Here is a 141,384-nt window from a genome sequence, read left to right as displayed (position 1 = left end):
ATTCTTGCGGGAAGTACACCTAAAGCAAGGAAGATCGGGAATGGCTCCCAAGCAAAGAATGTCAAGTGCAGGTGGCAATCCCACAAACTGCGATGAAGCCTCAGGCGAGGGCACCACTGCCAACCCAACCGCAATTCCGGTCATAAGTAATGTATTTCCAAATTAATGGATGCTTGCTCGATTATCGCATGAGACACGTTAGGGCCATATTGTGCGGCTCAAGAATAGGACATTGAAAAGGATAAACTACATCGTAAAACTCCCCAAATGCTTGTATTAAGATAAGTTAATTGCATTTAGATACCATACGATAAACTCATAAACAACGTATAGGGTTTCAAGCATTGTCGTCTTCTCGTCCTCACAATAACAGGTGTGTTTCCACCACACCGTTGGTATGACGACATAGCTTGCACATTTGATGGAAGGCATGATAAGTGATTTAGTATTTCACTTTCGAAGCTCTAGGCTTTGCCCAAGTTCTTACTAACAACACGAACTAATAGCTCATGTTTAGTAGATTGGAACCTTGATGTTATGCATAGTTAGCACAAATAACAATCATAAGGGCTAAAACTAAGATGCCTTGGGAATCGTGTGGCAACTACTACCTTCATCAACCCAACTCGAGGGATTGGGCTAGATACGACTTACAATCCCAATCTTCAAAGGCAAGAGGAGAGCTCTAGGGATTAGGAAACCCTAAGTCGAAGGAAAGACAAATGCTTTTGTACTCAAGAGGGTTCGATTATCAATCAAAGTAAGGGATTATTAGAACCCATGTCTTGAGCAATGTTGAAACTTCGACATATGTCCTAGCCGAATGGAGGAAATGTTAAGTAAATTTTGCATGGAATCGCTTAGATCCCAAGGGGGAGAGCAAACACATGATGGAAAGGTTAACGTGACTATTCTTGCAATGTTTGAAAAAGGATACCATTGTTTTTGTTGATTGGTCAAACAACGTCCTTAATGCATTTGCATTAAACAGGTTGTGGGATGTGATTTGGATGATTATGCCAAGTGTTTGTGTTTGATGGTGAATATGTGGCAGGGGTCAGTAATGACAAGTTGCCATGGGGGAATAAATGAATGTTTTCCTGGAAGATGATATTAGGTTGATTTCCTTGATTGTGCTTGATTCTTAATTGGATTAATCAGGGAAGGATATTTTGCATGGGTGGATCATCTCCAAGGTCACACCGCATTTCAACCTGAGAGGGAACTGCTCGATTCACAGGCCGAAGGTCAAGTGGTGAAAAGGCCAACCACGGAAAGTGTGTCTCACTCCTAGGGAACTTGGGGTCAGTGGAGCTTTGGACACCCCTTGTTGAGTCCAGAAGAACGGAGGTGAAGACTGCTGTGAGCCTAATGTCTGGAGGCATTGGAAGATCATATTCTAGATAATTGATAGAAATTATGGTGCCATTTGGTTTGGACCAGGTACTTCTGTTGGACACCAAGGATACATAATCTTTCCTATATGGGTAGGAGACAAAGATTAACTGGAAAATAAGTTAAGGAACTTGTTTGTTAAAAGGATTGTTTGTTTAGTTTGCATGTCGGTGTTGTAAATTACGTGAACGAACCATGTACCCTAAAAGGCCTAATTAAGGAAGTTGATTTTGAATGTCACACATAAATGTGATAGGACCTAATTAGAAAACTAAAGCTATCAAGGGAAGCAGGTGGGCGGAACTCCCGACGGTCCGTCCTACGACAGGGTGGTCCCAGAGAACTGGGAGGCTTCTCACAAGGATTATCATCATCCGACCTTTAGATATGGTTAGGTTAGAACCCGGTTCATGCCGTTTTAGGGGATCGGAATGGGACTATACCCTACAGGTAGAGAGGTTGAGCGACACATCCCTCTCGTTTCTCATTCTTCTTGAACCAAATGCGGCATGGGTCTGCTTCAGATTGGGTATCTCTACGTAAAGTAGGATGTCCAGAATCGGATGCTAGAATATTGTCATGAGACCTTGACCCCTGGAAGCCCAAATTTCAAGTCAATCCTAGTGGGTTAAGCCGTGAACTTTCCACTGCGAGGTGGACTCGAGAAACCCTAGGTGACAAACCTCAGAACGCTCCATGGGAGTGCTGGGCGGTGACGCTTAGATTCGTTTCTTGATGGACCACTAAAAATGTGCTTGGGTAGCTGATAGGTGAGCACGCTATAGTAATCCTACAACAACATGTACTCAAGGCTATGAAGGAATTCCCTGACACTTTGCACTCCATCACCTAGCTTCAACAGTTTCTTAGATATCTAAATTGGATAAGTGGCTCCATCCCCTACATGGTTCAATATACCTCCCATCTTTGTCCATTCCTTTATAAGAATGAATTTCAGTGGACCCACAGTCATATTATTGCCACGCAAGGGCTGAGATGACTCAGATAAGCACTACCATCATTACAACTCCCTACCAACAAACCTCTAATTATCTACACCAATACCCATGATCTCAGATGGGCCAGAGTTCTTTGTGAAAAACAAGAAGATGGGATAGAAAGTCTCTCTTTGCTAATAGTGTTTTCTCCAACACTAAGAAAAACTACCCTTCATCACATAAAAGGGCATGAGAATATCTTAATGGATTATCTTTCAAGAAATCCCACCATAAGGTAGGGTCACATCTCTCCTTAAAAATCTAACCATATGTTTGGATGTAAAAAGGTAATGTCTCCCTTATGTAAAAGCATCCTCTCCTCCCCACAAATAAAAGAGACATTGGCCCATCTATCCTCCATGTATGAAGGCTCCTTCAATCTATAAAAGGAAGCCCCTTCTCTCATTTGTGTTATTGAATTTCGAGAGAGAGTGAGTGTTATCCCTTCTAGTCCTCCTCACCCCAAGTCCTCAATCTTGAAGTAAGTCCCTTTGAATTCTTGAATAGCCAATCTCTATAAAACTTCATGCCCTTTATGCCTCACTTTGAGCTACACCTTGAGGAAGTCGTATATACTTATTTGTTCATAGCCTTCAACCTATTCTTTATAACCCATATAATCATGATAGAACATATGGGATTTCTACATTTTGAATTCTTCTATCAAGTCTTACATTAAGCTTGGTTTGTATAGTTATCTTTCCTCCTAAATGGTATGAACATCATCACATTTTATCTCAATGATTACATCACCACTTATGTGGCAATCTATGAGATCGATTCATTGAATATTGGGATCTCCTTCATAAATTCTGCATGATGATGATCTCTATTATAGTTTATTTATGCTTTCGTGTTAGAAATGTTTTAGTGCTACACTCTATCATTCTCTCAATCTATACATGTACACACACACACATATAGCTCCCTTAAGGGGTTATTAAGATACAAGATAATTAACAATAAATTAAATATTGGATTTTGTATTTTATTCTTGGTTCTTACTATCCCTCAACTCAAATATAGGTCAAATATGATAAGGTACAATATTATTTTGTACCATAGAATATTCATTTAGTATGAAAGATATATTGTTCTAATCCAATATGGTGATCCATGTATTTAATGGCATGTCCCCATCTCTACCTTGTAATTTTTTTAGCCATAGTGGCATACTTTGCATATTATAGAAATCCCATTCACATACTAATGCAACCTAGTATACATGCACTTGAGCAATGGATCAAGTAGTAAAAGGTTGGACAAGGTACTAGAGTTTAAATTAAAGGCACCATACATCAAGTTACAATACCTATCAATGGCCAAAATAATGGGCCCACTATAAGAAAGAAAGTCTTATTTACAAACTAATAGATGCATTTTATGAGTTTCAAATACTTCCAATTGCATTCATTTGCATGCTAATAAGTGCATCTATAGACTCATATATGTAGACACATCATACAGGTAATGTAGATGCGCCTATAGATGTTCTATAGAAGGCTAAGATATGCACATTGTTTTTTGGGATTAAAAATAACCATAGAGCTGCTAGTTGCAAATTTGCAACTATAATGGACTTGAATCATGCAACTAATCCTATTTCCTTTTATTCTTATAGGTAGACATGCCAACCCTTGTTTGTTATAAGAAGTTAATTATGATTAATCAAATTAACATATGAAATAACATAACACGTGATGACATATGTTATAAGGCTTTAAGTGGTTGTACAAAAAATACCACTTCAATATATATAATTCCAATATGAAACAACAACAAGCTTAGTGAGATGATGTACTTTGTCAAGTTATAAGTCTTCATGGATATACATAACCATTTGAAATCTAGAGTTTTACTTGTTTACAAAACCTAGTGAACTAAAACCTAAGCTATATTGCCTTATGCACTAGTAAAGACCTCCTAAAATAGAGTATTGTAAAATCCAATATCCTTTTAGATTTAGCCTCCTCTTCTCTCTCTTCGTGGACTTGTCCCTATATATCTAAGGCATCGTACATATTATTATAAAGAAAACAATTTCAATTATCCCCGTTTATCATTGTTCTTGTGATGTGACAATATTATTGATTATATCATTTTTTGAATATAGAAGCCTGGGTATGTCACCCATTCTATTGACAAATATACACATTCTTCAAGGAAATTAAAAGTATAACCACAATATGAATTTGCGAAATACCAACAAGATATATGCGTATTAGAAGAACAACAACATATGAAATACATAAACTTAATAATGAGGTCAAATGCTTACAAACTCAGCCTACCAAAATGCAACACCACCAAATTACAAAGTGTGACTGTCCATGCTCTTCTGTCTAGATTTGTCACACCTCAATGTGTTGCTAATTAGAAAACCCTTCTATAAATATTGTGAGTTGCTATAGGCTAAACTACATGTTAATATAATGGAATTATGTAGGCTATTCAAGTGGAGCAAATTGCCAAATAATGTGGAATAGAATTCAAAATAGTTATTCTAGGTTAAAAACACAAAAGTTACAACATTTTTGCTAGGAGATAATACCTAACTCAACGAACATGGTGAGATAATGGCTAGGTTAAACACTAGACTTGGGATGAGTTAACAATTTGTCTCATTAAGGATTTGTCTTTATTTGCAACTTGAATTCCCTTGTGGTGGCATAAGATCAACTCGATGATGGGAAAGCCCCTTTATGGTAGCATAAGATCCCAATCGTAAGATCAGCTTGACAAGGGGAAAAAAACTACATGGTAAGATGGTGCGAAAGGAGACAACTAAAAGTAATATCTTGTTTGTTGATGCATTTTCAAACAAGCCTCATGTGATAATGAAGTAGATGCCTGAATTGGAAATCATTTTAAATGGAAGCTAGCATATCCTCCATGATTCATCATGCATGTGCTTTATATAAGACATGAGGTCCTTGGATAACACTATGGCAAAAATAACTCCATCTTATGAGTTTTTATTGAGATCTAGATCATGCAAATGCAAAGCCCACAAAAAAATAGGAAGTATAAACTTGTGCACAAGCTACACCTTTGCCCATGCAAACAATGGTAATTATGGCCTTTAATAATAATAGGGCACTAGCTTGAGAAACTTAGATAGTCATGCGGTTGCAAGTCTTGCAAATCTAGAAGCAAAAAGGGGAAGAACCAAATGCTCATGTGTTGATGTACAAGTAGCTACTGCACATAGGCATGTGCAAATGCAAAAGTTTATGTTGTACTTGGGCATGACATGGATGAATATGCATAAAGAATGCATAAGCAAGGGAATGAGACTAGTAATATTGGTGCAACATGTGGATATAAGTTGCAGATGTTGAAACCAAAGATGCATGTAAAAGATGAAGTATTATATGGGACCCACTGGTGCAACATGTGGATGGGAAGTTATAGAGGTTGAATCAAAGACCCATGTAAAAGATGTAGTAGTAAATGGGACCCTGTTTAGGAGGATGCAATTCACATCCTTTATTTCAAAACAAAACAACCCTCACTCAAAGATATTCTAAATATGGGCGATTGCCTATAGATTGATGCACATGAGAAGTGCTTAGTAATCTTGTTTGTTGAAATAACCTAATTTTATTTTAAAAAATCAAAGTAGAAATTAGGAGAAAATTTTAGCTTTATTGTTATTTTTTAAAAGCTTTTTTAAGAATCACGCTAATATTTTTTATTTGAAAACTCAAAAGATAACCCTTATATACCAAAGATTAGATATTTACAAAAAACATGCCCCAAAACACTCAAAATCAACATTTTTAAGAAACAATAGTCCTAGTCTATGAGCTCCTAGCTTTTTATCAGAAAAACATTCACCAACCTCTTTACAATCAAGAAATTGTGGTTGTTCCTTATTGTCTAGCCCAACTCATTATATAGCTTCATGATTGAATTGAAATAGAGAGCATGTGCTTTCCTATTGTTGATATTTTAATAAAGTAATTTAACAAGTTTGTATCAATGTTTGGTAGGTCCCAACACATCCTATATTTGAAAGAAGCTAGCCCCATGTAAAAGGCAACATTATATGTGGGGTGACTTTAGGAGGATTTAATACATTCTCTATTTTTAAAAAAACCAACACTCATCAAATATAAGACTATATATATGGGATTTTGTTTGGAAGGATCCAACACATCCTTTATTTGGAAACAAAAAACATCATTTTGGATCTCGATACAATACCCACACTATTATGAATAGTTGGTGTAAATAGACCATTTCTTCCTAGTCCAATGATGTGAATGATGTCTAAGAGGATGTAGGTGTCTAAAAGTCCATTTCCTTTAAATAGGCATCTTCTAAAAAAGTGATGGCTAATCCAAGTTGTGATTTCAGTTCCTTAACAATATCTATTGTTAACCCCAGTTTGAGATGGAAGAAAAAGAAGTCAAGAATGCAGATGCAACAGAAGAGCCAAGATGGAGAACGGCTAAAAGTGCAAGGGCAGCCTCAAAAATCAAGTCAAAGGAAAAGCGTATTTGTAACTGCAAGGCGCACCTAAAACTATTGTAAAAGAGCTCCAAGCTTCCTCTTATGCAAATTGTAAAAATTAGATGGGCATAGGTAAAAAGAAAAGGCAAAGATAAGGAAATTGAGAAGAGGACCTTGCCACAATAGCCGATCATGTAAAAAAGGGATGATCACCCAAAAGGGATTTAAGGTTATGTATAAAAATCAAAAAGTAAATAGATAAGCTCATTCTTTGGTGCGTGGCAAAAGTGGACTCATCTTCTTCTTTTCCTCTCTTCTCTTCGCTCTCTTGTGTGGGCTTGAGAGAGGGAGTGTGAGGGAGTGAGTGTGTGAGGGTGAGGGATCTTAGAGGTGAAGCTCTCCATCATCTCCTCTCTTCTTTTTCTCTTCCCTTCTCTTCTCTTCTCTCGTCTCGCATGTGGCTATGGAGGATGGAGCTTGGAGGTGAAGTCTTGAGGAAGGCTGAGCTTACATCACGAATCGTGGAGCTACCAGTGTGCTTGAGGGAAGAGGCAACTCATTCGGGCATCGAGGTAAGGTCACTATACCCTAGTAGGATCAAAGGCATGTCGGCTAGGTGAGAGAGCCATAGGTGCTTGCTTGAAACGCTTGAAGGAATAAGCGGTCCATGGATCTTGGCGGTTGAGCATGAGCTCCCTCTACATTTTGGTTCGGTTGTTGTAATGGATTCAAGCTTGAGCACTTGTGCACTTCAAATCGAGCGTCCAAGTAGGGTTCATCCCCGAACCGGTACTCTTTGTAGGTAGGAGAGCTGGGAGTTTAATCTTCAAAAAAAGTAAGTATTTTGTATTTCTGATGATTAGGCAAATAGCAGAAATCATTTCAGTGCTTTACTTTTGATTTTTGTTGCATTTAGAGTAGGTAGGATCCAGAAATCAAAGCAGAAAGTTTTAGGGGTGTTGTTGTAAAACAAGCCCAAAAAGGGCACATATCAAGAAAAAAGGGAAAAAAAGAGTTCTCAAAAGGATTTATGCCGTTAAGAGAGTGATTGGAGAGGTTGACGGGGAAGGGTTTATCCCAAGAGGCCAAGGAAGAGCTCATTTGCAACTGTTGCATTCTCACATAGAGAGAGAGAGAGAGAGAGAGAGAGAGCATTGGATTGATTACTTCACCCATGTGTTTTTAGCACATTGCAGGTACACACAACTCTTCCCGTCTGTCTACAGCTTTGATCTAGAGGTGTGTGCTATAGGGCGTGACGTAGATTGATTCATTGTTGCATCATCCAAAATCGCACCATTTTTGGCCCGTTTAAGTGACGAAGATCGGCCTTCGGCCCTCATGTGTTTGTCCATTCGGCCCACTGTCATTTAGATGCCCACTTGACCCAACCCCACTCAAACAAGTTGGCATTAAGCCCAGCTAAATCAACCATTCAAACCAACTTGGCATTCGGCCTGCTTGACTCAGCCCTCGACCATTCGGTGATTCATCCCTCAGACAACCACACTCGGACGGTTCAAATTGGATGTTTGGCCAAGCTGCATTCGACCCATTGTCATTCGGCCCTCGTCCATTCAAACGGGCCGAATAGGCCATTCCGCCCCTGTAATTCGAACTTACTGGGCCGAATTTGGATTTTTCCAAATTTTTAACCTAAATACCCTGGCTAACCTAGACCATTGCCATGCGAACCCCTGAAGGCCATACAGGTGCTTAGAACACCTTTCTGGCATCAGAAATAGGTAAATCAATGAAATGTGACCTTAGAAGTGACTCTAGCCAACCAACTAGTGGTCCAAGCCACTAAGGAACACCAGACTGAGTCATAGATCCCCGACGAAACTTGATTGAACACAACGACATAGCACAGACCCTAGGACTAGTGAGGACAGTTGGAGACCGAACTTACAGCCTATCAGGCCAAATCCATAAACAAGAGTATGAGAGCCACATAGTCACTTTACCTTTGCATTTGTACTATTTTCCAGCACTTGAAGTACCTAAGAAAAGCCAAAAGCTTGATTGAGCAACTACACAGAAGAAAGTACACACACACACACACACAATGAGTGACTGTAAATTAAGGATTGTTTGTGATTAACAAGGAACTCACTCAAACATAACCATAAAATGAACCCACCAATAGGAGAAGACTTGGAGATATAGCCGGGAGATCGAAACCCAAGCATACTAGGTGGAAGACGCAACAGAGAAGCCTACAAAAAGAGGGCAATGACGAGGTGGCTACTCCTAGACTAGGGGGTGGTCAAGTCCTCTGAAGACTCTACCACCACACAGACCCTTCACATGAAAGGTCATTGAATCAAACTAGTATATTGAAAGTGGGAACACATATCAGTGTAGTACACTATTCACAAGAATGGCCATTAAGCCAAGCACCCAAAGGCCATCCAAACAAGTGAGCAAGGAAGATAACATCATTGTCGAAGTGAAGCAAGTGCAAGCCTTAGGTCTTTGCTTGGGAAGAAGGTCAAGAACTAGATTTATTAACCTCCAAGTCCTCACTAGCCACTCTCAAGTATCTGCTCAATACCAAAACTAGACTACTAGATTGAATGGCAATAGGGGGATTTCGAGGGGAAATTCTCCAAGACATGAAAGATACTACTAAGTTTGATATTGGTCACATAACAAAGGAAGCTATGCTAGATAGGTTGACAATCCTACAGAAGCAAGCTAATGACATCCTCAAGCAATGGTTAGAATTAAGCATTACAATGCAAAGGAAAGATAGAAGCACCTTGGACCTAAGACAACTTTAATCATGAGGTCCCACGCTCCCCATGATAAACTAGGACTTCAAAAAATATTTACAAAATGATACCTATGCTTTAAGAACAAACATGAACCAATAAATATTTTAGGATCTAGAAACATTTTAAGATGTACTTTTTTAAATCCTTTGATTAAGAAAAGGACCAATGATAGTTTGTAACATGTACAAGAATATAGCATTCTTGTCTACTCTACTTTGGAGATAGTAGAGTTCATTTCATAGTTATGTCCTCTTTTTTAGGCAAAATCTCCAGAGTTTGATATGCCTTGGTGGTCTCAATAGTCCTATTCATTGATAAAAGCTTTCAAAACATATGACAAAAATGGAACTCAAAGTTAATATTGGATGTTTAAGATTTGAGTGATTTGACAATATAGCTTTTTCTTGGCACCCATTCATCTAAGCTCTTTCGATTCTCATTGTTGATCTTTGCTTTGAGTTCCTTGACTTCTCTTTGAGTTTCTTTCTCAATATAGTACCCTCACTTCCATCCATGAACACTTGCATCATTCTATGATAAAGGTGTAAAAGAAACTTTGGACCCTAAATCTTTACTGTAAATAATTAGGTTGTCATACTACCATTCTACAAGGGTTCCTACAATAAGAAAAATGTAAAATAAGAGGATGTAAAATATCATTCAAAGGGATGTATTGAGACTTTTAAAGCTATATTTCAAGAATGAGTTGCTCGGCATTAGCACGTTTATATGGCTAGGGATATATACTTGCCTCTAACAGCATGTACTTCTCTACAAACAAATTGCTATAAGTTTTTATGCAAGTAATAAATGCATTTTTTTCCCTTAATGAAAGAAAAAAAAGGATTATTATCTGCAAAAAAAAATTCATCAGTAAATTTTGAGTGGTAGCTTGTGGAGAGCCTAAGCAATACTTTCGAAACCATTTGTAGATGCTAGGGATACCCTAGAGTTTTTTATAAGACAAGTTATGTTCTAAGTATAAGTTCAAGGTCAATAGTGTAGACCATTGATAAAAGAGGTAATATAATTTTCCCTATAAAATTTGTATATAACTCATTGTTGTAATATTTAGACAAAAAATAAATGCTAGTTGAACTTTTGTTCTTACTCATTGGAATTATTGTAGAGAAATATTCGGCTAGAAATTCCCACCTTTTAATACGATTTCAGAGACAAAAATTATTTGAATTTCATTTTCAAAAGGATTCTATTCCATCATATGAGTTACAAAAATATCAGTATATATGTGTTAAAGTACTAAACAATGCTTGTGGTGGACTATTGAAATAAATATACAAAATGAGTCAATAAATGCTCTAGTGTAAATACACTATAAGTTTTTGATAAAAACAATACAAGTTTTGAATATATGTTCAAGGCCAATGTACACCACTGAAAAAAGAGTTGAATGCTATTTGTCTTGTATAAGTTGGATATCTTTACTACTATGTTTTTTGAACAGGGAATATAAAAACCATTGATAATTTTGTCTTGCTCATTGGCACTTTTTGTGAAGAAATGTTTGGTTAAAAAATATTATGCACTTCAATATGATTATATAAATAAAAATGTATTTGATTTACATATCCAAAGTATTTCATTACATCATGAGTTACAATAGGGATGTTTATAAAGATACAAAATAATAATCTACCCTTGGATTGTGCACTATTAGCTATGGAACCTCAATTTACAAGAATGATTTTACAAATTTATCATGTAGTATGAGTACAATACATACTCTATAGTCGTAAATAAATAAAGTAAAGTTACTCTTTTTCTTGTTTTTACTCTTCATTTTCTCCTCTTAGAGCCTTATCTTGTTCTTTAGCTTCTCCCTCCATTCCATCAAAGATAATGGGTTTCTTTATAATAGGTGGGTTCTTTGATTTCTAAAAGCAAGTAAACCTCAAAGGGGCCCTCTTCTCTTTGGATTTCAAAGGAAATGGATGGAAGTTCAAACTTTATAACAAGTCTATTAGCTTTTGCACGTTAAAACTTGTTTATTAGGAAATGTAGTAAAGAAAAACATATTTACAAGATAAAAAGAGCAAGAAACGTATTTAAAGATACAAATTGTGCTCATAAGCTACACTTGCCTTTCAATATAAGATAAAAATATGGGATAGCTTATTAGGATATCATATGAGAAACAAAAATTACAATATTTGGACTTATTTTGTAAAACCATCCTTAAAGAAGTCATCAAAATATAAGAGACCAATAAGAAGGGTTGGACATATTCATAAGCATCTAGCCATGCACATTGCTTATCCTCTTATAGCTAATTAGTATAAGTGTCTCAATCTTTTTATTATAGATCTCTTTCTCTATTTCAACATCTTCTTTAACCTCCTTATCATGTATATGTAGAATTTACATGGCATAGCGAATAGAATCTGAGCAAGAAGTAGAGAACACATAGCAAATATGAGAAGAACAAAAATTGCTTTAATTTCAAGTCAACCAAGGAATATTCCCTTTACCATCACAACTTGATGCATTGTGCCTTGAGTTGCTAGCATCATAACTACTCTATCTAACCCAAAGGCTAGATCCACAAAGGTCACCTTTTTGCCATCTGGTCACATAAACCTCATCTGATATACAAGTCAGGACAAGCCAACCAATGTCCATGTTTGCACATGGCTTCTCCTCGTAATGGGGGTCTTACAACTTAGAGCACTATCGATCATCGATGGCACCTTACAAGGGTGGGCCATTGAGCATATCTAACAATATGTGTTTCTCCTCAACTACAACCTTGTAATGTATTCATAGGTAACATTATGACATTTATATATTATAAGATCCTAATTTGTCCCAAAATTTTCAAACTTTCCAAAAATACTTCATGATTTAAAAAAAACATTTGGTTTTTAAATAATCTTTTCAACCCATTTGTTATTTTAAAATAAATTTAAGCTAAAAATTTTTAAAAACCATGAAAATGAGATATATGAACACAACACAAAAATGGGAGATCTAAGCAAATCATTTAAATGAGGTAACATTGATATGACATAAAAATATGAGGTCCAAGCACATTTTAATGTTGTATCGATGTACCTCATTTTTAATGAATTTTTATTTTTTTAAAATTAAAAATATTCAAAATAAAAATATTTTTTCTAACTTAAATTATTAAATTTGTTTTAAATCATGTGATATTTATCAAAAAATTTCAAGTTTTTAAATCAGTGTAAGAGTTCATAAAAGTTAAATCTTCTAATATTACCATACTATTAAATGAAATTGTAACCATGCCCCTAAAGCTTTTAAAAATCTAGAAAAATCAAAGATTTTAAGCATAGTTGAAAAGAATATTTAAAAATCATGAAGAATAAGAAATGTCTAGCATGACGAAAATAAGCATAAAAATGACTTATATAACATCAATAGCCCCCTTATTCATATCGTATTTGACATTTCTTTTCTTCATGATTTTTTTAAAATCCAACTATTCAAAAATAGTTAATGAGATAAACAATTTCTAAAAACCTTACAAAAAATCTCCCAATTACGTAGCATCTTTGATTTTTTTAAACAAATAATTACTTATTATTTACATTGTCAAAATGAAAATCGTGCTTCATTTTTAATCTTGACATTTTAGCAAATCCTTTCTAGTCTATTAGATTGTCGATGAGGTTAATGACATCATGCAAGAAAATGGAGGCTCTACTTTGATCCCTTAAGGTAGACATGTCTTATCTTGAGTATGGTCATGACACAATGGTTTTATGGCACTTTCGATGTCTATTAGATCTTGAATGAGGTTAATGATATCGAGCAAGGAAATGGAGGCTCCGCTCCGATCCCTTAAGGTAGACATGTCTTATCTTGAGTATAGTCATGACACAATGGTTTTATAGCACTTTCCATGGCTAATATCTAGTTTGCACTCATAGGTTTGGAGAGGCACTTTAAGCTCTATGGTCTTTGTTTCTTTGTATGTATTGTGTGTGGGGGTTTCCTACTATAATCAAAGTGCTCTCGGCACGTTTATGCAATTTAACTTATCTTTAAACTCTAGATTCATGTTCCCACAAACAATAGCCCATTTCACCTAGCTCTCCATAGCCACGGAATGCATTTCTTGGACTTAGGATCAAGCTTAGTCTGCTTATTCATATGTATATTAATAAATGCCTCATAGCCAAAAACACACAAATAATCATCATAGCCAAGTCTCTTGTAGGACAATAACTCTTTTGGTATCTTGCAATCTATTGGCTCGCTAGGAAACATATTGATCAAATTTATTACTACCAAAATCCATTATTGAGACCAACTAGAGAGCATATTGCAAACCCTTTCTTGAATGGTCTTGTTTATCTTCTTAGCCATACCATTTTGAGCAAGATTCTCAAGAGCATTCAACTCTCTCTTAATACTGTGCCTTTCATAAAAGTTTGTAAAGGTATGGTGTCAAGAATTGCATGGTGGGGGGACTTCCTTGAGCTATTGCGCCAAACACACATCATACACACAAGAGGAAGCTCATCAAAAACACAAGAAGAGAAATAGAAGCCAAAACGTTTTCTTGCTAATTTCTTCTTCTTCTTTCACACACAATACAATGTATACAAAGTATAGGTAAGATAGAATATAAAGAAAAGTGGCTTACTAAGTCAACCAGTGCATAACTGACTATATTATTCAATTGGCACTATAATTATTCCAACTATAGGTAGATGCAACAAACTAAATATAATAAGTGATAAATTACTCACCATGTGAGGATCATAATGACCACCGACATGCTAAGTATAAACATGTGGGTCCATCTAGCCAGGTATCCCATCACATCAATATCTGCACCACATGTTGAGCTTGCCATTTCAACACTCGCCATCAAGCTCAATTGTATCTATGCAACTCCACGTAAGCTTCGAAATGTTTGAAGCTTCTATGCATCCAATGCCTTTGTGAAAATGTCAACTATCTAATTCTATGTGATGACATATACCAAGTCAATCTCTTCTGCGACAAGTACCTTCTCTCTCACAAAGTGGAAGTGCACCTCAATGTGTTTTGTCCTAGTATGGAACACCAGGTTCCTAGCTAGATGTATGTTGCTCATGTTGATATAGTGAATGACAACTAGACTATCTACTTGCATATCCAAATCACCCAATAACTTTTGCAACCATACCACCTCACATGTTGCCATAGCAACACCTCTATACTCATTCTATCCATGCTTGCTTCCCATCCCATCTCTCTTGAAGAGCAACTCTCAGGCAAGGAATGAAGAATTCTACAGGTAGAATTGCTTCAATCCCATAGGTCAACTTAAAGGGAGTCTATCCTACAATTGTTTTATAGGCTGTGCAATAGGCCCACAAGGTTGCCATTAATTTTTTATCTCAGTCACTACATGAAGCAGAGACTACTTTGGCCAGGACATTCACTAATATTTTATTAGTAGACTTAGCCTGGCCATTCGCCTGAGGATAGTAAGGTGAAAACTTTCGATGGATGATTAGAAAGGTTGATAGGAGGTGAGCGATCACTTCATTAATGAAGTGTGTGGCTTGGTCACTAACCAACTCGATGGAGCAATTGAATCATGAGATCACCTACTCCCATAAGAACTTGGCAATGGTCCCAGTGTCATTCTTTCGAGTTGCTCATGCTTTAGTCCACTTTGTGAGATAATATGTGGCAATGATGATGTATTTGACTTGTGAATACTATATGCCATAGGACTAATCAGCCCAATGAAGTCAATTCCCCATTTTTCAAAGTGTTGTCTTGCAATGATAGGGTTAGCTCAATATGATCCTTGTGAATCGAGACTTTGGTTTGCTGGTACTCATCGCAGTGTTTTACAAATCGTGCTGCATCACGAAAAAGGGCTGGCCACCACAATTGAGATTGTAGCACCTTGTGGGTTGTTGTATCTTTACTAAAGTGTTCTCCTGCAATCCCACCATGTGCCTTTGCTAGTTTGTCATGCATTTCATGCTTACACACACATCTACATAGTAACCCGTCTTGCCCTAGTCTATAAAGTTGGCTTGCTATCAACTAATAAGGTTGGATTTTAAAGATTAGTCGCCTAAGTCAGATCTTTTCGATGGGTCGATCAGGAAGTCCATGCTCAAGCACTTAGACTATGTCGTTTCCCCAATGTGGCATCAAACGAGCCCTAAATAAATCTCCCCCACTGGATAGGTAGAATAGATGTGCATTTGGCAATTCTTCTGGGATGCCATGTCCAGCGGCTTCTCTTGTGGGTATGCGAGACAAATGGTTAGCCATGTAGTGCTACTTTCCCTTGCATACTACAATGGAGAAGTCAAATTCCAAAAGCAGAAGTAACCATCGAGCAATGCATCACGTAGCGCAAGGCTTATTAACAAAGTAATGCCTGATGGTCAACGAAGAAGGTAAAAGGCATAGACAAAAGATAATTTCAAAATTTCTTTATAGAAAATACCATGGCTAATCCCTCTCTTTCCATTTTTCACTAATTCATTTCTGTATCCGTGAGTTGTCTGCTAGCAAAGCTCACACTAGATAGTCTAGGTTGTGTTCACCAGGTTGGCACAACACGGCTCCCACAACAAATTTCGAAGCATCAATGGGAACATGGAAGGTGATTGTCCAGTCTAGGACTTGTAGAATTGGTGCAGTGGTTGGAGCCTTTTCCTATTCCTCATATGCACATTGGCATTCCTCGGTCTACTCACATATAATCAACAACTTGTATAGAGATCTAGCAATCAATGCATAGTTCAACACAAAGTGCCGATAATACCTTGTGTGGCCTAGGAAGCATTGAACTCACTTGTAATTGGATGATAATGTTGACAATAACCCTAACTTTTGAGAAGTCAGTGGCAATGATGTTCTTCGACACCACGTGCCCTAGGATGCATTCATGCTTTACCCAAAACTAGCACTTCAAGGGGTTTAGTGAGAGACGATATAACTGACATTGTTCAAAGACCGCTTGGATCTTATCTAAGTGTTCATTCCATGTAGAGTGAACGTACAAATCATCTATGAAAACCTTTAACTGCTTTCTAAGCATGCCTTTGAAGATGGCACACATGAGCCTCTGGAAGGTAGCTAGTGTATTAGTCAATCCAAAGGGCATGACTATGTAGGCAAAGACATCTCACTTAGTGGCGAATGCAGTCTTATGCCTATTGTTAGGATATATTTGCACCTGATTGTATCTTGAGAAGCCGTCTAGGAAGTTGTAGGCTTCTTTACCAACCACTCTTTTGAGTATGTGCTTAGTGTATGGCAATGGATAATTGTCTCTCTTCATAGTAACATTTATCTTCTTGTAGTTGATGCACACTTTGATCTTTCCATTCTTTTTCAATACGATCACTATATGCGAGACCCAATTGGTGTGCTCAATTCATAAACGAATTCTGCTCTCAATAACTTATCAATCTCTTCTTTCATTGCATGAACATGCTTGGGATTCATTGGATACGGTCCTTGCTTGACCGGTGTTGCATCAAGCATCATGGGTATGTTGTGAGTCACTATACTCATATCTACCCCTTTTAGCTCATGGAGGGACCAAGTGAGCATGTCTATATACTCTAGCAAGAGAGTAATGAGACTTGCTTCCTCTTCCCCAGTCAATTCATCGGCTATAAAGATAGGTTGGGGTGTCTTCCCTTCCTTGGCTAAATTGGTCTCCTTGACCTTGGTGAGTCCCTCTATTGGTTCATTGGCTTGCCCCTAGTGTTTAGCTCATAGTAAGATTACTATCCTATTGCCTTTATTGAACTTTGTGAATCACTTTGGTAGGTTTTTGGCTTCCTTTGCTCATTAGCTAGTGGTTCCTTGGGTTGTTTCCTCCTTTAGCCTTCAGTGCCTTAGGTGAACAGGTAGGTCCCCTTTGGTGCATCTAGTCTTAGGAGTTCAAGGCATTTCGAGATCACTATTTGAGCTTACCTCCGATTCAGAATCAAACTCTCCATCTTTGCTAAAAGAGGGAGTCTCTCTTGGAGGCCGCAACTCAGAGTGTGAATCAATCTTGAATAATAGTACGGCACTTGGACTAAGCCTGCATGCTTGTAATCTATTGCTCCTATGTGCTCCAACCATGTGTAGTCACAATCCATGCACATGAATCCCTTCTCAATCCTAAAAACATTCTTCTTGCTTGGTTTAGAGTCTACTTGTATCTATTCTATCAATTGTCCCTTGTCGTATTCAATGGTATCCATCTCTCCTTTGCTTTGGTCACTAAAAGAACAACAGTCCTCATACTCATCATTAGCGCTATCTTCATTTGATTGCTCATCATCTCCTAAGTCTTGATATAGCTCCTCTTTTTTGTTGGTGATTAAGGCCTAATTGTACATCAAGTTTAAGCCGTGCACTTTGGTCTATCACCACTTAGGTTTGTCCAAGGATCTTGGAGAGGTTTAAGGTTAGCGGCGGCTGGGTTGCCTGCTAGCTTGTTCAACAGATGCCCTAGGATCTCAAGGAGTTCTTGTTGCTTGTTGGGGATATGGAATTTGATAGGGTTTGGTCATTCGTTTGAGCTTTCAACTATCATGTAGATTGGCACTAAAGGTTCATCTCTCAGCTTACCAATTGCCTTATTAGCAGCCTACTCATACTCTTCCTTGTCTGAAAATGGCAGATCGATAGTGGCTAGCATGTGCATCCAATCTTGCTCATCTTCTGAAAAAGGGATATACTGCCATAATATTTTCTAATCTTAGTGTCGCCCTTCAACATGGCTAAGATGGCATCTAGATCGACTGGTGTTGTCTTCCAAGTGTCCATCTCTACCCTCATTGCCTCTGTTCTATTGCCTAAGAACATTAGACCATTATCCCAATCCCCTATGACCCGTGCATTGCACATCCAGGGCTGGCCTAGCAAGATGTCATACTCCACTCCCTTCATGACTATAAAGTCAATGGAGAATTGGACTCCTGTGATATTTAAGGGACACTTCTTTAGCACTCCGAATGGCCTTACCTTCATTCCGTTAGCTAGCATGAGAATAAACTTAGCATCCTCAATAATTGGGTTACCCTAAGCCTAGAGGATTGCATGGCTAAGCACACTAACTCTTGCCCCTGTGTCTACAATTACCTTCCAGGTGGTATCTTTGAGAGCTAAGACTGGTAAGACAACATGTATTTCTGTGCCTTCCCAGAAAGCATTGATGTGCAAGGATTTGGGCATTGAGTGCAACGTTAGACTCGGTATTTGTGTCTTTGCATCATATCCATGCAAGTCAACGGTAGCTTGCTCCATTGAATCTTCAACCCATTGTTTTAGCTCTTGCCACAATGTTAAATGCTGCTTAAGCAGGTCTCCTAGGCTTAGTGTCATAGGGGTGGTCACTAATGTGGTGAGGAGGTTGCTAGCTGCTTGCTTTTCTCCAATTCCTGCATTTCCAGGCCAATAGCCTTGATGACTGATTCACCGGCTCATAGCATTCAAGCTCTATCTAAGCAGCATTGCTTGTGGTGTAGCCGCGTCTCTTGATTTCGATTGTGGTGGTGAGATTGACGTGCTTATGCTTGAGAGATCATCAATCTCGTCTTCCAATATGGACTCAATGTCTTTTAGGTGTTCTTGGGCCTCTTTGACCCACTCCTTCACTTTCTCGATGGCTCTGAGTTGGCACCTTGGGTTGGGGTATTCCCCTAGCTTCGCACTTTCCTTCTCAGCTGTTTTAGAAGTCGATGTTTCTGCCTCTAAGTTTGACACCTGTTTTCTAGCAAAGGCAGCATTATGCCACTCTATGTTTTTAGCATGATCTTTATGTTAGGTTTTCTTTTCCTTCACCTATGACCCTTTTTCCCAATTGAGTATGTGTCTAAGTTACTAGACCCTGGCAATGATATGCCGGCCTGCTTCATTTGTGCACAAGTCATGACATGCAAGGGGATAGGCGTGGCCTCCTTGTCGAGTGTCTCGACACCAAACAATCCCAATGGGACTAATGGCACAATTGTTGAACTAGAGGATGGTTTCCGTTTAGGGCAATCGGCAAAGAGATGGGTGATTCCACACTCCACACATCTAAGATCTGCCTTGTCACGGTTGGCCTGCTTCCTCTTGGGGCAATGCCAGAGATATGTTTTGGGTGACTACAAGTCCAACATGAGATTATCTATTGGGTCGGCCCTCCTACACTTCTATCTCTATCTCTACTTAACACCATCATCGATATTGGTCTGTAATCCATAAGGATTGGATTACCCTCTTTGTCATATAAGACGTAAGGGTTCACGTAAAGTTCCTCGTCATTCGGCTTCTCCACATAATGGACTGGAGCGTCACTTGGTGGATGGGTTATGTAGGGTCCAGGTGGTCTGGGTATTCCTATGGGGTTTATCTCCATCCTAGGAATGGCTGGTTTAACATCGTTGGGTGTTGGGAGACCCAATGGGACTCCTCTCCCAAAGAAGTTTGGCAAACTATTCACTAGGTAAGACTGATTGTAAGGTTGTGAATATGGAAGTCTCCTTGCTAGTCGACAATACATGGCATCATGGTGGCTGAACCTACCACAATTTGCGCAAGGTCGGGACCTAAGGTCTTGACACTTGGCTGGCAGGTGGTTTTCGCCACATTACAGACATTGAACGTGAGGGCACATTGGTCTTCTCATCATCTCTTGTAGTTTGGCTAGCTCCATCTTCATCTCTGCTAGTTCTTGACTTGGGTCAGTGCCCTTTCCCTTGTCTTGAGTACTTTGTTCTGATCTTTTGCTTGATGTTGAAGTTATCTCGGAGTTTCTAGGTTTAGTCTCTTCTTGACTTGAGCTCCTAGAGCTTCTCCTTGAGTTGGTCATTCAGTCTAATGGCCTCTTCAAAGATCTTGGTTAGCATGTCTCACTGCAAGCTTAAGTTGCCTACTAATGCCTTATAGAGTTCTTCACCCCGTATCCCGTTGATGAAGACTATAGACAATGCTCTCTCCATGGGTTGTTTGGTCATTGGGATTCTCTTAAAGAGACTCCTCACATGGGTCACATAATCCTTGATGTCTTCCTTATCTCTCTGTTTTACATTTCATGAGTCGTACGATTAGGTTGTCTGAGTACCCAACCTTCGAGAATCTCTTAATGAAGAGATTCTTGAGGTTACTGAAGTCATTGCACTCTACGGCATCTAGGATGGTGTACCAAGTCCTTCCCTTATTACCTAAGCATAGGCCGAAATCTTGTGATAACTGAGCAAGATCAGTGAGGCCATTGGCTTCACAGACCTGCTCGAACTGCTATACGAAGCTATAAGGGTCATTGTTTGGCTGGTATTTATCTAGCTACTTCGTGACTACAAGGATTTTAGATTGGGTCTTGGAGCCTTGGGTAACCCATAATCCTGCAAGCAACAAGGCTACCATTGCAGTGGCGCTTTGCTTAACGGAAGTGTTGTCTAGTAGTTAACACCATATTAGGGAATATCGAAATTTTCCATAAGTTTGGGACACGTGGTCAAATCTTTGGATTTGTCATGACTTGAACACTATAACTCCAAATTGAGTGCTCTATAGCTCAATAGATTCCATTTTTCAAGCACTTTCTAATGATAGGTCACATCATATGGTTTTGAGAAACTTATGGGTATATTATATGGGTGCCACCTTTTTAGTATTAAAAAAATGGCAGTTGGAAAATTCCCAAACTCACTAATATTGTGTTAGTTGCTTCATGAGAAGCTCACTGAGCGTAAGATCTCCTTCTAGCGATCTTTCCCTTTTGGCATTAGGGCCTGCCCTATTCGTGTTTGCTAGTACTAGCACTCACTGAATCTCACGTACTTCCATGCTCTGCTACAAGCTCCTAGCTTGCTATTCCTGATTGTATAGGTCACTAGGCTCCACAAATCTTCCTGCGCTAGTCTCCTCTCCTCTTCTAGGTTTGCTATGACCTCCTCGAGTGTCCTTCCATGGTGGTCTATCCAGGTCTGTAGATCGTAATTGGCGACTAGCCGTTGGATCTCTGTCAAGAGACCGCCTAGGTCAAGCTCTTCGTCCATTCGTGGCTAGTGCTTGTCTTTGCCATGTTACCCATTGAATTGACATGGCATGTAGAATATTCATGTGACTCCCTACTTATTCACAAGTGTGTGTTCTTGTGGTGTGAATGGATCATGTGAATGTGCAACATCTAAAAAATATGTAGTCAAAAAATGATTGAGGATGACTTGCCAAAGTTTAGAGTTGACGGGATGCATAAGGTGTATGTAACATGCTAATTTGGAAAGAAAGAAAGGCATCCCTTTCCACATGACAAGTATGTATGTGAGAAGCCACTTGAGTTAATATAGGGGTCTTATGAAGGTTGCAACTATGAGTGGTTTCAAGCATTATGTCTCCTTCATTGATGATCATACTTGAAAACTATGGATTCATTTTATGCATGTGAAAAGTGAGGTGTTCACTCACTTTAAAATATTTAAATCTTCTTTTGAAAGTAAAGAGATAGGCTTACATATCAAATGCCCAAGGTCAAAATGGGAGATGGGGAAATAATAATTTTTTGTAGAAAAATGGTATGCAAAGGCAATTTACAGGTAGATGTACTCCACCGAAAAATGGAGTTGATAAGCAAAAAAAAATAGGCATACTACAAAGATGACTGGTGCATTGATGTTTAAAAGAAACTTGTCTCGTTACTATTAGGCTAAAGCAAGTACTATTGTTGTATGCATTATGAATAAGACACCCATGGCTATTGTACATGGTATGACACTTAAGAAGAAGTATACATGTAAAAAACCAAATCTCTCCCATTTTAAACTATTTAGATGTAGTGCTTATACATATATTCCTATTACATAATAAATTGGACCCAAAAGTAGAAAAAATTTTATTTTTGGGGTATTCTCTTGATTAGGAGAGATAGAAATGCTATAACCCTATTTACCTATAATGAAAGGAGCAACTAGTATCCTAATGTGTAGGATATAATTGAGTTTGATGTGCATGAGAGTGTGGTTTCACAAAAAGTGGATCATCACTCATAAACATTAAGCCTCTCGATAAACCTTGGAGTGGTAGATTGTGGCCATAGATCACTCCACAAAGTACATCACAAATATCACAAAAATGTAAGAAGAAGATTGGGGACTCACATGCTATGATTTATATGTCATTGGGATTCGCTCATGTTGATGTGGATTCTGGTGGCTCTAACAAAAGTTTGGATGAGGAGTTTAGTATTCTAGCTATTAAGACACCTAGTGTGAGAAAGGCACAAGATGATGTTTATAAATCTAGTAGTAATCCAAGTCCATGCAGGTCAACTAGAGTGAAAAAGTCAATGCAACAATTGATATATGATAGCTACATAGCTCATAATTGTGCATACATGGCTAAGATTATATAGGAGGTAGAGCTCCTTAATTTTGAGGATGTAGTGGGTAATGAGCCTTGAGATCATGCTATGGATGAAGAAATGCTTGTAGTATAGGCAAATATCACATGGGATTTGGTGCCTTTACATGAAAGCAAGCAAGCTATTGGTTATAAATGGGTCTACAAGGTGAAGCATAAGTCATAGGGATTTATTAAACACTATAAGGCACGATAAGTTTGCCAAAAGGTATGCATAGACTCATGGCATTGATTATGAAGAGACTTTTGCTCTAGTAGCTAAAATGACTACTATGAGGATTGTGAAAATAGTGGCTATATCAAAAGAGTTGAAACATGCATAAGATAAATCCTAAAAATATGCTTTTGTATAGGGAGTTGAGGAAGAAGTTTATGTGGAGCAATCACTTAGTTATCTGAATGAGAGTTATCTTGATTATGTATGTAAGCATTGTAAGGGCTTATATAGACTAAAGCAAGTACTAAGGTCATATCATTACATGAATGTGGAATACCTTGTTACCATTGGGATTCAGAAGATGATGCATGCTAATCACTCACTATAAGGAGGTATTGCGGTCATCATTGTATGTGCATATGACTAGATTATTCTAGGTGACAGTGAGATATTGATTGATCATGTGAAAGGCCTTCTCAAGGCCAAGTTTGAAATGAAGGATTTAGGAGAGTTGTGTCATTTTCTTAACATAGAGATAATTAGGACTTTAGAGGGGATATGGTTGTCTTCACAAAGGTAATATGCCTTGGGTATGTTGAAAAAGTATAGTATGGCGGCTGATTGCAAGCCAATTTCTATACCTTTAGATATTCATGCTAAGCTTAGTGAGGGTGACCTGATTGTGGACAACCTTATTTATTTTACAATCACTAGGCCAATCCTAAACAACACAGTTGGTGACAACCTTATCTATTTGACAATCACTAAGCCAATCTTAAACAACATAGTTGGTTTGGAGAGTCAATACATGTAGCTTTTACATAAATCACATTTGGATGCTATATTGTGCACATTGTGCCTTCATCAAGCTCGCACTAAATTATGCATTGTTTGATTTTACCATTGGACTTACGTGTTACATAGATGCACATTAGGCTAGTAGTACTCTAGACAAGAGGTCTACTAGTAGTTTTATATTTTCCTTTGGTAGTGATGCTATTACTTGGAGTAGCAAGAAACAACCTAAACTTGCATTATCTACTACTTAGGTAGAGTACATGAGTGATGCAATTGTAGCATGTGACTTAGCTTGGCTATGTAAGCTACTTCATGATTTGGGCCTATATGTGAATTAGAAGGTTATCATCTACTATGACAATCTTAGTAGCATTTAGTTGGTGAGAAACCTAGTGTATCATGTATAGACCAGACACATAGAGATCCATTACCATTTCATTCAAGAGTGAGTTCTACCATGTGATATTGACTTTGTTTGCATTAGTACAAAGGCTATATATAGTTTACAAGGTCTTGGGAAGCTAAGAAGCATTGCTGCTTTAGCACTGTGCTTGGAATTGATGAGCTCATGATATGGCCTTGGGAGGCATTGAGATGTTGAGCTCCACATGAGTTGGCATTCACTACATGCCTTGGTAATGTGGTAGGACTTTACTTACTAGCACATTTAGTGATAGATATGGAGGATAGACTAGTGATTCTACACCTTGAATATAGGTAAGTATTCCACTTTTGGTTACGGTACATTCATTGTGCCACCTCATCTATCCTTAGTGAGTTCACACTTAGTGACCATGTGTATATGTGTTTTAGTGCTTTCCCATGAGTTCTTTTATCATGGTGTAGACTAAGGGTTGTGTGCTCAAGTCTCCATCATATATCTATGTGCTGATGGTTGCTTCATCTCTCTCCCCTCTTATTTGTTTACATTTGTAAGGAAGAGTGTAGCTATTCATAAACTGCACAAACAATAGAAAGCCAAATCAAAGTGTTTTCTCTACAATGGATTACTAAAAACTATAATTACAACAATGCTAAAATAAAGATAGCAATATATGTCAATCAAACTATGGGCAAATAGCCAAGAAAGAAAGCTCCCATCATCAGGGATATCCTAGTAGCAACTGGAATACAAAGAATGCAACTAACAATGATTGAGCATAGACTATCAATACCAAAGGATGTCACGAAGTCAAAGTATTAGTGAACCATACATCCCAAAAGCATATACATCATACATATAGAAGATCTCAAGAGCAACTGTAGAGATTATTCAAATGCACAACTAATTAAACAAAGAGCAATGGCACTCAGTACATAACCAATATGCATGTATACATCACTCACAAATTGCTAACAAAGGTAAGTACCAGTGTCCAAAGCATAAGAAATCAAATCAGCCCACAAACAAATAATATTGTGTCCAATAGTACACAAGAGAACACATACATGAACCAAGAGTTCCACTGTTCAAAGAACTAAGCTCTACCAAGTAAGTACAAGCATCTTCCACTAGAAGCAAACCTGGAATGCAAAGAGATCAAGCAAAGCTCAAGACATATATATCAAAACATCCAGGAAGCCCCTGTGGATCACAAATACATTTGGGAGTATAAATCTCCACAATGAAGCTTCGATAATTATAAGTAAGTAAGAACAAAAGCTCAAAGCAACTAACCAAATCCCAAGTACATCAAATGTAGCTCAAATCCAAGTACCAAAGCATGTCATAACCATATCCAAGCTCATACATCAATACTGGACATCACCATAGACATGTAGCATACCCAAAACACCATATAGACATAATACGCATTCAAAGTATGAAGCTCATTGTTGTATACTTCCTAGCCAAACTGTTATTACAGCAATAAACACTTCAATGATTGAGCTAATCAAGCTTAGTCAATTTAAAAGATTTTTTGGAGTATCAATGTATCCCCATAAGCATTAATAGATCATAAACCAATCAAATGCTTACTATCCAAACCATAACTGATCTATTTTATGTAAAATAAAGAATTGTAAACTACATAGGATCAATATTTGAGCACTCACATATATAGATCTCATTGTGCTCTTCATTTCTAGCTATAGAACACTCGACTTTGATATCATGTGCAAAAGTTATGGCCAAAATACGAAAGTGCTATAAAGCTGGCATAGTTATCCATGACTTTTGCAACATGCTATGTATCCACTCAAAATGGATATAATGGCTTCTTCTTAGCTCAATAAGCACTCAAAAAGGTTCAATTAAGCCCTAGAAAGGTCCTTATAAGTCGGGGGAAAAGGTGAGGGCAAGCTGGAACAAGCTAGGAGAAGGGAAGACTCAATGCATGCCTTCGAAAAGAAAGAAATAGTGGTTGCCATGAAACCTTGACGTGAAGCTTCTTCATGGGATGAAGTAAATGATCAATGAAGCTCCTCAAGTCAAAGCTCTAATACCAATTAAAAGGGAAGCTGGGACAAGCTGGGAGAAGGGAAGACTCAATGCATGCCTTCGAAAAGGAAGAAATAGTGGTTGCCATGAGACCTTGACGTGAAGCTTCTTCATGGGCTGAAGTAAATGATCAATGAAGCTCCTCAAGTCGAAGCTCTAATACCAATTGAAAGGTAGAGCTTGAGTGAAATCATATAAGTGAAGGTAAGCTCTATGGTGGATGGAGCAAGAGAGTATGAGAGCGAGACACCATATATGGAAACTCCAACAATCACAATGTGTGACCAGTCTTCCCTTATTCAATAGTCACTAACAGAACAAATAATGAAGTAACAGTGATGGCGTCTGCCATCTTGCAATGTACAGGTGTGCATGTACAATGTACAATGAGTTAATGCGGGCAGCTAGGCACATGCGCCTTTACCCCCAGCATGAGAAAGTACTAATAAATTATTGAAGTTTTAGAATGGCACCACATGAGTATCATAGGTGGATATACTATATCTACTAATATAACACCCCATAAAGTATTTTTGGTGGTGGTAAGCTCATTTTTTAAATACATGTAAATATGCATAGAGATATCACATTCATCAATAGTTCAAGTCGAGGAATGTCAATGGGGATATCATTTGTATTAGTATTCTCTACCTGACTATTTGAGAACAAGGGCTTTAAAAGCATAGCTTTATTAATTTAACATCTCAAAAGTCCTTTTTAGATGAAGTAATAGTCATAAACACACAAAAGATCATTTTTTTATCATACTTGAAGTTTATTCTACCAAATGGTTTAGAATAAAACAATGAGGAAATCATGTGCAAAGTCACAATAAATTCTTTTATGAGATGATTATCTTTAGATTTGGTTACTACTTAAACTAGTATTGCAACAATCCACTACTCAGCATTTTAACTCTTCCTTTAGCTCTTGGTTGGTCATGCAAATCAACATATTAATGATGAGGCAAAAAGTAGTAAGAAAGTTTGGATCGATTGTGGGGCCATTTCGCTAAATTTACATTAGCTTGTACTCATGTCATTTGTAGACATTTACAATCATTATGGTAGGTTTATTAGCCAATAGCGTCATTTTCAATTTTAAAAACCTTGATGGCAATAACTTCCAATATCGAAAGAAGCAAATATGGTGCAGAAGAGGCATGTTAGACCATTGAAGTTAGAGGGCCTAAAGCCTAAGCTTTATGATGTAGAGGATTGCATAGAGCTTGATGAGCTATGCAACCCCACTATTATCTTGTCACTATCAAAACAAGTGTATTTTAATGTCATTGACACTTAGGGCAATGCTTATGCATGATTAAAAATACTTTGTGATCTTTGTGATAAGCAAAGTCCTGCATCTCAATTGTACTTGTTGAAAAAGCTTATGGACCTTCACATGCATGAAGGATGGTACAGCTATGTCTATTATTTGAATGAGATTCATTCCATTTTTAGCTAGCTTGTATCACATGACATTCAATTTAAAGATAATATCGAGTCTTTGTTTTTACTTGTTACACTACCTGAGTCATGCTGCACCTTTCGTGCTGCTATGAGTGCTCATCCCCCTACGGGTAGCTTTAAATGTAATGATGTAAAGAGTCCTTTACTGATGGAAGAGGTGAATAGAAAGAACATTGATGCAACTCCACTTCTCATGCATTGATTGCCAAAGGTAAAAATGGTGATAATGGCAATTATAACTATGGTAGAGACTCATAACCCAATAAGGGAAAGTCTCAATCTTATGGGCAATCTCGAAGTAAGTCTCACAAACTTAATTTCTCTTTCACATGTCATTATTATGGAAAATAGGATCATATTAGGCCATAGTACCATAAAATGCGCAATGATAGGTGCAATGAGAAAGGCAAGTGAAAATCATAAGATAATGCAAAGCCTGATGATCATAGCATTGTTCCTAGTAAATCTAGAATGAAGATTGAAGAGATAAATATAGTGCAGACTGAATTTAATGATGACTATATATTGGCTACTTCGTCTCTTGATGGTACTTAATTGATTGATGCTTCATCTACTTCCTTTCAATGTTGGGTGCTTGATTCGGGGCTTTTTTCCATATTACCCTGCATTGGGATTAGTTTTATACCTATCGTAGTATTACAAGTTTTGTGAGCCTGGGAAACGACACTACATTGGATATCATTGGCATTAGGGATGTTAGACCATAGTTTACTTTAGAAAACTCTTTTGTTTTGCATAATCTATGTCATATATTAGCTCTGGCCAGAAGCCTACTCTCTGTTGGATAGTTGGTGATGTAGGATATCATGTCTCTTTGGGTGATTCTACATGGAAGATTGCCCACAATGTCCAATAATGAAATATTTAAATTGAGCGCCTATGCGCATACAAAATAATAAATATTTGTCAAGTGCTTTAATGAATAAGAGTGTCTAAGTAAATGTTGACGCCACGCCTTTAGTGATAAGACGTGTGCCCATCAAAAAATAATAATTCTTTTATGTAATTTTTATACACGCCATCGCCCGGTGCTTCCCGACGCTACGGTCGCTTGCTCTACACGTCAACTAAAGCATTCACAATTGTTAGAAATTAATAAAATTAAACCCACAAAAGTGAATGCCTAGCAATTTTCAGCTACAAAATAAATAAATAGGTTGGAACTCTACCCTAACCTTAATTTAATGTGAGTGTACTCTAAACTCATAAATGTCCATTAATTTAATATGTATTTTGCGAAATCACCCACGTACACATTAAATTAATCTGACACCCGAAAAGGACAGGCGTCCCCGTCAACTTGTGTATGAGCCCCAACAAATAAATATAGTTTTACGGAATCCACCAAAAATCCCCATTGAATCCACCGTGGAATAAAAACCTCATGGAATCCAGCCTGGTCTCACAGAATTCACTAGGGAATATGCCTCCTAGCATCATCATGAACTTGTGTATCATTGTATCTAGTGCCTAAGAATGCAGCATTTATGCGATAATGAGTTGGAACAATAGATAAGTTTAATTCTTTTACCAACTTTACGGAAATAAAATCATGTGTGATTCCATCATCATGCAAAGCAATCTTTTCTTGACCATGCACAAAATATTTCATTGTTAATAACGAATGAGGATTTGGCGTACCTGGTAAAGTATGTGAAGTATCACCAATATCATCATCATCTTCAATGAAGTCTGGCATATCTTCATGGTCTTCATCTTCAGTCGCTCCCAAGTAATTGATTTGAATAGCTAGCTTCTTGGATTGACAATTCATTGCTAAGTGTCCAAGTTGATAGCACTTGTAGTAAACTATAGACTTTGCTTTGGAAACATTATTGGTAATGGCCGAAAATTTGGATATGTTGAGATTTGGCTAGAGAGAAGGCTTAGAGTTTGAATTTGTGTTTGATGGTAAAGCAGGAGGTCGAGTCCAGGGTTTACAAAAAGAAGAAGGAACAAAGCAATTTTGATTGAATCTTTGAAAGTTAAAATTGAATTACTTTGTACCAAAGTTACCATTAGTTGGAAATTGTTGCTGTCGCTTTTCTCATCCACAAATTTTATCCTCAGCATCATGTGCTAAAGAAATCACATCCTCCAAAGTCTTTGGCTTGAACATATTCACTTCTGCATAGAAGTGACCAAGCAAACTGGACATATATTTGCACTTGTGGATCGCCTCAGGAACATCTTCAAGCATTCAAAGTTATAGTAAGACACTCTAGAAACGCTCAGTGTATTGCGGGATGAATTCACGATCTCTTTGTTGCAGAAGATCCCACCGTTTAATTGCTTTTTCATGGAATTGAGGTGGAAGGAAATTCTGCAAAAATTTCTTTTGAAAGGCCTCCTAAGTAGAGGGACAATCAACACTCTCGCAGACAACATTCCACCATAACGATGCTTTGTCTACTAGATGGTTAGTGACGTATTTAAGTTTATCTTTTTCAGCATATTGCTCTTCGTGAAAATAGCCATCAAACTAACTGATGAAAGTGAGAACAATTTTGCCGTCACATTTCCCATTAAAAGTATGGAATTTGAAATTTATTTTACGTATCTTGGCTTCTTTCTTGAGAGAATATGCATGGAGTGTCACATCAATCATACGTCGAACAACATCTTCAAGTTGCGCTATATCTTGATCGACAGTTGAAGTGTAGCTAGTTGTGCTTGCAAATTTTGACGTGCTCTTCACTCTTCTTGAATTTGCATCATGATTAAGTCCAATTTTTGCTCCATAGTCCGCTTTGGCAAATCACCTTCACTCATAAAATCTTCCATGTTTTGATCAGACATCCTGCAAAATCTCAACCAACCTCACACTCTCGAAATCTCGTTCGAGGGATGAGCGTAGCTCAAATTTGGGTTTACAAGGCAACTTACTCTTTTTTTAAATGGCTTTTGTGATCTTGCTTCTTTTGCAAGTACGGCAATTGATGACGGTCTAGCAAGAAATTTTTCCGTGTGGACTACGTGTGACAGTTTGCTTGCTGGAAATCAACTCTGCCAAAGTGCAAGTGTGAACAGAAGCTTGTTGGAGTTGTGAAACCAATTCGGGGCAAACTCGGTGTGAACACCCACTAGATAAGGGATTAAAGATTGAATTGAAGCTTTAGCTTAAGCTTAAAGTTTTAAGCTTAAGCTTTTAAATAAAAAGCTTTAAACAAATTGCATTGTCTGCCATAGGACAACGATAGCTTTTTGATGAATTTGTCACCGTTGAGTACATACATTGAGTACATACTGCCACCACTAATTGTTGAGTTTTGGAGCTTTTAAGCTTTAAGCTTTGATCATCTTTGACAATTGATATAAAACTTAACAGTTTCTAATCTGAGAGAGAGGGAAAAAAATATATTTATAAAGGAGCTTCCCGAGTGATCCTCCGCCTATTAGGTGAGGTCCTTCACTATCTGAGAGCACAGCAAGGGGTTCTTCACCACCAGGAACACGCTGGTATTGACGGTTCGTCACAAGACAACCTGTAGAGCCCATTCATTCTAGGAGCTTCGCCTTCGTGTGAGATGGTAAGCGATTGGAAGCCCTTGATCTCAACTTCGCTCTAATACCACTAGTGCGCAAATCGGATGTTGTATGTGCGCGTAGTGAACGCCGGAAGGTCCCCAGGAACAAAAAACTCTACAAGCTCATAAAGAAAGAAGAAAGGTTTGCACGACATGAGACAAAAAGACAAATTGGGTACAATCTCCCCCCATGCCTTGTGTGAGCGCTTCACAAGGCATGTATTTATAGATTTATTAATCTCCAAGCTCAAAAATAGTCCAATTTATAATTAGCATGCTTTTGGCTTTTGTGTTTGCTTTTGCCCAAATAAAGAATAAAGCAGTTGAGCATCCCAAAAATTGAGCTATATCCAAATACAATGTCTAATAATGAAATATTTAAAAGAGAGTCTATGCACGTACAAAATAATAAAAATTTGTCAAGCGCTTTAATAAATAAGCGTGCCTAAATAAATATTGATGCCGCGCCTTTAGTGATAAGGTGCACGCCCATCAAATAATAATAATTCTTCTAGGTAATTTGAATATATGTCATCGCCCTGTGCTTCCCAACGCCACCACTGCCTACTCTACACATCAACTGAAGCATTCACGATTGTTAGAAAATAATAAAAGTAAACCCACAAAAGTGAATACCTAGTAGCCTTCAACTACAAAATAAATAAATCGGTTGGAACTCTGTCCTACCTTATTTTAATACGAGTGCACTCTAAACTCATAAATGTCCATTAATTTAATATGTATTTTGTGGAATCACTTGTTGTGGAATCACCCACGTGCACATTAAATTAATCTGATGCCCAAAAAGGACAGGCATCCCTGTCAAATTCTCGCACAAGGAATCCACCTTATGTACAAATCTCAAAAAATAAATATAGTTTTACGGAATCCATCGAAAAAACCCACGGAATCCACCATGGAATATGCCTCCTGGCATCAAAGTATCCCAACTCTCAAGCAAGGTAACTAACAAGGACATGGTCTTTACTAATTTGTAAAAGATAATCTTTTAATATGTAAGTTGGTTGAAAATAGTATTGAACTCATTGAGGTGATTAAACATTGATGCCCCCTCCTCCATGCAAAGATCAATGAGACCTTTTAGCCAATAAACCAATGAGGGTGCACTTTCTTTTTCATGCAGGTTATGAAGCTTTCCATACATCATATGCACATACCATGTCTTTCACATTAAAATACACAAAATTTGAGTGTTTCAACATAATAATCAAGCTTGCCAACTCATCTAATTCCTCTCATATATATGCATCCATGTCTTTAGGCTCAATCCCACTACATTTGATTGCCTTCACTTACTTCTTCTAGATCAATACATTATATATTTGCTATTTCCAACATGAAAAGTTTGAAATGAATATTTGCATTTTCTAAACTCAATGAAGAAGTCAAATTGACAAAATTATATTTTCATACCAAAAAAAAAAGTAAGATATACCCAACTGCAAGCTCAAAATAGACCAATAGACTACAAATAAAGTGTCCTACAAAGCCAAGAAATGGCTATCAAAATATCAAAGTAGTATAAAATTGATGTAAAAATGATCTTTCAACACTCCTACAAGCATGTGAACTTTCTACAATAAATCCCAAGTATTTCAATCATCTTTTAAGCATAAAGCAATCACCACTAAAGATCAAGTATATGAAAACTACTTTCTCAAAATAGTTTCATCCTACACAATCCCTACAAAGTGAGCATAAACCAGTATGGAAAATGAAGGGAGATGAGCCCTAAAGTGGAAGAAAAAGTGGGAGCAAGAGCTACGGTGGAAGGAGCATGAGCAAGAGAGAGAGACTCCAAATGTGGGAACTCCAACAGTCATAGTGTGTGATTGGCCTTCCCTTTATTCAAATGTCACTAAAATAATAAAGAATGAAGTGACAATGATGGGTGTCCACCACCTATAGTGTGCAGGCGCTAGTATTATCAGTGTAGTAATATATGGGCGGCTAGGCAAAGGCCTCTGATGGATAAAGCATGTGAACTATAAGAAGCATCATTGTTTTTCCTTTCTTCAGTCAAAAGGGCAATCTCTATATCTTTCAATTTCAACCCATCAAGTTTGTTGGTACATATCTCAATGTAAAATACATCCCTAAGACTCAAGTAAAGTGCCAAGCAGAAACAAGGGATGCAAATTATTCTGAAACTCAATACCATGTTGAAGCACATTCTTCATGATAGAATGAAATTGGTTAAAGTAAGCAAGCAATGGGTCCCCTCCTTCATGCGGAGATCCATCAATTGTTTAAGCCAATACATCTGCGAAGCAAGGCTCTGCTTTGCATAAAGTTCCTGAATCTTTTTCCATAGATTCCATGCACTCTAATCTTCATCTTCAATAACATTATTGTGGATCTCTTTAGAGAGTGATAAAATGATAATGGACTTGCATAGTGCATCTAAATCATCCCAGTCATCATCATCCATATTCTCAGGTTTAATACCCTTGTTTCTTAGTGGCTTAATCTATAATTTTTGCACCAAAATCTGCCATATTTGAGACTTCTAGTAGCCATAGTTGGTGCCATCCAACTTGGTAATGTTAAACAAAGCCATATCTTTGAGATGACTAGCCATAATGAGTCAAACATAGATAGACGATGCAGAAAATAGGCTGTTGTAATTAGTAGGAAACAAGCCAAAATCACTACCAAAACAAGCTAAAAATAAGAGAATTTGCTAAATTGACCAGTTGTCCACCAAATATGACCAAAAGGGTGTCAAACAATAATGATTGCCCTTGGTAAATGCTCACAGTTTGCAATTTACAACTTGATATAATAAATCGCAGCAATAGATAAAAGAAGTCAAAAGAGGAGCTATCACTGACACATGACCAACTGCAACTGCCAAGAAGTAGATACATCTAACAGTGAGTGAAAAAGAGCAATGGGCACCAAGAACTATCAACCAAGCAGGGTATCAAACAAGATATATCTCATAGACATAAAAGTCATGCATGTAACAAGTCTCGAGGTAACAAAAGAGACCAAGCACATGCACAACTGATAGAGCAATGTAAGTAAAGATCAATACAGAGATATTCAAGATGCATACATAAGTGACAACACCATGACAAAGATAGGTGCCTGCCCAAGAGTAGGGTCAGATCAGCCCACTAAGTATGAACTACATACATGAAGCACAAAGAGAGCATATACGTATCAATGTCCCACGATATCAAGCTTAACTACAAATTCAAAGCTCTATGTATATCCAAATAGGCCAGAATATCCCACTAGAAGGAAATTCAGATGCAGACGGAGCAAGCACTGCTCAAATACATCATGTACATATCATCAGACATCCGATATCCAAGTAGGATACATCCGGAGCATAAATCCCAAAGTAGCTCAAGCTCGTAAAGAATAAAGCACTGAAGCTTCCAAAGTCGAGTAGTTGGCAACCAAATAGAGTGTCCAAGATCTCCAAAATGCTCAAATGCAATCATAAATGAACCCCAAATGTTGATTAGACATAGACATTCCAAGTAGTATCCATTTTTTACATAAGCATCAAAGCATGAAGCCTAGATGTCAAGCATAGACAATAGGCATAAACTATCACAAAGCATACCAACTGCAGTCCAATTCCTGTTAGTGTAGACCAAACCATAGCTTGATCATTGCTCAAAAGCATTCTAGAACCAAAACAAAGCATTTTCCATCCAACATATACATCCATATGGTCAAATGAATCACCTGGGAATCACCCGTAAGTAATAGGTAGAGCATACACTAACCAAATAGACTTCAACCTTGGTTATTACAATAGTAAATTCACTATCAAAATTGATCAAATCAAACCTCAAATCAAGCTCGAAGCCAACTCAAATCATGGATATGATATACTAGTGTACTAGCATCAATGGTACACATCAATAGTGCATATAGAACACCTAAATCATAGCTAGGAGCAATAGGCATATAAAATCTCTGTCAAAAGAGGTACATCCTTATTGTATACAGGAATGAATACACTGTCAAACCAATCTATTTCAATACCAAAATCATCTCCAAATCCAACCCATAACACGGGCATAGCATTCCTATACATGTAGACATCACCCCAACATAACTGAGTATCATAAGACCAACAAAGCTGACCATAGACACATTAAATAGGGTGCTGCCTTATTTTATGACAGTCTGTGGACTATTATAACAATCCAAAACTAAATCTTAATGCTCAAATTGAATGCCAAGAGTGCAAGGACCAATGCCAAGCATCAAAACCAAGTGTATAAGTGATTGTATAGCTTCCCAATGAAGAAGATATGTTGTAGGAGATGAAAAACGTGAGCTACTACAAAAAAAGGGCATGTTCCACACAACGTAATACTACATTAGCAAGGTGAGGGCTATGGGGGATTGCTCCAAGACTTGCTCAAGAAGGCTCAAAGAGTGCCCAATAAGAATGCAACCAATAGGAAGCTCGAACAAAGTGGCTGTGGCTACCAACAAAGAGATGACTGCTATAGGTATTCGAATGGAAGCTAAGAGTGTGCCGGATCAAGGTCGAGCTCATGAAGAAGAAGGCTTTGATACCAATTGAAGGGAGGTGAGCCCTAAAGTGGAAGCATGAGCAAGAGCAAGAGCTATGGTGGAAGGAGCAGGAGAGAGAGAGAGAGAGAGAGAGAGAGAGAGACTCCAAATGTGGAAACTCCAACAGTCACAATGTGTAACTAGCCTTCCCTTTATTCAAATGTCACTGAAAGAATAAAGAATAAAATGATAATGATGGGTACCCACCGCCTGCAGTGTACAAGCACGGGTATTGTCAGTGTAGTAATACACGGGCAGCTAGGTAGAGGTGCCTTTACCCCTTACAAAAAATCCTTCAAGTTGAGGAATTTATCAAAATATATGTGTAATTTGAAGCCAAGAGTAATCTAGCAGGATTCTCCGAGTATGAACTACCAACTAATATTTAAACCTTACCAAAAGGCTTCTATAATAAAATAGATGCACTAAAGCTTTTAGAATATTAGGAAATGAGGGAAAATGGTATGAGCTGCTCAATCAATGAATTTGCATCAACGTAGCTCATTTTGTGGCAGTGATTAGTAAGTATATGGAAAACCCTTGCAAGAAGCATTGGGAGGCAGCAAAGAGTAACATGAGATACTTGAATGGCACTAGGTCTATATGCATATGCTTTGGAAGAAGTTATGCATTTTTTCTTGGATATATAGGGGTGTAGACTCTAGGAGATCTACTACAAGTTTTGTCTTCACTTTCACAAGTGGTATAGTCTCTTAGATCTCTCAATTACATCATGTACGACTTTAGCTACCATTGAGGCAAACTATATTGCAGCCACATTGAGGCCTACAAGGAAGCTATATTGCTTACTTGTCTAGTGGGAGACTTGAGCATTGTGAGAGAGATACCTACATTGCACTATGATAGTCAAGTCATTCAATTGGCAAGGAAGCCTATATTTCATGCAAAAACAAAGCACATTAAGGTAAAGTATCATTTCATCAAGGAGGTGCTTGAGGACAAGCACATTGAGCTTATCAAGATCCATATGGATGATAAGCCTACATATCTTCTCACAAAGAGTTTACCTTCAGCGCACTTGCACACTATAGAGTGTCGATGGTCATTGGATAGCATCTTCACTTTCTCTTATACTACCATAAAGCCACATGGGCTTTAAGTGGGAAAGCACCCCTTGTATATGTACACATTATACAATCATATATAAGTGAAGATAATGAAGAATGAGTGTACCATTCATTTTGTGGCTACATGACTCTCATGTTCTTCTCTCTCTAGGATGAATCAAAAACTCGTGAGAGAATGGGTGGATCTACTATTGATCCAAAATTATTTGATATATTAAACTTGATGATTATTGACATACTTACAAAATAGTTAGGATCAAAAAATTTGATATGGTTAGGATCGTGTATATAACTCAGGTTTGATATAGTACTTAGGATGGATCAATAATCGTTTGATATAACAATCATCAAGTTTTGCATTAATAAGCATCTGCATATGTTGGTCAGGTTGGGTGCCAAGGGGAGATGTTGGTCTACTCATGCTCCAAGTGAGCTTGTTGTGTCCATCCAAATATATAAAGGGAAAAAGTGGAAAAAAAAAACCAAATAAGGAATCCAACTGCTTCTCTTTGAACTACACATTTACTGAGCATGGAGAACAAGTATGATTGAGAGTTCAAAATTCTTAACTATAAAGGAGCTAAAGGTAGAAAGAGAGATTAAAAAAGAGACACAGAGAGAGAGAGAGAGAGGAAGAGAGAGTGTGCTTATGAACTTAGCATTTTTGCAAGTGTATTGGCACCATCTTCTCCTCTCCTTTGGTCTCCTTTTTCTGCTAGTTTCTGCAGAATGTCTTCCCTTATCCTCATCTATGCCTCATGCCAAGAAATGCCCTTTTCTTTATTGATTGTTGGCCATTTCTAGCAGGGCGGCTTGTTTTTTCTCCTTCCTCCACTCCAACATGGCGGGTTGCCTTCAATTGCTGCTCTATGTGCCCTCCAACATGGTGGGTTCTCCCTCATGTGTCCTTTTGGATACAACAATATAAATAAGTTAATTTTTTAACATAGTTTACAATAATTCTATGTTTGAAGATAGATTAAATAAAGTTTATCTTAATCACTTTATGTCATGGAAACATACTTCTTATGCTTATGGAAAAACACACAATAAGTTTATATTCGAATGTGCTTTAGAACTATATTATATTTATCATTTTACATATGTGGAATTGAACGTGTTGTATGTTGAATTCACATGTACAGAGAGCTTTATTTATATGTTTTTTTTTTGTATGTTTTGGAGATCATTATCTTTTCATTGGGAATAATTTTCACATTCTTCTCCATTTGGTATCTATAATTTTCCAATTGTGTATAGGATTTAGAAGAATCCTTCCAACAAATACCTTGAACCTCTATTACTTGATTGCAAGTAATTTAGCAAAATTGGAGTGATGCTTTTGCTTGTTTAAAGGTTAGCCTTACTACTCATTCCTTACCCACATAACTTTCATGTTTAGGGATATAAAAACATACTCTTCAACCTCTCTCTCTCTCTCTCTCTCTCTCTCTCTCTCTCTCTCTCTCTCTCTCTCTCTCTCTCTCTCTCTCTCTCTCTCTCTCTCTCTCTCTCTCTGTGTGTGTGTGTGTGTGTGTGTGTGTGCGCGCGCGCGCGCACGCGCGTGCAAGGCTTACAATCAAACTAGATACCCCACTCTTTTCAAAGGACCTCCCTCAATCTACTCATGTAGTCCCCAAACCAATGCCTCTTAGGCCAATTTCTACTTGAGATCAAGAGGATCCATATGTCTTTATTTTAGGCAAGCACTTTACAAAGACTAGAGCAACACTCAACTCACAAACTTGTTCCAAACAATGACTACACACACTACACCTACACAAAGAGGGATGACAATCTAGAGAATTTGAAAAGATCAAAATAGCATCCAAACTATGGCTACAGGGGTACTAGACATAGAGGTTGCATGAGAGAGATGAAGGACTCTTGTCACAGCAACATGATCGAGTTGAGGGATCAATCAAAATGCTACCCCCATACTATCTCATCACAATATTTGGCATACTCTACCCATCATCAATCCTAGCAAAGGGTGGAGCAAGTCATCAAAGCACCAATGTTCAATCACACTATTCAGTCACACGACAAGCCATGTGTTGCTCCATTTATCCACTCCATCCTCTTTCAGTTGCACCCCTATATCGGCATTGTATTGTACATCACTTTAGCTTCTTTCCATAGTAGGTCATTCATCATCATTTAGCACGTTACACTTTAATATCTAGTGATGATTATCACTATACATGGTTTTGTCTCATTGGTTGTTTTTGGCTTCATCTCACTCCAAACTACACAAAGGGTCTCCACTAGGGTGATACCTCAAAATAGTTGGTATGATTATGAGTATCGCAAGACTAGAGCTTGCATACAAAGAGAGGTAGCATTGGGATCCACTACCCACTTGCAGGCACAATTAATCATCAAATGCCTCATATGGCAGAAGAAGAGAGCATTCCTAGCCTAGTTGTTGGAGAGAGGTCTAGTTGTTCTTGAGTCAAATTCTAGAGAGGCATAATAGCTTTTAAGAAAGCATAGCCCATGCACACCCATCACATCCCCCAATACACAGAATCAATATGTAGCTAGTATGTGTACACAACAGCAAGTCAACCTCTTCTCCCCAATCCACCAGAGCCCTACCTAGAGACCACCACCTTCTTTTTACAAAGAGCAAGGTCCATGAGACTATTATGACAACCTCAACAAAGGTAAAGCACAAGATGCATGATGGATTAGTAGCCAAGCACCTAATTCATATTGGAGATTCGCTGGAAGAGTTCCTAGGTTACATGTTTTAACAAAGCCATGTGCAAAGGTCTCCTAGAGAGTTGAAGCAAAAATACCATTGTACCTATCCTCAATTCATGAGATCTCACTCTACCTAGTAACTATTAGACTATTTTTGTTGGACACACATTTGCTAAGCTATATGCCTTCCCATTAATTGATTAGATAGGCAAAGAGGTGGGGGCTTAAAGCACAGGGATAGGCTGGCTTTAGGAGAGGCTTCTCTACATTGGATCACATCGTCGCACTCAAAGCAATCATTGAGGAGGGGAGGACTCATGCTCGATGGATCTTTTGCTACTTTATGGATTTTTGCAAAGCCTTTTATACAATGCCAAGAGATAGATTGATACACAAACTAAATGTTATGGGAATACCTCAAGAGCTTAGTTGGGGGATTCTAGCAATGAGAGAGTTGTGGGCAAAGCATGAACACTCAAGGACCTTTCAACTCATGTTCACTCCAACATTGGGGTGAAGCAAGGATACCCCCTCTCCAACACTACTTGGCCTATACATTGATCGGATTGCTGACTACATATCCCAAGAAGGAGATGAAGAAGCTCCACTAGCTAGCACTTGGATGCATCTCGTCTTACATGCCGATGACATTGCATTGATAATTAATTCTCCACATGGGCTACAAAGACATTTGGATCCACTACACTCTTATGTAGTAGATAGTGGGCCCTTGGTGAACCTTGGTTAAACCAAAGGTGATGGCATTTAACACTACACCACAATGGGTCAGGAGGTCAGCACACAAACTCACATATAGGCAAGAGGAGTTGGATTATGTGGATTTGTATACATATTTAGGGGTGCTATTTATCGGTCCCACTTTCTCTATGAGCAAGACAACAGATACTAGACTAGTGTTCACAAGTGCAATTTCAAGAACCATGCACCAAGATGTTGCTCTTTGATACATTAGTCATGTTCACATTACTCTATTGAGTACAAGTAAACAATCCTTGATCACTACAGTCGATCAAGTCACGCATATCATGGATGGAGGTTGATGGAGAGGCTACTTGTATCCATAATTTCTAGAATGATTAAATATAAGGCCTCAATATCACATGAGATCATCATATATAAGCTAACTACCACATGAATTATAGTAGAGACCCTCACTCAATCAGTCACATACATACACAACCCATGGGATCTACCTAGACATAGATATGCATGGTTTGTTCTTGAGTCCTCTTGGAAATTTACCAGGGACGGTGACAATTCATGTTGATATGCACAAATGTCAGCTTGGTTTGACTTACATGTCTTTGGCATGTACAAGCTGCCCTCCTTTTAGTAGTTCCTTCATGCACCATCGCTTCCATTAAGCCACTCATAGAGATTGGCAGGGTTATTAAGATGTATCTCACCCAACTAGACGTCAAGAGGACATGGTTGGCACCAATACATGAGATTGAGACTAGCATATATAAATCTATACCACTAGAAGAGCACATATGCTAGTATGTCAGCTAGAGCCCGAGATAAAGAAGCACTATATTTAATGATACCGAACATACTACGAGATCCAAGGCCATGTCTTCTATATGTCCAGATGTGGGTTTGGGCCACTATCTAGAGTCATGGATTTCATTAACCAACAATGCCTTGATCTCTTCCTCCCAGAGATATGATGGCTTTGAGACTCACTCTTCACGAGTGTAATAGCTCCAACACACCAAGGCCCCACTCAAAGGCAGCTTATAGATCTCTTCGTGAGATAGACTTGAGCAATTTCAACATAGCCACATCCTTAGTCATCTATGCATACGAGTATTGGTCGATCCAAATGTTGGCCAGTCCAAATGTCCCAGACCCCGACAAGTGTTGATGATACTTCCATAAGCAGATACAATAGATTATTATCCAAGCTAGATCCATGTCCTCTACATCACCATGAGATTGTATCAACTAGAGCTCTTTATTTGTCAATTAGAGTTCTCCTTACTTCTAGTGCTTAGTCTTCTTGTACTTGTTATTAAATTTTCATTTTCTTTACCTTTCAAATAATTGTATCATCATATAGATAATTGTAACTCATGGTCTCAAATGTCGTATTGGCCTTTCTTTAGACGTTAATATTTCATTTCATTTCATCTCTCTCTCTCAAGCAAAAGCTTAGCCATTCCATCTCTCAAGTTGAAGCTCCTTTTAGTCTACATGTCACTTTGCATCAACTCATTAACACATCCTTTCAATCTACAAGTATTTTGTGTCTACAGTGATAGTTTCCTTTTCACACTTTATCCCCCGACCCTCGACATAAAGGTTTGTTCACATGGATGAGCTAAGTAATTTCAAATCTCCCCCACATGCTCATAAAATGCAAGGGCGACACCATAGGGTGAAGGTTAGATCTGAGTTGTTGCATTGACAAAGATGTACCCAAACACTTTCTCCGTAGACTTGGCATCACCACCCAAGCCAAATCAAGAGCCAAAGCCTATGGGTGGAATACTTGCATCATCAAGTTCACAACTTGGAAGTAGAGAATGTCGTTTTGGCAAACCCACTTTCTAACATGCATATGCACTTGATAAAACTAAAGGGAAAGCTAGCAATGGAGGTGGCCATTGCCAATAAGAAGAGTTGGGCTGAAATTGAGGAAATGAGAATTACAATGCAAGGGGAGGTTTAAAACAAGGAGGCAAATTGGCAATGTATGACACATATCTCTTCAATAGTTGATGAAGCTATATTGCACAAGAATATTACATTCCATACATAATTGGGAGGCCTTCCTAATTGATAGCATGAAAACATACAAGTGAAAGACAATAACGACATCCAAGGATGTCGAGATTCACATAGGTTAGTGACAAAACTAAGACTAACTCTAAAAGAAAAGGTTTCGATTGGATGATACCATGGAAAAGCACCAAGAATAAAATCAACGAACTTTAGAGTTTGAAAACATGCAACGTAAAGCTATGCACTAAATCAATCAAAATGTCTAGAGGGAGCCAAAATGTGAATCATATATGAACTTACTTCAACTTCACTCAAAGCAAACGAAGTCAAACTGGCAAGATGAAAATGGCAAATGGGCAAATTTATTGTGGCAACACCATCATAAAAGAGTTCAAAAAGGTTAAGCAACGAGTTGTTTAAAATATGGTCAATATTTATTAACTTTTGTAGCTTAAGCAATTGGTTTCATTTTTGCGCTAATGGCGCCCCCCCATAGTGGATTTTCCTCTTTGATAAGAAAGGCAACAAGGAGCTATACAAGCTCCAACTCAATGAATTAAGCTCACAATTGAGGGAGCACTTTGTGAAAGAATATTTCAACTTTGTAAAATGCTGCTAGATGCTATGCCCCAAGATGGCAGTGCTGTGTGTTCATGTTTGCTTTTGCTTGCCATGAACGCAAATCCTCAAGCAATGAGGGTCAGGTTGTGGACTGAGATCTGAGCTACAATCTCTTCATGGTGATAAACCACATTAGTAAACTAGAGAACAAGGCCAAGTACACGCTTAATTTTACTTCTTCAGAGGATTTTATTTGACGCACGTGTTGGTGAATTTTTGACATTTTGAAAACAATAAACAATAAACGGTAGGTGCAGAGAATGCTTGACTTTCTTCCTTGCCGTTATGGCAATGCGCAATACGATAATATTTACAATATGACAGACCTTCACCTTAAAATGCTTTCTTGCAGGTGAACGTTACTAGTATGGGCTGCCGATAAGCAAGTGATTGCATTTCTGAAGTGGATGAAATGTAATTTTCCCCACTTGACTTACGAGAAGGATCCTCATGGGAAGAGATTGTCAGGAAACGCCCTGTCAGCCTACTCAGGGCAACAGGTATCTACCTCATCCTTCCAGTTTTTCGTTAAAACAACTAGCTTCTACCACTGGCCACAAAATTTGTACTCTTCCATCACATAACATCAAAGAAGTAACCAGTTCCTCAATAACCCAACAACTGTTTCCGAAGAAGAGGGTGAAGTTCACATCTATGTACACCAATCTTTGTGTCTTTTCAGGACTGCTTACAAGTACTCTGTATATATCTTTACAACACTGCTACAGAGAGGATGGCTGGCTTGTCATTTAGCCTTGAGATACTTGCGGCAAGCTAGGGAAACACGCTGGCTCTAAGCATTTATGATCTGCTTGATTCTGAACGTGTCAAACAAGCAGCTCTCTCGGGATTGTAATACAGAGGCCAGACATGCATGCATTGATTGACAACAGAGTGTTTCCAAAATCATAGAACCTGGTTACACGGTTTTGAACCCCTTTTGTTCATTCTTCAAGCTGCTCAAGTCACCTGCAAGCCTCTTTTCAGGGGATGACGAGTAGGTGTTTCCCCTTACTGCCCCCCCAGAGGCACGTCTTTGTGTATGTGGCACGCGGTTACTCCTGGTAAGAAGTTGAAGTTGCAAGCTATGAGCTTCTTCCCGAAGCAGAGCGAGCTGCAATAATGTAGCAAATTGTTTTCATGAGATATAACAAGAAACATAATCTCTATTTTAAATATCTTTTCATATTGACAGACGTCTGACTCATACTACTCACTCGTGATTTGTTTTGCTGCAGTCGATCCCATAAAGAGCTCAGAACTGGACTCAAGCTGCAGCAAATAAATCGGCCCAGTCCATTATAAATCAATCACTATCTGGCAATTTTATTCATCTTGGAACAGACATCTTGTAACAAGAGCAACGAGATAGACAACTTGCCAATACTCCATGAGCTTGCAGAGGGATGCTTGATACGTTGCTGAATGGTGTATCAGTGTGAGGGGATGAATTTTGCCCTTCCTGTTTTGATAGCCAACACCAACATGAGTTTCAGGCTCTTTGATCCATTAAGAGTATGGAATGAAAATGCACCTGATAAGAACTCACGAGTGTCGTGTCTCAGACAAGACTAGCCATTCAAGTTAAGCAAGATTATTTGTTTACAGCTCAATTGGCATAGCTTTTTATTCATATGTGCATCCAAGTAGGCTTGTGCTCGAGTGTGACTGCTCAGACTACTACGCTCTACCAGACTACAATCCAAGCCAAAAAGGTCTGCTAGCACTGAAGCTTTTCTACACTGTGGATAAAGACTTGCTCAATCTGAGTTGTGAATTTTCAGTTTGCTATGTAATCACAATGTGCAGATCAGTCATACGAGTCACCTAGTGCATCAAGTAAACGCAATGTGACTCTGCAATTCATGCTACTCTCTCAAAAACTGTGAGTCACAAAAGTGCATCCCACCATCTATGATGATATGCTACAGGCCATACAGAATTTCTAGTCAATGCAGCCAAAAACATGGCAAAACAGGTGTCATCTATATGAGGGAACCAATATGCCCCTCACCGCCAATCCTCATCATAATGTTAACAATGGCCATGAAGACACAAGCAGAACAAATTGCAGCTCTGGGTAGCCTTGAAGGAATCTGACATGTAGATAAAGATGTATCAATGACAATAGTTCACTTGCTACTACCACAACTGCATCCTGTCCCAGCTGCCACACACTGGGCACACCTTACACCATAGCATTAAATGAACTTCAGAAGGTTCCCTTCCAGGAAATACTCATCCACTGCCACCTAAACATGCAAGACAGGGCCAGGGAGACCTTTTAAATGGGAAAAGCAATTACGAACCTTGAAAGCTGAAGGGGAATGGAAGGCATGACTCTTTTGCACAAGAGAGTCATCAAACAGATTCCATTCAGCTGAGATGGTGTGCATGTACAAGAGGATAATTACCTATATTTCCCAGTGTCTTCTACAGCAATACCTTAGCCTACCAGCAAGGGCTGATAACACAAATTTTATACCAAGTGACTAAGGTTATAATGTGGAAGACCCTCTATCAAACTCTGTTAATACAGCATCTCTAAGGTTGGTTTTACGATTTAGCAAGAAACCCTACATAGTCACTATTGAGCTAAAAATGCATTGTGTACTGATTAGCTCTTTAGATAACCTCAAAACATGTAAATTACCAGAAGTTTCATTAAATAGGGAGCATTTTTAGAGAGTTTTCGTGTCCCACATGCAAAAACCTATTTTGGGAGGATCCTTCTGCATCTATGTATCCTTTGGTATTGTGGAGGCTTGGTTTTGCGAGATACATGGACGACGCATAACCATTTCACAATATCTCAAACTCTTGGGATTCCAAAATGTCTTTTCAAGCTTCTCCATCACTTAAGGCCCTAAGGAGGTATTATGGACTTGACGAGGAAGACAATGCTTCAGCTTTACCTTCACTTTCTCTCCGATCAAGGACATATGGCATTTGGGACGACTGGCGAACCATCTTCTTCAACTCAACCAAGCCTAATGTCAATTCGTATAACCCCTTTTGAGTCACAAGAATCAAAACCCTCCTCTCTTTCTTTGTTTGGTGGGTAGAATCCAGATAATTTTCAATGTGTCAATATTAATCGACAAGACTCTAGATTCAAATATAGATCTATAGGTATACCTCGAACTATATCTTCTATTTCTTCCACGCATGAAGTTGGTACTTTCTTTCACACTTCCCTCTCATCCCACCCTTATCTCCCAAATTCTCTTTCTTTTGCATTCAATAATTTAGGATTGACTCCACTTTTGCATCCAGCACACAAGTTGGGACCTCCATCTCTGCTCCTAGTCCCTTCTCTTTCTCTACACCTCATGTCACCTAACCTCGTGTGAATGCCACTCTGCACCTTGGTACATCATTAGGGGGAATGTTACCTTGTAACATTGTGCCTTACCAACACTCGCAAGTGAGCACATCATTTTATCTTGGGATGGCGGTGATGGATATCCCCCTCACTTCCCTCGAACACTCATTCCTCATCTATCGCACTCTCAAACGCAAGGATTGCCACTCTCTACATATGGTGCAACATCACACACTCCATGGGTCACTCCCACACACGGATTTCCATCATATGCCCTACATGTCCCTATTCCTCCTCCATGGTCTACTCATGCATGCTGGCAGACCTAATAGGGAACCTGTGCCAGTGCCCATACAGCCAATGGCTCACATTGTTTCTGTACTATCTCATGTCTTGGCATATGAATTCCATTTCCCGAGCATCTTTTTATTTCTGAGTTCTTGTGCGGCGTTCTTCTTTCCTTTGCAGTGTTTCTTCTTTTCTCTTCACTCGTGTTACGCGATCTATTACAAGGGTTTTTTACGCTCCCATTGTTGCATCCACTTTTAACATGGTATTAGATTTCAGGATGGGCTTTGCTCCTACCTAGTGATTAGTCATCTAAGGTGCACTAGTACTGATTTCTTCCACTACAGATCTGCGTTTTGAGATTTCTTATGCTGATTGGACTTTTTGGACTGCTGAGACTGTGTTTACAGCCTGGGCAAACCATCTGCTGAGCCAAAACAGCCAGTTTCTGCCCTTCTCAACCTGCATTTTGCAGCCTGCCATCTATGCTTACTACTCCTGCCTTGTTTCAAGGCTGAGGTGACCTATTTAACCTGCTGTACCACTGCATTCATTGCAAGCCTGCTGCCATTCACTATTCAGCACTCCTACACTCCGACTGGTGGTCACAGACTTGGGATCCGTCTTCGGTGGACGTCACACTCCGACATTGCTCTACCCTTGAGCACATTGTACACTCTTACATTCATTTACAGCATTCATTCACTTCAGAGTTGTGTTCTCTCTCTCCCTTCTTCTGTTTGTGTTTGAGTTTTGAGTTTGGCGTTTAGGATTTGAGTTTTGCCCTCTACATCTGTGTCTGTGTCTTTGTGTTTCTGTCGTGGTCGTACACTCTGTGTGTCCTCAGTGCAAACCCTATCAGTCTTCTTAACATCGTGTAGAGGACTAGTGGCACCAGCGAGCAATCAAGTGGAGGACCAACGGGCGACTTTACGAGCGACTGCTCGGTGACCAGCGGGGCGCTGACAATGGGACCATGGCGTACGACGAACGGTCAGTGGGTCGTCACGTCACGAACCTGACGGGTCAACGGACCCACGTCAAGTCACGCATAAATTTTGTTTTCTTTCAAAAAAATCAGCTTCTACCCTTTTTTCTTGATGGGGGTTTGCACGCATAATCACACAGTGTAGATTTGAGCAATCTAGAAATTTGGGGATTTTCCCAGATTTGGGGATTGTGATGTAGAGCAAGACATTTGTCTCAAAAATTGCAGGAATTTGTGACATTTTGCCTCCAATATTTGGGGCTTTTCATGTACATGTAAAAATTGGGCTGAATTTTACCCAAATTCTCAACCTTGATGCACATTGGACCCCGTGCAATTTGGGACTTTTGCTGTTTGGGCAAAATTTGTGCGCAATTTGGTCATTTTATGTACATGCGGGTTTAATTCCATGCAATTTGAACACCTAGCACTTGGAAAATTTTGGGGGTTTTGCTGAAATTGCTCTATTTTGGCAAAATTGGCCTATTCTATGCATGTCAGAGACAATGCAGATATATGGTTGATGCTTTGAGCACGAAAATTTTGGGGCTTTTGACCGTGCGTGTCAAATTTTGTGCCCATGGGTGCATATACAACAAAAATTGCAGCTAAAATTTGGGACTTCTCAAGCAATGTGATGTATTTCTCCCTGAAACAACTGTAATCAGTTGTGGAGTATTGCAGCACAAGGTTTAGTGCTTCTGAAAATTTACTAGCAGATCTGAGATTTCTGCTTCTATGTGGTCATTTATTGTTGGTTGGTACTTGTTTGACCTTGATCACTTGTGTGACAGTTTGAGCCTCCATTTGTTGAATTGTTTGGTCACATTTGGGCTGAAAATCAGGGCTAGCAGCAATGACAGCAGTAATCTCATGCACATTAAGAAGCTTGAAGGAGCAAATAACTTTGCAGTCTGGTAAAAAAAGTGCTACAATATCCTGATGCAAAAGAAGCAAGCAAAGCCGATTAAGACCAAAGGGGCAAACCCCGCAGATATGGAACAGAAGGACTGGGATGAGTTAAATGAGCTTGCACACTCAACCATAGAGCTATCGATTTCTGATGCCTTGCTGTTTAACATTGAAGGTTTGGATTCTGCATATGCTATTTGGACTCAACTGAAAGAACTGTATGCACAGAAGAGTGCCGCAAGCAAAGTGTATTGGCTGAAAAAGCTTATGGATTTGCGTATGAAAGAGGGTACAGCAATGTCTACTCACTTGAGTGAGATTAACTCCATTTTTAGCCAGCTGGTAGCCTTGAAGTTCTTGATTGATGAAGAATTTAAGGCTACGTTCTTGCTTTGCACTTTGCCAAAGAGTTGGGATACATTCAAGACTACTATGAGCAATTCTAATGCGATTCTTTTATATGTTGATATAGAGAGTGCTCTACTCATGGAAAAAATGAAACGGCAGAACAATGCATCCAGTAAGTCTTCCAGTACTTTGCATACTAGGGGCAGATCACAGCAAAAAGGCAAACATGATAGCAAGGGACGTAGTAAATCACATGGCAAGGATGTTGAATGCCATCATTGTGGCAAGAAGGGTCACTTTAAACGGATCACAGCAAAAAGGCAAACATGATAGCAAGGGACGTAGTAAATCACATGGCAAGGATGTTGAATGCCATCATTGTGGCAAGAAGGGTCACTTTAAACGTGACTGCTACAAATGGAAGAAAAAGAAAGGAAAAGGCAAGAAAACAAATGATAGCAAGGAAGAGAACAAGTACAGTCAGCCTAAGAAGAGCAATGTAAAAATTGAAGAGATGAATTGGTCACTCATTATAGTGATAGTGGGAGTGATGTACTCTTTGTCTCTTCGCACTTTGGTACACATGCTTTACTTGCATATGCAAATGATGACATGTATACCTAGATTCTCGATTCAGGTGCTTCCTTTCATGTCACCCCTTATCGTGAGTGGTTCTCTGACTATATAGGGGGCCGACATGGCGTTGTCCATCTTAGGAACAACTATCCATGTGACATTGCAAGTATTGGCAGTGTGCAGTTGCAATTTCAGCACGGTTCTGTCTTCACACTTCAGCATGTACGGCATGCACCTCAGCTCAAGAAGAGCTTGATTAGCACAGGGCAGCTAGATGACAATGGATTTCATACCACCTTTGGTGATGGGAAATGGAAAATCTGTAAGGGATCTAGAGTGATTGCCAGAGGTTGTAAAAGTGATACCTTGTATCCTCTCCATATATCTAGTGTGAGTGATCATGTTGTTGCAGTGACCGAGCAACCAAGTGTTTCTTTGTAGCATTGCCGGTTGGGACACATGAATCAAACCGGAATAAAAGTGTTTTCTCGTTTGGGTTACTTACCTTGTCTTCGTTATGCTGATTTTGAGCATTGTGATCATTGTGTTTATGGTAAACATGCACAGACGTCTTATAAGAAGTCTCTTTCACTAAAATCTTCTCCTCTAGAGTTAGTACATTTGCGATATATGTCAGATGCCAGGATTATCTTTAGGGGAAAAGAAATATTTTGTCACCTTTGTCGATGATGCTACACGGAAGGTATAGGTTTACCCTATTCGTAGCAAGGATGAAGTACTTGACAAGTTTAAAAAATTATTGGCATTGGTTGAAAATCAAACTCATGAGATACATAAGTGTCTTTGCTCTCTGACAATGGTGGGGAATATGTGTCCAAGACTTTTCAGGCATTTTGTGACAAAGGGATAATTAAGGAACTCACTGCCCCTCATGATCCACCCCAAAATGAAGTTGCAGAGCATATGAATCGGACTATACAGGATAAGGTCCGTACCATGTTGTCTCATGCTGCATTAATTATCCCATGGTTTTTGGGCAGAGGGTGTTCTAACAGCCATACACTTGATTAATCACTCACCCAACAAGTCTTTTGGAGGGGGAGAGGGGAGTTTCCCAAGAAGTGTGGTCGGGCAAGCCATCTTCGTATGCACGCTTGAAAATATTTGGCTGCAAAGCATTTGTGCACATTCGTAAAGAAAAACGCAGCAAACATGAGCCAAAGTCCTATAAATGCACTTTTCTAGGATATGGTGACGAGGGTGAAATGGAGTATAGATTATGGGATCCCAAGAAAAGGAAAGTAGTATGCAACAATGATGTTATCTTTCGAGAAGATCGCATGCATAAACAGCCGGAAAAGACTGAGGAGGTCCGTAGGGTTGTATTCCGGAAAGAAATACCTTTTGGACAACAAAATGTGCCCGCTACACAGCAGCAAATACCTGCTGTAAATGAACCTAAATGAACTTGCAAATGCAAAAAATAATGCTGGAAGCTATTAATACTGATTTGCAAGCTGAAATGCCAGGACAGCAAGCTGAAAATGCTCAACAGCCAGCAAATAATGATCATTGGGTTAGGAGATCATCTTGGGCTACTAAACAACGTGATAGATTTGTTTCCCGTGCAAAGAATGTGGTTGATTACATCATGCTAGCAGACTGTGGTGAACCGTCTTGCTTCAAAGAAGCAATGGACAGACATGACAACAAGAAATGGCATAAAGCCATGTTGTCAGAAATGGAATCTCTTGAGAAAAATGGCACTTGGAACTTGGTGCAGTTGCCTAAAGGGCAAAAAAACCTTCCATGCAAATGGGTTTACAAGATGAACGTCGCTTCTAGTTCCTCACCAAAGTACAAAGCAAGATTGGTTGGAAGGGGTACAAGCAGGAACATGGAGTTGACTTTGATGAGATCTTCTCTCATGTTCTGCATGAAGACATATATGCAATAGCTTGAAGGGTTTGTGGAAAAAGGGAAAGAGAAGATGGTATGTAAACTCAAAAAGAGTTTGTATGGGCTGAAACAAGCACCAAGAGAATGGTATCATAAGTTTGATACATTTATGCAATCTCAAGGTTTTCATAGAAGTTAAGTGGATCACTGCTTGTACACCAAGAAAGCAACAGATGGCAGCCTAATTATCTTGGTTCTGTATGTTGATGACATGCTAATCGCTGGCAGGGATACTCATGCCTTGGACTCACTGAAGCAAAGTCTTCATGGCAGCTTTGGCATGAAGGATCTTGGTGATACAAATCACATTCTTGGCATGCGAATACTCACAAATCGATCAAAAAGATTGCTCTATCTACCTCAACAGGAGTATATCTCCAAGGTTTTGCAACGTTTCAATATGGAGGGGAGGGAAACAATTGGGGTTCCATTGCCTCTATAAGTGAAACTCAGTGTAGAGAACAGCCCTACATCTGATGATGAGAAGGCTGAAATGGCCAAGAAACCATATGCTTCAACAGTTGGCAGTTTGATATATGCTATGGTTGCTACACGTCCTGACATTGCCTTTGCAGTGGGAGTGGTTAGTAGATACATGGCAAACCTTGGTAAAAAGCATTGGGAAGCAGTGAAAGGTATTATGAGATATCTCAAAGGCACAAAGGATTTGTGCATCTGCTTTGGAAAGCGGAAGGCATCTGTCGTTTGCTTTACGAATGCAAACTATGCTGGTCATGCAGATTGCAAAAGGTCCACTTCTGGGTATGTGTTTACCTTCACAAGAGGAGCAATCTCTTGAATCTCCAGGCTACAAAAGTATATTGCATTATTTACTACAGAGGCAGAGTATGTGGCTGCCACTGAGGCATGCAAAAAGGCTTTATGGCTTTCATGTCTAGTGGGAGAGCTTGGCATTACAAAGTTACATGTTCTCCATTGTGATAGTCAAAGTGCTATCATGCTAGCATGGAATCTCGTCTTTCATGCAAAGACGAAGCACATACAGGTGAAGTACCACTTTATTAGAAATATACTTGATAGCAAGAGCATTGAGCTTATTGTTGGGAATAAAGGCCTCATGCCTTTTAAATATGCTCGGGTGTGAACACACCCTTAGCACTTGTACTTACACATATATATCTATCTAAAAGCCTAAAGGTACACACTCGTCATTGTATCTACAAACGTGCTCGCTCTCTACTCTACTCTATCTCACTCTCTCTCTCTCTCTCTCTCTCACTGCGCGTAACGAGATCTGTCTCGATCTCGCTGCCTAACCGGTCCCTACAAGCTGGTATCAGAGCACGCAAGAGACAACTCAGCAGTTGCAGGATTCTCAGGTGGACTCCACGAGCAGGAGTTGTCACACTCGAGCAATCGACTACGGTAGGCAAGCTCGTGAGCAAAAGAGACAGTCGATTGGTTCAGAATACGAAGGGCAACAGCAGTCGACTGGAGCAGGCGACTGCAGTTGACGAGGACCAGCAAGCAGTGGGCAGCGGCAGACGGCAGTCAGTTGCAGCGAGACGGTCTGTGGCGTTATTCTTGGTCAGACGCAGTTCACACGATCAGGTGACAGGCTGTGACATCTTTTCTTTTTGTCAGACGTGGGTCACACGATCAGGCGACGGGCTGGCGGCTGTAAACGGGAAAGATTTATCATTTTTTCCCTTTGTAAAAATTTTAAATTTTTTCAAAGGTTCCCTGCAAACAAGCCCTTTGCTCACTGATGGGTGTTCGTGTGTGTAAGCACAGTCAGGATTTTGAGCAGATTTAGACCCATAATCTTGGGGCTTGTCCCAAATTTGAAGAATGTGATGTAGGACAAGCAAATTTGTCTCAGAAATTGCACGAACTTGTGAAATTTTATCCCCGACATTTGGGGCTTTTCATGTGCATGCACAAATTGGGCTGAAATTTACCCAATTTCTCGACATTGATGCACTTGGACCCTGCGCAATTTGGGGCATTTGCAGTTTGGGCAAAATTTGTGCAGCATTGGTCATTTTATGTACATGCAGGTTGAATTCCACGCAATTTGGACATCAACACTTGAAAATTTTCGGGGTTTTGCTGAAATTGCTCTATTGTGGCAAAATTGGCCTGTTCTACGCATGACAGAGTAAATGCAGATGTGTGTTTGATGCTTTGAGCACAAAATTTTGGGGCTTTTGGCCGTTCGTGTCAAATTTTATGCCCGTGGATATATACACAACAGAAATTGCAGCTAAAATCTAGTATTTCTCATGTAATGTGATGCATATGCCCTTGGAACTGTAGAATGTTGTAGCACATGGTTTGGTGCTTCTGAAAATTCAATTACAGATCTGAAATCTGTGCTTCTGCATGGTCATTTATTGCTGAGTGGTACTTGTTTGTACCTTGGTCACTTGGGTGACAGTTTGGGCAGGGGCGTGCATTTGCTGTTTTTTTTTTTGTCACATTTGGGCTGAAAATCATGGCTGGTAGCACTGACAGCAGTAATCTGATGCACATAAAGAAGCTTGAAGGTGCACATAACTTTGCAGTTTGGCAAAAGCAGTGCTACAATATCCCGTTGCAAAAGAAGCAGGCAAAGCCGATCAAAACCAAAGGGGCAAAGCCCGTAAGCATGGAACAGGATGATTGGGATGAGTTAAATGAGATTGCACGCTCGACCATAGAGCTATTGATTTCTGATGCCTTGTTGTTCAACATTGAAGGTTTGGATTTTGCATATGCTATATGGACTAGATTGGAAAAACTGTATGCACAGAAGAGTGCTGCAAGCAAAGTGTATTGGCTGAAAGCTTATGGATATGCTGAAAGTGTATTGGCTGAAAAGCAATGTCTACTCACTTGAGTGAGTTTAACTCCATTTTCCGTCAGCTAGTTGCCTTGAAGTTCATGATTGATGAGGAATTCAAGGCTACTTTCTTGCTTTGCACTCTACCAGAGAGTTGGGATACATTCAGGACTGCTATGAGCAATTCTAATGTGATCCTTTTGTATGCTGATGTAGAGAGTGCTCTACTTATGGAAAAAATGAATCGGCAAAACAATGCATCCAGTAAGTCTTCCAGTGCTTTGCATACTAGGGGCAGATCACAGCAAAAGGGCAAATATAATAGCAAGGGACGTAGTAAATCACATGGCAAAGATGTTGAATGTCATCATTGTGGCAAGAAGGGTCACTTTAAACGTGATTGCTACAAATGTAGTCACTCATGATGGTGATAGTGGGAGTGATGTACTCTTTGTCTCTTCACACTTTGGTGCACATGCTTAACTTGCAGATACAGATGATGACATACATACCTGGATTCTCGATTCAAGTGCTTCCTTTCATGTCATCCCTCATCATGATTGGTTCTCCGCCTATATAGGGGGTCGACATGGTGTTATCCATCTTAGGAACAACTATGCATGTGAAATTGCAGATATTGGCAGTGTGCAATTACAATTTCAACATGGCTCTGTCTTTACACTTCAACATGTACGGCATGTAGCTCAGCTCAAGAAGAGCCTGATTAGCATAGGGCAGCTAGATGATGATGGTTTTCATACCATTTTTGGTGATGGAAAATGGAAGATCTGTAAGGGATCAAGAGTGATTGCCAGAGGTTGCAAGAGTGATACTTTGTATCCACTTCATGTATCTAGTGTGCATAACCATATTGTTGTCGTGACCGAGCAGCCAAGCGTTTCTTTGTGGCATGGCCAGTTGGGACACATGAGTCAAACAGGAATGAAAGTGCTTTCTCGTTTGGGTTACTTACCTTGTTTTCGTTATGCTGATTTTGAGCATTGTGATCATTGCATTCATGGAAAACATGCACAAACGTCTCACAAAAAGTCTCTTTCTTTGAAATCTTCTCCTCTAGAGTTAGTACATTCGGATGTATGTCAAATGCCAGGATTATCTTTAGGGGGAAAGAAATATTTTGTCACATTTGTCGATGATGCTACACGGAAAGTATGGGTTTACCCTATTCGTAGCAAGGATGAAGTGCTTGACAAGCTTAAAAAATTCTTGGCATTGGCTAAAAATCAAACAGATAAGACACTTAAGTGTCTTCGCTCTGACAATGGTGGGGAATATGTGTCCAAAGCCTTTCAAGCATTTTGTGACAACAAAGGGATAAAGAGGGAGCTCACTGCCCCTCATAATCCACCCCAAAATGGAGTTGCAGAGCGTATGAATCGGGCCATAAAGAATAAGGTCCGTACGATGTTGTCTCATGCTGCATTACCCCATGATTTTTGGGTAGAGGCTGTTATAATAGCCGTTCACTTAATTAATCGGTCACCAAACAGGTCTTTAAGGGAAAGGGAAGGGGGGGGGGGGGGGGGCGCTTCCCCAAGAAGCGTGGTCGGGAGCCACGTTCGTATGCTCACTTGAAAGTATTTGGCTGTGAGGCTTTTGTGCACATTCGTAAAGAAAACGCAGTAAACTTAAGCCAAAGTCCTGTAAATGCATTTTCCTGAGATATGGTGACGAGGGTGAAATGGAGTATAGATTATGGGATCCTGAGAAAAAGAAAGTGGTACGCAACAATGATGTTATCTTCTGGGAAGATCGCATGCATAAACAGCCCGAAAAGACTAAGGAGGTCCGTAGGGTTGTATTTCGGGAAGAAATACCTTTTAGACAGCAAAATGTGCCCATTGTACACCAGCAAATACCTGCTGTAAATGAACCTGTAAATGCTGAAAATGATCAGCCAGCTATTGCCTATGAAAATAAGCCACTACATGTGCACGAAACAACCAAGACAGCAAGCTGTTAATGTTAATTTGCAGGCTGAAATGCCAGGACAGTGCTGAAAATGGAAATTTGCAGGAACAGCTAGCAAACAATGACCATTGGGTTAGGAGATCGTCTTGGGCTACTAGACAACCTGATAGATTTTTTCCTCGTGCAAATAATGTGGCTGGTTTGTCAGAAGTGGAGCAGCGGTGGAAGCATAAACATGTGCTGAAATAAACTGCTGAAACACAAGACAAAAAGAGAAAAGAAAAGAACACGATACAGATGAGAACTCAGATGTATGCATGGGAAATGGAATCCATATATCTGAACACGAGACAGTCGCATACAACAGTGAGTCACTGGCTGCGTGGGCACTGGCACTGGCTCCTCTCTCCATAGAGTCTGCAGATGGTGAAGTGATGAAGTGACTGACTGAGGAGGAGCCACTGAGTATAAATAGGCTGAAAAAGTGGGGAGAATGCTGGTCGGACAGCATTAAAGCTGGCCGACTGGTGCATAAAATGCTCCACTGGCATAAAATGTCACGCCAGAAAAATACCTAATAAAAAATGCCCAGCCCAGATCAAGCTCAGACTCACACATGAGCTAACAAATACTCTGCTAACACCCTCTCTCAGATCATGAGTGATCTGATACAATACAATAGTACAATGAAAAGGGATCAGAAACTATACAACATAGAACCACCAAGTAGAACCATGGATACCCAAGCAGTGGGTGATCAAGCCACCACCAAGGTGCCTCGGAGAGAACGTGATGTCGATGTCGATCGTACCAAACACTTGAAAATAGAGAAGATCATAGCATGTCTCTGTGTCCATCACCAATGTCTCGCAGTAGCATACAAGACCAGCCTGTCAAAAATGCCTTTGAACATAGGTGACCATGGATTCCCCGCCTTTGGCCAGACCGCCAAAGTGTCCCCTCATGTGAGCTCTAGACGAAAGCCTCCCGCTCTCTGTCAAATAACCAGCTCAGCATGAACCTGGATGTCAATCCCAGCTCCAGGATTTGATTCCGCCAGACTGAAGTCGATACGTCAGGGACGTCCCTCTCTAGAACCTGTACACCTGTATAAAAATATAGATGAGGCGCGGCTGCCCCATCTGAACACCCGCTCACACTCCCTCTCTGGCACAAGAGAGTCGTGAGGGATGACCTCATCACAACCACTAGAAAGCAGCTGAGGAAGGGGCCACCAAGCCCTTCCCGCGATCCAAAGAAGAGGATCCCTTCCGCGCCTTGGACTTCACCTTGGTCGGAGGATCGGAGTCGGAGTCTGATGAAGGAGAGGACTCATCGGTAGAGTTAGCATTCCGCTTCGTCTTCTGCTCCTTCCTGGAAGCCGCTAACTTCTTGCAGTCCTTCCGCAAATGTCCCTTCTTGCCACAGTGGTAACACTGGGCCTTCGACTTCTTCTTCCCGTCACCCCTCTCTGAAGCTACATAAGCCTCACCTCCATAATGTGCCGGAAGCCGCCCCTGTAATCTCAAGGATGCCTCATGCTCAAGAAGCATCGAGGTCATATGTGTAAAACTGACAGGAGTCGATGATGTCTGTGCCCGCAAAGCATTGGCCACTGCATCAAACTCCGGGGGGAGCTTGTAGAGAACCGTCCCGACAAGATGCACCTCGGGAAGAGCAGATTGCATGTGCCGAAGCTGGTCCTGTACCTACGTCACACGAAGAAGAAAAGACTGAATAGTATCTTTCGGCTCAAACTTCATCTGCTGAAGCTGGCCATAAAGTGTGACTGCCCGCATGGTGGAAGGGGCCTCGTACATCTGCTGCAACTTCTGCCATACTTCAAGAGATGTCCTACAGGAGGTAACCGCCGGTAAGACCGCTTTAGAAATACACCGAAGCAACGCCGAGTAAGCACGGGCATCGTCCGAGTCCCATGTGAGCACCGCTTCCTCATGGTTGTCCTCATCAAAGTCTTCAGGAAGAGAAAAAGAATGGAGAGGACGAGGAGTAGCTCCACAGACGATGTACCATAGCCGCTTCTGCACAAACCAAGCTTTCATGACAGCACTCCATGTGAGATAATCAGGTCCATGTAACTTATCATCAGTGGAAGTGCACGGAGGAGCCATATGGAGAGGATAAGAAGAGAAGTAGAGAAGAGATGGAATTTAGAGAGGAAACACAGCCAAAACACAAGCACAGACTGCAGAAAATGAGAGTTCACATGCAATATAACCCAAAATCTGATCAATAGAAGACAAAATCTGTTGCAGAAAGTCAAAAAATCAGTCAAAAACTGCCAAAAACAGCAAAAACGGCCTGAAGTAACAGTCAACCAGCCACGAGAGATGCTGAATCAGCAAAACGCAGGCTGTAAACTGGAGAAAAACAGGTAGAAAACTGTCGCCAGCAGCTGCAGATGAAAAACGCAGGCAGCAGAGGGTGCGTAGGCAGCAGAGGGTGCGGAGGCAGCAGGCGATGGCAAAACTGCAAAAAACGCAGGCTGAAAACAGCCCCAAAACAGGTCCCCTGGCTGCGACAGCAGTCGTCTGATCAGCAGGGATACAAAACAGTCCTGAAATCAGCAAGAAAACACAGCAGAAACACAAATCCTGAAAACTGATACCATGTCAGAAGTGGAGCAGCGGTGGAAGCATAAACATGTGCTGAAATAAACTGCTGAAACACAAGACAAAAAGAGAAAAGAAAAGAACACGATACAGATGAGAACTCAGATGTATGCATGGGAAATGGAATCCATATATCTGAACACGAGACAGTCGCATACAACAGTGAGTCACTGGCTGCGTGGGCACTGGCACTGGCTCCTCTCTCCACAGAGTCTGCAGATGGTGAAGTGATGAAGTGACTGACTGAGGAGGAGCCACTAAGTATAAATAGGCTGAAAAAGTGGGGAGAATGCTGGTCGGACAGCATTAAAGCTGGCCGACTGGTGCATAAAATGCTCCACTGGCATAAAATGCCACACCAGAAAAATACCTAAAATACCTAATAAAAAATGCCCAGCCCAGATCAAGCTCAGACTCACACATGAGGTGACAAATACTCTGCTAACATGGTTATGTTATGTTGACAGACTGTGGTGAACCGTCTTGCTTCAAGGAAGCAATGGACAGACATGACAGCAAGAAATGGTATAAAGCCATGTTGTCAGAAATGGAATCTCTTGAGAAAAATGGCACTTGGGACTTGGTGCGGTTGCCTAAAGGGCAGAAAATCCTTCCATGCAAATGGGTTTACAAGATGAAGGTCGCTTCTGGTTCCTCACCAAAGTACAAAGCAAGATTGGTTGCAAAGGGATACAAGCAGGAGCATGGTATTGACTTTGATGAGATTTTCTCTCCTGTAGTCAAGATGACTACATTGAGAACCATTTTGGGCTTGGTTGCAGTTGAGAATATGGAGCTCATACAGATGGATGTAAAGACTGCATTTTTACATGGTGATCTGCATGAAGACATATATATGCAACAGCCTCAAGGGTTTGTTGAACAAGGGAAAGAAAAAATGGTATGTAAACTCAAAAGGAGTTTGTATGGGCTGAAACAAGCACCATGAGAATGGTATCATAAGTTTGATACATTCATGCACTCCCAAGGCTTTCATAGAAGTCAAGTCGATCATTGCTTGTACACCAAGAAGGCAGCAGATGGCAGCTTGAGTATCTTGGTTTTGTATGTTGATGGCATGCTAATTGCTGGCAGGGATACTCATGCCTTGGATTCATTGAAGCAAAGTCTTCATGGCAGCTTTGACATAAAGAATCTTGGTGATGCAAATCACATCCTTGGCATGAGAATACTCAGAGATAGATCGAAATGCTTACTCTATCTATCTCAGCAAGAATATATCTCCAAAATTTTATAGAGTTTCAATATGGAGGGGGGAAAACAATTGGGGTTCCATTGCTTCCACATGTGAAACTCAGTGTAGAGGACAGCCCTGCATCTGATGATGAGAAGGCTGAAATGGCCAAGTTACCATATGCTTTAGATGTTGGCAGTTTGATGTATGCTATGGTTGCTACACGTCCTGACATTGCCTTTGCAGTGGGAGTGGTTAGCAGATACATGGCAACCCCTGGCAAGAAGCATTGGGATGCAGTGAAAGGTATTATGAGATACCTCAAAGGCACAAAGGAGTTGTGCATCTGCTTTGGGAAGCAGAAGGCATCTGTTGTTGGCTTTACGGATGCAGACTATGCTGGTCATGCGGATTGCAAGAAGTCCACTTCTGGGTATGTGTTTACTTTCGCAAGAGCAGCAGTCTCTTGGATCTCCAGGCTACAGAAGTGTGTTGCATTGTCTACTACACAGACAGAGTATGTGGCTGCCACTAAGGCATGCAGGGAGGCTTTATGGTTTTCACGTCTGGTGGGAGAGCTTGGCATCAAGTTACCTGTTCTCCATTGTAATAGTCAGAGTGCTATCATATTAGCACAAAATCCTATCTTTCATGCAAAGACATGCTGGTTCTTTTCTCCTCTTAAGTCACATTGCCTTTAGGTGGGAGGTTGTTGGGAATAAAGAGCCCTCGTGCCTTTTAGATGTGCTCAGGTGTGAACACACCCTTAGCACACTTGTACTTTCATATATATATCTATCTAAAAACCTAAAGAGGTACACTTGTCATTGTACCCACAAGTCGTGCTCACTCTCCTTACAACTCTACACTCTCCCTCTGTCTCTCTACTGCTAGCAAGCACTGCTTGTCTCGATCCTCACGCCCCAGAGCTCAACAATTTTGAAACCTCCTGCTGCTGCCAACTCTTTGTTCGATCTTTGCTGCGTTTGGTCTAAGTCTCCTGATTTCTTTCTAATCAGCCTCTTTGATTCACTATTCACTTTTCGAGAGGCCGCTTGCATATCCAGTTTCATGTTTCCCTACACCACACTCTATGTACTGAAGATCCATTTCCTCTGCTTTCTTTATAGCTTACAAACTTGAAACTCTTGTGAGTCTGTAATTTTTTTCGCACACATCTATCCCTCAATCTCTCTTGCCTCTACTCATCTTCTCTATATCTCTCTTATCATGGCTCTTCCGACTTCTCATACTAATACTCTGCATGCAGCCATTGTTTCCTTATCTATGAGCATTATGTTGGATACTTATTGTATTGAGATCCAAGTTTCAATGAGGATATTGTCTCTTGGTGCTCCAAATGTTCCAACTTCAAAGAAGGGTGACATACGACAAAAGAGGAAGTCTCTGTGCTATTATTCTGGCAAGAAGGGACATCTCTGAAAGGACTACAAGACATTAGCAACTTTATGGAAGGTGCAGGTGCGGACGATGACAATAGGTGACGACTCTCTCAGTGAGTCTTTCTCATCTACAAGTCCAGGTTTAGGCTTCTGCCAAATGGCCCTAGCAATGGCTGCAGGGGCCTCCCTTCCAACTTGCTAGTACACGTAATGTAGGACATCCCTCACAACTCTCTAGTAGAGAGAGAGTGCGAGAGGGTGGTGAGATGGGAAGTTGTGGCATTGTTGACACGCATAGAGACCTGCTATGATTCTTCTCTATTTTCAAGTGCTGGTATGATTAACATCGATATCGAGTTCTCTCCAAGGCACCTTGGTAGTGGCTTGCACACCCATTGCTTGGGTATCCATGGTTCTATCTGATAGGCATTATTAGATGTAATATAATGGCCTATTACCATTGTATACTGTATTGTACCAAATCACCCATAATCTGAGAGCGTGTATTAGCGGATATGTCAATTCATGTGTGAGTTTGTTCCACTGGGCTAGGCACAATTAGATATTTTAGGCATTTTATATTTGTCATTATCATGGTGTCCCATCCTACAACACTACTACTCTTGTTGCTACCGCCAAGAATGCCTTCACGGATAAGACTCATTTTAATAGATCGAAATTCACCATTTGGTCGAACTTCATGCAACAAGTGTTTCAATCTCATGGTCTTTGGGACCTAGTCACTAGAGCCCATGTCAAACCCTCAACTAGCTCGCCATGATCACACCCATCAATGGAGAGCCCACATCATCATAGCCAATACTAAGTTAATGCAGGGGTTTCTTCCTTAGTTCCATTCTCAGCAATAGCATTTTCCCCTCAAATCTAAGTGTTGGAGTCATCTCATTGACCACTATGCAGCAAAGATCGCATTCGACATATTAATCTCGACTTTGAGCTTCAAGAGTTTTCTATTAAGAAAGGGAAATCAGGATGATTTGAAAGTCAAGTCGGCCAAATATAGACGATCTAAGTTTGCCACTACTTGTTCATCGAAGTCAAATAACAATCAAGTTATATTCTTTTTTAACAAGCTTCCAAAAAAATATTTCCATTTCATCCAGCATACCATCTCGTTGCCCCAATTACCAATCTTCTATGGGTTTGAATGTCAATTCTTGCATTATGCCAAGCTACATTATCTAAGTCCACAAGAAGTCCTCCCCACGTTCTTATTTAGAGAGGGGTTTGGTTGGCTCTTCTTTGCAAAGGAAAACCAAAGGTGGCAAGAACTCACAAGGTGTGAAGGCAACTTAAAACAAGGGTGACACCCTTTTCTCAGACAGAAACAAAGAAACTAAATCCATCTGGCAACAACTCCCTAAAAAGAATAGGACTTGCACACATTACCATAGATCAGGACATATGGTCGAAGAGTGTCATAACAAGGTCTAGGGTCTCCCACCTAAGAAACCACAACAAACCAATGTGACTGCCTCCACTCCTTTTGGACAATCCAATGGGGCTACACCTCCTGTTGCAGCCCCATCTACTCCTTCTACAACTGCCACTAGACATGTGGCACACAAATTGCCTTAGCAACCCATATCCTTCACTACCCCTCAATGATTAGCTCATCAATCCACTAGCTCCTCTCCTATAGGACTCTTTGCATCCCTTCCAAGGGCCGCCCCCCCCCCCCCAACACATCCCTCTTCAATCACTTCACCACCTCATCACGTGTTTCATTGGTAAAGACCTGCCAATGGAAGAACATGATGGTAGCCATATCCTTAGATTTTCCTTCTTTAGCCTTCCCATGCATTCACTAAATACACATATACTCATTGCACATCTTTCATTAAGCTTTATCTTTCTGTTTTAGTTTGCTTTGAAGCATCTCACTACTAAACTCTGTTTTGCAGATCTCTCAGGCAAGATTGTGTATTTTAATGTAGGACTAACATGCAAATTTGTATCGGTCCTTCTTGGGCCAGAGACATGGAATGTGTACCGTTCCTTTCATGGTTTCATCTTCCTAGAAGATTTGCTCTTCTACCAGCATGGAGACTTCCTACTTCACCACCTTATGACCACTACACCTTACTTCTTCACCCTTCCCTCTGTCATTGACACCCATGAGTGGGATAGCTTATTTGTTTTGTGATGTGCCAACCATCCTTTCTCATTCTCTCCACGGGGCACAATTACTTGAAAGGCCACAAGCCATACCTCATTCCCACAAAAAAAAACCCGAAAAAGAAAGTTCAATGTGATTATATCCACCTTTGCAGCACTTGGTAGGCCACTAGGCAGGCAACGAGCACCCTTTGTCCAATGCCTTGGTTGCTTTGGGGTGGGATGCCTTAGGGTACAAATGGGCTTGGGCCCTTTCTAGTTCCAATTTTGGGCTTGAGAGGGGTTGTTGAGCTAAAAATGCATTGTATACTAATTAGCTCTTTTAAACAACCTCAAAACATGTAAATTACCAAAAGTTTCATTAAGTAGAGAATGGTTCTAAAGAGTTTCTACTTCCCAAGTGGAAAACCCTAATTTAGGAGGATCCTTTTGCACCTATAAATAGACACGCTGCCCACCATTCAGTCCCATCCTTTTGAGCAGGTTTCTAACTATCATGTGTAAATTTTGGCCATAGTTCCCGTCTACCTACTATCCAGCCCTTACCGACTGCAGCTCTTCCACCTCTAGCACCTGGCAACCTGTCTGCAGCTGCCACCCTGTTGTCTAGAGTCTTAGCCTGCTGCATTTGTTGTCTATCTACAACTGCCAGGAGCCACATCACCATCAACATGTGCCTTGCCACCTCTAGGAACCACGTGACTGCTGCACATTTGCGATTTTCTATCCAGCAAGCCACCTTCATCATTTCACACTTTCTTTGATATCATCTTGCTATCTACAACCTGTGATGACTAGTTTTCAGTCTTCCTCCGCATTCCCACATCTCCAATTGGTGGTTACAACACTTAGTATTTGTCTCCAAGGGATGTCACCCTCCGACATCACTCACTACTCTGCCCTAAAGCATTCTGTACACTCTTACATTCATTTACTGCATTGACTCCTTCACTTCAGAGTTCTCTTCTCTCTTTGTTTGTGTGTGTTTTTTTGCGTTTTCAGTTTTGCGTTTAGGGTTTGTCTTTATTGTGTTATTGTCTGAGTTATTGTGTTTTAGTTGTGTACATACATTCTGTGTTTTCAATGCAATCCCCAGCATATCTTCACACTCACAACTTCCCTTCTAACTCTAGGGTGATCAACCTGTCAGAAGAGGTGCAGCAATGGAAGCATAAACAACATGCTGAAATAAACTGCTAAGACACAAGACAAGAAAAATAAACACAAATACAGATGAGAACTCAGATGTATGCCCGAGAAACGGAATCCATATCGAACACAAGACAGCAACATACAACAGTGAGTTACTAGCTGTGTGGGCACCCTAGCACCAGCTCCTCTCTCCTCAGAAGAATCCACAAATGATGGCTGAAGTATTGAAAGAGAAGGAGGAGCCCCAACAATATATAGGCATAAAATGGGGGGAGCATTAAATGCAGTCGACCAGCATTTAATGCTGGTCGGCCAGCATTAAATGCTCCCTAGCCCTAAAAAGGGCAGCAGAAAATGCCAGAAAAAATACTCCCACAACCCCTGCAGCACAGATTCACCCTGAGCTGACTAATCTACTAACACCCTCTCTCAGATCAAGGGTGAGCTGATACAATACAATAGTACAATGATGGGGAATCATAAACTATACAACATAGAACCACCAGAAGAACCATGGATATCCAAGCAGTGAGTGGCCAGCCCACCACCAAGGTGCCTTGAAGAGTATCTGATGTCGATATCGATCATAACAGTAACACTTGAAAATAAAGAAGAATCATAGCAGCTCTCTGTGTTATGTCACCTATGTCACGCAAGACATATAAGACCAATCTGCCAAACATGCCTCTGAACATGTGACCATGGAATCCCCGCCTTCGGCAAAAACCGCCAAAGTGTCCCCTCATATGAGCTCCAGACGAAAGCCTCCCGCTCTCTGTCAAGTAACCAACCCATCATGAACCTAGATGTCAATCCTAACTCCAAGATTTGTACCTGTCAGACTTCGGTCAATGCGTCAGGGATCTCCCTCTCTAGATCATGTGCATCTGTATAGACATATAGATGAGGCACGGCTGCCCCATCTCACCACCCTCTCACACTCCCTCTCTGGCACAGGAGAGTCGTGAGGGATGTCCGCATTACCACCACTAGAAAGCAACTGAGGAAGGGGCCACTAAGCCCTTCCCTCGATCCGAAGAAGAGGATCCCTTCCGTGCCTTGGACTTCACCTTGGCTGGAGTTCGGGATCGGGATCTAAGGCAAAGGATGACTCGTCAGAGGAGTCCGCATCCCGCTTCATCTTCTGCTCCTTTTTCTTCCGAGAAGCCGCTAACTCTTTACAGTCTTTCCTTAAATGACCTTTTTTACCACAATGGTAACACTGGGCCTTCGACTTCTTCATCTTTAAACCCCTCTCTGAAGCTGCAAGAGCCTCACCTAGACCTCCATAATGTGACAGAAGCCTCCCCTGTAGTGATAAAGTAGCCTCATGCTCAAGTAGCATGGAGGACATGTGAAGAAAACTGACAAGAGTCGTAGATGTCTGCGCCCGTAAAGCATTTGCCACTCCATCAAACTCCCAAGGAAGTTTGTAGAGTATCGTACCAACAAGATGTGCCTCTGATAAGGCAGACTGCATGATGGGAAGCTGGTCCTGGAGGTGGGTAACACGAAGTAGGAAGGATTGAATCGTATCTGTGGATTCAAACTTCAGTTGCTGGAGCTGTCCATAGAGAGTAACGGCCCTCATAGTGGAAGGAGCCTCGTATATCAACTGTAACTTCGACCATATGTCTGAAGTTGTCGTACAGGAGGTGACTGTCGGTAGGACTTCTTTGGAAATACACCGAAGTAACGCCGAATAAACACAGGCATCATCCGAATCCCATGTAAGCACAGCCTCCTCATGGTTGTCTTCATCAAAATCATATGGAACTGGAGAAGGTTGTCAAGGACGTGCCAGAGCTCCGTTAACCATGTACCATAACCGCTTCTGAATAAACCAAGCCTTCATCACCGCACTCCACGTTTAATAATCAGGTCCATGGAGCTTGTCAGCAGTGGATGTGCATGGAGGAGCCATCTGGAGAGGATTCAGAAAAAAGTAGAGAAAGAAGGGATTGGGAGAGGAAACACAGCCAAACCACGAGCACAGACTGCAAAAAGCAAGAGTTCACATGCAATATAACCCAAAATCTGATCAAAATAAGCCAAAATCTGCTGCACAAGTCAAAAAATCAGTCAAAAACTGTCAAAAACAGCAAAAACGGCGTGATGATGTAAGCGCCCAGCCAAGAGGAGACGCAGAAATACCAAAACGCAGACTGAAACGAAGGCGCAAGCTGTACGGATGCTGACTGCAGCAAAAAACGCAGGCAAAACTGGTCGCCTGATTGGAGTAGCAGCTGCCTGATCAGCAAGAGGGAAAACAGTCCTGAAATCAGCAATAAGACACAGCAGAAACACAAAACCTGAAAATTGATACCATGTCAGAAGTGGTGCAGCAATGGAAGCATAAACAACATGCTGAAATAAACTGCTAAAACACAAGACAAGAAAAATAAACACAAATACAAATGAGAACTCAAATGTATGCCTGGGAAACGGAATCCATATCGAACATGAGACAACAGCATACAACAGTGAGTCACTGGATGTGTGGGCACCCTGGCACCGGCTCCTCTCTCCTTAGAAGAATCCACAAATGATGGCTGAAGTACTGAAAGAGGAGGAGGAGCCCCAACAATATATAGGTATAAAATGGAGGGAGCATTAAATGCAGTCGGCCAGCATTAAATGCTCCCTAGCCCTAAAAAGGGCACCAGAAAATGCCAGAAAAAATACTGCCACAGCCCTTGCAGCACAGACTCACCCTGAGCTGACTAATCTGCTAACACAACCATTGCAAAGGCTAATTACTTTTGGTGCATGGTACAAGAACCTGGATCTCCTCGGCTTCACACAGCACTTCAACTTGCTAAGAAAAATTCATCAAAAGATGTGAACTTCAACCCCTCTTCCAACCATTACGAAAGCTACCTGCAACCAACTATCAATGTAGAGTATATCTACTCATCTCCAATGCATTCCAACCTATTACTAAAAACTTATCAAAAAATATTAAGGATAAAGCCTATCTTTTTGGACTAAGGGCCATTTCAAACTCATCTCGACGAATGAGTCCAACCTGTTAAGAGTCATCTCCTCCATGTCAGCACTTCCACGTGGCAGTATTGCCACATGGCTGCAGTCAGATAGTTCGACTACAATCAACTGCATTAAATGCAGCCGACCTGCCTATTTTTGGCATTTTCTCCGACATTCTTCTCAGCCTTTTTAAGGTTGAGTTTCCAACAGACTTTCACACTTATATTTGACAAAGTTTAGCTTGCCGGTGACAGAGACAACACTCCGAGCTGACAGAGATCAAGGTCCTCAAGGGGAAGACATACGTAGATATTCTCTCTGCACCTATGTATAATTTTGCATCCTTATACAGCATTCTTCACTGCAGATTTTCTGCGTTTCACTCTCTCTCTCTCTTTTTTTTCGTAAAAGGTAATTGTATTAATTACGAAAAAAGGTACAAGTTTACATGATTACAAGATACACAATGGCTCTAAGCCATCGTGTGTAAATCTCTCTCTCTCTCTAAAGCACTAAACTACAAAAGAGTTACAAAAAGTCATGGCAACGACGCAGAGGAAATTGCCATATGCCAGGGAAGTAAGTCCTCCCGAGGGAGTAAGTCAGAGTTCTGAATGAGATCTATCTGCCAATGCAAGAGGCCTTTAAGCCTAGCAATATGTCCCTGAACATTATGGGCTGAATAAAAAAGAAAAGCATTCCGAATGGTCCAATTGTGCCAACAGCCCCAGTATCTAAGAAAGACGGACCGATTCCACACTGGTGGTGCAAAAGAAACAATTATCGTTGGAGATTCGACGCTTGGAAAGGGCTGAAGCAAGAGGAAGACCAGCGATCATCACCCTCCAAAGAAAGACCTTGCATTTGAAAGGTGTCTGGTTCATCCAGCCCTCCATCATAGTTGCCTTCCACCATGACCGAGATTTACGCAATCCCCATACAGTATTGGCTTTAGTAACCAGCCATTGATGATCTTTAATCAGAAGATGATACACCCTGGTTAGCTGAGGCCTTTTCCAAATTCAGGCGGCCTGCAAGGTCCCAGTCTTGCCAAGGACGATCCGAAGCAAGGACAGGAAAGGGTTGTCTGCTCTGGAGCACCATCAAAAGCTGTCCCCATAAATCACGGGAACCACGAGCGATCCTGAAAAGACTTTTGGCTGTACGAAACGATATCAACACATTGCGACTAGCAAGGGTGGCATTTGCAACTGAAGTCAAGCCCAAACGTGCCATACGATTAAATTTTGGTCTGAGCTCATGTTTGCCTTCCCAAGAAAGTAATTGCGAGGCTGCCAACAGTTCCTGTTGAAAAGAGTTAGTAGCTAAGCGATCCTCGGCTGGATGCCATTGAGCCTTCTTGAGAACCAATTTCCAGGAACATACCAAGTGAGCAAGCAGGGATGATGAAGGACTAGAAAACCAAGAGTCTGCATTAAGAACATGCCACCAGGAGCTCTGAATTTGAGTATTACCATGCACAAGCCCGTGATTCTCAAGAAAATAACGGGCTATCAAGACCCATGGGTATTGATCCAAGCACATAGCACGAAAAAGAGACCAACGGAGTGCCAGCATATGAGTTTCAGCATCCAAAATAGCCCCACCACCCATGCGTTTGGGGGTACATGCATGCGACCAAGAGATCCATGAAATACCTGCATGTAAGAAGTCCTTCCATAACATGAAACGAATGCACTGAGTAAGAGCATTCAATGTAGTAGTAGTCCAAGGCAACAATGGCAAGAAATATGTGAGCATTGGCAACATAATTGTCTGAGCCACTTTGAGGCGAACATGGAAAGGCCAAGCCTGTGACTTCCAATACAGAAACTTAGCTGTCAGTTTCTGTGAAATCCACTCTAGTAGTTGCTTCAACCGAACATCAACTCTCTCTCTCTCTCTCTCTCTCTCTTTTTGTCATGGTCATTCGCTTCTGCATTGCTTCACTCTGACATGGTATCAGAGCAATGAAGGATGACCTAGGGTGGATCTAACTGAAGAGGAGTTTTCAATGCGACACAAGGCTGCGTTTTCAGCATTCAACTACGAGCAAGTGGGCTGCGCATCAAAACAAGGCTGAGGCGAGCATGGGCGTGCGAAAAAAGAGAAGATTTGTTGAAGCTCCTACTGTTTTTTTGCTGTTAGAGAAGGAAGAAGGCTGTGTTTTTGGTCTTCATGTGCAGATTTTACCTTTTCATCGCCTCCGACGGTTGAAGAAGGTTCGAGACACGGAGACAAGAGCCCTAGCAAGTTGAGTTTTCACACTCAGAGGGGGTTTCTTTTGCGTTTGTGCAAGCATTGCACGTGAAGATGTCTACCGAGACTGACGTGGAGTTCCACGCGATCATGGACTGGAAGGTGCATGTTTTACTGGCTCTTCCATCAAATCAAAAGCTTGATGGTGACAATTACTACATATGGCATGTGATGATGCTGGCCATATTGAAGTCTTATGATTTGGCGGAGCTTGTGATGGAAGAGATCAATCGGCCCTTGGTGAGAGATGAGTCCAAACTCTCTTCCAGTGCTCGTGCAGAGTTAACCAAAGCCTAGTCTCATTAGGACAAACTGAATGCCAAGATTCATTCTTTTCTTTTTCTATCTTGTACAACAACCATGATAGCCCATATAGAGCACTTGACGGTGGCTTGGGAGATATGGCTAGAACTTGACAGGATGTACAACCGGATGACCCTTATAAAGAGGGTTTCTTTGGAGGTGTAGATCCACACCTTGTCCGTGAATAAGTCTTCTTCGCTTCAGGAACACATCAACAAACTTCGGCAACTTCAGATGCAGGTTCAAAATGCGAGGAAGCCCATTTCCTCCGAAGACATGGCGATCACTTTATTGTCCCAGTTGCAACCACGATTCGGTACTCTTTATTCTGCTCTTATTGCTTCAAGGCAAGAGTTGACTCTTCATTGGGAAGAGTTAGTTCCTATGGTCTTGGACCAAGAGGAACAATTGAAGGGACAGAATGCTTCCAAATCAGAGGCATTGATTGGTCAAGTCTCTCAGAAGAAGGGAAAGAACCAAAAAAAGAAGGACAACAAATCCAAGAAGGACAAAGAGAAAGAATCGACATGCCATATTTGTGGTAAGACCGGCCATTGGAAGAAGGATTGCCTCGACAAGGACAAGAAGAACACCAAGAAGAAGTACACGAAGGATTCTGGAGTGGTGGCTGCACCCTCATCAGCTACTTTTCTACACTTAGCGGTCATTGAGGACTCTACATCGAAGACTTCTGAAGCTGCAATGACAGCTCCCCAGGTTCGAGAGTGGATCATGGACAATGGTGCCTCACGGCACATGACTCCTTCAATAGTAGGTGTTGCCCATTTGTGACCATCACATGGACAGATTCTCATAGGAGACAGCTCTTCTGTGTCTATTGATGCACGGGGTGAGATGCAGCTGATTCCAAATGGACATGGTGGTACCCACACTTCCAAGGTGTTGCATGTGTCATGTTTAGGGTATCATTTGCTTTCGGTCCATAAGATTTGCTCTCTTGGTCGCTTGGTGGAGTTTGATAGTGATACTGTTTGAGTTCTTGATCGTGGATCGAGGAAGGTTCTCTCTTCAAGGTATGAGGAGAATGGCATCTACAAATTGAAGTCTTCTTCCGCTCTTACCTCTCTTCTTCTTACCTCTCAGACACAGTCTGCACTATGGCATGCTCAGTTTGGCCACCTGAATTATAAGTATCTTCGGAAGGCGTCCTGAGGATCGCTTGTTCAAGGTTTGCCGGACATAGTGGTGAGCCAGCAACCATGTGTCTCCTGGATTCGCGGGAAGCAGCATAGGGATGCAATTCCCAACAAAGCTTCGAGGTGGTCTACTTCACCTATGGAGCTTGTATCTAGGGATCTTTGTGGCCCGATGAGGAATGAGTCCTTGAAGGGGAGCTTGTACTTCATGTTGATTGTAGATGACTACAGTAGGATGACATAAACCTACTTTTTGACGCTGAAGTCGGAGGCTTCCTCCCACTTCAAGGATCGGCTTTTCCTTGAGGAGAACCAATCTTGCCGAAGATTGAAGACCTTGCGATCAGACAAGGGTGGTGAATTTGTTTCTAATGAGTTTGCTCGTTTTTGTGCAGATAAAGGCATTCACCAAGAGTTTGCTAATACCAATACTCCTCAAGAGAATGACATTTTGGAGCGGAAGAACCGAAGTGTGATCGAGATGGCACGCACCATGATGGAGCACTGACAGACACCTCAATCTCTGTGGACCAAGGCAGTGGTTACAGCAGTCCACATCCTAAATCGATCCCCCACTTCAGCTGTTGACAAGATGACACCTTTTGAGACTTGCTTTGGGACTAAGCCTGATGTCTCTTATTTCAGGATCTTTGGGTGTGACGCCTATGTGCACATCCCGAAGATGCGGCGTGATAAATTTGAGGCGGCTTCCCAACAAAAGGTCTTTGTTGGCTACAGCTCCCAGTCCCAAGGTTATCGCTTGTATGATCCCGTAAAGCGAGATGTCTACACGAGCCGAGATGTGCAGTTCATGGAAGTTCTGGCCACAAAGGGGGGTGAGGAGCACCTTATACTTGGAGATCCAAGGGAAAGTTGGACTCCCGAGACAGTTCCTTTGGAGCGAGAGCCTCTTGATGGAGATTCTTCTTCAAATTCTCAGTCTTCTCTTCCATTGGCCACCCCCGTGGAGATCTCGCCGATGGATGTACCCGAGTCTTCAATAGATGGAGAGTGCCGAGGAGAGATTCGGCTCCTTATCGTTGGGCCCGTAACACCCTCCGAGATTCAGAGATTGAGGGGGTCCCTAAGGAGTGGGAACTGTAGGATGAACCGCAAAGGTCATGGCAGCACCAGGCAAATACTACGGAGCTTGTTTGCTCTAACTACTATTTGATGTCACGTGTTATGCAAGATAGAGAGCCTACATCAGTGAAGGAGGCTTTATAATCATTAGCGAAAGGCAATGGAAGCCGAGTTGGAGGCTATTGAGCGGAATGGCACTTGGTTCCTTGTGCCTCATCCCTCTCATAAGAAGGTGATTGGTGTCAAATGGGTCTTCAAAACCAAGTACCTTAGTGATGGCTCTTTGGACAAGCATAAGGCTCGCCTTGTTGCTAAAGGTTTTGCACAGCACCTAGGTGTTAACTTCCATGATACTTTTGCCCTTACAACTCGCATGGCAACTATTCATATTGTTCTTGCCTTGGTTGATTATAGGAGATGGCATGTTTTTCAACCGGATGTGAAGTCGGCCTACTTGAATGGTGATTTGAAGGAGAAGATCTATGTAGAGCATCCTCCTGGTTTTGATTCTTCAAATGGGCAGGTTTAAAGGTTAAAGAAGGCCTTGTATGGCCTAAAGCAGGCTCCATGTACTTGGAATGAGAAGATTAACTCGTTTCTCTAGGCCAAGTTGGGATATTGATGTTCTAGGGCCGATCCGCAACTTTATGTGCACACTTCTGAGGAAGGTCGTGTGTTGTTTGTTTTGTTTGTTGATGACTTGATTAATGCAAGTGCTCATACCCAAAAGGTCGAAGAGACAAAGGCAGCCCTACACTAGAAGTTCGAGATGACGGATTTAGGACTTCTTCATTTCTTTTTGGGCCATGAGATTTATCAATCTTAGAGGGGGGATTTTCATCTCTCGGCAGAGATATGTACAGGAGCTCTTGGTGACTTTTGAGATAGAGGATAGTCGGTCTATTTCTACTCCTATGGATCTGAACTGAAAGGCTACTTCACACGCAGATTCTCCTTTGGCGAATGCTACTCGCTACCGTCAGCTGATTGGCTCATTGATTTGGCTCCTCAACACACGGGTTTATCTATGTTTTGTTGTAGGTCTCTTGGATGGGTTCATGAGTGCGCCTCAACACGTGCATTAGCGGGCTGCTCAAAGGATACTACGGTATATGTGAGGGACCTCTGACTTAGGGATTCATTATCCAGCAGGTACAGGTGCTTCTAATCTTGTTCTTGCAAGTTGGAGTGATTCAGATTGTGTTGGCTATGTGGATCAAAGGTGGTCTACTACAAGCTATTGTTTTACATTGGGTGTTGGTGCTATCTCTTGGAGTAGCAAGAAGCAGCCTATGGTAGCCCTATCTTCGATTGAGGCGAGTATCGAGCTGCATCTTCTACCACATGTGAGGCTGTGTGGCTTTGCGGCAATTGTTGGAGAAGCTTGGCTACCCCCAAACTCGTCCTACTATCTTACGGTGCGACAATGAGAGTTGCATTGCCTTGGCATGGAATCCCGTATTCCATGCCCGGATGAAGCACATAGAGATCCAATATCACTTCATCAAGGAGAAGCTTCTGGATGCGACCATTGATGTGGAGTACTATAAGACTGAAGACAATCTTGCAAATTTGTTTACTAAGGCACTTCCCCAGGCTTTACTTCATCAACATTCCAGATCCCTACATCTGCTGCCTTGTCCAAGATCTAAGAGGGGGTGTTAAGAGTCATCTCCTGCCACATCAGCACTACCACGTGGCAGTATTGCCACGTGGCTGCAGTCGGCTGCATTAAATGCAGCTGACCTGCCTATTTTTGGCATTTTCTCTGGCGTTCTTTTCAGCCTTTTTAAGGCTGAGTTTCCAGCAGACTTTCACACTTGTATCTAGCAGATTTCAGCCTGCTGATGACGGAGACAGCACTCGGGGCTGACAAAGATCGAGGTCCTCAAAACAGAGACATACGCAGATATTCTCTCTGCATCCGTGTATAATTCTGCATCCTTATATAGCATTCTTCACTGCAGATTTTCTGCGTTTCACTCTCTTTCTCTCTCTCTTCTCTCTCCATTCACTCTTTGTCACAGTCATTCGCTTCCACATTGTTTCACTTTGACACAACCCTCTGATACGTAGGCAAAGACCTTTCACAACTCGGTGGACAGCTATAATATAAGTTTATATTCTTTAACATGAGCTTCCTAATCGACTTACAGGAATTTATTGTTGGTGAGGGCTTAAGCCTTGAAAAGAGAGCTTGAAGCTCGCCCTTTTTGAATTGGGCGCAAGATTGTTGGCTGACAAAATTCTTCAAGGACAGACAACTTTTGTAGCTCTCTACGCACAACACGTCAAGGAACGACCCTGCAATTGGAGCACATCCAAATGTGTGTGTATCCCCCCTAAGAGGCACTATCTCAAATGAGAGTTGATTACTAGCACCATTGTTTCACTCATTTGGACTGAGAGGCGTAGTCATGCTATTGAACTTCAATATGTCTCCACTATAAAGATTGCTTTCTAGAATATGGACAAACTATTTATACTCTGTGGGAGATGACAAATAGAATGGTGGCCTTGAGTGGATGAGGAGAACATATGCTTTTATTCAAACATGCTCAAATGCATCTTCCTAAGCATGGTCCTCTTCCCCTTACTACTGTCACAATCTCTCCACATTCTAGTATGCATTTTTCTCTCCCCTCATTTCTCAACATCAAATTATCCCTCTCTTGCTACTCTCATCAAGCACACTGACTCATCTTGCCTTTCCAGCATTCATGAGGTGTACAATCCACCATCATCACCATTGTATGCAACCTAATTTTCTTCATCAATATTTGGTTTTGTGTTTCACTCTATTCAATTGCATTGTTGCTTCCACCTTTATGGGATCGTATAGTGGATCTATTGCATAGTTACCTAGAATGGGGAACGGGAAAGAGGGGAACAGCACATGTCTTAAGGATTTACGTCGCTAAGAAAGTGAATGGAGTGGTCGGGGAAGCGTGTATAACCCAAGAGGCCAAGGAAGAGCTCATTTTTGCACTCTAGTGTGAGAGAGAGAGCTTGAGAGAGAGGGAGAGAGCTGCATGTATGGAACGAATTGAGTGTGCTGATTTTGAGTCCGATCTTTCAGTCCAAGTACCTCCAGGCCTTCCTTGTGTTCTAAGCATTGGTTCTGGAAGGTTATAGGTTAGGCGATGACCCCTAGGGATCTCTAGCATTGATCGTGTCAGCATTCATGGTTGTACTCCTTGTGGCTTGTCTTGACACTTTGAATCAACCTGAGAGAAAGAGAGATTAGCGTGTGCACATTAGGCAATGGAGATGTGTGAACATGTGGTAGAAGGGGTGTGACACAAGCAAAAAGAAAAAACTAGAAAAAACATCAATTTTTGGTCAACAACCATGGAACAGCCGTTCCAAACAGGGAACGGCAGGGAACGGCAGGGAACGGTAGGGAACAGTAGGGGACGATAGGGAATGGCCTTGAGAACGGCAAGGAACATTCCCTGGCCGTTCCACCTCCTCGGAGGGTTTGAACGTGTTAGGCCATTCCTACAGGCCGGAACTATCGTTCCCTGTTTCTATGATCTATTGTTATATTACTACCTATTTCTTTTTTCTTTTGGCCTAGATTTGTCTCATATATATCCAATTAAGGAAGCTTGCAAATTTTCAAGAAGGATGTATGTTATAGTCATCAATAATTTCAAAAAAATATGATTGTGTATTGTTTTTGTATATAAATCGAGCCATAATATATCAAGTTAACCCTTGTGTGTAAGAGTGATCGATAAAGAGATGAAAGGTGTATAGGGCTAAATAGTAGATAGTGAAGTACAAGTTTGTCCAATGATTAATTAAGAATCAAGATTCCCATTGGAGAAATAATCTATACATAAAAAGTATATCATAAGAAAGAGAATTACAAGACAATCCATTTGATTGTAACCATGAGGATGTTCCATCATGATGACATGGCATGCTGATATGGCATGATAATGTGGCAAGCTAACTATGAATAGATGCAAATGGATGAAGGAGAGAGACTTAGTAGATCATCCTCAATGATGCACTTTATCTTGATGTATTTGAGTTAGAGCCGACTTTGGATTAGGTTCACTCAATTTCAACAGAAAATAGAGGGTCTTGAGTATTCTCTTAGCAATGGACAGCTCAACTTAAACAGTGGATTATTGGTTTGCATCTACTATATGCTGACAGTATTTCTACCATTGGGATTATTGGTTTGCATCTAGGGTACTATATGCTGACAGTATTTCTACCATTGGGATTCCTATTTACTGTACTAGTCACTATGAATTAGTATATAGATGTGTATGGTTTGCACCTAGACTCGAAAACTATACATTTGCAAGGCTAATGGCATGTATAAAATGCATGGAATGTACATTTGGATGTGATGTACATTCACAAGGCATGTATGAGACACATGGATGGTATACAATGTACATTTGTTGGTCATGCAAGAGAAGTAAATCTGCATAAGTTACATGCGGTTTGCAATTTACGTATGCTTAACATGAGTATCATGTGGTACATCATTGCTATAAAGCATTGTTTATGCTCTGTTTATTCAAAACAATGTTGGGTTTTGGCACGTAGATGCATCCCTTATGGTTCTAATAGTGGTTATCGTAACTAGTTTAAGTGGCTAGAATTCCAAAGATGCAAAGAGCATGAGCATGGTTAAGCAATAGGTGCACATATTGTGATTCCAACATGTATTTCCAGTGGTCATTGATGCATTTATGTCACTACAATGCAATCGAGGATAATTGCAAGGATTTCAAGGGGAAGGTCTATCATAGAGACATGTATATTTAATGCTTAGCTTTGGCATTATTAAATTGTGCACATGTCAAGTGCAAGTTAGTTAAGTCATGATGCCAGCTCAAATACCCTAAGTGTACAACGGTGACATTAGCAAAAGTTGTATTGAGTTATGCTACATAGGTACCTGTGGATGACCATGTTGAGTTAAAAATTCCTTAGCCTTCGTTAAACAGCCCCAAAACTCAAATTAGTTCATGAATTTAGACCATTTATTTAAAACATACAAAGTCCTAGAGAGTTTCATTGTTCCACATGCAAACCCTAATTAGAAAGGCCCCAAACTTTCTATAAATAGACAAGCTGCCCTCCCACTCAGTAATCTCGTTTTTGCAGTTTGCAGGTGCTGAAGCTTTGCCATGCACATCCCATTCACGGAGAATATCTCAGCTAGAGCTGCCCATCATTACCTCCTATCATCTAGCACTGGTCTACCAGCCCTCCTCCGCAGTTTGCTGCCCTTACCAATTGTCATCTATTGTCAACCTGTCCTAGCACATAGCATTTGCTGCTGGTGACCAATTTTCTGCATGTGGTTATTGTCAACCTGTCCTACCACATTGTGTTTGCTGCTGGTGGCCAGTTTTCTACATATGGTTCATGGCCCATTGCTGTTGCCTGCTGCTAGCGATGACTCAGATGGCTATGTCACCTATATAGCCCTTCATACCTCTTCACCCATACTTTATCATTGACACCCTTATAGGTGGTTGTGCACATATGCTCTATTTTATGTTTTGTGAGCCAGCCATCCCCTATGTCTATCACCTTTGTAGGTCTCGGTAGGCTTTTGGGCAGCGAATATATACACTTTGTTTGATGCCTTGGTCTCTTTGGGGTGGCCCTTTGGGTTCTTGAGGGAAGATAATCATCACCTTTGTAGTCTTGATAGGTCCTTGGACAGCTAAAGAGCACCCATTGATTGTTTGATTGTTAACCGATGCCTTGGCTATTTTGGGGTAAGACCTCATGGTGAAAGCGGTGAGCTTTGCTTGATAGTCCCTCCTAGTTCTCATGTTGAACTTGAAGAGTTTTGAGATAAAGAAGGTGCATTAACATTAAACCTTTTGTTAAGCTCATTAAACAGCCCGAAAACTCAAAACTTAAGTGTACTCCATTGTCCCATAAGCAAACCCACAAACTTTGGTTGATTCCATCTCTATAAATAGAGAGTGCGCCAAGTCACCTGCAAACTTTTGCATCTGAAGTCTCTCCAATCTGCCCACCATTACCAGCTGTTGCCATGACCATTTGAAGGCTCTTTGTCACTTGGAGGTTGTCTAACTCTACACAATTGTTGCAGACTGCCCAACTTGCTATCCTTCTGTACTGCGTGTCGCAAGTAGTCACATGCTGTGTTTTAAGCTCTTCAATACTGTTCAGGAGCAGCTTGATTTGCATTTGCATCAACAACATGTTGTTTTGTAGTTCTACAACAATTTTTAACATTGGTTGAGTTTTCAACATTTTCTAGTGTTTGCCTGATTTGCATTTGCATCTACAATAGGTTGTTTTTGAGTTTTCAAAACTTTTCTACATTACCCTCTATTCCAACTAGTGGTCATTGCACTCGAAACCCATCTTTGGTGGGTGATACACTCTTCAATGCCTCCCTCAACCCATTCCCACGAGAGTCCTTGGTGGTTGTACAACTTGGCCTTTGAGCATTGCATACATCCATTCATTTACATTTATATTCAACATTCATTTAGCCTCATCAAATTCCACTCTCACCGACTTTCACATTTTTGCATTTTTGCATTTTTTGACTTTTTGTTTGAGTTATTGTGTTTGAGTTGTGTGTTACGTTTTTTGCTTTCTCAGTGCAGACCTTAACATATCTTTAGGTGAAGATCCCATCATAGGCAGAATAATTTTAGCAAGTCTTGTGGGAGTGAGGGTTTTGCAATAAACTTTTTGAATGAGTGTATTATTATATTTCAAATTGTTTATTTGTGCGCCTAACAATGTAATGGATTAATAAGAGAACGTTACTTTTATACATTCACAGTGTGGTAGTATGCTTTGCTTGACTAGATAACTAAAAGAAACTTGTTGAGAAAAGTGGGAGGTTTTGAACTTGAACGCTTTGATGTTGAGGGGCTTTGGAGGATGAGAGGCTTAGTACAATGGCTAAGAATAGAGGATAGCTTTTTGTAGTAGGATCTTCGTGTGACAGATGGCAATGGAAGAGAAATACTCAAGCAAGAACAACGAAGCGATGAAGGAACTAAGCTAAATACTAGATGAAGGGTGAATACAATGATCAGCCCCTCCACATGCTACAATAAGGGTGCTAGAAGTGAGAACTAAAGAAGTGTTAATGATCGATTGCCAAGTGTGCCTATAAGTAGGCAAGAAACCTTTTAAAAAACCTAATGTTGGTGCCTCTATGCATATATGCATTGTATGCTGGAACGTTTAGGTCTCTCTTTGAAACCAACCTTCCTTCTCGGATAGGGTGGTAGATGACTTGATTCAACACAAATTGCAGCAAGTAACAAATTCACAAATCCGAAATTACTGACTTCATTGATTATTGTTGGATAACTGACACCTGATTGGCCCAATAACTAGGTCCCTTGTGGTATTTCTTTATCTTATATTGCTCTATGTTTGCCAAGTACCAACCTTCCAAAAGCAATTTTCAGTAGTAAAAAATCTTGTTTCCTTTGTCTTCCGCCAAATCCCTTTCCTTGGTGCTTTACATTGGTAGACCAATTAATTGATTTTTAGAATTAAATACTTGTAAATTGATTAATTATCCTTTTGACCCTACACAATAATTTGGTGGCGTGCATGCACATTTAATTTTCTAACCCCTCTAACCCCTTTGGAACCTTAAGTTGTTCCAACATTAAATGGCCTTACACTAGCATTAGTTAATTAACACCTACTCCTAATGTCACCACATGACATTTTAAAGACCTATTTAATGCCCTAGTCCCAAATTGACATTGGGTTGTGGAGAAATACCATATCATAGAAACTCAAATACAATAGTATGACAATACCATAAATTGATAAATGAACGTGATTAGGGTTAGGTTGACTTAGTGACAATGAACATAGTGAATAAGAAATTTGAATAAATATAGTGCTGATGCAGCAAATGCACTATGCAGTGAAGGAATACTGACCCCCGAATGCCTTGGGCTGAGAGTATGAGTTGGAGTGTGTGTTGTACTGCAATGGATCCCAAAACGTAGCAAGGCAGCCTCTGTACATGTTTGGCAGCAGCAAACATAGTTCAACTATGGCTGAATGAGTGTGACACATGGGCAGAGGAGAGAGAGAATCTGCAAACACAGCTGGAAAAGGTGATGTGGCAGTTGGGCGGAGTGCACGGACATCATAATGCAAATTCCTTGATGATTTGCAGCAGATGACAGCTGATTTGGATGATGTGACAACAATGGAGATCAAAATGGATCGGGCAAGACTATGCTAATGCTAAACATTCATAGAACAATGTGTTCTTGCAAATGAGTTTTACAAACCAAGGAATTGCACATACCAAACTACCATAATAGCCCACAACATTGTTGAGTATCCACTCTCTCGGCTCAATCCCATCATTGTAGATAGATACATTTTCTCATAACATTAAATTGATGAAGCTTAGCTTTATATTAATAGGGTCCAAAAACCACTTTTAAAACTCATCTTCTCTAGTACTCTATTCTTATAACAAAAACAAAAATGCGTAGTGGAAAGGCCTACGTTTCTTGTTCAAGTCTCGCCAAGTGAGAATGTTGTTGGAGCTCTAAATATTCACGGGTTTTGGGGATAAAGATGGGAACAGGGACACTAGCAGGAATTGCCATCCTCTATCACCATGAGAGGGGCCTCTAACATGGGGATGTGACTAGGATGGTACCGGGAGTCCGGGCGGAATGAGACTAGGATGGGAAGCTAGAAATTGGTTGTCCCATGTCACTATGAGCAAGGTGTCAATTGGACAAAGTCCCTCATGGTGAAATTATTCACTTGCCCAAGCACCCTTTTATAAAGATGATGTAAATATCATGAAATGCAAAGGGGAAGATAGATAAGGAAAGGTTGCTGATGTCGAGGACAAGAAGACAATGTTGAAATCTATAGGCACCAAATGAAGGGGGTAGAAACCCCCTCTCAACCATACAGCTTTGGCTAGTCTCACAGCAGTGCAAGCAACAATGATAGTAAGTATTAAGTGGCATTCAGATCTACACGTAGCAACCACCGCTGACACCAGATCAGCATTACAAGCTCAGACACTGAATATCTATGATTTTTTTTTGTAATCGAAATAATGAGGCTTCAAAAGAAGTCTCTCCCAAAGTTCAGCCTTGTGGAAGTTACAATTCAACAAACAATGTGAGGACTTGGACCATCACCTACAGTGTTCCCCACACTTCAATCTTAAGTGGGGGAGTGCACATCTTAGAAGAAGCAGGGTTCAGCAAGGATTTCAAGGAGCCATCCCAAGTCCTGTTTCCACTTTGTGCAGTCTTTAAGGCTCTGCCATTTGAAAGATCTAGCTCACAGCTCTTCAATTCAAGTTGGAGTAGCCATGGTATGACTGAAGATTCCAGTTACCCTTCCAACAAAAGGAAGACCTCAGTCCAATCTCAGTTAACCCCTCAAGACAAGGGAATTCCTTTAACCAATCCAGCAGACTCCAGTGCAATGATCCAAGTAGTAGCAATTCTAGTTTAATACCAGTCCTTCCATTTTCTGCTGCCCTGCAGGATTCAGACGCGATCAGTTCCTCCTGGATTTGGATCTGATCCATGGACTGGATGTTCTACAGGAATATGGAGGCTATCACTAGGCTGTACAATTTTGGTACCTTGTTAAGAATAGGTTTCCTCATTAATTATGATGACATTTGATATCAGAATTCTCATAAATCCTGAGCAAAGATTATCTTTATCTGCTGAATGGTAAATTATGCATACTTGTACTAATCCTCATCAAGAATGGCATAGCTTTTAAAGAAAGGTAAAATTATCACTTGCAGCATATTTGACAGCTGAGAATTTATTAAGGGAAATATTCACACAGAAAAAAGGTAAAACAGAAGTGTTTGTAGTAAGTGAATAACTGCAAGAAGTAGGTCATACCTCATGCTTTGAGAGAGTGCAAGATTGTATGCAGTTTGTTCTTCATCAAAGAGTATCTTCTGCAAGCTAACAAGGGAGCTTAGGGGAAAGTCTACTTTTGTTAGCAAATAACCTGGAACAACCTGCAGAGGGACTTCCTTCCTTGTAAACTCTGCACCACTGGATTCAAGATTTAAACAATAAAAATCAATAAAATTAATCCACAAGAGAATGTATTGCCAAACATAAGGGAGCAAAACCTCATATCAAGGTTGGAGCGATGCATAGCCTCCTGCATCCCATCTGTTAAATCAAAAGAATCATAACCTCCATCAATTGTTTTCTTTCCTGCAGTATCCCATAGCCCTGGAAAATTTGTATTAGCTTTGCCTCTACTCCCAACTGCATCACTACTCGTATTTGGAAAGAGCTCTTCCAGTGCTGCATCGTGGGAGTTCAAGCCATTACTACCCTGGGACCAAAAGAGCAAGGGATTCATCCTTGTCATTGTCACGCTACTACTCCAGCAGGATATTAGAGAAAAAAGCAGGAATGTGACTCTTCTGCATTACTATTAAAGTATTGCATATACACATAGAAGACATCAGCAAAAAATAAGCATATAAATGAAACCGCCCTTATCACAATATATCTTCTACACATTTTGTTATTTATAATGCTCACTAAACATACTATGCATACAATAATAGTTTATGAATCTGACAACAATTATAAAGTGTACCTGGGGGTTAATAATTTCCAGTTCAGCACTCTCAGAATGGCTAGAACTTGACACCGATATTGAGGGTGCCAATGCCCTACCAACCTCCATATCACTAGAAGATTCCTTCAGATTCTTTCCTATGATTGGCACCCGCATTACCTCCTTTTGCCTTCCATTAGATGCTTGAAATGCAGTTGCTTGAATCCTACCTACCTGTAAGCCAGAACAAATAACCAGAGAAGAGTTTTCGTCTTTTATTTTACTCCCATTAGAGGGGGATAGACAATTATAAACAAAAATCCCGGAATAGCCAGCATTTGTAATCAGCAAGGAACTGTGCTGAGGACTTGTCAACATATCAGTTACCAACATAAAGTCAGCATTGCAAGCAGTTTGTAATCAGCAAGGAAATGTGCCAAGGACTTGTCAGCATTCCATAATCAACTTACAAGCCAAAAACAGTTTTAAAAATATACCAATGTGTGCCTCACAAGAAAAGCTATTCCGGTACTGATGACAAGTACTGACACCCCAACATCCACTCAAAGCTTCTCTAGAACCTACATCAAAACTTTAATCTAATCTTAGGACCAGCTAATGGTTAATATAAAGAAGTGAACCCTAACCTTGTTGGCATCTTCACTAAAACAAGAGAAGATGAGGCCTACAAAGCCTGGTTCCATTAATTGATACATTCCTTGAGTCCGCACATCTGCAAAGTTAAGCATCATCCCAATGTATTCAAAGCTTTACATAAATTAACCTCCCTTAAGTGCAACAAACAGAGAGTATGCCCCCATGTTCAGAAGTTCAGCAATCACAGACAGCTCAACTAAAAGAAAACACAAGAACAAGTTCACTTGCAGGTGTGATCATGCTAAAAGGTGGTTGCAGAAGAGCAGTAAAGATTATTTTCTTGACTAGCCATACTTTGATCTCAAACACGATGGTACTCACCAACATGAGAAGGTAGGACAGTAATGTGTGGATGTGAGTGATACCACCCTATGACTCTAGTTATTCTCCCAGTGTCAGCAGATATCCGGTGCTTGGCAGTCAAGAAGCACTACATAAGGTTTTTCTGGCACAAGGGGAGAAAACAAAACTTGAACTTCCTACAATGAAGTGCTCAAAACGGTGTTACACAAGGATATCTCAGCTTCAGCACTGGCAGCTGCAAGCTGTTCTGGATTTGTCTCGACCCTATCTTTGCGGCGATCTGAACGAGTCTGAGGGGCTGCACCCCACACTAGTGCTGTGATACATCCATTGTCCAGATACTGCAGCATCAGAAATCATTTCAGTTGTTTCACCAAGCCAACCAGCTTTTTTTAAATCTCACAAAGCAGATAAGCTCCCTCCATGATCCAATATATGATCAGTTGATTGTACTTAAGATAATGAAAAACACGTACACTTCAATCGTGTGTTTTCACCACACATGTTTGCTCATAATAAACTTGTCCAAATACCGAGGAATTTACAGTATACCAAACAGTTTATCTGCTGCAAATGATTAGGCCCCTTTTAGATAATGCCTGTAATGAATGACAGCACATAAACTGCTGGCATGCAAGGACCTAACAAACAAAACGAATTAGCAGTGGCTCAAGTGAAAGGGGATTCCCAATACACCCCCCATCCGGGCATGATGACTGGTTGCACAACTGTGCACAAGAGTTTGAAGTTAAGTGTGCTGTCATTTTTTCTCACTTTGAGGGGCATTCTCTCAAAGGTGATGTAAGTATTATTCTCATCACAATGTGATACGAATGCCACATAAACCAGTTAGCATTTGGGTGTGTCGTCAAGTAATAATGAAGAATTGACATCGATTGGATCCAATGACGCGGCAAGCTTCATTAAGTGGTTGCTCATTGACTCTTAATGGACCACAATTTTTGGATTCATGCAAAGTATATACTCCAAAATTATGAGAATGCAGTTTCAGAATGACAATATTTCGACTGGCATAAAAGCATATACTACAAAATGGTGAGAGTGCAGTTTCATAATGGCAGCTCGTATTTATGCAAATCCAGAAATAAAGAGAGCAAGGGCAAAATAAAAACGCGAAAGAAAGAGTGTAAAAAGACACAACCTCGATGTCTCCGAGAAGCAGGCCCATGACCTCCTCAGTTTCAGTGGACAAGGCGTGTGTGACACAGGTAAGCCACACCTCCTCAGAGATCTTCACTCCCGTGAGCGACATGGCCGAGCGCAAGAGAAGATGAGGACAACTCCCTCGATCCGGAGCGCGGACTTGAATGCGCCAAGCCTTGCACAGGTATTGTGATTAAGCTCTGTCATCGGTCTTCTTCCTACTCCATGCATAGGGAGACGCCATAGCCAGGTCCTGTATCCTGCAAGACCAGTTTCCAGCGAAGCGGATCGGGAAATATCCACGGTACTTTTGCGTGTGACTCGTCACCAAAGCCAAATCATTTCGTGCACATTTTGTTTTTTGGTTGCATTTTCCAAGCCCTTTCTAGAGTCCATTCCTGCCAGTATCTGACGGTGGTTCGTGTTCCCACACGCAACCAATCATGTACCGCGGTGACCAATGTTGCGGCAAATGTGTGTGTGTGTGTGTGTGTGTGCGCGTGTGCACACTTAGGAACGTCGGGACACTTTTTTCCCTCTTTAGGAGATATTTTCCCCTGGCCTTATATATATGCCCATTCACTTTTACAATGTACCAAGTCTTATATATCTTATCTATTTATACCTCTCAATACACTTTGAGTTGTGCTCTCTCAAGCTTAAATCCAACAATTGATATTAGAGTGGGCTTCGACCTCATAGGCAGAGTTGTCAACATTGTCTGCTGGATTTGCTCAAACTAGAATGAGATTTGATCAGTATTCAAGGGCCCAAAAGGGCTTGATGTTGTCAAAGTTTTGATGCTGGCTCATTATGGCCTCGATTTGATAAGTATCCAAGGGCCCAAAAGGGCTTGTTGTTTGTCAAAGTTTTGATATAGGCTCATATGGCCTCGATTTGCACTATTTCCAGTACTCACAAGCTATGTCACCCTTTTGTGCAAAACTTTTGGCATTTGTCATTTTTACAACTAAGAGCTATTATAGTCTCCTTTATTGTATGCTATGTAACACATGTTGGTTTCATGAATATTTTCCTCTATACAAGTAACTTTTGCATCACACACAGTCAATGGCCATGTCTAAGAATAATGACGTATTCCGTATGTTAGCTGTTGAGGATAAGTTTGATGAAACCAACTATCCACTATGGGCTAACATGATGTGTCACATTAGTTGCAAAGGGACTTTGGAACATTGCGCATGAACTTGACAGATGTCTCGTTGGTGTTTGAGAAGCTACAAGTGCAACAAAAGCAATAGAAACAGTAATGTTTGTTACTATATTTTGATAGAGATATGTGTGAACACACTTATGACCATCGAGGCAACTTTTGCATCAAATACACTCAATGACCATGGCTAGAAATAATGATGTATTGTGTATGTTGGCCATTGGATGGAACCAACTATCTATTATGGGCTTATATGATATGTCATGTGTTAGTTACAAAGGGGCTTTTGAACATTGTACATGGATTTGAAAGACATTCTAATGGTGTTTTAGAGCTACAAGTACAATAGAAGCAACAAAAATAGGCGATACTAAGGATACTATAGATTTTAAGTTTTGCTCTAGCAATTAATGCTAGAGCACCACCACCACCTACTCCTAAGCATATTCATTAGGAAGATAGAGATGTAGAGGCTCATGCTTTGATTGCACTATCCCTTAAATGTATCATGATCTAACATATTTGATCATGTAAGACAGCTAAGGATGCTTGTGATACTCTTGCACGTTTCTATCAAGGAAGAAATTAGGCTCGTGTTGCTTACCAACATAAACTGTTAAAAAGTAAATATATGGATGAATGTGACTCGATGGACAATTTATTGACAATGATTAAAGATCTTAAGAAGTAGCTGAACTACATATGAGATTTTGCCAAATATTTCGCTTGTGCAAATTATTATCAATGGTTTTCCTAATTCTTATCAGAGTTTTGTATTTATTTTTCATTTGATGATGAAAGGCAATCTAAATGCTTTGTCATTTGATGAGTCAATTTCTATTTTGCTACAAGAAGAACAATCTAAACAAAATAAGTCCATTATGCATGTTACAAACCAAGCTTTCGTGGCTAGTCAAAAAGGTAAAGGAAAAGTTTCATTGCCAACTAGTAAGTAGAAATTTGTAAATACTATTAAGACAAAGAAGGCTAATATGGATGAAAAGAAAAAAGAGAGTTAAATATTTTGTAGGTATTGTATGACAAAAGATCGTGCTATAAAGGATTGTCCTAAATCGGCTACAAAAGAGACTAGTCCAAAATGGGTATTTAATATATGATTTGATTATGACTCTTCTTTGCATGATTCTTGTATATTTGTTGTGGATTTAGATGAATGATACTTTGATTCTTATGTGTCTACTGTGGATTTAGAAGTAGGTACTTTGATAGTGCTATCACAATACATATGCCAATAACTCCTCTTATCCTATAAAAGGAGTTGGAAATTTTGTGTTGACTACTATTAATGGCATACCTTTACACATATGAATGTTTTGTATATACTGGAGATCCAAAAAGAATTTGTTATCAATTTTTGCACTTACTGAGATTGGCTTGATTGTGAAGTTGATTGATTGCAAATATACAATTAGTGATCTCTTTTATAGCAATACGATTATTGCACCTTGTTCACTATGTCATGGGCTATATAAGCTCAATAATTATGGGAAATGTGTGAAAGACATGGCATGTGTTGTTGCATATTTGCAGGCAATTCCAAATACAAATCTTTGGCATGTGCATTTTGGTCATCTTAATTTTGCTAGTTTGCTATATCTACAAAAGTAAGATATGGTGCCTTTATTGCCTACTTTTGAGGCATCTAGAAAATACATTTGTGAAAGCTACATACTAGATAAAACTGTAGCATGCTTCACTTTAAATAGATGGTTTAGTGAGAGCTATTCACTAAGTGTAGCTTGTACAAAGTGATGTTTGTAGTCAAATGCAAACATCTTCTTTTGGCAACTACATGTACTTCATGACTTTCATTAATGACTTCTCCAAGCATGCATGGATATATGGTTTAAAAGGTAAGTCAAAGTGCTTTTATGCTTTAAGCAGTTTGTAAAAATGACTGAAAATTTGTCAGAATGTAAAGTGGGCACTCTCCATTCTGATCAAGGGGGAGTATTTATCTAGGGAATTTAATACATATTTGGTTTAACAATTGATAAACCACCAATGTACAATGCAATATGTACCAGAGCAAAATGGTGTAGCTTAGAGGAAAAACAAATCATTTATGGAGATGGCATGATGCATGATTAAGAGTTGAGTTTTGCCACATAGTTTCTAGCTTGAAGTTGTTTTATATACAACCTATGTACTTAATAAGTATCCCACAAAGGCTTTGCAGTCTATCACTTTGTATGAGACTTAGCATGGTAGAAAACCATCTATGGTTCGCTTGCATGTTTCTGGTGCTTGGCTTAAGCTTTGACTCTAATACAAAAATACAAGAAGTCCGATGACAAGGGTATAAAATATATTTTAAAGTAAAGATATATATTATATTATTCACAAAGTAACCACACCTTGGTCAAATTGATGTTGCCTTTGTGGACAATGTTGTTCGGTCTTTACTTTCATGTACAAAAGAGACAGATGTATGCTCAAAGCATATCTATGATACTTTGTTGTCTCTTTTTTGTGATGTGTAGTTACATGCAATGCCCAATGAGAGAGTTTTTCAACCTACACAAGTTTCTTATGATAACATAGATCGACTTATTTCTTATGCAAATGTGAATTATATACTTCTTGAAGAGAGACTAGAGATTTAGCAATCTAACACTGTGCCACTGAAATGACTAGTGCAAACATTGCATGACAACAATAAACTTGATGTACCCTATGCTAGTCGTACTTGTTTGGTCTCTCATACTACATCTTATGCATTAGATTATTATACATTAGCTATTTCCAGTTTGTGTGATAGGGAAGGGCAAAAAGTGAGCTTTTCTGGGCAACCTCCATTTCTTATTCCACATAGTCCACTTATTCCACCTCTAGATATTTCCATCTCCACCACCACCATGACTTCCTCCACCACCACCACCATTGTCATTGCCACCACCACCACAGCTATCTCCACCACCACTACCACCATCACCGCCACCTCCACCACCACTACCACTACCCTCACCACCTCCACGATCACCACCACTACCTTCACTTTATGTACCTCTCTCTCTCTCTCTCTCTCTCTCTCTCTCTCTCTCTCTCTCTCTCTCTCTCTCTCAGTTTCTCTCTCCTACATGTATATTCTCTTATTCTATTTCTAACACACTTGCTCAAGTAGCACTCTATCTCATGTAAATGATTCTCTCTCTCTAGCACATAACGTGGGTATATTCATGTGATCACCCCAAAACGGCACACCACGCCCCTCTCTCTCTCTCTCATTCTCTCTCTCATTGCTCTATCTCTTTACTCTCTCTCAATTTCTCTCTATACATGCAATAAGATTGATAACACATGAAATCCCAAATAGTTTAGCTAAATGTACGTAAAGATTTTATACCCTATTTACGATTATAGTATAGTTATTATAGCTAGTGTTTAAAATGTTGCTTTTGCCTCTCCCTCACTCCACATTCTCTCTCTCTTTGTGTTGCGTAAACACATACATACATACATATGTGTGTGTGTGTATGTATGTATGTATGTATGTATGTATGTATGTATGTATGTATGTATGTATGTATGTATGTTTTAGTCACTCACTCACTCCCTGTGTTTGTCACCCTTGCTTTCTCTCATGCATGTGATCAGTCCACATTGTATAATAATGCCTCACATCATATTATTGCATGTGCCATAACAAACACATCTCTCTCTCTCTCTCTCTCTCTCTCTCTCTCTCTCTCTCTCTCTCTCTCTCTCTCTCTCTCTCTCTCTCTCTCTCTCTCTCTCTCTCTCTCTCTCACACACACACACACACACACAATGTGAATGCTTGTGCAGCCACTTTGTGTTTTTAGAATTTTAATTGCAATGGATTGATAGCTCCCTCCCCTTCCCCCCTCTCTCCCTCCCCCCAACGAATTTGATACAATACAATTTATACAAGCAATCCAAATGTACATTTATATTGCATTAACTTTGGCAATAATACTTTTACTTAACAATTTGAGAGGGACAAGGTCACCAAAGGCTTGTCAAAATTTTGACAAAAGCTATCCAACGAATTTGATACAAGACAATTCATACAAGCAATCCAAATGTACATTTATATTGCGTCAACTCTCGCAATAGTGCTTTTGCTTGACAAATTAAGAGAGACAAGGTCACCAAAGGTTTGTCAAAATTTCGGCAAAAGCTACCCAACTGAATTGTATAACAGTACTTTCTCGACAAAATAAAATGCAGTTGTGCTAAGAGATAGTGTTGGCGTTGCATTGCTAGTCATAGTATAGGTGGTGTTGGAAAAGTTTTTCTGTTTTCAAATACAATGTGCAAGTTTTCTTCAATGAGAATGGGTTGGTGTATAAAAATGTTGGCATTTGCATCCATTCAAAACACTCAAAGGTACACATAGTATAGGTGCTTGCATGCCAAATACACTTTTCCTTGTGCAACATGGTCCATGAAATTCGGTCAATTACATGTTGGATTTTTTGCAATGTGCACATCATAACACTCCTACAAAACACATGAGTTAGGTGTCTCTAGTTTGAAAAGATCATGCTTCAAGGGCTTCACCACTATGTGGGCCTTCATAGTTGCATCTAGAGCCAATGCCAACTCTATAGCCTATGAAACACTTGTTCGATATCTACATGAGCTCTCATCAGCATCCACCTCTTGTGGCACCTTTTGTAAAACAAACCCATCACTCTCCAACATGTGGATTTCTTCTACTGTGAAATTTGTGCCTCGTGCCACTAGCCATACTTGTGGAACCTTGGGCAATGCACGATGAATGGAAGAACAAATGTTCCATGTATCGTCCACAACCACATTCCATGTTGATTTTCTAGCTTCTCCTCTTGAGTTGGACCACTCCATGACGCCCCAAAATGAAGGTGCATGCACCCCATGCGTCATGTTTTTTATTGGTTTTTTTGCATTTTCCCTCTCAGCTCCAATCATCCTTGACATTGGACATGGCTACGAGTTGGAATCCTTCTTATAGCCCAAACGGTGTCATGAAGGACTATCTCCACCACCATTCCTCTAAAGAATTTGGTGATATTGCCCTTGTTTGGTCGAAAGGTAAAGCGTCCTCAAAGTTTAGTTTTCTTGTGCCCTTTCTTCTAGGTATATTTTCGATCACATACTTAGGCTTATGAGAGGTGTTGGCTTTCTTTGGCCTCACTTTCCCATCATCCTTATGTTTTCTCACTATAGTCACATTGTCCCCTCGAAAATGAAGATGTTGATGGAGCTCAATTCCTCCTACCACCTCATAACCATCCTTGCTATTGCTCGAGGTGTGGGGCTAATTCCTTGTTGTAGTTGACACAAAAGCTTCTCTACACTAGGTCATGTACCATGGAACTTTCTGCTAATGAATGCATGCCATTTTGTGCTCTATTACATCACATCCTACTATTACAAATTAATCTTACCCTGGTAAAGTGTCACCTCCAACATGGATATCTAATATGCCACCAACTAAGCCAATAGTCCATTGCTGGTATATTGCAATTTGCAACTTTCCCTAAGGCCCACTAAGCTCGAATGAATTGATATTGCATTGTTGCATCATCTTCCATGGTGGTTGCACACCTCCACATGTGACACAAGTGCTTATGCTCATATTGGAAACTCTTGTGCACATATTGTGATGTGTGTATTTGGAGACTTTGTTTCTAATGAAATAAGCAAGATCTCTCCCTTCCTTGCATTACATTGTTTGGTCCACCATTGAACACTGTGCAGATGGCCCTCTAGTTTGTTTTGGTAGCTGTCTCGTCTGCCATGAATCCTCAAAAATCAGTCGCTTTGGTGGCCACACTTCTCCATCACTTCATTTATCTTTGTCTAGAAAGAGCTTGTGCATATGTATCTTCTTCCTTTATCTCACATATTGCCAGAGTCATCAACTCTTGTATACTACCAAAAAACAAGACAAGAATGGAAGAGTAAGGAGAACTATGTTCATTAAGTTCATGTTGTGATGGTAGAATCATGTAAGAGAAACTACCTTGGATCATACACATGTACTGCCATGGTGGTCCAATCATTAATGTGATGTACATAGTCAAAGCATATCTAGCTATTGCGTAGGTCCCTAATGCCTTCGCATACGATCCACTAAGTCAACCTCTAAGGCTGGCCCAATTGTTTTGACATTTTGAATATAAATCACATGCTATCATTGTCAATAGCTTGCCCAAGAAAATCTGTATGCACAACGTTGCTTTAACTTTAGAAGATGAGATTCCATTCCCTGATCACTCTCAGCACGTGCTGTGTGGACCATGTGTTTGAACTTGCATGTACGGAATATTGATCTTCATATGCATGGCATTTTAATGATATTTTGGGATGTGTTGTGAATGGAAATATATGTCACACGTTCCTCTAAATGAGTGGTTGGAGTTCCTCGAGCATCGTCGAGAGCTCAATGTCAAACGTGGGAACACCTTGCTATCGAACTAGGGCACTCGTCACTAGCCTTCTAGCCACAGTCATTTGTAGGTGTCGAGTTCTAGTTGCACTAAAGTCTCTTACCATTTCCTCTACGGTATTTCACACCTCTTTGGCATTAGCTTTGCACATGCCTCTTTGCACCTCATGGTTGTGTGTGCCTTGATGGATGAATAGTCTTGACATTAGGCTCATTGACATCACATAATATACTACACACTTGCACTTGGAGAGTAGGATTGGGGGGGGGGGGGGGGGTGGGGGTTTTCTGACAATAGAAGCATCCAAGGCTTCTGAGACCATCAACTAACATTCTGACAATCGGTATGCTAGTATTAAGTTTACCTACATTGCATGTATTGGGACTTGATTAGTATGATTTACTTGTTATAGGGTACCAAAACCAAGTCATGCAACTTCACAATCATTTCAATGATAATGGAGAGAATGAAGAATCTTGTATCTCTCCATGCCACCTAGTTTCGGGAGCCAGAAAATAGACCAACTAGCACAATTTCTATATGGACACTCTAGTTCTGCGACACATTTGCTTCAGCAAACAGTACCAGAGAATGCCATCGGTGTTGATGCGGGCTTTGTCTAGCAATGGCCATCGTACTTTTGCTCCATACCCTCCCCTCCATTGGACGCATATTGTTTGCTACCGGTGGAAGCTTGTAGGCCACAATGTCATCATACAAAACTGGGATCTCCTCCCCTCTTTATAGCGCTCCTATTTTGAAGCAAATGACATAACACTTAGTGTCACCCCCTGAAGACATTGTGTACTCAACCATACTTATAGCGTAAGAGGATTGGCGTATCCCCTTCTCTTCCTCATTAATCATGATAGGGATGGTTTTTGTTTTTCACAATGTCCCAGGGGGTGGTGAGTCTTCCATAGTGATTGTTGTTTTCTCAACACTGCAAGGGCTTTGGGTGAGGTCTATGATGGGAGAAGGCTATAATGTAGGCCCATTTCCTTGTTCAACAAGATAGCCTAGAGAGATCAAGGTGTCTAGAACATATACTTGGCTAGCCTCATGGTCATTGTTGCAATGGATCGACAGGCTTTGTATTCAGCGATTCACATGGGTGATAGCAAGAATAGGGTAGCCATTGCCATTCCAAATGTCTTCCTTCTTCAACATCATGAACCATGTGCTTGTGTAGTGCTTGCATAATAGGTTTGGCAGAGAGGGAGGATACATATATGCAAACCTCAGTGTTTAGAGTAGCACTTAATGTTGAATCCATTTTCAAAGCTATCTACACATGTATGAATACACATGTCAGATATGGGTGACATTAAAAGACTTAGTATGGGGGTGTATGCCATATATGAGAGAGGGAGAGGGAGAGAGAGGAGGATATGTAAAGCGTGTGCATGAGAGAGACAAAGATATATATAGAGGGAGATAGAGAGCATGCATGTGTGTGTGTGCAAGTGCCATATATATAAAGTGTGTGCATGAGAGAGAGAGAGAGAGAGAGAGTATACTAGCACATTGTCTATATAAAATGATTAATACAAACATATTAATTAATATAATATTAATATACCAAAGGGTCACTTTATACTACTTGATTACTATACTAACAAATTACTTAATAATCTTATTGATATAATTTTATTGATACACTAATTAACTAATAAATAAACTAATTGATACCATCTAATTAAATATTACTTCATTTATATATGTATTAATTAATATTAATATTAGTTAAAGAGTTAATTAATAATTTGATTCATAGGCTAATATGAATCAATTGAGCAGTTCATAATACTAATTACTAATTAGTAATTAACTATTTAATATAGCAAACTATTAACTAACTGACTAATCAATTGCCTAAAGATTTGATTAATTAACTAATTGCTTGATTAATTTAATAAACTAATTAACTAGTAATTGATTAACCAATTAAGTAACTACATCAATATTTGATACATTAACTAAATATAGGATTAATTAAAATAATAAACTAGTTACTTAATTATTAACTAAATATTTATTCATTTTTAATAAATTCTTAATGTTAATATTAATTAATTAAAATAAATAAGTAACTAATTTGAATATTCATTAATATAATGATTTTTAAATTTTATATATGACTAATTAATTGATTAACTAAATTAAATAACAAAGTTTGATTATTTTTTACGTATTATTTAATCTCAATAATAATTAATATAGCTAATTACTTAATTTAATTATTATAAATTAATTCATTAACTCATTAAAATGACTATTTTCTAATTAATTAATAAGTTTAAAATTAGTTAAAACAATTATTTTAAATGAATAATAATATTAATTAATCAGTTTAGTTTTACTTAAGTAATTTTATATATTATTTAATTTCAATCATAATCAATATAACTTATTAGCTAATTTTATGTATTTTATAATTTCATTATAGCTAATTAATTAATTAATAAGCAAATGCATGCATATATATATATATATATATATAGAGAGAGAGAGAGAGAGAGAGAGAGAGAGAGCAAGGGACTTTAATCATTATATACCCTTCCTCCTCAGCAAAAAAAGACTCCCCCAGTAATTATTTAAAATTAACTAATTATTATAACCCAAAAAAAGATCATGCCCTTATAAAAATTAGTTAATAATTAATAATTAGTAATCAAAAAATAAAAATTACATAATAATAATTTAATTAGTAACTAATAAAAAGTAATAATTAATTACTAACTAATAAGTAAAAATTAGTTAAAATCTAATAATTAGTTACTTAAATAATTATTAAAAAAACTAATAACTAATTAGTCAATTAGTTAATAATAATTAGTTTTTGATTAGTTAATTAGCTAATTATCTAAGTAATTACTAATTATTAGTTAATTATTTAATTGATAATTAGTTAGGTAGTTAGTTTAGTAATTATTACTTAGTTACTAATCATGCATTTTTGTTAACTAACCCACAAAAGAGAGAGAGAGAGAGAGAGAGAGAGAGAGAGAGAGAGAGAGAGAGAGAGAGAGAGAGAGAGAGAGAGAGAGAGAGAGAGAGAGAGAGAGAGAGAGAGAGAGAGAGAGAGGGAGGGAGGGAGGGAGGGAGGGAGAGAGAGAGCATGGGATCGTGGAATTTCTTTGCTCGAAAGGGGGGTGAAGGAGACTTATGGATTTTTTTTCCACCCAAGAAGGGGCTACTGGCGACCCCTTCTCAATGAAAAAAAAACACCATAGGTCCAAGAATAGAGAATGTAAGGAAAAGAGTGATGAGAGAAAGGAGGAGAGAGAGAGCATACAATATTAACTATTTTTTCTCACCAAGAAGGCATTGAGGCAATCCCTTTTATGGGTTTTTTTTCTACCCAAAATGAGGTTGCTGGCAACCCCTTCTTAGGCCAAAAACAAGTTACAAGTGGATTTGTGGATTTTTTTTTGCTCGAGAAGGGGTTGCCAGTGACTCCTTTTTTGGGCAAGAAAAAAACCACAGGTTCGAGAATAAAGAACATGGGGGAAAGAAAGTAAAAGAGTGATGAGAGAGAGGAGTAGAGAGAGAGCATGCAATATGCACTATTTTTTCTCTCCAAGAAGGCATCATCGACAGGCCTTTCTTGGGTGAAAAAATGAAGCGACAAATCTACCATATACTATTTTTTCATCCAAGAAGGGACTGTTGGACGTGGATTTTTTTTCACTGAGAAGGGGTCATTAGCAACCCCTTCTTGGGTGAAAAAAAAATCCACAAATCCACTTCTGACTTTCTTTTCACTCAAGAAGGGGTTGTCGGCGATCCCTTTTTGAGGAGAAAAAACCCAATAGGTGGATTTGTGACTTTTTTCTTCCTATGAGAAAGGACTGTCGGTGACCACTAGTCAAGCAAAAAAATATACATATCGCATGCTCTCTCTCTTTCTTCCCCTCTCTCTCATCACTCTTTCTCTCTCTCTCTCCCCATTTTCTCTCTCCTTCACATATAAAAGGACCCATACCCCCCCCTTTTCCACATTGCTTCATTTTTTCACCCAAGAAGGGACTGCCAATGACACCTTCTTGGTGAGAAAAAATAGTACATGTTGCATTCTCTCTTTCTCTCTCCTCCTCTCTCCCATCACTCTTTTATTCTCTCTTTCCCCCATGTTCTCTATTCCTGGACTTGTGGCTTTCTTTTCGCTCTTCTTGGGAAAAAAAAATCCACAAATCCACTTGTGACTTTTGTTTTTCGCTTGAGAAGGGGTTGCCAATGCCCCCCTTTTTGGGGGAGAAAAAACCCCATAGATGGACTTGTGACTTTTTTCTTCATTCGAGAAAGGACTGTTGGCAACCACTAGTTGGGTAAAAAATTACACATATCTTATGGTCTCTCTCTCATCACTCTTTCTCTTGCTCTCCCCCTATTTTCTCTCTCCTTTACCTATAAAGGGACCCATATCCCCCCTTTTTCATGTTGCAAATCGTTCCCACGACTCCCGATATGTGGCGCTCTCTCTCTCTCTCTCTCTCTATCCCTCCCTCGCTCTCTCCTCTTTCTACTATCTCCTTTGTCTATAAAAGGATCGCTCTCCTATAATTCAAGTTTATGTTTTCTGTCCCCTATCCTCAGCATGGTTCTCTCTCTCTCTCCACTTGTCTCTCTCTCTCTCTCTCAATTGCACGCACACACACACACACACACACTCTCTCTCTCTCTCTCTCTCTCTCTCTCCCCACTGTTCTCCCTCTCTCTATCCTCCTTTCCTCTCTTTCTCTCTCTTACACACACACACATTCTCTCTCTCTCTCTCTCTCTCTCTCTCTCTCTCTCTCTCTCTCTCTCTCTCTCTCTCTCTCTCTCTCTCTCCATAGGAGAGTCTATACTTGGATTTGTTCCTACTAGGCTATTGTGTTTACCTTTATAACAATTGGTATTTGATGCTAGAAAATCAAGGAAGTAATATATCTACAAGAAGTACCCTACCCCTCTGTCATGGCCAAATAGATTTCAAAAGACAAGATCATGTCACCCTTTTCAAGGGTGATGAAAGCATAGAAGAAGGTTTAATTCAACAAACATTTCCTTCGCCAAGCTTGTCTCCTTAGATGAGTGGGAGTTCTTGTCATCATTGTGCATCGGAGAGGTGTGAAGGCCCGCAACATAGACAATACTGAGATTGATGTTGAGGAAAATACAATTGTACAAAGGCCAATGGAACAGACGGTAAGTAGCCCCTCTCTTGATTTTTGTTATGGCTGCTTTATCTCCCCCTCTTACCCTATTTTGGATTGTTGCATGTAGAAAAGAGAGCGATGACTAGACAGGTATCCTGAGGACTCTGCCTTGCCCCCATGACCTAGAGTAGGACAGGCTATTGTCACCAATAGCATGCAATTGCAAGGGGGGAGTTGCCCTCTGAGAGCGAGGGGGAGAAAAACACAAATATAATCATTGCAAGTTGCAGGTAGCCATTGCACTTGCATTTGGGGAAGGAGTGACATCAGGAGAAGGTGAGCATGCTTTGATGATAGAGATGAGGAAGGGCAAGAGAAAGCTCATAGTATTAGAGAGTAATACTGATAAGGAAAGTGATGAACATCAAACCATCAAGTCCTTTAGTGCACAACAAGGGCACAACCGTACTCAAAGCAAGAAGAAGTGAACGCAAAGAACTAAAAAGGAGTGCATGATAGAGGTCGAGGATACGATCGGTGAGACTCCTCTCATAGTCACTTGCGATAAACGTATTGTGCAAGCATGCATTGAAGTCTAGTTGGAAACATTGACAGTGAATGCTTATAAGAGATGGTGACATGATATTGATTATAGTTTTTCTTTATTGATGTTGATATGGATATTACTTCCTCATTTCATATAGATGCGAACATCCACCTCTTTGTCACCCATCCCATTATGTCGTTTGGTCTCTATGTCTACAATAAGACAAGTCATATCAAGGTATAAGCAACTCTCAGAGACCTTTTTTTAGCAATGGGTACATTAGAGGGATGGGTATATTCATAGTATCATTAGGGACTCCAAGGTACTAGTGCAAGAAGGTTGATGATACAATTAGAAATGAGTGGGACCCCCACTGGCTAAAGAAGCACGAGGAGTTTGAGGTAGAAATCAATAGCACCAATTGGGCCTTTTTGTCAAATTGCATGTTTTATGTTTGGGATGGTAACCATCGGCTCACAGCATGGATGAATGAGATACATGCATGTGAGTGTCCCTAAACCATAGGACCTTAATATTTTGCAAAGTGTTTGTTGCTTACGTCGTCATTTTAACATAATTGATTGTTTGCAACAACCTTTCCAGATAATGTGATGCAATATACACGCATTGATTGTTGCCTTGTGAAAGTGATAAGTGTGGTAGAAGGGGAAATTTTATCAACTATATCTCATACAAATAGGTATGTAGTGGATTGTTTCCTCATATGCTTGGAATGCCTTTGTGCACTAAAGGTCACATGGATGATAAAATATGTATGAGATCCTGATATAGAATGTACATAGGTTGGCATAAAAGAGGGTTGTTCATACCTTGTATCTAGACCTTGTTTGTGAAGCAAGGATGCTAGGGCAGGCTGACCACACAACTATTTTTGACAAGTTAATTGATGATGCAAAGGCATGGGTGCAAGTGCATAGAAAGTCATCACCCAATCCCACATGGTACAAGGCACCATTGACTGCACTTGCCCATGTCATGTGGAAGGTAGATAGTTCTTCAAGCTAACTTAACAATATTTTTCCCGATACATTTTTTTCCAATGCAATAACATCATCTTTAATTACCAAGCATAGGACGAGTATGATATGGCAATGTAGCCGGTTGAATACAAAATAGACATAGCTCTCCGATTCTGAGTTTAGAACCAAGTGGGGTGAGGCATACTATAGTGTTAATGAAAATCTTGTTAAGAAAACATGATGTTTGCTAAGAGTTGTAGACCCCAGCCTTGGAGAGAAGTGGTATCAGTGAGCACTTTCTACTTGCCATTATGTACTCAAACTACATTGGTCCAAAGTAACAAATTTTTTGTCAATGCAAAACGGTCTCATGCTTGGAGTGGGGCTCCAAAATGGAGGGTGTGTTGAATGAGGAGAGACTATACATATTAGCATCCTCAAAGCTAAATGAGGCAGATCATGTAAGGATAGTGAAGGCCATGGAGAGTTCTTGCAAGAAAATTTGAACATTGATGGGCATGCCTAAACGTAGGTTATTCTTGCTCGTCTATATTATATGTATCCTTGGTCTGATGAATTGGTATTAAATGAGATAACTTTGATTTGAGCAAATGGAAATGCATTGTTTTGAAGTTAGGTAAGACAAGAGACCTTTTGGGCCATGTTGCAAGATGGTGGAAGGAGGTTGCTCTTGAGTTGGGAGGACTATTATAACATTCGAGTGGAACATGATTTGTTTTTCCAATATACGTAGGAGGTAAATAGAAAACATAGAGAGCAAATGTTTCACACAGTCTTCCATGATTTTAAGACGGATGAATATATAGAGTCGTAGAATTCATTGAAGTTGACAGCATGGAGGCTTTTGAACAAGTAGTTCACAATATCCTTCTTTTATAGCATGTTTATGGTGCTATATTGCCAATCCATTCTAGAAATATAATGGTGACTTTGCCTATTAGGTTCATGTATGAGTAGATGGAGAGGGGGGCCATACAAACTCTGTTGGGAGACTGAGAGGATTGGTTGAACCTGCAGTAGGATGACCAATGCATGTATGAGGGTTACCAGATAGAGTAAGAGTGGGACGAGGAGGTAATCAAAGATGCCCTATTTTCCTTGACTACCCAGAAGGTGAATATCCCTCCAATGAGAAAGGTTTGTACAAAAAATACTCAAGGAAAAAACAAACTCAAGAAACACAAGATTCAAGAGGCATGGTAAGTAAAATAAGTTGCATTTTGAGTATATTGTACAGAAAACTAATACTAGTAGTGCGGTTGTTAAAAAAGAAAATAGAAGAGCAAGCGCATACCTAATATTGTCGAAGAAAGGCTGGCCCTCATCACCAATTAATCTAGTTTCTCCACACCCAAAGGGTTTGATGTTTTAATATACCATAGCCTAGACATCTCTTGTATTCATGTAGTGAAAATATTTCATTGAATATGAATTGTAACCACCAAACCATATAGGCACCTTGATTGATACCACTGAAGAGAAGATGTCAATTCCAATGATGCAACAAACAATGCACTTAAGCAGTAGATGTAAGGTAATTGAAAGTTACAACTTTGCCATTTATAACATGCTCATCCATATTGTTCCAAAGGATCTGTATTGATCCATCCCTTGACATGTTTCCCATGGACTTGATTTGTAGTGGAAGGCACCACCAAGGAGGTTTGTGTCATTAGCATGGATAGAAGAATAGAGCAAGTTCTTCCAAATCTTGTGGTGGAGAGTCTTACCTTATACACTAATATAGAGAGACACATGACAATGATGAGAAGTGGTAAGGCAATAATTGAGGACATGACATCTCATCAAATTGACACACGTATTACAGAGCACCAAGATTGTAAGCTTGTTTACGCATAAAACTCATGATGTGAAGGCACGTAAATCTTGTTCATCACTGAAGTAACAACAAGAATGCTTTTTACTATGCTGAGGGTGAAAGAATTGAAGGTTTTGGATTTGAGGTGACATCAAACATAGCCTATGCGTAGAGAGGTAAAGAAATGATGCTCATGAATTTCACACATGCCATGATCAGATGACATCAGAGCCAAAAAACATTCTATCATTATATGATGTTAATAGTGATGTGTCTCCTTGTGCAGGGAAGGAAAGAATACAAGAACATTGACTAATCATGCTAGGGAATGTGGTAGCTTCCAGTAAATAAGAGTGACTCATGCTTTTTTTTTCCCACAACATAATGTCAATAAGAATGGTCTTTTTTTTTTGCAAGGGGGATAAAATATTTGATTATGAACCTATAATGATGGAGGATGTGCTAGCCATAAACACTGGTAAACTAACATGCCTCAAGAATACTATCTATGGTAACATTTTGAAGAAAGAATATGTTGCTAATTGTGAGGTCATTGTGCAGAGGGCCATACTGAAAGTCACATGGAAGCCCCCTTGCAAGAAATTGTCTCCCACAAAGTTAAAATGGTGCAAGAAATGCTAGCTACACACATAAGTAAACAAACGTGTATTAATTATATTATCTATAGTAACATTCAATAAGAAGAATATGTTACTAATTGAGGAGTCAATGTGCAGAGATCCACACTCAAAGTTGTATGGAAGACTCTTTGCAAGTCACTATCTCCCATGCCACTACGATGGCGAAGGTGGAGTGGTGTATTGTTCTATGTGACCCATTCGAGATAGGAAATGCATCATGAAATGATCAACCAAGTGAGACATTATCCTGATTGGTAGAGACATTAAAGGAGGTCAACCAACACATGATAGTTGAGGTTGACAAAGAAAACACAAACACAACATGTGATATCATGGTGGTTTGTCTCCCTAAAGATAGTGTCATGCATGGATTGGGGGATGGAATTCTATCGTGGAACTTCCATATTGAGGCAGAGTCAGTCGATGCCATGCATCTAGATGATCATGTGCTCAAGGACATACGAATGTTACTTTTCCTTGCCATAACACACTCCATGGTAGAGCTCATCCAGTAGGTTGTGGAGGATGGATGTAGATAGATGGAGTCGGGTAGAAGTATTTGGCCTTATGCATGGCATAGATTGTTCATTGCGAGATGCCTGTTTATGTCATTGGAGGTGGAGAGGCAAGTTTTAAAGTCATCATACGATCATGTTGGAAACTATTATGTATCACACTTGCTAGCTTTGTTCAGTGAGTGCAATTGCTAAAATTAGTATTTCATGCTTTAAATGCAGGTACATGTGATATATATTCTAGCATACATGCGTTTAGATGTTGCTTACAATGGAATTATCCCTTTGAAGTTCACAAAAGATGACATTACTGTGAATGAATGGATGTGAGATACATCAGGATCCTCGTTGAGAGGTTGGTATGAGATCTAATGTTTTTAAACTACTATAGAGATGTTTTGTAGATATTTAGTAGATTCTTAATCCCTTATATGAATACCACATATTGTAGGTGGCATGCAATGCGGTAGGGCTTTTTGGAGCTCGTTCTTGCATACATACACAAAAGAAGGGGACACCATTTTAGATTGCAATGCAGGATGTGGTGAGCATTGGGTGATTTTGCAACCAGGGCTCACAAGGTTTTTGAAGGAAATATCCACATTGTTTGACATTGCCATTTGGAGCTCCATGAAGGAAGACAACTTAAGTGAGCTACTCCAACTAGTTAGAAGTGAATGTGTGAAGTTGTCAAAGCAAGCACTAACCTTTGTATTTCAATATGGATAAGGCAAGTGCAAAGCAACTCCCACAACCACTTCTTTTAGAGGGAGTTACACAAAGCCCCTTTTCCTTAAATGTCTTGATGACATTGATTGGCTGCACCAACAATGACACTATTTGTGGAAGATGATAGCATGGAGAAAATGTAGAGGAACCCACCCATGCCTTTATATGCCCATGCCCATTTGAGGGAAATCTCATGGACACAATCCTCATGGAGCACATGCTTCCCTACTTAACTGAGCCAGCATGCTTCCATGGTTCAGTCTTAGAATTTATTAGGGATTACCAATTCCACCCTCCAACAATGGAACTTGATTGATATTTGATGTGCATGATGAATATGAACTTTTAGATTTATTTGATTGTATCAATTTACAAGCACAATGAAATGAGGATGAGAGGAAAGAGGAGAAAGAAAGGAATGTGCAAGTGAAGGTGATTGTGTATAGGCATTCGCTCAATTGCACATGCAAAATATCTAGAGAAGGGTGGAGTGTAGATATATGCATGCATGTGAATGTATATGTGCACAGTGGATTGAGTACCAATGAGGTAATATTATCTAGAGAAGGGTGGAGTGTAGATATATGCATGCATGCATGTGAATGTATATGTGGATAGTGGATTGAGCACTAATAAGATAATATTATTGTCATGATATTAACTATTCAAACAATGAAAAAAACAATAGATATCACACGTTATTGTATTAAGTGCAACAAATTGTTTGATATCTTATCCTCTTGTAGTAAGACCACACAATAATGCTCAATTGAAAGTAGCGAAAACATGTGCGATGTAGTTTCGCTTATCTTTGCACAATTAAAGTGATATATCTAGGTGTAATAGCAAATCCTGCACATAAAAGTGAGAGACACGTGAATGTATATATGCATGTGGAAGTAACAATGTGATGTTCTTTTTGTCTTAATATTAATAACTAAAAATGTATAAGACAATGGACCTCATGCAAATCCTTGACCTTGCAAAATTAAGAGGGTTGTGAAAAATGGATGGATGATCCTTGCAAAATTGAGAGAGAGAGAGAGAGAGAGAGAGAGAGAGAGAGAGAGAGAGAGAGAGAGAGAGAGAGAGAGAGAGAGAGAGAAGAGGAAATGAGAGAGGGGGAGAGGGAGTGTGTGTGTATGTCTTTTTTGCGAGCAATACGAGAGAGAGAGAGAGAGAGAGAGAGAGAGAGAGAGAGAGAGAGAGAGAGAGAGAGAGAGAGAGAGAGAGAGAGAGAGAGAGAGAGAGAGAGAGAGAGAGAGAGAGAGAGAGATGAATAGATTTATGACCAGTAAGGTACTTTTTTTTCTTTAGGAGGTTTTTTTCCCCAATCTTGTATATATGCCTATTCACTTTTAGGACATAGTCTTGTAAATCTTCTCCATTGATGCCTTACAATACACTTGGAGTTGTGCTCTCTCAAGCTTCTTCTTCTTCAAGCTGTGTACTTGTATTCTTGCAACCCTGAATCTAACAATGTTGAGAATGCTGTAGATTTCAGCTTTTACTCCACTTGATGTTAAAGCACCATCACCACAATCTACTCTTGAGTAGATTCTTTGAGTTGTGCTCTCTCAAGCTTCTTCTTCTTCAAGTTGTGTACTTGTATTCTTGCAACCCTAAATCCAACAATGTTGAGAATGCTATAGATTTCAACTTTTACTCCACTTGATGTTAAAGCACCATCACCACAATCTACTCTTGAGTAGATTCTTTGATATGGGAGAGATGTAGAGACTCATACTTTGATTGCATTGGTAGATAAACATACAAAGATCCCACATATTCACTCATGTATGATAGCTAAGGGTGCTTGGGATACTCTTACATGCTTGTATTAAGGAAGCAACATAATTATTTTCAAAAGATAGTTCAGTGAGAGCTACTTGCAAATTGTAGCTTGTACATGATGATGTTTTGGTCCAATGCAACCAAGATCTTTTGGCAACTACCTATAGTTTGTGACTTTCATTGATGGTTACTTTCGGCATGCATGGGTATATGGTTTAAAAGGTAAGTTCAAAGTGTTTTTGTTCTTCAAGCAATTTGTTAGCATGGCTAAAAATTTGACAAGTTATAAAGCGAGCACTCTCCACTTTGAATGATGGGGGAGTACATTCTAAGGAATCTAATGTATATCTAGCTAAATGTGAGATAAAACACCAATGTATAATGTCATATACACCACAACAAAATGGTGTATATGAGAGAAAAAATGGAGTACTTATGAAGATAGCATGATACATGCTTAAGAGTCAAGCTTTGCCATATAGTTATTGGCTTGACATTGTTTTATGTGCAACCTATGTACCTAACAAATGTCCCACTAAGACTTTGCAATTTATCACTCTATATGAGGCTTGGCATGGAGCAAAGCAATCAATGGCTTGCTTGGGTATTTTTGGTTGCTTGCCTTCTTATGCTTTGGTACTAGTACAACAACACAATAAGTTCAATAAAAATGTTCTAAAATATATTTTTGTTGGGTATAGTAATGAAAGCAAAGATTATAAGTACACCATCCACAAGGTAAGTGTATATTAGTTAGCTATGATATTGTCTTTGTAGAAGATATTCAACCTTTACTTTTAGGTACAAAAGAGATAGATGTAAGCTCCCAAGAACTTGATGACACTTTGTTGCTTCTTTTTAGTGGTGTGTACTCACATGTAGTGCCAAATGAGGTAGTCTTTTAATCTACACAAGTTTCTCAGGATAACCTAAATAAATACATCTTTAATACATATGTGAATGATGCGTTCATTGATGAGAGTAGAGATTGATTAGTCTAGGACTATGCCAAATGGGCTAGTTCAGACATCACATGACAATAAGTTGGATGCACTGTTGGCTAGTCATATTATGGCTCTCATAGCACATTGTATACATTAGATTGTTATGTGTTGAATGTTTTTTTTTTTTGTGTGATGAGGATGAGTCTGTGTCTCTTGAATAGGTAGCTACTATGCAATCTAAGCATGATGCTATTGTCAATAATGGTACTTAGTTCTTATGTGATTTGTGTCTTGGCAAGAAGGCCATTATTACCAAGTGGGTTTACAAGTTAAGCATAAGCCAATCGGTGGTGTTGATTGCTACAAAGGTAGACTTGCAGAAAAGGGTTGTGCTTAGCAAAAGGGCATGGATTTTGATGAGACCTTTGCTCTCACTTGCTATATGATAACTATTTGCATCATTTGTACATTAGCAACTCATAATATTGGAATGTATATCAATTTGATATCAAAATTACATTTTTGAATGGTGATTTACATGGGAAAGTGTATGTTTCTCAGGCTCACAGTTTTGTGTAGAAGGGTCAAGAAAACAAAGTGTGTAGATTGAAAAAGGGTCTATATGGTATGAAGCAAGGGCCTTAAGGTTGGTATAAGAAGGGATATATGCATACTTGACTACACATGGTTTATAGAATTGTGTTGAGAGCACATTATATGTTAGACATGAGGGTGATGTACCTCTATACATTATATGTTAGACATGAGGTTGATGTGCTAACTAGTCCTCATGAGACACATATTGTTGAGTTTAATGCTAAGTTGAATTCAACATTTGACATGTTGGATTTTTCCCTATTGTATCATTATTTAGCATTCAGTTTAAGTAATGTGATGGAATAATTGTTTTGTATCAAACAAAGTATGTGAATATATTATTGTAGAGATTTGGTTTAGAGAGGTTTCTTGCCATATTTTAGTAGTGATACATGTGAAAACCCTTACGACCACTAATGTACTTTTTTATTCTTTAGGAGGTATTTTTTTTCCCTATCTTGTATATATGCCTATTCACTTGTAGGGCATGCTAAGCCTTGTAAATCTTCTCTATTTATACCTCTCAATACACTTTAAGTTGTGCTCTCTCAAGCTTCTTCTTCTCTAAGCTACGTACTTGTATTTTTGCAACCCTAAATCCAACAACCACGTGGATGTTTTTGCTAATGTAATAAATAAACATTGGCATGCAACAATGGAAGTACCACTCACTCCATCCAAACTACTGTGAATGTTTGGTCATTGCAAGTAGTTTAACCATTCCATAGTACTAGTTGGTAATCCAAAACTATTCTCTTGATTTCAAGGTTTGTAATGCTACTTACCTTCACTATTATTAGCTAACTTCAACATAAGGAAACAAGAGAAAAATAGAGACAAGAGTGTACCATAAGAGAATGAGTGCAATCATACTCTTTCTTACTTGTGTTCTCTATACTTGTTGATTACTATTCAAGTATAGTGAAAGTGCATAGATAGCACATAAATAGTTGTTTATCACCATCAAAACATAGGTTTTAAGGTGCATGTTCTCTAAATACTTTTCTAGTTCCCACCCCTCTTTTCCATATGAAAATCATCTATCCATTGTTGAAATTGCCAAATAATAATGGATCTTTATCTTGCAAGTAGAAACCACCAAACACATAAGTTCACAATCTATCTCTATCACTTGGATCCCTTTCGAGATAGCCCAAAACCATATCAAGTTCTTATTTATCTCCACTGCACCTTATCCCACAAGGCATTTACACATGCCTTTACATTCACTTAACATTCTGCCTCATATTGTTCCCATAATAGTCCCACTATATAGTGAAATGTTGTGAATAGGAGTGCATGCTATAATATTGAAAAGTCCTTAAAACAATTGTCATTCTATTTTTCATTGAAATTTGGCAATTTTTAAATTAAACCACCCCTTCCATTGGGCTTTGGTGTAGTAAAAGCCCACATCCACCACCATCACTTCCATCAAGAACATATTTCTAACAACCAATAGCATAACTCTAAGATGCTTGTTATCAAAGTTTTAGGTTGTTGATGGGTTCTCAAAATGGAGACATAAGCTATGATCTTTTAATGGTGAGGTGGTTGTAAATGTAAAAGTTCAACACATTGAGAGACACAATTTTTGGTGGACAATGGAAAGATCCAAAGGTGCATGAGACTTTAGGATGATTGATTAATCTACAAATATATACTAATTTTTCAATGAGAAGAGTATCTTCCCTCGATTAGTATAGATCCTAGGCATATTATATGTTATTTTGCTTATTATCATCCAACATAGAAAATCTTGCAATTTCCAATGTTTTACACTCATATATAATGGAGAGGCATGCTAGTTGGTATAGAACATAAAGAGTAAGATCGTGACTTTAGCATCAAGCTTCACCATGTGACTTGCTAAGAATAGCCCAACTTGGTTTATCCCTAATAAAGGATGGTAAGGAGTTGAATGTCAAGGCATTTAATGGAGATCATAGATTGGGTCTCACTATGAACAATAGATTTGACATGCAAAAATTTCTCTATGGTAACCAACAAGTGTATGAGTAATTAATTGTATAATTGAGGATCATTATCTTTTCCTTCTCTAGTGCTCATTTTTTGTGGAGAAATTAGCTTAGAAGTTAAATTAAAATGCAATATCAAGGTTGGGACTTAGGTGGGTTGCTCTTATTATGTCAATAATGATGGTTAATATCAAGATATGGGGGTTAAAAAGCATTATCTAAGGGGGTAGGTCATTTAAAAACCCTCTTTCCACCAAAAAGTTCATTTGGGCAGGCACACTAAGCTATGATGCTCCACTTAATGTAATAAGCTTCTATAACTTAATGTTTCTTCTTTGTTGTGTGATCACAAGTGATAAGAGCAAAGGGGGGTGCCATAGTAAGTTGTCAATGTTTAAGTTACTCATTAGAATGCTACATTTCAATCACCTATTTTATTTGAATGGAGTTCTAGCCTTATTTCAAATGCCATCTCAATTGGGTCAAATTGGATTAGAAAGTTCTTTGTTTGAAAGTTCAACTTTTCAATTACTTGGATCCATGGCATGACTTCAATGTACAATCAATTCCCTCTAAAGTTTTAAGTCATAAAAAGTCTTTGATATGCATGACAAAAATCCTCTCCATGCTAACTCAAATAATCACAAAGTCTCTTCTCTTCCCTTTTCTTTCTCTTCTCCTTAAGCTTTGAGGTATGGATGGGTTTTGAGTGTTCCACTCCCTCTTCCTTTCGGTTCTTGTCTCTCTACTCTTGTCTCTTTCTTTCTTGTTCTTATAATTTCTAAAAAACCCTTTCTTGACTTGACCTAAGTGAGGAATGACTTGGATTCCAATGGGCCACCCTAGTCTGAATGTGGATTTGAATGCATGATTGGATATGAATCAAGTAGTAGATTTGAATTGGATGGAGCACAAGGATATAAGTGGGTGATCTAAATGATAGAATTGAGTCAAATGAATGGATCCTAGAGGTCTATTCTTGTGTGCTAATTTGAATGGTCAATTGAGTGTTTATCCAAGTGCTAGCACCTGAATACTAGCACCCAAGTGTAAATCCCAATAGCCCTTTTGAGTGTGGACCCCTTCACTTCACCTCATAGACCTTGATGGTCCTTGAGTGGTTATGTATTCAATGGTTGATAACACACACACACACACACACACACACACACTCTCTCTCTCTCTCTCTCTCTCTCTCTCTCTCTCTCTCTCTCTCTCTCTCTCTCTCTCTCTCTCTCTCTCTCTCTCTCTCTCTCTCTACCTTGAATGCTATTCCCTTTAATGGGCCATCATTGATACTCCTTCTAACAATGTGTTGGTGGTGAGCCACTTAGTACATTCCAAGCCTCTAATGCCTTGTTTTTATGCTGAATCAAGGTCAAAACACTATCAAAATATCTTGTAACTAAGACACACACAGTGCATATGTGTTTCTTTGTTTCCAAGCTCATAGAAGATTTGCATTTGGAGGAATCATAACACTCAAATTTGATGGGGGTGGATTGTGGTTCTAGGTTAATATCCCTAGCACCATCTCCAAAAGGTCATAAGAATCAAGGATACTTGTGATTTTAAACTTCCACAAAGTATGGTTTATACCATCTGGTTTTCCTTCGTTGAAGGTTGGTGGGATGAATCCTCAGTGTTTGAATTGCCAGTATAGCACCGCCACCACCTGATGCACTAGCACCCACCATTCTACTATAGCAATTTTTAATTTATACATTCATAATCTCTACTACAATAGGTCAATAAAGTATAACTTTTACTTTTTGAAAGGATTTTTTTTCTTGATGTGTATTTTGAATAATTGGTCCACTCAAAATCAATTCCTTACTAATACAAATTTCTACTCTAGCCTATTCTAGCCATGTAGGTTTTGGATTAAGCACATTATGAAATTAGAAGATTAGTTTCTTACCTCTCAATCCCAATCTCGAATGCCTAAGAAATCTATTGCAAGGTGGGAATGTGAGCTTCTTAAGAGTGATTGATTCTATTTGTGACTTGGAAATGGAACAAAAAATATTGAATTTCTTGCATAAAACATGTGGGAGGGGGGTTTTTTGAAATTGCTTGATGTTAATTGCAAATAGTAAGAAGGATGCACATCAAGAAAAAGTGTATGCAATATGCCAAAATAAATTTGGGAAGGGTTATAATGTTTAGATTACATTATATTATTCTAGAGACCATTATTAATGTAAACACCAACAATTGGACTATGTTGCTATTGTAATATCACTCACTATACAACAACAAAATCGAAGCAAAGGCACATGAGTGTGATATGCTTTTATGGCCATGTTTAAAAATCCAAGAAATATCATGTTTAACATTGTGGCATTACATGTCTTGAAATTCCAATCAAACACGTCTATAACCACAATAGCCTATGTGAGGGTGTTTAAATTTGTATAGAAAGGATTGCTTTGAATGAGTGCAAAAACGCAGCCAACAACCTAAAACAAAAATACCTACCTCCTTTCCAAATCAAATTGAATCCTTCTCTTGAGATAAAGATAGCAAGAAAGGGGCTGAGGAAGCATTGTGTGAAGGATGAGACATAGATGAGACCTTGAGCTCCCATGCAAGACATATCATGATTGAGAGCTTTCATGGAGAAAGGACATTTGATTCCTCGCCCACTATTCTTCTCCAGATACATGAAGGTGAGTTCATTTTGTTATTATTTCCCTTGTCCTCTTCATTGTCTTCAATCTATTCTTATTTTTCTTATTCTTGTTTCTCTTATTTCAAAGGAGGTGGGCTTTATATTTGTGAAGGGAGGTGAGGCAAGCTCCATAAGTTTCAAATAATGTGAGCTCATATAGAGATAAGTTCATTTTATCCTTTTCCTTTAGTCTCTCAATGGTTAGGCTTATTTTCTTTGTGTGTCTTGCTAAGCTTTTTTTTAAATCTTCTTTTGATTAAGATGAGCTTGAAAGGCTCTCTAGAATAGGAAGCACACGTGTTTATATAGATAAATACATGCAAAATTTATTTATACACATGTAGTGAAACACATTTTTACACACGTCTCAAGACACACTTTATTGGTCTAACTAACTCCTGGTAAAAATGGCTCTTTGTACTATGTAGATTAACATAGTGAACTGAGCATGTAAGAGAGTGGGTGAGTGCGTGGATTTAGAAAATGATTTTTTACATGCATCCATAAATAGGATTTACCATTTGACTACCTTTGTGTAAGCATAGCTCTTTGTGCTACATAGACTAATAGTAGCATATCATTGTGTGTAAATTGCAAAGATCTGAAAAAATAGTGCATGCATACCATATAATGTAATAGATTTTCCTCGAAAATTAATATTCATTGAATGTGTGGAATAGTCTATATCTGGGTTATGCTGGTGACGCCAAGGCATACCTAAAATAATGTCACTCGACTGTAATGGAACAACTAGAAAATTTCTTCTTTCAGTGTATTGACCAATTTGAATCTCTAAGTCTTGCACTTCCTGTGTACCATTATACCTAGTGCCTAAGAATGCAGCTTTGATGCGATAATGCGTAGGTACAGTCTGTAATTTCAATTCCTTTACTATTTGCTGAAATAAAATCATGAGTACTACCGTCATCATGCAAAATAGTCTTTTCCTTTCCATGCACCAAACATTTCATAGTCAATAAAGAATGTGGAGTAGGCATACCTGGTAAAGTATCGGAAGTAGTAATAGTGTCGTCCTTATCTTCAGTGAAGTCAGGCATATCTTCATGTTCGTCTTCGTCCATTGCTCCAAAGTAGTTGATATGGGCAGGTGGCTTCTTTGAATGACAATTTGCTGCTAGATGTCCAGGCTGGTGGCATTTATAGCATACTATTGGCTTGGCTTTGGTTACATTGTTTGCAATGGCGGGAAGTCTAGGTACATTAGGATTTGGCTGTGGAATAGGCTTAGGGTTTTGATTGAGATTGGATGGTAATGTAGGTGGTTTTGTCCAATTTTTGCGGAAAGATGATGAAGAGAAACAACCTGGATTAAATCTTCTAAAATTGGAATTGAATTGTTTAGATCCATAGTTACCATTGGCTTGGAATTGCTGTGGACGTCTGTCTCTACCTCGTAGCTTATCTTTAGTGTCGTGATCTAGTGAAATGGCGTCTTCAAGAGTAGTAGGCTTGAACATGTTAACTTCAGCGTAGTAATGCCCAAGGAGTCCAGACATATACTTGCGCTTGTGTGTTGCTTCAGGTACGTCTTCAAGCATGCGTAACTGGAGTAATGTATTCCAAAAACGGTCTGTATACTGAGGAATAGACTCACGATCCCGTTGCTGGAGAAGATCCCATTGCTTAATAGCTTTCTCATGAAATTGTGGTGGAAGGAAATTCTGCATGAACTTCTTCTTGAAATCTTCCCAAGTAGCAAGACAATATATGCTCTTGCGTACTACAGTCCACCAAAGAGATGCTCTGTCCACTAAATGATTAGTGACACACTTGATTTTATCTTTTTCTGCATAGGTTTCTTCATGGAAATAGTTGTCAAACTGACTAATGAATGCTAGAACAATTTTTCCTTCTTGTATGCCATTGAAAGTACGGAATTTGAAACTTCTTTTACTTACCTTTGATTCCTTACGAATGGTTTGAGCTTCAAGAGTTGCGTCGATGGTACGTCGAATAAGATCTTCAGCTTGAGGTTCTTCTTTGTGGGTAGACGCTCTTTGTAAATTTGCCAGTTGAGCTTGCAATGCTTGCCTAGCCCTTCGTTCTTGTTCCAATTGCATCATGATTAAGTCCAGCTTTTCCATCATAGGCTCAGGTAAGTCGCCTTCAGCCATAAGATCATCCATATGTGGTTCCGTCATCCTACAAAACTCAAAAGGCCTTTCTCACTCAAAATCAAGTTAGCGGGATGAGCGTAGCTCAAGTTCGGGAATACAAGGCTTATGTGTTTTTGGGTATAGCTTTCTCAATCTTCGGAAAATCTGCGTATTATCCTTCTTCGTATGCTGAAAATGCTTCAGCAAACCTGCGTATGGATAGAGTACCTTCCAATGAACAACTTTGCAGTTCGGAGTTCCTGCGCAGGAACAGCCCTTCTAGGAGTTTTGAGCACAAGTCAGTTCTGACTCCAGTTGACTAGTCTGACTTGTAGAGTTGCAGACTTATGTGACTTGCAGAGTTACAGACTTGCAGAACTTAGTCGATTTAAGGAACTTGCAATACTTGACCTGAAGATACTTGCTGAACTTGATTGTTTGGGTGTGACCTGGATTAATTGTGACTTGCAGGATTGATTTGCCTTAGAGGGGACAGTGATGGGCACCTACCACCTACAGTGTACATGTGTGCGGGTAACTAATACACAATGTGGATAATATTAGTGTAAATAATACACGGTTGGCTAGGCATAGGTGTCTTTACCCCCAACAACCTCCCACTTAAAGGTAAATGTGCCCCTAGTGAGGAGAGAACAAGAAAAAGAAAAGGTGACAAAGTACAAATGTACATAAGTACAAGAGGATGAGGAAAGATGTTAGCTCATCCAATGCCCATCAACTTCCTAAGGAAGTTAAAATGCTCCACTGAGAGACTCTTATTGAGAAAATCTGCATGATTTTGGTCAGTTGTTGAGATCTTGACAAGCTCAATGGGCTTGTCCTCAATGATCTCTTGAATAAAGTGGTAACACACCTCAATGTGCTTCATCTTTGCATGAAAGATTGGATTCTTGGCCAACATAATAGCACTCATAGAATTCAAATAGAGTATAGGGACCTCACTAGGAATGCCAAGGTCTGCCACCAGATGACCTAAGAAGAGAGCCTCCTTGCAAGCCTCGATGGCTATAACATACTCTACCTATATAGTAGATAGGGCCATGCATTTTTGCACCATGGACATCCAAGAAGCGACACCTCCAGTAAAGGTAAAGACATAGCCAAAGATGGACTTCCTATTGCTTGCTTGTTTTGTATAATTAGAGTTAGTATACCCCATGATGCATGTATGTTAGCCATCGTAATAGATGCCCATGGCTACTGTACCCTTCGGGTACCTTTTTATGATATCCTTGACGGCATCCCAATGCCATTCTGCCAGGTGTATCCGTAAAGCATACTACAACTTCCACTATAAATGCTATGTTAGCGTGAATGGCTATCATGGCATACATCAAACTGCCCATTGCAGATGCATAAGGTATCTTGGCCATCTCAGCCTTCTACTCATTGGACTATTGCAAATAATTAGCCTGACTAACCTTCATATGAGAAGGTAATGGACAGCCAGTAGGCTTAACATCTTGTAGATGAAACTGCTCAAGGACCTTCTAGATGTACTCCTTCTGTGATGACAGGTAAAGGAGGCCCTTAGAGTGATTGTGCATAATGCACATCCTAAGAATATGTGAGGCCTAGCCCATCTCCTTCATCTCAAAGCTCTTCTTGAGCTGACCTTTGAAGGCATCTAGCTTATCATATGAGCACTCCCAGTAACCAACATATCATGTAGAGGATCAAAATCATAAAGCTGCCATCACAAGCCTTCTTCGTGTATAAACATGGATACATATCACTACGGGAATATCCTTGTGAATGTACAAAATCATAAAACTTGTGGTACCATTCTCTAGGTGCTTGTTTACGGCCATAAAGTCTCTTTCTCAATATGCATACTAGGTGGTCCCTGCTAAGTTTTGCAAAGCCCTTAGCCTACTCCATGTAAATCTCATCATGCAAGTATCCATGAAGAAAAGCCATCTTGACATCCATCTGATAAAGATCTAAGTCAAGCAACTGAAGCTAAGCAAGTAAATCTCATCATGCAAGTATCCATGAAGACAATCCATATTGACGTCCATCTGATAAAGATCTAAGTCAAGCTAAGCAACCGAAGCCAATACCAAGAATAGGATAGTCATCTTCAAACATGAGAAAAGACTTTGTCAAAGTCCACACCATGCTCCTGCTTAAAACCCTTAACAACTAATTTGGCCTTGTATGTTAGCTTGGGGTGTCTAGGGATACTTTTCAACTTGTATATCCACTTGTATGGTAAAGCATGCTTCCACTAGGCAAAGAAACCAAATCCCATGTATGATTTTTCTACAGTGAGTTATACTTTGATTGCATGGCCCTCTCCCAAGAGTGACTATCACCTCTGTGCATGGCCTCATCATAAGTAAGAGGCTCACTAGCATCTGTCACCATAACATAATCCATAGAGGGCTCAAACCGTGCAAGCCATTATCTATCTCTAGTAGATTGTCTCAAAATAGGCTATGGGGGCCTATATATCCTATGGAGCATCAAGGACCTGGGCCCTTGGAGCATCATCCCACTGCTGCAGGCTATCTAGTTGGGCTATACAGTATCAGGGACCTAGGGCATTGGAGCATCAAGGACTCGGGCAATTGGGGCATATTTGCTATTGTTGTAGGCTGCCTAGTTGGTTGTATAGTAGCAGGAGGCTCCTCTTGAAATATCACCCTACGTACCTCAACGGCATGCTTAGACTAATTATGCATTTTCTCCTCAATGGAAAACAACATCATGGCTACGGATAACCTTTCGAGCCTGTGGATCCCATAGGTGATAGTCCATCTCATCGGTATCCCCCACATAACCGAGAAAGATGCGTTTCCTAGACTGAGAATCTAGTTTATTGTGCTTGTCCATGAGCATATGAGGGAGGTTTTCTAGACCATACCTTCTCTGCAACTTGATAGTTAAGAGCAGTACATGGGGACTAATTTATCAAGTGTATGGCAGTAGTAACTACCTTAGTCCAAAAATGTTGTGGTGAGCCTACTACAAAATTGCTCCTGAATTGTCCTATTCATGCATTCAACCATACCATTCTGGGGTGGGGTGTATGGGGCGGCCAATTGAGGCTTAATGCCCCTCTTGTTGTAAAATTTCTCAAAGGATTTAGAGAATACCCTCATTATTTGATTGTAGGCATTTCAACTGATATCCACCACCAAAGTAAGCCAACATTAAAATGTAACCAAGTCATTCGATTTTTGCTTAATAAGATATGCCCAAACCTTATGCATATAGTCATCAATGAAGGTAACAAAATATTTCAGGGCACCCAATGACTTGTAGGGCATGGGACCACATACATCCAAATGAACAAAAGCCAAAGGCTTACCCATGTGTGCCATACCAAACTTATAGCAAAGGGACGAAAGATACTGCACATGGGTAAGCATTTTCATTCCTTTCAAGGACATGTGCCCAAGGCAATGGTTGTAAAGAGATACATGTGGAATTGCATCCACTACCAAAACATGGTCAATTGACCTAAATACAAGCAAGGGGTAGAGAATATTAGACTTATCACTACGTGTAATGAAAAGATTCCCATGGGTAATCTTCCATGAGGAATCACCAAAAGAAACTACATAACTTGCATAATCCAAAGTGCCAACATAGATAAGGGTCTTTGTGAGAGTTGGTACACGACGTATATCATGAAGAGTAAATGCTAGGTCATTACCCAAATGAATAGATCTAGTCAAACTATGATAGGAGTGGAACCGCTCTCTATGAGGGGTCACATGAAAGGAAGCCCTTGAATCTATAAGCAAACATTGAATATACCTTGAAAAAGTATCACTCAGTTGCAAAGTATCAAGAGAAGAACCTACAAGTATGAAATCATCATTAGAATCAATCTCTCATGACATTAATCTCTTCAATCTTAATACTTGACTTGCTAGGGACAATGCTACAATAATCATTTTTGTCATGTACTTTACCCTTTCCCTTTTCTTTGCGCTTCTCCTTGCACATTTTATGGCATTGTGGCCAAATATGTCCTGGTTTCCTATATTAATGATAAGTCAATGAGGACTTACAACCACATGACTTATTGTAAGACTGTCCTTGATTGAGACGAGATTGTTGAGAGTCTCTTCCACGGTGATCATTGTTGCTCCTACCATTATTTCCTCTAATTGTTAATGCATGAAAGGTGTAGAAAGCATTGACATTCTTTTTGTTGAGATCTTCATTCAAGAGTGCACCCTCTATATCTTGTAACTTCATTAGTAGGCATGTTTACACACATAGTAGTGTGAAATGTATCCCATGATTCAAGTAGTGTAACTAAGAGGAACAAAGGTGGAAGCTTACTCTTGAATTTAATCCCATGTGAAGACAAATGACTGAGAATAGAATGAAACTCATTTAAGTGAATTGACATGGAAGTGCCCTCCTTCATGCAAGGCCCACAAGTTGCTTTAGCCAATACATATGACAAGTGGGGCTCTGCTTTGTCATAGATATTGCGAATCTTATCCCATAAGTCCCATGCAAACTACCCATCAGAGACAATATTATAGAGCACCTGCTTAAAGAGGGAGAAAATGATGGTGGACTTACATACCTAATCTAATTTAGCTTAATCCCTTGCATCAATACATTCGGACTTGATACCCTCATATTTCAAAGGCTTAATCTGCATTTTTTGTACTCAAACTTGCCACATTTAGGCCTTCCAATAGTTATAGTTGGTGCCATCCAACTTGTTGATATTAAAAATAGCACTATCATTGGAACCACCATGAATACTGAGACCAAGAAAATGCACAAAAGGGCAAAAGAGACTGTTGTAATAACCTGCAAATCAGCCCTAAAACCTCTGCTAGATCAAGCTAAAAACAAAGGCTACTGACCAAGTAATGAGCTGTCCACAAACTTAATGCAAAGAACTATCAAATGGAGGTGACTACTAGTATAAGTAGTGTAATAAACTGTAATTACAACATGTTGAAAATGAAGTACACTAGTAAGAAATCAATGGCAAAGAGGGGCAATCACTAATGAAATACAAACTGGAACTACTAGAGAACATCTCCAACTAGTAGTGAGTAAATATGCGATTGGCACTGAGAAATATCAAAGGATCAGTGTGTTAGACTAAGATATATCCCATAGGCATAAGCATTATGCATAGAGTCTCATGGGTAATAGAAGAGATCCAACAAAGGCACAACGGACTAAGCAATGTAATGGAAGCTCAATACATAGCCAACCAAGATGCATACATCACTAACAACATCATTATAGAGATAGGCGTTGACCCAAAAGCAATGTCAGATCAGCCCACTAACCATCAAGTGCATACATAAAGCATGATGAGAGCATGTACATGTCACTAAGTCCCCCAGTCTCACTGGAAGACCCTCAAGCTCAATTGCATAACTAAATGCTCAATGTAACATCCAAGTATCAAGTAGCAACTCTCCCATTAGAATAAAAGTCAAATGGTAGATGAGGAAAAAAAGCTCAAAACATCATGTGGAAGGCATCCATACATCCAAGATCCAAGTAGCATATATCTAGGAGCATCTGACCCAAGTAACTTGCAAAGCTCCTATTGTGGCATCAAATGACTATATATAACAATGAATGAGAACCAATGTCAAGAGACAAAGCTCCAACTCATCTGAAGACCATGTAAAGAGCATAACCAAGCATGTAGTATCAATGCTATACCCTAGTCTAGCATCCAAAGTGCTTGGGAAGCATCCAATAGCAATAGCCATACAATATTTTTTTAATAGAAGAGCATTCATCCCTACTTATTATAGCAGTAAAAAACCTCTATAAAATTGAGCAAATGAGTGCTCAAATCAGTCCCATAGCACTTCAATACATTGGCATATCATCTGTAGATGATCCAACATCAAATAGGCATCCTTAGAAGCATAAGTGACCTCTAGACAATGAGATAAGTGTTGTCCTAAACTGTATGACAACAAATTGTCACAAACTATGAATCAATGGCTAATTTTGAGAGCTTCAAATGATGTTTAGAATTAGAGAACCAATGTTGGAAAAGATTCCACAAGGTGGTCAAGTATCGAGAGTAGTGTGAGGAGCTAAAGGATGGGCTTGAGAATGTCAACAAGTGGGTAGCAACAACAGATGCAATTCATGCTATTGTTGCTGCTCCTGTTTCACTAATCTTGTTGATGGGATTGGGGTTGGGGAAGCACCTTAGGGGACTTAGATAAGTCTACCCTTGGCCTGGAAGAAGCCAATACAAGCTGGAGGAATCAAAAGATCAAAGCTCACCTTGAATGGAAGAAACCATGGCTACCATTGAAACTATGAGCTGAAGGTATTCTCCACAAGCTGAAGTAATGCTAGGTTAGCGGAGGCTTGAGCTCTCAGGGAAGATGGCTCTAATACCAGTTGAAGGGAGTGAGCCCTAAATGGAAGCATGGAGTGGAAGCAAGTTCTATGGTGGAAGGAGCAAGAATAAGAGAGAGAGACACACACACAAGATGTGGGAACTCAAATAGTCACAATGTGTGACCGGCCTTCCCTTTATTCAAATGTCATTGAAAGAATAAAGAATAAAGTGACAATAATGGGCGCCCACCACCTGTTGCGTACAAATATGCAGGTAACTAATACATGTTGCTAATACTATACATGTAACTAATACACGAGCAATTAGGCACATGCATATTTACTCCCAACACTATGAAATCTTGGTGGTTTGCTTCCATGCTTACTTGGGGTAGCGCAGAGAGAGTAAATGGATGTGAGATTGGATTATGAACCAAATTGTGCCCCAACCATGTGAGAGGTGGTTGAATTAAAGATTATTGAAGTTGCTGAAATATAGGAGTTTCATCCAATATCTTGCACATCATGAGTGAAGCTCAACATCCTCATCATCCAAATGGATAGTTATATTAAAGTAATTCTTAATTTTCTTAAAGTCCAAGTGTGATGCACCCATAGTCCCCTTCCATTTTCTATATTGGAAAGTCATACATAGTGTTTACCTTAAAATGTTGTATGCAGAATGATTTTGAATGGTTAAGGTAAATAAGGCGGGCAAATTCTATATTCACAATGAATGTACTTGTGAGTGAATCTAATGGCTACCATTCCACATTAAACATCTTCAGATGATTCTCAAAGTTGCTTTAAAAAACATTGAAACAATAAAAATGCAAATAAAATATAATAGTTTATCTAAAATTCCTTTGAAAGAAAAATTTCATTTCCTTATAATGAGGTATTAATAGAAGGATTAAGGTGAAAATCTTTTATAGAACATACATGATACCATTTTTTATCATGTAATTTGAACTTGAGAATCCATTATTTCTAGCAAAACTTGAAAATTTCACCTTTATATTAGTTGATCATGTGAGGGCTTTTGCGAGGGGGAAGCCTTATTATCCATCATGAAGCTTGAATGTCGTTGGATGCCATAGGTTGTTCTCTCTTATATTTTAGTATTTGCACACCTATATAGAGCTAGATGGCTGCCTACAAGAAGCCATTGAAGAAATCTATAGTGTTGAAAAAAAAGAGGCTGGAATCGAGGAGGTAATTAAAAAATGAGGTAACTTTGAATTTGGGTGCCGAAATGATGTGGCTACTATGAGATGATTACACAACAAAAGGCACGAAGAAAAATATATAGAAATATATCTTAAATCAAGGCAAAAGTTATTTTAAAAATTTTGAAGTTGATGACAAATAATCCCACTCTTCAAAAGTCATATCAAAGGCATTGAAAATAAGAAAAATCAAGGCAAAAAAAGTCACGCTAAGTAGAAATTTTTTAGTTTGGAATTGGGTTGAAAGGATATATCTAGAGTATCTTCTTTACATTTTTGCAACAAGTAAATGAAGATTGGCTAAATTAGTAGTCAAATGTCAGATTTAACCACAAACAACATTGTCCTATTTGCCTCTACTAACCTCATCATCAGTGAAAGTTAGTCAAATGAGACATTCAACACTTCTACAAGAAACAACTTGGATGTATAGGTTAATCAAGCACTCCATAAGAAATAAGAGAGAATATAGATAAATCCAATATTATTGAGATGAAGTTTCTCATTAGTATGATAAGTATGTGATTTTTGTTATATTATGCTATTAAGAAATCAATTACGAAGCTCTCTTTTTTTTGCTACTTTTACTTCCTAGAATCTCTTCTTTCTTTAGTATTTCTTTTATTATACATAAGTCCTTTCGTAGCCTAGAAATGGGGGATTATTTACAAGATTTAGAATGACATAAGTACTATAGTACATGAAATATCCACTTCTTGAGGCTTGGAAGTTTAGAGCATAACTAATAACATATTTTTGAAATGAGTATGACTTTGTCTCTTTTTAAACATATGGGAACAAAGTCCAAAAAGTCTTGACAAAGTTCTAAGAACATATAGTGGGAGTTGTTGAGATGTCGAGCTCTACATGAGCTAGCATCTGCTAAGTATCTTGGTGATGTGGTGGGACATTACTCATTGGCATGTTAGGTGATTGACATGAGGATACACTAGTGATTCTATAGTTGGACTACACCCACGTAGGCCACCCTTGGTTATGACACATTTATTGTGCCACCTTTTCTTTCCTTATTGGGTTTACACTTAGTGATCACATGAATATACGTTGTGGTACTTTTATATTAGTCTTTTATCATATTATAGACTTAGTTCTTTATGTGGAAGAAGAAGAAAGAAGAAGAAGATTTCAACCCTATCTCTCTGCGTGCTTAAGTCACCACTACTTTTGTGAGTATACTCTTGGTTTCTTCATCTCTCTCCCCTCTTGTCTATTTTCATGGTATTAGAGCCATCTCATAGCTACACGGAGCTTAGGTGAAGGTGTTATAGCACAAAAATAAGCAAGTAAGCAATGGGTAAGAAGCTCTTCCACCTGCTTGATTTGCCTTGGGTTATAGCTACAGGAGGCTCTTAAAGTAGTGCTACAGTCTTTGATTACAATGAAACTTGTTGAGTAGGAAGGACACTGTACATACTGCAAATAAGCCCTTTAGGCTTGCCTACTATGATTTTTTATATTTGAGGTCATTTCATCTCCATTCTAGACTTGCAAGTGGTCTCGATAACAGTTTTTGGCTATATTGCAGTTTCGGTTATGATAACCGTTTATAGGTTGTTTACAAGTACATAAGTTACAATTTTGAATATGTAAGGTTTTAAGTATTTGTTAGGTTGGAGACATGAAGATGTCTGCATATAGATCATAGATTGTGGTTACTGCTGTGTAATCAATGAAAAAGGCTACATGTTTAGTTGTGGTGTACTTGGTATCAACTTGCTTGAGATTGCAATTTTTTGCAAGTTGGCTATTTTGTCAAAATTTTTGATAACTTTAACTAGATCATTTTAGCGAGAAGCTTGATAATAACAATTATCTTGCATGAATGTCTAAGATGATAAATTTCTTGAAGGAAAAAGGTGTTTGGAACTACATTAAAGGAGATATTGTAGTAGCACCTGAGGTTCCTATAGATTGAATACAATACCCTCACTGTTACATGGAAGAATTTGGCAAGGTTGTTTGAAGTAAATAAGGCTAGAAAGTTGTAGCTCAAGTTAGAGCTGAACCAAGTGAAAAGAGAAAACCTATCCATTAATGATTATGCCTTGAAGATTAAGAGTATTGTGAAAGATCTTGGATCTATCAGTGTAGTAGTTAGTGACGATGATGCTATGCATGCATGCTTAGATTGACTTGGAGATGAATACGAGAGCTTCAGGTCATCTATGAATATACGAGAGATGATATCCTTGATTTTGCACACTTGATTTCTATGTTGATACTTGAGGAGAAGGACCTTGGATTGGATTCCTCTTCTTCTCAAAGTATGAATAAGTTTAAACATGTGTTTTAATATACTAGCAAAGATAGAGATCGTGGTAGAGGCCAAGGTAGTGGCCGTGGTCAAAGTTATGATACACAATAAAATAGAGGAGGATAGTCCCAAGGAAGGGGGAGCCAAAAATGCTAAGTTGTAGATTCTAATAGGCAACATAATTTTGGTGATGGCAAGGAGTGCTGACATTGTGGTAAAAAAGGCTAGATTTCTAAAAGGTACTTCAAAAAGAAGACTAGAATTAGAAATGGAAAAAAACAGTAAGGCAATTATGCATCTAGTAGCAGAAACAATGATGATAGAAGTAAATAGTTATTTGTTATGGAACACTTTATGAATACTATGACTGCTCATGGTTCATCAAAGAATGATGTATGGTATGTAGACTTAAGTGCCTCTAACCACACGATTTCTCATGAAGAGTGGTTTAGAGAGCTACGTAGTCCAAAGTCTCCAGGCTATGTGGAGATAAGGGATAATATAGCTTATCCCATTACTCATGTTGGAAATGTTCCTTTGAGTATACAAGATGGTAAAATTAAGTACTTTCTTGATGTGCTACATGTACCAAGTATTATAAAAAACTTGGTTTCTATTAGTTAGATGATAGAACAAGGATTGTAGGTTTCGTTCACATTTGATGGTTGTTGTCTACTCTTAATATAAGTATGTTTAAAATGGATGCTGCCATATTTGCCTAAGGTTCAGGTGTTGTGGCTGATATTGAAATTTGGCATAAAAGAATTGATTGTGTGAATGTGCAGTGATTGAAAGACATGTAGTGAAAATAAATCGTGGATGGTTTGCCTAAGTTTAGAGTTGATGGGATGCATAAAGTATGTGAAGGATGTCAATTTGAAAAGCAAGCAAGGCATGCATTTCCACATGAAAAGTAGCATGCATGTAAGAAGCCAGTTGAATTGATATATTTTGATGTGTGAGGTCCTACAAAGACTACAACTTTGAGTGGTTGTAGGTTAATGTTTCCTTCATTGATGATCATACTTGTAAAGTATGGATTTCTTTATGCATGACAAAAGTGAGGTTTTGACTCACTTTAAGGGCTTTAAAGCTTTAATTGAGAAGGAGATAGGGTTGCATATCAAATGCCTAAGGCTGCATGGAGGGAAAGAATATCTCTCAAATGCATTTTTTTGATTTTTTTGTAGAAAAATGGTATATAAAGGCAATATATATGTAGATATACTTCACATCAAAATGGAGTTGTTGAACAAAAAAACATGTATATTGCAGAAGTGGCTCATGCATTGATGTTAGAAAGAAACTTGCCTCATTACTATTGGGCTAAAGTAGTTGCTAATGCTATATACATTATGACCATGACACCCACTACTAATGTACATGGTATGACACTTGAAGAGAAGTTTATGAGTAGAAAGCCGAATTTGTCTCATTTGAAAGTATTTTGATGTATTGCTTATGTGTATATTTCTTATGAGCTACACAGTGAATTGGATTCCAAAGTAGAAAAATATATATTTGTTGGATATTCTTTTGACCTATAGGGATATAGATGTTATAACCCTATCACACGTGAGCTGTGAGTTAGTAAGGATGTTGTTTGTGATGAAATGAGTAGTTGGTACAATAATGTACAAGGTTGTTGGGGTTGATGAGCATGAAAGTGTGGCTATGTAGAAAACAAGTCACAAATATTGAGTGGACCACAAGAGTCTACTAGTCATGGTTCCATTGATAGACCTTGGAGTGGCAGATTGAGGTCATAGGTTACTCCACTAAGGACATCATAGATGTTAAAAAAAGATAAAGAAAAAGTTGGGGACTCACCTATTATAACAGATGTATCATCAATTTCTCTCATGTTGATGCTGATTCAGATGGCTATGAGTAGAGCTTGGACGAGGAGTTTGAGATTCTATCTATTAAAACACCTATTGTGCAAAAGGCACAAGATGATGCTAAAGCATCTACTAGTGATCTAGGTCGATGTAGGTCAGGTAGAGTAAGAAAGCCAGTGTAGTGATTAACATACAATAGCTATATAGCTCAACACTATACATACATGGCTAAGGTTGTGTAGGATGTGGAACCCACTTGTTTTGAGGATGCAGTGGGTAATGAGTATTGGGATCATGCTATGGATGAAGAAATGGCTATACTTATGGATGGCGATACATGGGAGTTAGTGCCTTTACTTGAAGGTAAGAAAGCTACTAGTTGCAAATGGGTTTACAAGGTCAAGCACTATAAGGCACGATTGGTTGCTAAAGAGTGTGTAAAAACTCATGGTATTGATAAATGAGAAGAATTTTTGTTCAATGGCTATAAGTGGCCACTATAAGGGTTGTCATAGCATTGGCTATATCAAAAGGTTAGATCATGCATTAAATGGATATTAAGAATGCTTTCTTACACGGGGAGTTGCAAGAGGAAGTTTATGTGGAGCAGCCATCTAGTCATGTGGATAAGAATCATCCACATTATGTATGCAGGCTTTGTAAGGCCTTGCATGGATGAAGCAAGAATCTAGGGTATGGCATGATAGGATTGTACAATACCTTACCATCATTGGATTTTATAGAGCACATGCTAATCATCACTCTATGTAGATGAGAGTGATGCAAGTATTGTGGTCATTATTATATATGTGAATGGTTTAATCATTGTAGGTGATAGTAAGATAGAGATTGACAATGTGAAGGGTCTCCTCAAGATTGAACTTGAGATGAAGGATTTGGGAGAGTTGTGCTATTTTCTCATCATAGAGATAATCATGACTCTAGAGGGTATATGGTTGTCACAGAGACAGTATACATTGGATATGTTGAAGAAGGATGGTATGGTTGCTTGCAAGTCTATTTCTATATCTTTGGATAATAATGCTAAGCTTACTACACATGAGGGTGATTTGATTAAGAATTTCACTATATATTAGAAGATTGTGGACAGCCTTATCTATTAGATGATCACTAGGCCACATACCTCTATTAGATGATCACTTGGCCACATACCTAAACTACACAGTTGGTTTAGAGAGTTAGTTTTGTGGAGCTTCCATTTACCACCTCTTCTTTCCTTATTGTGTTCACACTTACTAACTACATGTACATATGTTGTAGTACTTTCATAATAGCCTTTTATCATATTATAGACTTAGCTCTTTGTGTGGAAGAAGAAGAAAGAAGAAAAAGAAGATTTCAGCCCAATCTCTCTATGTGCTTAAGTCTCCACTGCTTTTATGTATGTACTCTTGGTTTCTTCATCTCTCTCCCTTCTTGTTTGTTTTTAGAAGAATGGTGCCATTTGTAAGTATTTGAAGATTTATCTTTTTTATTTTTAACATGTGTGAAAAAAGATAAAAAATTTAGACAGTTTTTAGAACATATATTAGGAGGATGGTGTCATTTAGATATTTGAGATGAGCTTTGATAGACCGCATTTTTGTAGCCCATCAAAAAGTAATCAAGACTACTACTATTCAAAACTCATTTGAATAAATAGAAACTTGTAATCTTGAGCTACTTGAGTCCTGTAGGGGAAGCTCTACCTCAACCCCACAAGGATTAACCTAAAAGAGGAACCTAATTTGAATGCTAAAGTCTCCTATCAACCATCTAGCAATGGCTCTAGGGTGACATCATTGCTATCATCCCTTAGATCGAAGTGAACCATTGTTGCACTTGGTTCAAAGAGAGTGAGAAATGTTAGGGAAGCGACGTGCATCAACCCCTCTACATGTAGGGTAAAGTCTTAGCTCTAGTCCCCTAAAACAACACTGGTTGGGTTCTATTGATGATATGCTAGGACAATCAATATTTAGCTCTTCCTAAAATTACCTAGACTAATGCTTAAATTGTGATGGATTCCTCTTGGAAAATCAAGACTACCCTATCTTTGACAAGACTCATCAGTGTGATAACCCCCAAATTTGTGCAAATCTAGGCACACAAATATGATCTTTATAAGCAAATCTTATGTAGTTTGATAATTTAACATTGTTACTTCATTGCAAAATCTCAAGACAAGCTTTGTAAAAGGCATGACAAATAATTATAAAGCCATGGCCTTGAGATGTGTGTGTGTGTGTGTGTGTGTCACTTTTCCAATTTAAAAGGCCGAGAAAAGCTTTTATTTTCAATAATTAAACCTTCTTGTTCTAAGGTTTCGAGAAAAAAACCAACCATGTAAGAAAAATATTCCAAAGAAATACAAAAAAAAGTGGGAACAAAGAATCATGTAATTTGGGGGAAAGTGGTTGAGAAAGGTGGTTGCAACCTCCTTCTCTCTCTTCTTTATCTTCTACTTGCACGTATCTTCTCTTCTCTCTTGCATTGGCACAACTCTTGCTCTCTTGTGTCTCTTTTACTTTTCTTGTTCCTTTCAACCTTGAAAGAAGGAGATAGTGAGGATGAAGATATCTTTTGTGTGCTTGGTTCTTGTTGAGTGGAAGGTTAATTTTCTAGTTGGAAAGAGCATTTATTGCAAGTTTGGAGGCCATGCAAGTGTACTTGCAGCCTAAGATATGGCATATTTTCTATGCTTGGAAGGATATCATCCATTGATGCATTTGCCAAGAGAAGAGGTGGTCTCAAGGCTTGCAAGAAAGATTATTGGAAGGTTTTTGCTATGATTTCTACAAAGGTAGATGGTATAGAGGAAAAAAAATATGACATTGATTATTCTAAATATGGAGTCAGTGTGAAGGTGTCTCGGCATTTCAAGCTTGTCATAGTGAACATAACAAGTCAAATCCATTGAGCTTTATGACCAGAGTAGTGCGGGTGATGCATATTGATAGTGCTTGGGCAAGGTTGACAACGTGATTCTAGGGAGGCCATAGGCAAGTTTGGGGCACATGATTCAATGACAATGTCAAAAATCTTCTACATTAGCATTTACGAGATGAAGATGGACAGCGTTGAAAAAGGGCCTTGTGCAATCAAATCCCCTAATCTTGATTAGAGTTTCTCTTCATAGAGAAGATGATAAAGAATAAGGTCAAGCATGCATGAATAGTGCCAAAAAGATAAGCATCCCCAACAAGCTACCATGCCCGTACTCCTTCTACTTGTAAGACAACTTCCAATGTGCTCTCTATAACACCATTTGCAATGAGTTCTTCTCATTATAGGAGATTTCTTATCTTCCAGGCCAGTCGAGCCAACTTGGAGGAGAGACATGGCACTAGAAATCATTGTAACATTTGTCCACACCCAACTATTAGATTGAGAATCTTTTGAGGACCAACGCGCATCGATGGAGGCAAAGATCAACCAGTGGACAATCGTGCATGTACTTCTCCAATCGTAAACTCTTTCTTCTCTAGCATTCTCTATGCCACTAGAGCCATTATCCTCCCTGCGTGGTCAATACCTCCTCCTTCAATGCCAAATCTGCCTCCATCTTGCCCTCGTGCTATTGGTTCGTCACATACCATTCATCTTTTCTTTCATTTTATCCACCCCGGTGAGTCCACCTTATAGAATATGTAAGATACCACGCAAGTTCAAAATAAAGTGTATTATATTTAGTAAAACCTACAAGATTATATTTACAAAAGGGGTTTTTAATTACAATTTGAAAAAAAATTGTAAGTTTAATAAAGTAAAAGGGGTCATTTAAAGGCCTTGTAGCATGTAAAGAAAGGGTATTTCTTAATATCCTTTGAACACACGTTATATAGATGATTTTTGATAGATGGACTCCCCGGGTTATCCACATGGTCTATATACATGCCTAACATTTCTCTCTTCTTTATCCTTATCTAGCTATTTTGAATAGCACCTACTCCTTTCTTTCAAAAGAAACTCAAAATGTTAGGATTTAACATCCAAAGGTTAATCCATCTATACCCTATTCACATGCCATGTACAATTAATTATATTTTTATGTGCTTCAAAAGAGCCTTGCTCCCTCACACAAGAAACATAATAGCTATTAGCTAGTTCTTTTTTGTTGGCAAATAAAATCACTTTCCTTTCCTTTTCTATGAAGTATGCACACATGGTACTAGGTGGAGCTCTTCAAGTACAATCTTACGCGAGGGCTATGCTACAAGATTCATCTTTTGTTGGGAAATTAATCCATGGTCTTTTCCATAGAGAAGTAGACAATGTGCTTCAAGTTGGTGGTTCACATGACTTTCTTTTCAAAGATTGTGGACATGCTTGTGTTCTTTTGGATGGTGCTTTGCCTTATGCTCTTTTAAAGTTAGTTTGAAAGATTTTTTGAAATGTTGGTGTGAATAAAAAGTTCAAAATGAGATTTGAAGTTGAATGTGGAAGTGTGAAGAAGTATGGTATCTTTGGACAGTGAGGTGGTCCAATGCAATGTGATGTGATGTGAAGAGTCGTAGTTTCTTCATCAACATGAGGTGCTTATTCAAAGGAAAAGTGTCTTCCAAAGTGTTCGGGAGGATGCTCACAAGATTGGAAGAGGAGGAATGATAACTCCCAAATTTGTGCAAATCTAGAAACACAAGTATGAACTTCATTGGCAAATCTTATGTAGTTTGATAATTTAACCTTGTAACTTCATTGCAAAATCTCAAGACAAGCATTGTAAAAGTCATGGCCTTGAAATGTGTGTGTGTGACTTTTCCAATTTGAAAGGTTGAGAAGTTCTTTTATTTTCAATAATCAAACCTTCTTGTTCTAAGGTTAAAAAAAAAAACCAACCATGTAAGACAAATATTCCAAAGCAATACAAAAAAAAGTGGGAGTGAGGAGTTGTGTGATTTGGGGGAAAAGTGGTTGAGAGAGGGCACAACTCTTGCTCTCTTGCCTCTCTTGTACTTTTCTTGTTCCTTTCAACATGGAAGAAGGAGAGAATGAGGATCAAGATGATGAAGATCTCTTTTGTGTGCTTGGTTCTTCTTGAGTGGAAGGCTAATTTTCTAGTTGAAGAGAGCATTTCTTGCAAGTTTGGAGGCCATGCAAGTGTACTTGCACCCTCTCTTGCTACCTGAGATATGGTAGATTTTCTATGTTTGGAAGGGTATTATCTAGTTAGAAATCTAGCCTTTTGCTTCCCTCTAGGGTTTTCTTTAATTTGTTAATTATTCCTAGCACAATTTAGTTTGACATATGGCAACTAGCTTCCTTAATTATCCTGTTAAAGTGATATTTATTTACATAAATTATACATTGACATAAATACAGTTTCAAATAGTCTTTTGTAAACAGTTGCAAGTAATATCTATCTCTTACATCGAGACCTGTATCTAAAGTACTTGGATACCCATGCATGGGCACAATCCACCAATTTTCCCTTATCTAGTATTAGGGCTATTTGGGAAGACCATCCCAGGCTCACATGGATTAGGCTAGTTCTCAGCACCCAAGGAATTTATATCAAGAACCCCCTTGGCACCCTTGTCACCTCCTAGTCTAATGTCCTCCTTACGGAGAGACCTCTCACATTTGGGGCTAGTCCTAGCACCTATTGTAGACAAATCTAGCCCCTTGGTGAAGGGCTCCGCTACTAGTCTTGGGGGAGACCTATGCTGTAAGGCTACCAGCCTATTCTCAATTAAGGAGCCATCTCTTTTTTGAGAAACAAGCATATCATAAATATTTCATAAAAAATTAAAACATTTTCTTTGAATATCCCATGAGAGAATATACAATTTGCAACTTACCTCTCTTGAGGTGCAATTGTGGAGAGCGATACATAATAGTCACTCCTTGTGTTTAGGGTGCGATACTTCTCAACTTCCTTTGTAGTTTCCAAAGGTAATGGACTTTTCTCCTAGATGATATAACATGTTAGCATACAACACTTTAACATGCAGGAGCAAGGCATCTATCTTCACTTCTAGTAGTTTCATTTTTAAAGGGATAATCATGATTAGTTTCTAATGGATAACTTATTTTCATATTCTAAGACATTATAAGTTGTAACTCCCTCCTAAATGTGTGATAATTTAAAAATAGCCAAGGGTCCACAGTAACTACTCTTTTACCCTTCATTGTCACAAGTGCTAATAATAGCCAAGTATGTATAAACTAATCAATCAATCAATCATTTTATTACTTTAAACGTATTTGATGGCACTTGAGGAGAAGTTGGTGTAGATGGGACTTTGTTCACATGTGCAACCTCTTGTCCTACTATAGCTCTCCATTGTTTTGGGGCCATTATTGCAAGCACTTTCTTGATTCATCCTTCTTTGGTCTTTGTTGGACTTGAACTTCAAGCTGAAAATTACCAAAGCAGGAGAACATGTATGAAAATATGTGAAGGAGTTTAAGGGATCAGGAAATTTGGCTGAGAAGGGTGGGTTGAGCAATGAAATGAAGGTGGAACCTTGAAGGATTTTGGCATAATTCTATGGGTATTAAATATAGTAAGGAGATAGTATTTGCAAGGGATGAAGATAAATAATAGGCAGATTGCTCTGAGGTAGGTGAACTAATTGAGAAGAATAGCGAGGTTCTTTAGTTGGTGCAGGTGGTCTCGATGCAATGAATTTCACCCAATGGATAGTCCTTGTGATCCTTGCTCAAATTTCTAACTTCCTCTCTCGGACCCTTCCTCTCTTTCCAATCTATCCCCCTTCCCCCCTTCCCCCCCCTCACACTCTCTCTATCCTTTTCTCCTTTTCCTCACTCCCACTATTATTTTTCTTCTTTCACCTACTTATCTCCCTACTCTTCTTTTCCCATTATGTTTCTTCTTTAACCCACTGGATCAGTCAGACTTGGAGATGACAGTCTCTTGATATTGTGGGATGTGGAGATATTCAGTTGCAGTTTTCCACTGGCAATTCCTTTTTGCTTAGGGATGTACATCATGTACCTGTGCTTACGCGCAGTCTTATGTCTGCAGGACAGTTGGATGATGTAGGGTTTCATGTCTGTTTTGGAGATTCTGCCTGGAAAATTACCAGAGGCAGACTTGTGCTTGCTAGAGGCACCAAGGTTGGCAGCCTCTATCCTCTTGTTGTATCTGGGTCTTTTGTAGACCATGTTTTGGCAGTGGGTTCTATCCCACATGTATCACTTTGGCGTGCCCGTTTGGGGCATATGTCTTTGAAGGGAATGAAAATGTTATCTGGTTTGCAGTATCTTCCGCCTTTGGACTATGCATGTTTTGACTCGTGTGATCATTGTCTTTATGGTAAGCAGAATAGGTCTACACATAAGAAATCGGGTAGGCCATGCATGAGTGAGCCCTTGGCTTTGGTGCATTCAGATGTTTGTGGGCCCATGCCATGTATGTCTATGGGTGGCGCGAAGTACTTTGTTACCTTCATTGATGATTTTTCTAGGAAAGTGTAGGCTTATCCCATAAAGCAAAAGTCCGATGTCTTGGCAGTCTTTCAACATTGGCTTGCGCTTGTTGAAAACCAGACTGGGTATAGGCTGAAATGCCTTAGGACTGACAATGGGGGAGAATATGTCTCACGTGCTTTTGAGCAGTTTTGTGATGACAGGGGTATTAAGCGTCAATTGACCGCCCCTTACACCCCACCCCAGAATGGTTTGGCTGAGCGCATGAACAAGACTATTCAGGAGCGTGTCTGCTCTATGCTTAGCCATGCAAGCCTACCATAGAGCTTTTGGGCTGAGGCAGTTAGTACGACAGTGCATGTCATAAACCGATCGCCTTCTAGTGGATTGGATTTCTAGGTTGCAGAGGAAGTTTGGGCTGGTAAGCCACCCTCTTATGTGCATCTCCGTGTCTTTGGATGTGAGGCATTCTGCCATGTGCCCAAGGACAAGAGGAATAAGTTGGATCCAAAGAGCATTAAATGCATCTTTCTTGGTTATGGTGATTCAGGAGAGATGGGCTATCGCCTATGGGATCTGCAGGTGCGGAAAATAGTACGCAACCATGATGTAGTCTTCCATGAAGACAAGATGCACAAGCAGCCTGAGAAGGTGGTTGAGATCCACAGAGTGATATTCAGGAGGAGCCTAGAGCTCCTACATAGCCAATTGGACAGCCTACAGTTGTAGCAAATGCTCATGGTCAGGGTGTTGGACAGGCAGTTGGGCAGGCAGCAGAGCCTGCAGTGAGACGGTTTGCTAGACAGACGTCCACCTAATAGATTTCAGCCCTCTATGCATTATGTTTTGGTTACAGATGCATGAGAGCCTTTCACTTATGATGAGGCTATGCGTAGGGGTGATACAGATATGTGTATTTGCTATGGCATCTAGGATACAGGGGTCGTGGGGTACAGTGACTCCGATTATGCAGGACATGCAGATAGTAGGAAGTCTACTTCTGGCTATGTATTCATCTATGCTCGAGGTGCTGTCTCTTGGATGTCCAGGGTTCAGAGGTGTACGGCTTTGTCTACCAGTGAGGCCGAGTATGTTGCAGCCACTGAGGCTTGCAAGGAGGCCATATGGCTAGGCTGTCTAGTTGTTGCTGACCTTGGGATTGATGCTATACCTACACTGCATTCGGATTCTATGAGTGCCATTCAGTTGGCTAAGAATCCAGTCTTCCATGCGAAGATGAAACACATTGAGGTGAGGTATCACTTCATGCATGGTGTCATGGAGGACAAGTCTATTGACCTTGTCAAGATCCCCATTGACGAGAATCCTGCAGATCTGCTCACGAAAAGCCTCACTACTGAGCGCTTTGCCTTCCTCAGGAGATTGATGGGTGTTGGATGAGATGTTGCCTTTCCTCATCCCTTGTACCTATGTACAGTTGTACTGTCTTTTTTCTTTTCTTTTCTCTCTCACTGGGGTAGATTCGCCTTTAAGTGGGAGGCTGTTGGGGTAAAGGCGCCTCCGCCGTGCTGCCCCGTGTATTACTACACTGACAGTACTCGCCATTACACACTGCAGGTGGTGGGCACCCGTCACGTCACTTTATTCTTTACATTCATTTTAGTGACAAGTAAATAAAGGAAGGCTCGGTCACACATTGTGACTGTTAGAGTACCCATTTCTTGTCTCTCTCTTTCTTGCTCTTGCTCTCCCGCCATAGCTCACGTGCAAGCTTCGATCCTTCTCACCTTTCAAGATAGAGAAAAGACCACTTAAAAATATAATGGACTTGTGTAGTCGGGTGAAGAAAAGGAGACTAAATCTTGCAAAGAGATGTGTCTCTAATATTTCAGGTATTAATATTCGAGAGAATGATGAGAGAATTAAGCTTATTAAAGAAACCATGACAAAGAAGGGCATTATAAGGATTCTTAAATCACCTGAAAATGTAGACTTGAGAAGCCAAACTTTGAAAGAGTTAGTGAAAGATTTAAAAGGAATAGTTAAATCAAATGAAATAGTGGAGACATGTGACAGTATGGGTATCAGTCGGGGTTATCGTGCTCTCTCTAAATTGTGGTTTACAAATCTTAAATGTCATAGAATAAGTGCATTTAGTTTGCCTCAGCCTCTTGCAGTTTCAATTGCTAGGATAGTTATGAATCATAGGATTTCAAATGTTTTTGGAGAGTATATCCATAAAGAAGGATCTATGCCTTATGAAAAACATAAAACAAAGGCCTTTATTGAATACAACACATTTAATCATATTTGGATTGATCTTAAAAGAGTCCAGATTGCAATGGTCCATATGTATAAATTTGTTGTCCAAGAATGTGATGGTATTTTGAAGTTCACACTAAAATTGGATGAAGCACAGATTCAAAAGGGACAAAAGATAGAAAGAATCAGCATCTGTATCATGAACATGGCATTGGATTACAGTACTAGAAGGGGGTAAGAACAACAATATAAGATACAATTTAAGATGGAGCTTTGGTGGATTGGTGCGGCCCAAGTACCAACTGCAAGTCATGAAATCTTGAAATGGTTATTCTCTCATACAGGTATTCCTGATATTATAAAGTCTCAAAGTGAAGGTGAAATGTTGATAGTCAATGGTATTGGTAGTTTTAATGTTGAGTGGCATATGATTGCTAACTTAAAAAGTATCAAATGTATGATTGGATTAAGTAATGGGGCCAATGCAAAATATCCTTGTATTTATTGCATGGAGAGTTTGGGATCCAAAGAATGGAGTACTTTGTGGCCAGCAAAAAGAGCCCCGACTCAAAACTCTATAGATTTGAGCAAGTTCAAAAATGTGGATGGCTTGTGGGATCCTATTGTCTCAATGTCTCTAAGGAACTCTCATATTTGTACATTACATGTACAGATTAGAGTAATTGATAAGTTGCTTAGATTGCATCTTGACTATGCATATTCAATAAAACCAGTATCTTTGTCAGATGACTGCATTGATAAATGTGAGGCTTTACTATCAAAAATGGGTGAAGAGTACAAATGTTCAATTATGAATCTTGTTCAAGCAATTAAGGAAGCTTGGGAAGAAAAGGATATTACTTTCTACTTGGTAAGATAGACATAAATTTGAACATTTCTGCTTTGAAAACAAGGTTTAATGATTTAAACTAATTATTGCTTGTTGGGTTGTCATAGCATATTCTTCTTATTCATGGGCCTTATTTTGTGGAAGAGCAAGGGCCCCTAGCAACTTACAGTAGCCAAGGTATGAAGAAACCTCACTACCAAGCATGTATGTGTTTCTTTCATAGCACCAGACATGGAGGAGGAGCAACAAAAACCAATGCCCTTCAGGAGTTATTCTATTGATTTTGTCAAAGACAAATTCAAAGATTGAGAACATAATAAATGCGGTGGAATCTAAAATATCAATACTATTTTCAAAATATTATATACATGGCTAGCTTTTAAGAGCTTTTACATCCTTGTCCTCCTCAGGCATTTTTCTTCTATAACGTAAAAACTTTCTTCTCTTGTATCTATCTATGGATTTGATATCTGTTTTGTTTGTTGCTAAAACATAAGATGAGTATGCTAGGAAGTATCCAGGCCTAGAGACAGAGAAGCTGGGACCATAACCAAATATTCGGATGGATGCTATCTTTTCCAAAAACATAACTTTGTGCGCATTGTACTGCAAACCCGAGTATCCAAGAATCCTTATAAGTGCTTTAACACAGACAATTGGCCATGAGACCTCCTTTGAGAAAGTGCTATGCAAAACCAACAGAATATTAGGATCAATCTTCGATACATAATGCCCAAGTGCAACATCCTTTAGGGAACTACCACCAACTCTCGATCCTTTGGCTCTTCCTAAGAAATTATCCTTATCTGCAATCTCCAACTATAAAAGCAACAGTCAGAATGAAAAAAAGGAAAAAATGTATGTGGTTCCACAAAAATAAAAGAATGCATTACCATTTGATTTTCATCACTCTCAAGTTTGCTTGGATTCCATAAGCTAATTGATGTCTCCTTGACATCCTTGAGCTCCTTTACATATTTTGACTCCTCTCTTCCGAAATTGGAGATTTCAAGCTTCTCTTGAAATTGGTCAAACTCTTTTTCAGTAGCATGTAACTCTCTCTTAGCATCTTTAACCTTGCTTAAACATAGGAAAAAAGTATTTGATGTATCTATAAACTTATCATCAGTCATTTGAGTATCTAATTTAAGTAAGTCCTCCTTGGACTCATTTTCAACATCCACTATGCCTTTTCATCTACAGATGCCTCTGCAATAATTACCAAGCAATAATTTTCTCTCAAATTGAAAAGAATTTGGAGATTAGACAATAATATGTACTCCTTGTCTTTAATTGGGAAAGTAGGCAAAGATGGAACGATAAGGCTTGAAGGAGTGTCAGATGGCTCATCAGTGGTCTCTTCAATTACTATCTCTGCTTTGAATTCAGCAACATCCAGGTCCTTTGCAACTAATGCTTCCGTCTGGGTGTCTAGTTGCTCCTCAATATCAACTTCATCTACAATCTCTTTAAGAAGGCAAAAACTAGATAAATTTGAGGTTTCTTTATACTTTTCATTAGATCTTAGAGGGTATTTCACAAGGGCAAATACAATGAATGCAATAGACTTAAGCATAAGCTTGCATTTTTTTGTGTGTAAACAACATAACTCAGGTGCATAAAATCTATCAAGAGAATGATAACAACATTTCTTGGTAAAAAAGGACTTCTCAGTGTCTGAACTTCTAACAGGGGTGTGAACATACTCCTTGGAATCCAACAGAACAACAGGATATGCCAACTCTTCAAACTCTGCAAAATCTTCCTTGATAAAGTCATTTGAGAAATTAAGAACTTGATTAAGGTCCCACCTTGGATTGAAAATCTCCCTAGTTGTTGGATAGAAAGTGATGCAAATATTGTTTTCTATGAGAAAATCCAAAAGCTTCTCAGAGGTTGTGACATCTGTAATTTGAGACAGCCCTAGGATCCTCACATGAGACTTTGAAGGCTTTCCCTTCCTTGGATCCTTCCTTGAACCTTCAGTTGTCACATACATATGAGATGCTATTGAAACATTTGAGGCAACTGACTCCTTTGTCATTGTGGGCTCAAGGACTCTTTTCCTGTTCATAGATATGGAGGCAAACATGTGTGACATCTCTGTACACCAGACATCTTCTTGAGATTCAATAGCTCTAGATTGCCTGCCTATACAACACAAATCAAGGTATAAGCCTTTTAAAGTGGTGCACTCCCTTCGTGCTGGAGGAGTTGCTAATATGATGCAATTAGGAGCCTTTCGGAATCTCCAAACCCCACCATTGCACTATGTTGGATGAGTTAGGAATACGACACAGTAGGATTGTGCCTGCGGTGGGGGACGATCTTGATGGAGGGGGTGATGTGGAGATTGAAGGCGGAGTATGGACGCAAGGGTTGATGCAAGGGTGACGGAGGGGGTGTCAGTGATGAACCCTAAGGAGACAGAGGGGGTGATGCAGGGGGTGACGGAGGGGGTGATGTAGGGGGTGACGAAGTGGGTGATACAGGGGGTGACGGAGATGGTGTTGGAGACGTTCGACAAGTGAGGAAATGCGGAAGAAAAGTGTGAGAAAAAATTTGGGTGGCCTTAAATAGGTGCGAGGGGGGAACAAGGAACGTTCTAGAAACCCTAATCAAACGGCCAATGAGAACATGACACATGGATATCAGCATCCGCAAGTATATAATAACTTCTCAGTTGGTGCAAACACGATTTCACATGTCATGACTACCGTTCGTCCGACAGTTCTGACATATCCGATCGACAGAGGTGCCGTACGTCCGATGTAAGAGGTGTCGTACGTTGAGTTGTCCGAAACAATGTGATAGACTACTTTAGCAACTAAGGCAAGAACCTTCATCGCGTTTTATTGGAGTTGTGGATATGCTAAGTTGTCCGAAACAACACGATAGCATAAATCAGAACTTCTGCAACAACTTGCATCGCGTTGTATCAGAGCTATAGAGCTTCTTCTTATCTTCTCACACTGCATTGCGATCAAGGAACTTGTGCATTCGCGTTGCATTGTAATCCGCCAATATGAAGCAACTATGGCAAAGGAGGAACTCAAATTCGCTCTATCGCGTTGTATTGGTCCAACCTTTATTGTGAAGCGAGGACAAGGCTTCCATTTAGTCTCTGTTACGACGTGATGGAAGTCAGTTGTCTTCGTGTTTAGCTTCCTTATCACGCCATGTGGGTTTCAATGGCCAGGACAAAACAAATTGCAAGGAAGGTCTTGGTGAAGAAATCTTCTGAAGAAGGTCTAGAATAAGAGAAAGTCAAGATGGTTTTACATGCAGAGGTGTTTTGCAGAGATCAGGAAAGCTCAAAAGTCAACTAGTCACCTCATTCCTAAGGCTACATTTTTTAGACTGGCCTAGGAGATATCTGATAGGTTGTCCTCTGTTGCTTCTGTGGATGACCTCAACAAGAGATGGCAGCTGTCTACCCTACTATGCTTGCAAGAGGCAGCATATGATTTTTTAATAGACTTTATGAATGATGCTTATATTCCAGCTGCCCATGCACATCAAATTACATTAATGAATAAAGACTTTAGTATGGTTAGCAGACTTAGATATAGGTTTGACAAATTTTTGAAGCCTCTTCCATCAATTGATCAAAAGGCATTTGAAATCCTCAATGTTCCACCTAGGAGAAAATAGAAAGAGCCACCAGCACACCCAAGATTGAAGAGGTTACCCATTTGTATCCGACAAGGGTTGTAAGTGAGCAGGAGGTTGTCTTGGAGGAGAAAAGGAAAGAAGTAATAGAAAATGAGGATCTGATCTAGCAGAGAAAGATTTTGTCTCTTGGCCAAGTGAACTACGAGAGGATGGGAAAAGTGTACTGCCAAATGTTCGTGAATGTTTTTGTTAGTCCTGAGAAAGAAGACTACCTTAGCAATAAGATCCTATTTGAGAAAAAGGATGCTCAACTAACAGATTCAGTAGTTTATTGTTATTTGAGGTAAGTTCTTTTGCTTCTCTTTATTTATAATGAAAATTTCCAAGGATCCTTATATTGCACTTATTCTCTTATTCATTCTTTACTTTGTATACATGCCATATGTTGCTTCTCTTAGCATTGATATTGCTAAGGGTATATTTGTTATTGATCCACTTCTCTCTGTGGATTTATTTCAAAATCTAATTAAAATATTGCAAGGTTTTTTAAGGACTTCAATAGTGTCACAAACCATCATATTTTTTTTCCATATATTGAAAGGTACTTTCTTCAACGTTCTATCTCTGAATGATTTGTCTTTAAGGTTGTTTCTCACTTGCGTTTTGGTTTGCAGAGGACACTGGAGTCTAATCTATATTGACATTCCTGCAAGAGAGGTCATTTTTATGAATTCTCTTTCAGGAATCCATGGCCAATAAAAGATGTATTGTCAATAAACACTCTTTATTTTATCTTTTATTGGATAAAGTTTATAGTATTTGCTAATAAGTTAATATATGCAGTGCTGCTAGACTTGTGACTACCCACTTGGACACCAGCTTTCAAAGCATTATTGATCCTCAGAGACCTTTCAAGTTTCTGCTTCAAGAGGTCCCATTGTAAAATGACGTACATAGTTGTGGCTGGAGAGTGGTTTCAAACGCTTCGAGGATAATAGATTCAAAGTTACTGAATGTAAAGGGGGTGAATGTAAGTTTCCTATGCTTTATTCTTTTTATATTGAAAATCTCTTGACTTCAAATAACTTGTGTGCTTTGTTACAGTGCAGAGACTACCCTAAGTCATACATGTGGTGGATACGGGAGAGGTGTATTGAACTAGTTTTAGATAGGACAATTACATCGGTGGACCTAGATTCCCCTCTCCTAGCTAAAAATTCCAAAGGACAGGCAACAACGAAGGGCAAAGGCAAGAAAATGGCAACCACCAAGAAAAAGAAGTCTCCAAGGTCCAAACAAAAGGGGTCCAAAATGAAGGGCATGCCTAAGATTTCTCCATTGAAATTTAGTCCATCCCCTCTAAAGCCCAAGGAGAAAAGAGTGCCTAAGATAATGAAGTTCTTCGAACGACCAAGGAAAACACTTACTAAGAGGAAACTAGTGATGACGAATGAAAGAATGGAAGATGAAGCAACTTTTCCAAAGAAAGAAAGAAGTCTTAAGGATGGAGAAGCTATAGATCAAGGAGAAGCTAAAGAACAACCCAAGGATGGAGAAGCCAAAGATCAAAGAGAAGCTAAAGAATAGCCCTATAATTACCAGTTTGTCTATTTTTATAGAAGTAACAGTCCCCTTGTGTATATATCTGTAGTGCAATATTCCAACCCAAAATGTAATGATATGTCATTTTGATCTTACCCATGAAAGACAAATTTTTGTTCATAGAATCATAGAGAATTATAAAGCTTGCACCAAGTCTTTCCTATTAAATTGTACTACAATTTTTTAACTCATGATATAATGAAATCATTTTGGTCCACAAACCACGATTTGTTATTCATAGAATCACTGCAAAGCTTATACCAAGATTTTTTTAAATAGTACTTATCAACGTGCATAATTCCATGTTTCTGGCAGCAATATTTGTGAGCAAAAGAAAGATTCAAAATTATTTATACATTCATATTTATGGTTCGAAACTAGGAGGCAAACATGTAACGTGCCCGTTTGTCCGATTGTGGGACAAGTCTTAGCAGCCCATCGGGAGGAGGGTCTAGAAGGCTCTACCTGGCACTCGCAGGGAATGACACAGGGTTTGTGATCTAGGTCTTCCCGAGTCTGCCCCGAGCGGAAGAGTCCAACCATTCCCACTTGGGATCGACCTGAGGTCAGGGTTCCTTTCCTACCGGCAAAGTCTCAACCTTTCTACCGAACAACATAGACCCATTCCTTTGTCCTAAAACAGAATAAATCGAAGATTCTACATCCACTGATTAGGTCTTTATTATCTCA

At 39.4% G+C, this 141,384-nt stretch overlaps 1 protein-coding gene across 2 annotated transcripts; it reads right to left on the bottom strand.

The window, feature by feature from the left end:
• Positions 1–43,718: 43,718 nt before the first annotated feature.
• Positions 43,719–85,586, bottom strand: LOC148014501 (uncharacterized). Of its 2 annotated transcripts, XM_087666275.1 has the most exons (10): positions 85,236–85,586; positions 84,289–84,414; positions 84,092–84,179; positions 83,761–83,846; positions 83,153–83,347; positions 82,671–82,882; positions 82,432–82,590; positions 44,519–44,599; positions 44,355–44,409; positions 43,719–44,251 (listed from the first exon to the last, which is right to left on the bottom strand). In XM_087666275.1, the coding sequence occupies exons 1-10, from the start codon at positions 85,344–85,346 to the stop codon at positions 44,057–44,059; spliced, it is 1,308 nt and encodes a 435-aa protein (XP_087522401.1). In that variant the 5' UTR covers positions 85,347–85,586; the 3' UTR covers positions 43,719–44,056. The 2 variants fall into 2 exon arrangements, with proteins under 2 accessions (XP_087522401.1, XP_087522402.1); XM_087666276.1 differs by lacking the exons at positions 43,719–44,251; positions 44,355–44,409 and having other exon boundaries at positions 44,535–44,671.
• Between the last annotated feature and the right edge of the window lie 55,798 nt (positions 85,587–141,384).

The sequence above is a fragment of the Lygodium microphyllum genome, chromosome 25, assembly GCF_053477565.2.
Source record: "Lygodium microphyllum isolate KBCC chromosome 25, Lygodium_microphyllum_v1.1.10, whole genome shotgun sequence".
NCBI lineage: Eukaryota > Viridiplantae > Streptophyta > Polypodiopsida > Schizaeales > Lygodiaceae > Lygodium > Lygodium microphyllum.
This window is presented reverse-complemented; position numbering and strand designations above follow the sequence as displayed.

Bases quoted from the DNA above. Each gene is read 5' to 3' on its own strand.
- LOC148014501 (XM_087666275.1), bottom strand. From the start codon at position 85,346: ATGTCGCTCACGGGAGTGAAGATCTCTGAGGAGGTGTGGCTTACCTGT. The intron at 82,591-82,670 runs GTTTTGCTCCCT...TCTTGAATCCAG, and splicing joins CGCTCCAACCTTGATATGAG to TGGTGCAGAGTTTACAAGGA. The intron at 44,600-82,431 runs GTATGACCTACT...CTATCAAAACAG, and splicing joins GCACTCTCTCAAAGCATGAG to GAAGGGCAAAATTCATCCCC.